The sequence below is a fragment of the Malus domestica genome, chromosome 12 (genome assembly GCF_042453785.1).
Source record: "Malus domestica chromosome 12, GDT2T_hap1".
Lineage (NCBI taxonomy): Eukaryota > Viridiplantae > Streptophyta > Magnoliopsida > Rosales > Rosaceae > Malus > Malus domestica.
The window spans coordinates 14,868,229-15,012,407 of NC_091672.1; the positions used below are offsets into that span (position 1 = coordinate 14,868,229).

Sequence of the window (144,179 nt, forward strand, 5' to 3'; positions counted from 1 at the left end):
AACTAGGAATATATCTCAAAATCTTGAAAGTTTCAAAATATATTGTGTTATTCAAGTTTGAACCATTTAGAATGACAAACTAGTAGTCAGTACATATGTTAGTATGAATGAAGTTCCAAATTTGAAATAATTCTCTCAAAAGTAGGGGTGGGCACTTAGAACCGAAAACCGAAACCGAAACACGAACCAAATCAAACCGCACCGAACGGTTTGGTTTTGCGGTTTTGAAACGGTTTTGGTTTTGAAACCGAACCGCAACATAGAAAATGGTTTCGTTTCGGTTTTGGCTTTTGAAAACCGCACCGAAACCGAACCGCACCGTAAATATTAATAAACATTTAATTAAATGTCCATATTAGATTTCATGTTTTAATTGGTTGCTTGTTATAATTTATACACTTAGTATGGACTCAACCACACTAGAATATCATCATTCATCACTTTTTTTCATTCATTAACTTGAAGGGACCTTTGTTATTTTATACCATCATACACACACACACATACATGTATTGCATGCAACATGCTAATTGTTTACATAACAAATGTCTTTTTCCTATTGCTACTGGGAAATGCTTATTAATATGTTAAATTGCAAATTGTACATTTTTTCTTAAAAACCAAACCGAAACCGTTTGAAACCGCACCGAACCGAACCAAACGGTTTGGTTTCATTTCGGTTTGGGGTTCAAAACCGCACCGAACCAAACCGCAAAAAATTTCGATTTTGGTTTTGGTTTCACTCAAAACCGCACCGAACCAAACCGTGTCCACCCCTACTCAAAAGTAAACTCCACTTCTTTTCTTTTTTTTGAATAAAATCTCTTTTCCTGTAACATGTTGGAACCCTTATGCCTATATATCAATTTACAGTTTGTGGTTTGGAGAGATCTTTTGACTTTTTGAAAAGGCAAAAATTGAATTCCAATTTTGGGGGCACAGCTTCTTGCTGATGCTACTTGATTGGCTTCGAAAGTGGGAATTTTATAAAAAAAAAATTAACTAGTCAATGAAATGGTGCAGTCCCAATATTGGGAATTTTCTAAAAAAATTTAACGAGGACCTAAACGCCGTCGTTTTGTCCTGGCCTTTCCAAAAAAAAAATGTAAAACCCTCCCTCACAGCAGAGCTATGCAGCAACAGGGAAACTAGAACTATAGTAAATCCAAAACTTCCGACGAGACCAAAAGGGCAGAACCACCTCTCTTGGGCTTTTTTCCAACGAGAGGAGGGGCGGGCACCCCTCCTTGCCCCTCTATAGCTTCCCTTGACTATATATCTAATATCAAGTTAATCAAATTGTATTTAAATCATAACGGAAGGGCCCTCAAAAGTCTTTTAAGATCCTCTCCAACTATTCTTTGGGGCACCCCCCTTAGATAAATAAATGGAACGATTTCTCTATTCCAAGGGCAGGCACCTTTAATCTTTTTACTCGTAGGTGTGGATTAATTCTTTTGGTTCGACTTAAAATGGCATGACATGATTTATATGTTGTATTAGGTGTGAGTTTTTTAATCTTGCCCATAAGTGCTGAAAAGTTTCTCATGAAAATAACTGATATGATATATAAACCAGTGTCAAAAACATGTTAATTCATCTTGCTCGTAGGTGTTGAATTAATCATGTTTTATGAAGTTTTGTTTGCAATTGCAGTAGAAGTTTGCATTAAAGAGGACATGAGATGATAAAAGTTGAGACTTATTCAGGTAATTAAAGTTCATCTCTGTAATCATGATTTGACGGTGTTTCATGTGAATGAGGATTTTAGCATGTGTGATTATGAAGGTTCTGGGTTGTGTCAACCTCACAACCTTGTTAGTTCCATGTTGAAAGACTTATTTGACAACCTTAAGGATAGGATGTTATCACAACTATATGGACATTAAAGTGACATTAATTTCCAATGTCAAGTATAAATAAATATTATATTTGTAGAACAGTGGGAGAATGTTGAATTTATTCCAATGTAAATCAACCTTAAATGGTCTACAACATATAATAGGAATGTAGTATTAGAGATTAATGTAGACTAGGTGTAATAGCCTGCAATTTAAAATCTATATACGGGCTTGTCTAACAAGTCAGCAACACTCATCAACTAAGATAAGATATGTTAGTTTACTCACAGCGAAAGTAGTCAAATTAAAGCTCAGTTTACTAAAATGTTCCTAGTTAACTAAGATCCATTTTAGTGCACATTTAACTCTGACAATCTTAGTTGCATGGACTTATCTCTTTGCAAATAATGATGAACATATATCACAAGCAAAGGGTAAGATAAGTAAACTAGAAAAGCGATAAATTGCACAGGATGTTTTTGACCTGAAAACCCACCTATGGGTTAAACTCTCCACTGAGTCCAATCCACTAGTGAAAACAAAATTCTTACAAAGTAACACACAAGCTCAATTCCTAGATCCTAATCTATGGAGCAGCTTGTACCTTTGTGCAACCTTGCCTTTCACGAGGATGACTCATTCGGTCTTCACGAAGTGACAGCTCCTCCTGAGCTCTTCACTTTGTGGTACATAAATCCAATCAACTTATGCAAATGATGTTATGATGAAGTTAATACAAATCTGGATTTGATGTCTAATTAATTTCGCCAGTTAAACACTTGAAAGATGAAACTGACGAGAATTCAAAAAGAGGTTAGCTCAAGATTTGAAACTAGAACAGCTTAACCTAAAACAAAGATCAAAATCACAAAGGCAACGCTAACCTAATATGCAACGATGTGGGTATTTAGTGCATGAGTGTGATTTTGTGGCTAGGGATTTCAAGTAAGAATAAGAGGCAGCTCCCCACTGAAATCAACCATAATTTGAAAATATAAATCTCCTAGCCAAATTGAAATGAAACCCTAGATTGTGCTTTTATAGTGGGCTAATGTTTCAGACAAAGAGAAGGGATGAAAATGCCACGTGTCATGTGAAAAAATAATAAAAAAAAGATCTCGGTTGAAAAACACTCTCGAGGAAAAAGCTATCAGAAAGCTCATGTAGGTTGTCTTAAAGTGTGTATGCCCAGCTTGCGTAGAGCAACGAGAATATTTGACTAGATAGAATGAACTGGAAATAATGGCATGAAATGCATATGTAGTAACAAACCCTTGATGAGAGAAATTAAGCTCTTGAAGTGATATTTCTAGCAACATGATCCCAAAGAAGCAATTAAACCTAAATTTAATTAGAGCATGTGTGGTACAATTTACAACATTTGACAAGGGAAGCTAAATAATAAAGCTAGACTTCACAGTAGTTATTGTGATTTGATTTCCAAAAGATATCAAACTTATATTAGGTGTCTTGTAATACAAGTAAGATTGACAAAGTCCTTAATTTTATATGATTATGATACTTAACTGATAGGCTAAAATAGTGGGATTTAGGATTCCTTTATAGACAGAACTTTAATGCCTTAACCAGTATAAATACTAAGGACTCTACAAACCCTAGAAACACAACAAACGCTTCCCATAAAGTAGTTGTATCCGGCTAGGTGCTTTGTAGAAGACCTTGGTGTTGCTACAACCTATATCCTTTCCGCTTTGTCTCCAATGACTATTGCTTCATGATCAGGTCAATCAACTCTTTGTTTTTTGTTTTAATTATATAACCACATAAAGTTTACAAAAGCTTCTTTCTTGGTCCTAAGTTGCGCTTCTCCAATGAAAGGCCACAATTGTTTCCTGCGTCTTCGTTATCATTATCGCCATCACTACCATATGAAGCCCTGTGATAATCATCAACTCTATTGTCAGAATAAAGAAGCTTTTTTCTGCGACTCATTGTAGTCATAGTACAAAACAATGCTCTAGCTAGCAATCGGTAACATGATACATATGGTATTGGTGTTGTCAATTTATATAGGAGGAGAGGATAATGCAACTGATGCAATAACGCGATAGCTGTCTTTATAATTAAACCAAACGTGTATTGCTCCAATTTCTGAGGTTAATTCATATTTAGAAACTGAAAAGAAGAACCTCTTCAAATTCGTCAATTGCTCAGTTGCCATAGATACTGGACTAGCTTTGCTCACTTGCATTATTGTTTTCACAAGTGAACGATAGAGAATTAATTATCTCTCAATTAGTTAAATTGTGTTCACTCGTGCAAAAAAAAAAAAGTGCAAAAATTATAAGGGTCAGGATGTAGTCATTATTACTAGCCCATTATAAATACAATGTTTCAAATAATTAGGGACCTTTCACTTAATGTTTTATAAAGCAGTTTTTTGATTGTCAAATTGTTTTGTGAAAATGAAGAAAGTGAAAAAAATGGAAAATAAAATATTTAGCCTGAGTTCTGTAAAACATCAAATTGATGTTTTCTCTGTTTTCAAGAATAATTTTCAGAATAATAGAAAAAAAAAATTAAAGGTACATTTTTAAACAAAGTTAGAATTTTAATAAAAAATAAATAAAATCACTACCCTCACCATTGCCACCACCACCAAAACTATCTCACCATGGCACCAACACCTCCCACCACCACCATATCCTCCACAACCAGCACCTTCACCACCACCCCACCATCTCACCATCGTCACCACCATCATATCCTCCACAGCCAATGAGGAAAACTAGAGATTTAGGTGGGATTTCTAATGACTAGCATAGGTACAGTATAAAACAGAGTTAAGAGTTTTAATAAAAATAAATAAAATCACTACAGTCACCATTATCACCATCACCACAACATTCTTCATTGTCTCATCATGGCACCACCACCCTCCCACTACCACCAAATCCTCCACAACCAACACTCTCGCCACCATGGCCACCACCACTTCCATCGTCTCACCATCGCCACCACTGCCTCCATAGTTAGTAAAGGGAATACTAGAGATTTACATGGGATTTATAATGGCTAGCATGCATATACAATTTAATACATACATACATACATACATACATACATATATATATATATATAAGCAACCTCTTCAAGAAGCATAGATTTAATCTTTGATGAATCATAAGTAATATTGAAGAACAAAGAGAAGGATTAGTTTTATACCTAAGTCCAATGATAGACCACCTTCCAAGAGGGACCCATAGGCCATGAGTGGCATCTAGCTATATGTCATGCTACCCAAAATAATGTAGAATTTGGTTAGAGAACCTATCCAGTTGGAATTACAATGCAATTCGATCATTCTCTTCAATAATCTCAATCACATTACCAAGGTATGGATACAATGTCTTCCTTTATTACGCTCGATACTTGGCTAAGGATTCCTGAATTATATCTTAGAGTATTCTTCTTCTCATACTGAAGATTAGAGATTCCTTGTTAAACATTCACATGTAAGTCAGTAGCCCCTACAATGCATAAAACACATCTAAAACGAGATGTGGTCACATCTCATAGCCAAATGATCAGCAACGTGTCCCCAAGATAACTATGATGTCTCAGGTCAAAGGGTGCAAGTACTCTTATTTGATTGTGTTCAGTGAACTCATTCCCTTAACGAGCACCTACATACTTATCTTAGTGTCCTTACACGAATGGCTTGAGACTTGTCATCTTTCCCATTGAAGCAGACATAATATGTACTGGTCTAGTCGGATTTTCAACAGGTCTATCTGGATTGTCAGCGTCCCTCTAACAATCTTATGAACAGAAATCTTTTTGGACATTATTGCTATGTCAAGAAGGTCTATGTAGGCTAATTCTTTAGATTACTTCTTCCATCAGTCTATTGTCTATGGATTCACTATTTAGACGTATATCGTTTAATTGAGATAGTCCTAATGGGTGACTTTGCTCATTTATTGTATTAGACATAACTAAACATTTAAACATTATCTCGAAAGGTTTCATCTCAAGATTGACTTCTAGGGCATATCTCTTACAACCAGCACCCTCGCCAACAAGGTCACCACCATTTCCACCATCTCACCATCACCACCACCGCCACCACCATATCCTTCATAGCCAACACCCTCACCATATTAGCCAACACCCTCACCATATTAGCCACCACCACTTCCATTGTCTTACTGTTGTCACAACCAACACACCACCAACATCTTACCATGGCTACAACCACTTGCACTTCCGAGACCACAATCGCCACCACAGCTACCACTACTAAAACCACCATCATCACCATATTATCCATCATCCCCCTTACCCCAACCATAGCCATCACCGCCTCCACCGTCTCACCCCTACTACCACAACTAACTCCCCTCACTGTCATCACCACATTCTCCACCCCATTGCCCTCACTGTGCCCACCACAACCTCCATCATCTCTGCCACCATAGTCCTCGCCATTTCTCAACCATCATTTTCACAACCATTGTTAACATAGACCACCATCTCTGGCTGCCGCCACCACCACCACCACCACCATTATTCCCTACCACGCTATTGCCACCACCTCTATCCCACCACGACTGACACCTTTACTATGACTACTACCACAACTCCAATCACCATTGCTACCAACATCACTCTCTTCTCAACCACCATCTCTACCACTACTGTCTCCATTACTACCAAACACAAGTTTGTATAATTTTTTTGACATTTTAGATATTAACACCGTACGTGTTTTCAATATTTTTATTCAAAAACTATTCTCAAATTAAACTACCAGACACATTCTTAATTCATAAAAATACAAAATCTTATTGTCGTTTTTGTCTTACAAAACACCCTTAAAAATTTATTTTGTAAAAGTTACTGGAGATAAGGGTAGGTTATTGAAAATGGTGATGCTATTCTTGGTGGAATACCCTTAACATCCTTTTGCATTAAAGACAAAGGAGTAGAGCGATATATGAATGTGAATTAAAAAATTTCACTGAAATCGAAATGGAAGGGTTGGTTTTATACCAATACATCACATGCATGTCGATTCCTAAATTCCATGCACGTATAAGTGTTACCCGTTCACATACATTTTTTTACTCTTAACCTACTTTTGTTATTTTTTGTCCATAGATCATTTTTTTTTGTCCATTAATCTTCTTCAATTCATTCGATCTAAATGCCAGAAAATTAAGAAGGATGTGTGAGAAGTAAAATAGGTGGATGGACAGGACCATCCTAAATTAACTATGTTTAATAGAAGTAGAAATGCTAACGAGACTCAAAAGTGAGACTCTCTATGTACTCTCTACCATCTCATATTTTTTGTACAATGTTTATAATTGTTGGCACGAAAAGTAACATTAAACTGTGAGGTGACAGAGAATTCATGAAGGAGAAATGCTAAGGTGACTCTATCAAAGTGGGACTCTTCATGGACCCTCTGCCGCTTTACATTTTAACATAACTCTCGTGCTAATATTATAAAACATTGTTTAAAAAAATTAAGGTTGCAAAAAGTCAACGAAGAATCTCACTTTTAACAGAACCTCGTTAATATTTCTCTTCGTAGAAAGGCTCACTTTGAGAAAGTGTTATAGCATTTGGGTTAATAGAAATAGGCCAGGCAGATTACAAGTTCAAGATGACAATTTTACTATTCACCTCCTGGTGAGCAGAAAATCTTCTCCACCTTAAAAAAAATAAATAAATAAATAAAAACAAAAAAACAAAACAAAACAAAACAAAAGAAGTAGACATCCAATTGGCATATTAATTGCGGGAAATTGCGTCGCCCTTTCTTTTTGTTTGGTTTGTGGAGGCCGAGAGGGAGCAGTGTTGGCTCGAGAGGATTGCAGAGATGGTTATGGAAATTGTGGAACCAAACGCGTGCATTAGAGGTTGCTGCAGCAGCAATTCCATTCCTCTCCATCTTCCACCTTCCTCTTACACTCTCCTCAAACCCATTGCCCGAGGTAACTATTAACACTCAATCCTCCTAGTCCTTGTCCTCCCTCATAAGCCTCTGTTTGGCTAATTAATTGATTTTGTTGTTTGGATTATGGGACTAACTGTGCGACTAGGGGCTGAGAGTGTTGTATACGAAGCACTTTTGGATGGGAAGAAAGTTGCTGTCAAGAAACCCATCTTGTCTACTTCTGATGATCTTGATAAATTCCACAAGGAATTGCAATTGCTTTGGTATTTTTATGATATGGGTTATATCTATATGTGTATATATATTAGTGTTGTGTGTATTATGTATATATGCATATGCAATTATGAATGTTGAGCTTCTAATGTCATGATTGATTTTGGTAATTGTGGCCCTTCAATTTCGTTTAACTTTTGTTTATTTCTTGTTAATCACGACGTTAAGTAAGCTGGATCATCCGGGATTAGCAAAATTGGTAGCTGCGCATGCAAAGCCTCCCAATTACATGTATTTCTTTGAATTCTTTGAATCACCCAATTTGTCTGAGAAACTACACATGGAAGAATGGACTCCGACTATCGATCAGGTGCTTGTGATTGCTCTCCATTTAGGTATGACTTAGTTTGATGGATGCTAATTATTTTCTTGAATTAAGAACCTCCTAGCATTCAATCCTATCGTTATCGGAACAGACACAAACTTATTTTGTAGGAAATGCATAGTTCATCTTTAGTGAAGGAACAACTGTTATAGCTGTGGTTTCTAGTTTACAATTTCATTGGCAGTCATTTTAACACACACACAAACACATACATATGTATTAACTATTAAACCTCCGAGAGGTCTTTGCTATTTAGCCTTATCACAAGGGCTGCCTGCAAATAGTCCTTAAATTAAGTTGAGGGGTGCAGGGTGTGGAGCTAGGATAAACGGTGATAATTTTCATGTTATTGTACTGCAACATCACGAATTGTTGCAACTTGCATTGATCAGTTGGCAATTAGAACTTATTGCTGCACTTAATCATTTTATTATTTTTTACCATTCTCAACTAGAGGTTTCTAAAAGTGTTTAGTTGCGTGATTTTTCATTGTTTTCCTTAGCACTTTTTTTGTCCTTTTCCAGCAAAGGCTTTGCAATACCTGCATAACCTCGGGATTGTACATAGGGATGTGAAACCGGCAAATATTCTTGTAAATGTCTATCTTAAGTATCTTGTCCTTTAGTATCAGAAATCCCTTCTTGTTTTTTTTTTTTACCTTTTTGTTTTACGCACTTAACTACTATAATTTTCCTATGATGCAGCTTGATAACGATCTTTGTCCCCACTTAGCAGACTTTGGTTTGGCTGTATATAAAGAAGATCTTAAAGGAGTTTCTCTTGAGAATTGGAGGTCATCTGGCAAGCCTACTGGTGGTTTTCACAAAAAGAATATGGTTGGCACACTCATTTACATGGCACCTGAAATATTGAAGAAGGAAACTCATACAGAAAAGTCAGACGTGTACAGCTTTGGTATTTCACTCAAGTATGTATTTAAGAGTTGATAACCTAAGAAAGGAAATTTTATTACAGTTGTATCTGATGACTATACGTGTTCTTTTAAGTGATGCTGTTTACATTTTGTTTTGAAGTATTGGATTGAGCTCTGGGACCTTAAATATGGTTATTGACAAAAATGTTTATGGTAGTCAAACTTTCCCTTAAGACCTTTTAGACCTTGATGCAGCATAGGTGTATTGGTAGTAAAAGGGATGTTTAGGGAGAAAAGAAATAAAACTAGAGATAGGATCACCCCAGTTTGTTTCTAGAAATCGATCTTAGATGCCTTATGCATCACATGATTTACTTTAGAGGCCTCAATGAACAAAAGATTGCCCTTTTGATTAAACTTAATCAATAATTGCATGAAATGATTTAGAAGATCACAACATGATTGACTTTTAAGACACGTTTCTAACAGTTTGGAGATTATTTTCAGTCTATTCTGCTTCAATAAGGAGGGATTTACATTTTACATTTTACATACAGACTTTGAGGTCAACTCTGCAATAAAATTAATCGTACCACTCACAACTTCTGCAGTGAGGAATACACAATGTTTCACTGCCTTAGTTGTGATATCTGCCAGTTCACCCTGGGTTTTTATGAGCAAAGTGCCAATAATCCCTTACGTCATGTTTTTCTTCAACTCCTAAGGTACTAATAGTTAGAAAATAATAATGGGAGTAGACTTCAAATACCTTAGGATCATTTACACTGCTCCTATATGAGTCTCACTAGTACATTAATTGAGTCAGCTGAATCAAAACATAATCTATGTCTGGATGTTTCTGATACCAGTAATCAGCTTCTCAACAAGTAGAGCAACTTCATTTGAATTAATACATACACCAAAAATCGGAAAATAAAGAATAGGTAATATGTTCAGGATAAATTATGTATTTACAAAATACCGTCCCAATTCATCATATTTCATCATATCCGGGATGTGATATGGTTCCGAAGGATGAATTGGATATGTACAAATCCAATAAGATTTCATTCCTGAACAAATGTCCATTTTTTTATTTATTTCATCTATTCCATGACGGGAACAGGGGGGGATAGTATACACATTACTTCACAATTTGGAATCAGAACAGTAGCTAGTTTTAGTTGATTGGTCCCCCAAATAACACTATGGGACACCGTGGAGGATCCACATTTTATTGTTGTGTGATGATCCAAACTGTCTACAAAGATTTTTCTTGTAAAATAAACCTTCAATTTATAAATATACCATATCACAATGAATAGTTGTGTAACCAAAATTGCTGATGTAGAACAAGTAACCAAAGTTTAGAAATCAGAAAGAGATTTTAGAAGGCAAGAGGAACTAAGTCTGAATATAAGAGAAACAGAGGATTCAGAATAGGAAGACAGAAGAAATAGATAAACCGAAGAGAAATCTAGAACAGAAGGGGAGATCAGGGTTTAAGAGGACAGAAAGGCGAGAGATAATTCAAGGTTTGGAAATTTCATTCATCAATCAAGTATGCTTATATTTGAATTACAAAGCACATATTTATAATTAATCAAATCTGGCTATGAAGGAAAGTAATCTTACTCATACTAGAAACAGGAGAATACAAATAAACTGTATTAAAATATCCCTAAGATATTGTTCTGCATCAATTACATTTTATAGTAGTAATTTCATTATTATGTTATTATTTTATAGACAAGTATGCAGTTTAAATTTTCATCTCTTTTTCCCATGAATATGAAATTTCAGTATGATCCTCTTGCAGTGAGCTTCTTACTGGTGTTGTTCCATATACTGATCTTCGTGCGGAAGCCCAGGTAGCCTTTCTCATTTGTGTTGTGCTGCTTAACTTACAATATATTAAGAGATGTTGATTTACAGTTGGATTGATGTGGCATATGATTCTTGTTGCTAATACATGTTTGGGTTTTGGAGATTTTTCGTAAGGATGATTCTTGACCTTGAATGAGGTCCAACTGTTCGGATCTTTGGACTGCATTGATGTTTGGATTCACATGCCCATTTTTGTGAATAGTATATATATCCCGAGGGATTAGTTTTTAAAAATTCCAGCTTATTTTTGGTTTGCATTATGGTTTACTGCACAAGTAATTTTCCACCATATTCAGATGTATTTTTATATTTAATCCATCTATGGTAGCATTCGTTTTCTTGATTTTATGGCATCGTATTGTTTAGCATTGATTTGTTACTAGGAAATAAATGTTTAATAGATGAAAGAGGGTTTAGAATTTCAAAACTGCTAACTTTGAATAAAGCATCCAAGTACGAAAAATATCTTCTCACTTCTGCAGATATATCAGAAGTTTGGGAGGTAGTGATGTGGAAATTCAAGTATGGGTCCGATATAGTCGAAACCAAATATCAGTTGGAAATAGCGGTCAAACATAGTGAAAAAAGGTTGAGTGGCCTTGTTGATGAGGCGTTGCAAGGCACATGATATAGTTCATAGCCTATGCTAAGAAAGAAGACCTGAAAGCATCCCATCCTCCAATAAATTTAGGCAAAGCATCACAGTTTCATCACATGAGTTTACTGCTAATTTCAATGAAACATTCCCTTTTCTTTGTCTTAGACTCTCAGTGTTTAGTTTGTGGTTTTTATTCTAGGGTCAGGATCTGGAGGCAAACAAGTTCATAAATATATTTACAACTTTTTAGCCTTTGGGGTATCAAATCCAAGGGTCTTAAACCAAAGCGATGTGGAGATTTTATAATAATTAAACGGCATGGAGGCTGATATGGAATTGTAGCAAATTAGGGAAGAAGTCTAAAGGAAGAGGAACTAGAAAATAAGATAAAATGCCCCTCCTCCATTCCGCTGCAAATGCTCCAACGTTGATGCTGCTTCATCACCTAAGCCTTTGCTTATATCCTGTAACATATTTTCTGTCTGACTACCTGCCTTTAGTTTTTAGACTTTTAGTAAGAATTACTTCCATCTATAGATGGGTTCATGTAAATGTTTAGTGTTCTAACAATCAGTACTATGATCTTGAGTTTCAAGCAGCATCTCTGATGCAATTATGTTTGTTATTCAACAAAAATAAATTATCATGTTTTATTATGGATATGACTCCTCAAATTTGTCACTGAATAGCTCATGGTAGCTAGTAGCTGATTGGTGCATAATGCTAGCAGGCGCACACTGTACTGGAGATGAACTACACAGAGCAGCAACTTACAGCAGCAGTGGTGTCAGATGGATTGCGACCGGTTCTTGCTGATCCTGAGTCTGGTGTGCCATCAGCTTTATTATCAGTGATACAGAGATGTTGGGATGCAAATTCTCAAAACAGGCCTTCCTTCGATGACATAGTTGCTGAACTTGTTATAATTTTGAAACAGAGAGAGAAAATAAAGGAGCCAGATAGTTCCTTTCACGATTCTCTTAATTCTCTTGGTAATCAGCCTATAGATGTTGGCAACAATCTTCAAGCTTATCAAGAGGGTATTAACTGGTTTACTCAGGGAGAAAATTCCATCAATAGAGCTTGTGAACCTAAGCATGGGTTGGAAAAGTGGCTTCAGGCTTCAAATGATACTTTGGCATATCATCCAGTACTTTCTTGGGGATCCTTTGCTACCTGTGGCAGAAGAGAGACGATGGAGGATACACATTTCCTTTTGCCACATGTGTGTAATGAAAGAGATATCCATGTTTTTGGTATTTTTGATGGTCATAGAGGTGAGGTTTGGCAATTTATCTTTCTAATTGTGTATTTGGTATTTCTATTAGCAACCTGATTCCAATGCTGTGCTACAAGGATATAACTGTAACAAAGTGCAGGTGCAGCAGCTGCCGAATTTTCAGCTCGAGCTTTTCCAGGATTCCTGCAAGCTATAAGTTCGATTAGCAGGTTTGTTCCTTCCATTCTTCTCTCTTTTTAACATTGTATATTTTATTTGACTAGTTGACTTTATCTCGAAATGCAGTCCAAGCAGTGCATTGTTCGAGGCATTCATTAAGACTGATATAGCATTTAGAGCTGAGCTGGATATTTCTCGTAAATCCAAGAGAGTTATCCAGAAGGACTGGCATCCTGGTTGCACTGCAGCTGCAGCTCTTATTGTTAGAGACAAACTTTTTGTAGCTAATGCAGGAGATTGCAGGACAATACTGTGTCGTTCTGGCCACCCCTTTGTTCTAAGCAAGGTGACTTAGACTTCATACATTCCTGTTTGGTCATTCTGGTTTAGTACAAGGTTTTATTCCTCAGAATAATGAATGAAATATTAGGATCACGTTGCAAGCTGTCTCGAAGAAAGGGATCGGGTTATTAGTGCAGGAGGAGACGTAAGATGGCAAGTTGATAATTGGAGGGTGGGTCGTGCTGCTCTTCAGGTTTGTGCCTTCAGATATCATGATACTCTTGCAATATTTTCTTCCAAAAGTCTGATATTTTACGTTTGTTTGTTTTCTGCTACTTATGTGGGTAGGTTATTCTCTCCAACAGAAAGGCTAAACCCTTGTTTGAGTTAGTTTGGAAAAAAAATAAAAATAATTCATAATAAATAAATTTGACAACTCATAAACTTTGCCCGAGAGGAAAAGCAAAAATAATCAGGTTCCATTGTGATGCAACATAAGATTTTCTTTAAGATAAAGAGCGATGTGTTTTATCTTCTTTATGTTCAACTACATGTTATTTTGCACCCAAAAGTTTCCATAGGGAACTTACATTACATACTTTTGTATAATATTGCTTTGGAAACAAGTACAACTTTGTTGAGCTTTATACAGTTGTGCTATGCAACGTTTTATCATGTTGGTTCTGCAATGTGCTTTCTTAGCAAACGAAGGTAAAAATTGAATTCATTACCAGTTTTCTCAAAGTAACTATTCTGGAAACAAGAAATAAATTTTTATATATCAAAACCATTACCATTGTATTGAAAACCAAATATTTTGGTTTATCTTGTTTAACAAAGGAATCCATCTTGGTCTCATCGAAGTTATCTTTAACCAGGGTAATTAAACATATATGCATTTTATCTGCTTTATCATAAGATAGTGACTAGTATAAGAAAATGAATAATGGTTCCGGATGGTACCTGCAGATGTCAGTGACTGGCACGTAATTAACATTTCAAACATGTTCATCTTTTCCGGTTGAATGTGTATCTTTGACATTTTTCTTCCAATAGGTTACTCGTTCCATAGGTGATGATGATCTAAAGCCTGCTGTAACTGCGGAACCTGAGATAACTGAAACTATTCTCTCCCCAGAGGATGAGTATTTGGTAAGGACTTGTCACACCTTATGCATACATAAAAAGGTGCAATTTATCCTACTTAGGGCTTGTTTGGGAGTGCTTCTATAGAAGTGGTTTTACTCAGTAGTGATTTTGGTACTTAATTTTCTTTGAAACCCTGAGTGATTTCGGTGTTTTTCAAAAATCATTTCTAGAGATGCTTCTCCATAAACCCTATTCTTATTTAAAGCATGTTTAAACATTTTTGCTTTCCCATAAAACTCCCAGATGGGGCCTTACTCAACTTTGAACCGATTATGACAAGTTACTTTTTCTATTACCTGTTGGCCACTTACCAAATAGAATACCTCTTAAGAAGAATCAGTTGATTAGAACTTATCAATAATTTCCGTCAAAGTTCTTAACAAAATAATTCTTTCCGTCAAAATTCATAACAAAATAACTCAGTAAGTTGCCTCTGCCACTCTCTGAGACTTCGCATGTTTCACGCGTCAGACTTGTATATTATTGTCTTCTCCCTTTCTCATGGATTCAGGGGTGTCTTTTTTCATAAGATTTTATTTGTTTTGTTTGCTGAAGGATATATATCAACTTTCAATATGGAGATGATACTGTTTGATAGGCAACGGAACCTACATACCGAGTTTGCTCTATCTAGAAGCAAACAATATGTGCTTAAACTGTTTAATCTCAATCATTGTTACTTTTCTTTTGAAAAAAAAACCTAATTTTTGTCAGGTAATGGCAAGTGATGGACTGTGGGATGTTGTGAGCAATGCGGAGGTTGTAAGCATAATCAGGGACACGGTGAAAGAGCCTGGAATGTGCTCCAAGAGATTGGCGACTGAAGCCGCTGAACGTGGGAGCAAAGACAACATCACAGTCATTGTCGTCTTCCTCCGTCCTGTCTCCACAGCTGAGAGAATTTTCTAGGTTGGTTTGCTAGTTTTTTCGACTTATGAATGCAAATGTGGGAAGAAATTTACCCCGGAAAATAAAAAAAGGGTGAATTATGTACCTAATTTGAAATATTGGTAGGTGTACGATACCAAGACCAACATTGTATTTTCTATAGGATATTCTTTGAATAAAATCATCTCCCGGATAAGCTTCGCGGGTCGGTGGTCTTTGTAATAGAAGAGATATTTGTAGGTACACATGCGCTTGTTTGGAGAGATCAACGAAGCAGCCTTGGGCTTTATTATTTGAAAGGATTGTGGAGATCCAGTTTATGGGGGAGCCAGAGATACAGGTTATATTAATGTTCTAGTGGCTGAAGGGCAAGCTCTCCTTGATGTTTTCAAGTTTGCTGCTACTAGACACATTCGGAGACTTGAAATTGAAGGGGATTCTAAGATTCTCGTTGACGCTATCAATCTTAGGTCTGCAGCACCTTGGCTAATCAACACTTTAATCATGGAAATTCAGCGTGCGGCTTGTTATTTTGATCATATTTCTTTCCAACATGTTCTTCGTGAAGATAACTTTGTGATGGATGCTCTTGGTTTATTGGGTCATAATTTGGATGGAGTCCAAGTTTGGTTTAACACCCTCCCTCCTGATGCAGCCTGGGTATAATCTTGTGACTATCTTCTTGTTGAATATAGGTTTGGCAATTTCTGACACGACCTGTTAACTAGTAACAAAACGACATGAAATTAACAAGTTTTCAGGTCAACACAATAACGAATCGGGTCGTTATCAGGTAACCCAGTAAGCACCTGTTAAGATAACGGGTTGGTCTAGATATACAAGTGGGTAATTCGTTACACGATAAGAAAAATATTAATTTGATAATTTTATACCATTAAAAAATACTGAAATTAACAATAGTCGGATTTAATCTTGAGCCAAACTAAAAGTTAAAATATAAATATATATATATATATATATTAAATTAAATTTAGAAAATTGGTGGCTGTTAGATCGGCTAAGATTTCATCTCAGCCGTCTAATGTTTTTCCCAGCCTTAAATCAGACTCTCTGTCGATCTCGAATGCTCGAATCGAAACAGCCACTCTCTCTCGAGTTGAACTCTCGATTCACAGTCTCGAACCTCAACTTTTGTCAGCCACGAGTCCACGATCACCCTCTCCAGTCTCCCTCCACCACACCACTGTTACCACATACGATCTAGTAAATCACCACCAATCGGTCTACTACTTTTGTCTCTGATTCTCTCTCTTTGGATCGAGCGAATCTTGAGCCCTAATCAAGATAATTGTTGATTCTTTCGAATTACTTTCAAACTATAGGGTTTTGCTTCGAATTAGTTTTTCCCATGATATGTTGAAGACAATAGATCAAGCCAAAGTTCCAATACCATTTCTCCATGATGATCGATGAAAATTGAAAGATTTTATAAAAAGAACAAGATGCAAGCTTTGAGTTTCATTGACAAGGTTTTAACTTTTGAGAAAGACTTCCCAATCTTAAAAAAGAAAAACTCCTTCATTTTGCATATCCTTACACATTTGATGTTTTGTAGTAGTGTATTGATGCTTTTCTATTAGGCTCTTATTTTGGAGTATGTAGTACTTAATGACAAATATGTTTTTATATTTTGAAGTAATATTTATGTGGCAATGCAGTATGTGCAAATTTAGAAAGAAAAAAAAAAAGATATATTTTTCTTAACGGGTCACGACGGGTTGGGTCATTTTACCTATTGGGTAAATTGACCCAACCTGTTAAAAATCCGTTTAGATAATGGGTGTGACATGATACGACCTGTTAAGATAACAAATGTTACACAAAAACGACACGAACACGGCAAACATGACTCGTTTGCCAGGCCTAGTTGAATGTCCTAGGGGTTTTCATGGTAATTTTTCTTTTGCTATATATAAAATAATAATAATAATAATAATAATAATAATAATAAAAAGAGTATTAATTAAGAAAATTGAGAAAAATATGTCAAGAAAGAGAAAGAAAGCCTAAGAAAAACTAAAAGCTTGTTTGGTATCCTATTTGAAATTTTTTATTATTTCTCAAAACATTTCTTAAGAACATTTCTTGAAAATAATTTTCTTTAAGACTCAAAAACTTGATTGGTTTGCAATTTAAAATTTTTAAATCTTACGACTTAAACTAAATAAAGAGATCTAAAAAGAGGGGGTCGCAGGAGAGAGGAGGAAAGAAAGTAAGAGATGATTGAAGGAAAGAGAAAGAAGAGAGGAGATCGAACGAGATAGAGAGGAAAGAGTGAGAGAAAGAACCGAGAGAATGAAGAGAGCGAATTGAAGGAGAGACGAAAAAGGTAAAAAAAAGAGGAGAGAAAGAAGAAAAGAGAGATAGAATTGGAATGAGAGGGGAGAAGGGAGAGGAAAGAAATGAGTAAGTTAAGTTTAAAAACTCTAAAAACTCACTTTTTATGTTTTTAGAGAATGAACTATATTTTTTAGTTAGTCTTGAGTTCAGTTTTTGAAAATAGTCATACTAAACAAGTTTTTAAGGCCTAAAACTTGAAAATTATTTTTGAGTTTAAAAAGTTGGATTCAAGTAGAGTACCAAACAAGCCTAAATTTTTAAGTAACTTTCTAACATGCTCTTCCATCTCGCTAGGCTCTTGCCTAGGCCGCCTCGCCCACTTAGCTCGCACAGGTGCCCGCTCAAGCATCTACTTATAAACTATTCAATTTTTAGATGATTAATGGATTGATTAGGAAGTGGCCATGACCTCCCTAATGAGCTCCTAGCTAAAATTTAGAGAGATTTGAACATATCCATCTCCAATCAAACTCCCTATCCACCTTCTAAGATAGGAATTCTGTCAGATATTCAGAGAGACTGGACACTAACCCACTCCTAATCACAATGATATTGTCCCAACTTAACCACCTATTATTAGGTGTTATAGTTTTATCACAAAAAAGTCCTGGTGTTATTAAGGTGGAACCATACACTTATGAAATGTATTTTATTTTCTTAATTCTCCGATGTGGGATTTATTTCAACATATTCTACTAGGAGCTCTTAAATTTAAGAACTAAAGGGGATGTATTTAATTGGGATTTTGAAGGATTTTAATTCTTTTAATGAATATAGGAATATTCAATTAGGATTTTAGGTAATTATCTGAAATTCAAGGTGTATCCAATTATAATTTTAAGATAATTTATTAAAATCCTTAGAAATTTGGGTGTATTCAAATAGGATTTTAAAAAAGTTTACAACATTCCAGGTGTATTCAATTAAAATTTGATTTTAAAGAATTTGAGAAAGTTGAGGAATTAGAGGGAATTTGAGAGATTTCGTAGTGTATTTTAAGCATCCACAAATCTGACCTCTCTCCATGAGATTTTGAGGGAGTTGAATCAAAATTTTATATCAATTAAACTCCATAAAAATCCATTAAAATCTCTCAAATTCTCAATTGAATACACTAGTATGAAAGGAGCTCATAGCATTAATTACTACTATTTTAATAATATTTCAAATAAAAAATTTATTTTTATTTTGTCCTTAATCATTATGACTCTTTGAACTAGAGAGTATGATTGGAGTAGAAATTTTTTTAAGACTCTTAAAGTAACTTTCAAGTCTTTTTTAACTAAAAAGTTAAAAAAAAAAAACATATGTATTTCTTTTGTAAAAAAACATCCATACCTACGAGGTTAGTCAAATTTTTCCTCCAACAGTAAGAGACGTATAAATCCCACCCCAACTTTATAATTTTTCAAACTTTTGTATTTCTTAAAAAAAAATTAGCTAACAATTTTGGATTTAGTCTTTGTATAATTTATCTTGTTTTATTTTTACAAACATTTTGATGTAAAAAAAAATTGGTAGTGAAATATGAGAAATTGAATTTTTTATGTGTTAGTGAACAAATGAATGAGTATTTATAAAGTGTTGGATGAGTTTTGGTATTGGATATGATTTGAATGAATTAATAACATTAATTTGAAAACAAAATGTGACTTACTACTACTATACAGTGGTATTTTTCTTTATTTGTAAATTAAAAATGTTAAATACAATTCTCGTCAAATATGAAATAGTAAACAAGCATATGGCAACAGTTAGCTCACTTGAGTCGAGTGTCGACCTACGTTGTTTGTGGCTTCTACAGAAAACACGACACATAGACTCGTACTCTCCCCTTTCCTTCCCCAATTTCTCTCCTTAATTTCCCCTAAAATTCACAGGTAAATTACATAGTAGCCCCTCAAGTTTGAGATCTATTACAACCCCATACAACAACTTTAAAACATTTCACTTTCATACATCCAGTACCATTTTATTTCAAAATAACACCTCCATTAGATTTTTTTATCCATTAGTCTGTTAAATGCTAACGTGGCTGCCACATTTGTGCTGATGTGGCTGCCACGTGGCCAAAAAAAAAAAATTTAAACCTAAATCTTCTAAATATTAAAATAAAAAAAACTGAAACCTTCTCTCATCCTCCTCTCTTCTCCCCACAACCCCCAAACCCATATCCCCCATCTTCGCCTCATTCGACTCTTCTCCCCCATCTTCATCTTCTTCCCCCAACCCCCTACTTGTTGCAACCCAGAAAAAAAAAGAAAAAAAACCCAGATCCCGTCTCGCCATCACTAGGTTCGTGGAATGGGGGGTGTGTAGAGGAGAGTGGGGGGTGTGTAGAGAACGAAAGAGGGTGGGTGCGGATGGAGGGAGGGTCGCGAGTGGGGGTGGGGGGGGGTGTTCTGGGTTTCTGGTTTTGGGGTAGGGGACGCGGGTGGGGTGAGAAGATGTAGATGGGGGATATGGGTTTGGGGGTTGCGGGGAGAAGAGAGGATTTTGGGAGTTGCAGAAGGGTGGGGAGGGGGGGGGGGAGGGGGTTATCATTTCTGGGTTGTAGGGAAGAAGATGAAGATGAGGGATATGGGTTCGGGGGTTGCGGGGAGAAGAGAGGATTTTGGGAGTTGCAGAAGGGTGGGGGTGGGGAAAGGAAGGGATCTGAGTTTCGGGATTTTCTAGTTTTTTTTTTTTTTTTTTAATTTTAATATTTAGAAGATTTAGGTTTTTTTTTTTAAATTAATAAATGATTTTTTTTCCACGTAGCAGCCACATCAACACAAAAATATGGTAGCCACATCAACATTAACAGACTAATGGATGAAAAATCCAACGGATGTGTTATTTTGAAATAAAATGGTACTGGATGTATGAAAGTGAAATGTTTTAAAGTTGTTGTATGAGATTGTAATAGACCTCAAACATGAGGGGCTACTATGTAATTTACCCAAAATTCACCTCACCTGAAATCTAATCAATCTGAATTCTGAAACCCTCAAATTTGTTTCTCTACTCCGCCGCCCCATTCAATTCCAATCCGCCATGGAAACCCAATCTGCAGCAGCGATCCTGCTGAAATCATTCCGCCTAATCAATTCCCCCGCCGCCCACTGCCACTTCTTAGACCTCTCCGTCGTCTTCCTCCTCCCCCTCTCTTTCTTCCTTTCCTCCATTCTCTTCCCATCCCTTCTCGACCGATTCCCCAACTTCCAAATTTCCACCTCCGAAGCTCAACAAAACCAACCCCCACAATCACCGCCAAAACCCTTTTTTCCTTTCTCAACTTTGCCCTCTTCGTCCTTCTCTCCTCTCTCTGCGCCGTCGGATCAATCACCCACAGCGCCTTCCATGGATTCCATTGCCGCCCGCTGAACTTCCTATCCGCCGTCCGATCTGGTATCTCTTCCTTGTACCCTCTGTTGGGTACCCTTTTAGCTTCCCTGTTCGTTGTTCTATTGGTTTTGAAAACTTTTGCACTGTTCTTGTTCATGGCGGTTGGAGGGCTGACCTGCTGGGGTTTCCGGTGGACTACTTGTCACCATTCTTTACCGGTTTTGTGGCGGTGGTTGTGGCTGCTTTGTTGATGGTTTTGCTTTATCTTCAAGTGCTCTGGACTCTGGCTCCTGTGGTGGTTGTGCTGGAATCCACTGGGGGTTTCAATTCCTTGATTCGAAGCGCGAGGCCGGTCAAGGGAGCGGGGACGACCGCGGTATCTTTGATGCTGGTTTTTGGATGTCTGTCTGGGTTTTTACGGGTGTGTAGCTGGGTTTTGGAAATGGGGATTAATGAGGCTACTAGGTGGAAGAATTGGGGACTTGCAGTGCTATTAGGAGTGACTACTGTTTTCCTAATGTTACTTATCCTCCACAATGCTGCGACAAATATAGCGTTGTACCTGCATTGTAAGGCTGCACATGGTGAAGAGTTTGCTGATAGCTGTGATCATTTTCCCTTGCTCGTGGATGATGGAAATTGCTGATGCTGTTTCTGTAAGGCTTACTTGAACCAAATGCTTATGCTACTTGTGTATGTTATTGTAGTTGTATTTGTTTAGTTGCAAGTCAAGCAGCTTCAGTAATCTAGTAGAATTAGTAAAACTCTTTACCGAATTGCTCATGTTGTTTCCGTAAGGCCAAATTGCTACTTGTATGTTAATAGTATGTCATACATGTTTAGTTACAAGTAAAACAGCTCTGGTAATCGAGTTCCAGTATCTGTTTAACCGTTAGATTGTCTCTTTCCTGTTTCCTCTTTCTTTTCTCTGACTTGTTCTCGTGGCCAAACAAGTTTAGTTTTCCTTCCAGTATACCTGTAACCATCGACTCCCATCCAAGTTCTAATAGAAAAGGAATATAATAATACTAAATAACCTAATAAGTAATAAGCTTCATGATTCATGAACGAGCAAAAGAGACTAGGCACTGCAAGCACTGATGGATCAATGCACTTACAAGGGTAGATCAAATCTCCACCCTTGATCCGTCCACGTTGAGACCCCAACTTGATAAAGTCAGCCTCATAAGAGCGTCTCCAGTGGAGGTACCAACGTAACATCGTCTATTATGGTGTTAGGACCAGCCAGATGAAATGCAGGATTGTTTTGCTAGAGAAACGAATTCATATACATTCAAACCAAATTATATTATTATAGATTTCCATTGGATAAAGATAAAACTGCATGACCCTAAGAAGGGAACACATACAGTACAGAGTACATATTATTTGGCTCCACACACCTCAACTGTGGTCAACGTACATTGTGCATTCGAGTGACTAGGTCTTTATTGTGACTTTTGAGATCTTCATGCGTAGGTTGCCTCCACAGCCTCGACTTGTCTCTCAGTTGTTTTTATGTCAACTGCAGTGCTTGTTTTCTTGTTTTGGATCTTACTTTCTGTAATCACTGAATCTGTTCTGTTATGTTTTTCTTTGGCATCTCCATTCTCAGTATTATTGCATTCACTGATTGTTTTAGTCCAACCACATAGTTGCTCAGTTGCTGCATCATCTGTTTACAAACACCAAAAAATAGTTAAGGCCATGTTGGTATAGAATCTGTAGATACATGTGCATGTGAAAGTGCGTTGTGCATATATATGCACCGAAAACTAGTTGAGACGAACCTAGCCTTGGGACAGTATGGCCGTATGGGTGCCTTATGATGAGTGGGTTATCAAATGCAGTGGCAAAATCCTCCGAAGGTCGTCTTAACCAGTCTTTAGCTCCTATGAAGTGAACAGATTTGGCCTTGATAGGGTCTTTGTAGGCAATGTCACATATGCTGGGATCTCTGAACATTGCTCCTGATATTGATATACAAAACTTGAAAGGTGGATGATCCTTCAAAACCTTACCCTGCATCCCCCAAATTTGTACTTCAACTTCAATATGATATATTTGTATGTCTACATGTACAATCTTTCTATGTTAAGGGTGCCCTTAACTTTCTTAACCATGTTTCGTTAGATAAAGTTGAAATGAAAATGCATACTGTTGAACGGCTAAACGATACATATACCTGAGCTTGGTAGCCCAACAGGAGTCCTGATAGCGTCGCACCCTGCATAGAGATTTTGAGAATGTGGATTGAGCCCTGTGGAAGCAAACATATATATATATATATATATATATATATATGTGTGTGTGTGTTTGTGTGCGTGCGTGTGTGTGTGTGTGTGTGTGTGTGGGTGTACCTGAGAAAACCCAAGCAGACCATCAAAAGGGCCCTTAGTTGTTATGTAGTCGCATACATAAGTGATGCATTCTTCCAAGTTTGTGTACTCTGTGAAGTCCTGATGAACAACACCACAACAATTCAATTCATTTTCTGTGGATATCCTTGGGAAGCAGTAATGATGGTTGATGCGGTGCGGTGGTGACACTCATCACCATCATCCTCAAGCCTCAAGCTTGAGGTTTGAGGTGGTTAGCAAAAATGCACTCTATCAGTAAAAGTGTGTAATATTTACCTTGTCAAATTGAAACCACTCGTAATAAGGTGGTGGGTAGATGCCTTCAATGTCAGATTTTCCAGCAGCAGGAAATATACCATCGGGAAAATCCTGTAACCATAAAATAACCACCATGATTTTATATTTTTAATATTTCATGATCTCTTAAATATGTTTCGATTTTCTACGATCCAACCGTGCCCAAAAAAAAAAACAAAAACCAATTTTTTTTCAAATTTAGAGACTCCGTCTGTGTTGGCAACAGGACCAACTAACTGCTGTAATATTTCTCTTTTCAATGTGAAAAAAAAAACGTACGTAGGTGCATAGATACATACCATGTCAAATTGAGAGGCGATGGAAGGCCATTTGGTGGTAATTTGGTTTTTGAGAAACCTGCCGCTGGTTCTAAATCCATGGAGGCAAAGTATCTTCATCTTCTTCTGGCTTCCCATTGAACTCTCTCTTTCGTCTCACCACCACACTGTTCACTTCAATCCAATGCACACTTAAGAGCCAAATGAAAGAATGCAAATGAATGAATGCATAATATAGAGTAGAAACAGAGAGAGAGAAAGAGAGGAACGTGTTTCCATCTACCTACTTAAGACCCAACTACTCTCTCTCCCTCTCTCTCTCTCGTTCTTGTGGTTGGTTGGTGTTCCACGTGCAGTCCCCTACTACATACTTTGAAGCCACAACGACCCTCTACTCTTTAGTATGAATGTTACACGTCTTTTGATATTCTCATATGAATGTTACAAGCTAATCGATAAATTGTGTAACAATCATTTTTAAAAGAGATATCAAATCTTAGGTAGCGATATGATTCTGCATATTTGACATCAAAATTATTTCAACCCTAGTGTTTAGGAGTCAAATTTGACTGTACATATTTGCTGACTAAATTTGAAATCTTTCTATATAGGAGTCAAATTTGACATCAATGTCAAATTTATTTTTAATTAGTTTAGCATCCCTTATTCCACTAACACCTTAACCAACAAAAATTTGTTTCAACAATTTTTTTTTAATAAATACAACCCATTTAAAACTTTAATAAAAAAAAACAATATTTGACATAAGACTAAAGATTGTCACATCAACCATCAATTGTAATTTAATTATAATAATTAGACATTTCCATTGAAAGTGGTCTCACAAGTCCAAAACCAATAATGTTGGATTAGAAAAAATAGCAATCAACCGAAAACTATGCACATATATTAATTGAAAAATCATGAAAATATCTAGTTGCTTTCTCTTAGTACAAGTTCAATTATCCTTTAAAGGGGACAAGGGTGTTTCGTGGTGTAATCTAATCTATTTAACGGCAATTACGATAAATTTGGATGGTGATTTTAGTTGATAAATGAACTGAACATTTCGGCTAGGGGTGCCCTCAATTCTATTGACTGAGAGTGAAAGTCGAGCCACTCTTACGACTCAACACGATAAGTACTTGCAGACATAAGCATAGCCAAGTTTCAGCAATTTAAATCAGAGCACCGTAACCTTGTCAGAAAATACCGCAAGCATATCAAGAGAAGAGACTAACGAAAACGAAAGGGGCGGCAAGCGGGTAAATTTAATCCATCACTCTTCCCAAATTCATGTATTTTACATGCATTTCGGCTCTTTGGCTCTTCCATCAATCGAGGACAAATAAGTCACAAACTGCATAACACAAGTTCCAATCTCTTCAAACTTCATAATCTCTTCAAACTCTTCTTTCTCGCATCTATTTTCTTCTTTTCTACCTGCGCTTTTGTCAATCCACCTTCCTTCCTCACCGTAGTAGCAGACCCACCTACTCCCGTCTCCATTGGAGCTACAACGGGTGCCTGATCCTGACCATTTCCTCTAGTGGTGACTGTGCTAGGTGCCAGTAGTGATGGGGATGCAGAGATCACCAGCAAAGCAGCACCGGGTGCTGTGTTCTTTTGATCAGCATTAAGTGTCAAAGTGTTAGTTTGATCAACGTTCAGTGCAGTTGTCGACTCTGAAATAGCTCCTGTTTTAAACTTGTGTTTTGGCTTAGCATGGATTCCAGTATAAAGCCTACATGCAAGAAATGATGTCTACTTAAGTTGCACAGTCATGTGTAATAATATTATCTATAGTTCGTATATGCATCTTTCGGTTTCTATAACAATTGAGATAAAAGCCGGCATGAATAAGTTCCTTCCCCTGCTCCATTTATCTGAAACCCGAAGCAGATGACATTATTACTATAGCTCACCTTGCATGTCTTGCATACTCCTCATAATTTTCAAGGAGCATCTTGCCTGCCTGTTCATTCAAAGCTGATTCTGGAAATGGTTCAATCAATAGACATCTAACTACCTGTTATCACAAAGCACGGAGCCAACACAACTTGAGTTTGTAAGAGAACACAAAAATCTCAGATGAATAAGCAGAAATGAAAGAATATAACTGAACCATCAAGGGAACTTACAATCAGAACATGTCGTAATCCAAGACTTGGATTCCAATCCTTTTTCAAGGTGTTGACACAAATCTCACCGTTAGTCGCAATGTTTGGATGGAAAATCTTCGTCAGGAAGTAGCCTACAACAATTATTTTCCAGAAATTATAATCCAAATAGGGACTAAAAGAGTTATACTATATATAGGCCTTTCATCAACAAAAACATCTTCAGTTGTATGGTCACACATTCCAAACAGAACGAGGGAACAGAAATATGACATGTCCAGTTAAATGATAGTGTTATCAATTACGTCATTTATGATCATAGTCAAACAAACCTTTAGGAGGAGAGTGCGGAAAGTCCCTAGACAATAACAACTTCATGTGGAAAACACCATTCTCATAAGGAGTGCCAGCTGCAAGGCCAAGACCGTAGCTCAGTAAATATCTCAAAATTATTCAAACGATGCAGGAGCGAAAGACTAAATTACAATTTACGGCAAAAAATAAACGTGCCTGGCCCTTCGATATCAGCATATATGATTGAAAAATCATCATCGTTAAGCCCAACTTGAATGCCTTCAGGAGGGGATTCATCAAGACTCTTCAATTCCTTCGCAAGTTGCTTAATTACATTTGGTGGGAGATTTTCATTCGTAGCCTGAAATGTTACATGACCAAAAGAATTGTAAGAAGAGTTTGAAAGGAAAAGGACGAAGAAATCATCAGTTGCAAACTGCAAATAAGAAGAAGCATGACAGTCCATTTGTTTCAAAGAAGAAAGATAGACTCCAAATAAACCAAACAAACAATGTGTGCACATAAACTCTGAACTGCTATATTCCCATGTTTATGTTTCAATAAAACAAGGATTAATTATTTACACCAGGAATGGAGTTTCATGCACATACGTATTGCTGTAAATTGTTAAACCACCATGTAGTCTCAAAGTAAAACGAAAAAATCTCAAATTAGTTTTGGATGAATAAGCATGCAATTAAATATCTATCTGCCTTTGATTTAGTCCAGTGCCAGTGCATGGCGACATACTAGTCCATATAACTATCATGTTCTATTTTATTATAGTTTGGCAATGGTGAAAAGCAAAAGAATTAATTTTTATGTACACAGACACAACATTACCATAAGAAAAAAAAAGGAATGAAGTCCTCAAGAAAACTTTGGCTACCAAAAAGAGAATCAGCAATTCAGCTTTTTTTTGCGCCACAAAATTCCCAACTGCACTGATTAGAGTGCTAGAATAACGCAAGCCGTAAGCCGATATGCCTGCAATAACAAACTAACATTTAAATGAAAAATTAGGAAAGTATAAGTAAGATCAGTGATGTCTCATAATGACAAATAGAAGACAGAATGAACAAGCATGAGACACAAACCCTTGCTGCTCAAACGTTAAACAGAGTATTATTAGCATTTGATTGCCAACAATAACATAAAAACTGTAATGCAGACAGCAGGCAAGTAGGTAGGTAGATCTTAAGAATATCTGAGATTGCATACAGGACAGACATGAACACATTTTGCATAAACTGTTTGGCCCGTGCAAGAGTCTTGATACCAAGAGCCAATCAATCAAACGATATAGTTTTTCATTAAAATCAATCTTATCAGACCTTGTGAATTCATTCTGTAAGCTATGGAATACCAATAATATGGAAGAAGTAGAGGGAATGGATTTAAACTAGTTACAATTTCTCTGATTCCCTGATAGAGATATTTGAAACAGAAAAAAGAAAGGTACAAAGTAATATGATTATACTGAACTAAACATTACCTCCCAAAACCATTGCGAAACATACATTCCCAAATCCTCATGACTATCAATCCAATCTTGTATCTGTCCCCTTAGAATTACCACTGATACTACCTAAACAGTTATCACACATAACTGATATTCACAAATCAAGTTTGACTTCAATTAAGTCATGCAACAATTAAATCTCTCCTCTCATCCTTTCGTCTTGTAACCTACATTTCCTACATTCTCATTTTCTCACCTTCTTTTGCCAGACTAGGGCAGATTGCTTAGTTTCCAGATAACGGCTTAGTTGAGTTGATTTGAGCATCAAAAGTAAAGGTTTCTCCTACAATTTGGCTCTCTAAAAGGTTGGTTTGAGCGTGAGATAGGGGATCAATAGTTTGGAAAGCTGCAAAAGAGATTCGGCCTGTTTTTCTCCAATTGTTATATTTACAAAAATATAAATCAATAAAGTTTTGAATACAAGATATGTTTAAAAGAAATGATCCTCACAAAAACAAATATCATTAGAGTCATTACAATCCAAATTCCAATTACAGGCATAATTACTTTAAGCTAAAACTTAAGACACACAATGCGCTTTCAACGAAGGAAGAATATAAAAAGTAAAGAGAAGTGCAAAAGCCAGCATATTCCAACTTTTGAAACCTCTAAAAGACAAGCGATGAACAACTACATCCTGAATCCACTAACACCTAAAGTTATTACCAAAACCAGCTCACACTAACTTCAAATCAATATCCACACAAATATGATAAAGTCAACAAAACCCAAATGGCTTATCTTTCATATAAGGAGAGCGAGGGAGGGAGAGAGCTTTAGCTTTCAAGCAAACATCCATAAAAACAACAACCCAGTTGCCCAGAAAGCAAGAAAAGCACCTCAAACGAGAAAACCCAAATTAAATCAAACAAGAAAGGTCAGGTACCAAAACCCTGATGCCCAAAAATACCAATTTTCCCCATTTTGCAGGATACAAATTACAGATTGGTAATTGTTTACTCAAGAAACAAAATCAGAACCACACAAGTCGATAATCGAACTCAGAAAAAGAACACCAGACAGCCAAGAAGCATCAAATTGACCAAAATGGCCGTCCAGGAAGACAGATTGAAAGCAAAAACCGAAACCAAAGAAAGAAATTTACCCGACCCAGATGAGAATTCGCCTATAAGCTCAGTCAATTGTTGTCCTTCAAGGCGACGATAGAGGGCTTAGAGAGAGACTTAAAGAGAGAGAGAGCGAGATTGTACTTGGAATGATTGAAAGGGGTGATTTTGAGGAAGGAGAAACTATGTATTATATTATTATTTAGACAGATAATTCAAATTTTACTGACTTACTTTTAAAAGTTTCAGATTAAACTCTTAAATATCAGTAAAATTTAAAATAAATCCACTCAACGTTTAAAAAGGACGGAATCAAAAAGTAGGTTTAAAAAAAATATTAAATAAAAACCAGGTGACGCTCTGCATGAATCATGAGGGTTTTTGTAGACGTTGGATCGTCTATGGTAGCACTGGCAGCGGCAGTAGTGGCGATTGCAGCTTTATTGACGGTGATGGTGGAAACAATAGTGGTGGTGATGGCGGCAGTGGTGTAAGAATGATGGTTGGAGTTATAAGTGGTGGCGGTGACAGTGAGGGAGATGGCGATGACGATGGCGATGGAGGTAGGGTGCGACGACGGTGGTGGCAACAACAATGGTAAGGGTATGGTAGTCGTGCAAATAGTGACGTGTGGTGGTTGGGGTGGAGATGTTACAATCTTCTAGCAACGACAATGGTGGTTGTGGTGGCAGTGGTGGTGATTATGGTTGTGGTTGTAGTTGTAGCCTTGTGACGGTGGTGGTTGGCGATGGTGACGACAACGATGGTGCTGGTAATGGCAGTTGTGGTTGTGGTGGTAGTGGCGGCAGCAGAGGCAGTGGTGGTGGTAGTGGTGGTGGTGACGATTGTGGTGGCCGTAGTGGTGGCAACGATGTTAGTGGTAATTGCATTATTGATGTAAGGTTAGTGGTTGTAGTTCAAAAGAGAAAATGTATGTAGATTTATAAATAATTTCCTTTTTAAAAATTAATGAGCATATTACAAGAATTAAAATTATCCATTAAAGAACCAACTTGGCTTTTAAGGCTTTTAAAAGCAACCTACATGTTCATTTTAAAAGCTATTGTCTGGAGGACATTAATTTAAAAATAAGCATGATATTTTATTTTTAACAAACATCTTTTTTATTACTTAATTTTAAAGTGAAGCAATTATAGGTAAAAAAAAAATTGCAATACCAAGCGAGGCCTTAATCCAAATTCGACTTTTATTAGTTTAACTAGTTGGGTTAGAATTATGTAGAAATCAGTTTGATTCCAACTCTACCTCGAGTTAATGATCCAAACTGTCTAATATTTTAGGTGTTTTATCATAGCTCGTTTTTGAAAAAAAAAATCGCCCAAATAAAAAACCATAGGACTATTTAATAATGGACATAGTCTAATCAACATAAACTAGAGCTACATCAAGACGAGCTAAGCCAGGTGAATAACAGTTACTTATGAAACGATCAAACATATTCCCTTCATTAGTGTTTTCAAGAAGCAATGTGTTTATCTATTTTCTTCATCACAATTAAGTTCGTTAATACTTTTAAATTCTTCTATGAATGTAGATTTCAGATTGTTAAAATTGATGCAAAGATATCGCACAAATAATCAATGGGAGATGAAAATGCCTTGGAATTGGCATTTCATTTTGTAGTGGCCGAAAAGCTCTAGTGGACGGGATATGAATATTATCTTGACCGGAAAATGTAAATTTACATTTTTTTTTACATCTTTTAGAGATGGACCCCACCAGTCAAATAGAGAAAAATGAAATTTTAAATTGACTTTTTTTTTTTTATCCCATCGTAGTAGAACACGCGTTTACATCTCACCAAAATGAAAATAGGACACAAGTGTAGCTTTGAAATCTCAAATTTACATATTTTCATTGAAAATGCTATTAAAACCATATGGTACAACTACTTTTTCTCACTTACACAATCCTAAGTAGTCACCACTTAAACAAAACAACACAAAGGTAAAGTCAATTGACGCGATTGAGAGGCTATGTCCCGCCACCTTTTCGTATAATCATGTATATACAAATTATTATTATCTATTTTATCTAAAGAGAAATAGAGGGTGCAGTATAGACAAAAAGAGAAAACTAGAGAATAGGTTGAGGAATTTTGTGTGTTATTCTCCAGTCCTTATGCCTTTATAGTAAATCAATGATGATTCCTTGCCTTGCAAGTAATACAATCCTAAAGAGAAAGGATCCTCTAGTATCCTAAATACAATCTACTAATGATTTACCTAATCATAGGTACGCTAAAATTATATTTACAACACTCTCTCTTAATAGTGTAAATACTAAGTAGACCGTGCATCATATCTTCATGGAAAATGTAGAAGCAGTTGATGAAGTCATCTCATCTCGTTGGCATAAGGAGCAAAAAAGAGTCTCAAAACAAACGGAAGAATGGATAGGTAGTAAAACTTACAAAATTCGCTATGGTAAAACCTAAGGTGGGACAAAAACCCATAGTCTAAGGAAAAAAATGTGAAGTTACATTAAGTCAACTAAATGTCTTCAGGACGCAACAAAACACTCACAAGGGTATGATCAGCCCATGATAGGTGTCTCATTAAAACCTAGTCAGGTAGAAAAATATAGTGGAAAAAAATGCTCCTAATTGTAGAGAGAAAAAATACATTAAGCCGAAATGTACCAAAGGCACGTCTAGGACAGTGAACAAGAAGAAGTTGAAGGAATCAAAAGAGGTGACTCCGAAAGTGATTCTAGCCAAGGCATCTAAAAAGAAAATCAGGTTAGCGAGCGGCTCCAGAGGTGGCCAAGATATAGCGTCAGAGACCGTTGATCTCACTTCTTCAAGCAAGGAGAATTCGCAGCAAGCTCCCATAGTCTCTAGCGGAGAAAGACGTAAGTACCAACGTAGATTATTTAGCTACTAGATTATATCAATACACAAGTAGACGCATGTGTACACCGGACAAGGATTGTCTGCCCTCCTTGTTCAAGTGCCCTCCCATGCCCTCCTGTTTTGTGTGGTCACGGTTAAACCACGTCAACATTTTATATTACTATTCATTTTTGTCTTATTATCTCTATAAAAAAAATAATATAAAATGTTGACGTAGCTTAACCGTGACCACACAAAACAAGAGGGCACGAGAACAAGGAGGGCAGACAATCCTTGTCCGTGTACACTAGACCTGGCAAACGGGTCGTGTCTGTCGTGTTCGTGTCGTTTTCATGTAACACCTGTTATCTTAACGGATCGTGTCTTGTTACACCCGTTATCTTAACGGGTCCTTAACACGTCATGTCACTTTACCCAACGGGTAAAGTGACCCGACCCGTTATGACCCATTAAGAAAAATATAATTTTTTTCTTAAATTTGCACATACCACACATTGTCACATAAATATTACTTCAAAACATTAAAACACATTTTTCGTTTAAGTACTACATCTACACTTGAAAATAAGAGTCTAATAAACAAACATCCATACACTACTAGTCTATTACAAAATATTAAATGTGCAAGGATATGCAAAATGAAAGAGTTTTTGTTTTCAAGGTTGTGAAGCCTTTCTCAAACGTTTAAACCTTACCAATGGAACTCAAAGTTTGCATTTTATTCCTTTTACAAAATCCTCAATTTTCATCGATCATCATAACATAAGATTTTGTGGTATCCACTTGTGTAGATATTTTAAATTGACAATCAAATTAATTCATTGTGTTCATATAGGATCAAGGAGTGTAGCTGTAATAAAATCATCAAAATCAGAGTTAAAATAACCGTTAAATCGTGATTTTTCGTTTATAACCTTCGAAAAGTTTAGTCCCGTTACTTGATCTCTGAATGTTTGTTTTTTGCAATTTTTGGCATATGCGATCTTGAAGTATATACAAACATGTTTGATGGTTGGATCATTGAAACTAGTTTCGTAGAATGCGTATCCCATTAAAACAATAGATTCACTAACTTTTAAGAGTTTATTCATACTTTCATTAAGTATAACATAAGATTTTGTGGTATCCACTAGTGTAAATATTTTAAATTGAAGATTGAGTTCATTCATTGTATTCATATAGGGTCAAGGAGTGTAGTTGTAAAAAATCATCAAAATCGGAGTTAAAATAACCATTAAATCGTGATTTTTTGTTAATAACCGTCGAAAAATTTTGTCCCACTACTTGATCTCTAAATGTTTATTTTTTACGATTTTTGACATATGCGATCTCGAAGCATATACAAACAAATTTGACAGTTGGATCGTTGAAATTAGTATCGTAGAATGCGTATCCCATCAAAATAATAGATTCACTAACACTTAAGAGTTTATTCATACTTCATTAAGTATATCATAAGATTTTGTGGTATCCACTATTGTAAATATTTTAAATTGAAGATCGAGTTCATTCATTGTATTCATATAGGGTCAAGGAGTGTAGCAGTAAGAAATCATCAAAATCAGAGTTCAAATAACTGTTAAATCGTGATTTTTCGTTGATAACCGTAGAAAAGTTTTGTCCCGTTACTTGATCTCTGAATGTTTGTTTTTTGCAATTTTTGGCGTATGTGATCTCGAAATATATACAAACATTTTTTATGGTTTGATCATTGAAACTAGTTTCGTAGAATGTGTATCCCATAAAAACATTAGATTCACTAACATTTGAGAGTTTATTCAAACTTTCATTAAGTATAACATAAGATTTTGTGGTATCCACTAATGTAAATATTTTAAATTAAAGATCGAGTTCATTCATTGTATTAATATAGGGTCAAGGAGTGTGGTTGTAAAAAATCATCAAAATCAGAGTTAAAATAACCGTTAAATCGTGATTTTTCGTTGATAACCGTCGAAAAGTTTTGTCTCGTTACTTGATTTCTGAATGTTTGTTTTTTTCGATTTTTGGTGCATGCGATCTTGAAGCATATACAAACAAGTTTGACGATTGGATCGTTGAAATTAGTTTTGTAGAATGCGTATCGCATCAAAATGATAGATTCACTAACACTTAAGAGTTTATTCGTACTTTCATGAAGTATAACATAAGATTTTGTGGTATCCACTAGTGTAAATATTTTAAATTGAATATCGAGTTCATTCATTATATTCATATAGGGTCAAGGAGTGTAGCTGTAAAAAATTATCAAAATCGGAGTTAAAATAACCGTTAAATCGTGATTTTTCATTGATAACCGTCGAAAAGTTTTGTCCCACTACTTGATCTCTGAATGTTTGTTTTTTACGATTTTTGGCGTATGCGATCTCGAAGCATATACAAACACGTTTGACGGTTGGATCATTGAAATTAGTTTCATAGAATGCGTATCCCATCAAAATGATAGATTCACTAACACTTAAAAGTTTATTCATACTTCAATAAGTATAACATAAGATTTTGTGGTATCCACTAGTGTAAATATTTTAAATTGAAGATCGAGTTCATTCATTGTATTCATATAGGGTCAAGGAGTGTAGTTGTAAAAAATCATCAAAATTGGAGTTAAAATAATCGTTAAATCGTGATTTTTCGTTGATAACCGTCGAAAAGTTTTGTCTCGTTACTTGATCTCTGAATGTTTGTTTTTTACGATTTTTGGCATATGCTATCTTGAAGCATATACAAACAAGTTTGACGATTGGATCGTTGAAGTTAGTTTCGTAGAATGCGTACCCCATCAAAATGATAGATTCACTAGCACTTAAGAGTTTATTCATAGTTTCATTAAGTATAACATAAGATTTTGTGGTATCCACTTATGTAAATATTTTAAATTGAAGATCGAGTTCATTCATTGTATTCATATAGGGTCATGGAGTGTAGCTGTAAAAAATCATCAAAATCGAAGTAAAATAACCGTGAAATCGTGATTTTTTGTTGATAACCGTCGAAAAGTTTTGTCTCGTTACTTGAGCTCTGAATGTTTGTTTTTTGAGATTTTTGGTGTATGCGATTTTGAAGCATATACAAACAAGTTTGACTGCTGGATCATTGAAATTAGTTTCGTAGAATGCGTATCCCACAAAAACAATAGATTCACTAACACTTAGAGTTTATTTATATTTTCATTAAGTATAACATAAGATTTTGTGGTATCCACTAGTGTAAATATTTTAAATTGAAGATCAAGTTCATTCATTGTATTCATATAGGGTCAAGGAGTGTAGTTGTAAAAAATCATCAAAATCAAAATTAAAATAACCGTTAAATCGTGATTTTTCGTTGATAACCGTCGAAAAGATTTGTCTCGTTACTTGATCTCTGAATGTTTGTTTTTTACGAATTTTGGCGTATGCGATCTTGAAGCATATACAAACAAGTTTGACGATTGGATCATTGAAATTAGTTTCGTAGAATGCGTATCCCATCAAAATGATAGATTCATTAACACTTAAGAGTTTATTCATACTTTCATTAAGTATAACATAAGATTTTGTGGTATCCACTAGTGTAAATATTTTAAATTGAAGATCGAGTTCATTCATTGTATTCATATAGGGTCAAGGAGTGTAGCTGTAAAAAATCATCAAAATCGAAGTTAAAATAACCGTTAAATCATGATTTTTCGTTGATAATCGTTGAAATTTTGTCCCATTACTTAATCTTTGAATGTTTGTTTTTTGCTGATGCGATCTCGATGCATATACAAACAAGTTTGACGGTTGGATTGTTGAAATTAGTTTCGTAGAATTCGTATCCCATCAAGTTCAATGGTATATATATATATATATATATATATATATATATATATATATTTATATTTATGTATATATATTTATATTTATGTATATATATATATATTTATATATTAAGTAGACTTAAATTTATTTATTTTGTACATATAACACTTCAGAAATTGAATGATATGTATATTTAAGCCGATCCAATGGTCACCAATTTTTAATATTTAATTTAATATATATATATATATATATATATATATATATAATTATTATAGTTTTAGGGGTATAAAATTGTTAAATTAATATATATAATTATTATAGTATTTTTTAGGGTTATAAAATTATAAAATTAATATTTTGCTTATCGTGTATCGTGTTACCCACGTGTATACCAGAACCAACCCATTATTTTAACAGGTGCTTATCAGGTTACCCGATAACGACCCGATTCGTTATTGTGTCGACCCGAACACCTGTTAATTTCGTGTCATGTCGAGTCAGGTTATCATGTCGTGTCAAGAATTACCAGACCTAGTGTACACCCACATGCTTGTACTCGCACTAGTAGATGCTAGTATTTATTATTGTTTTACATGTATGAATTTTGAATTGTGATTGATGTGCTATTTTTCTAAACTATATATTTTAGTAGATATTAGTCTATAGTTTTCAATCTATATTGAATTTTGCAAAACGGGGTTAGTACTTTTGAAATGTTTTGACTAGATAAATGATTATGATTAACTCACACTTTGTTTTTTTGTCCTTTAGGATCTAGTAAGACTAAGGCAGCGTTTGAGGGCGAGTGGGCTTGGCAGTAGTGTAGTCTTCTTACTTTGTAGGGTGATTTACTCTGTCTTATCTATCTAGTTGTAATAAGGCATGATCAAACTTTAGAGTATGTACTACTGATATGCTTGAACATGACGTGATAATAATAGGATTGAACCCTAATGTGTCCCCACTTTGGAAGGCTGTTGTAGGATTTGTGAGATAATTTTAGTGTTAAATGAAATTGAGCTTTTTAATTCAAATTCATTCATATCATTAATTTATTACCTATGGCTTCATCATCATTTTGGTGATGGCCAGCACATCTCTGCCCATAGATTAATACTAGAACCCAAATCACACAATGCTTTTTCAAATAAATTAGTTGTAATAGTGCCTTGTAATTTTGAAACTCCCTCTATCTTTTTGTTTGAGTTGAAGCTCTCTTTGAACTACTGCACTACATTCTTCAGTCAACAAAATCTTCTCATGATCACGGACTTTTCTTTTCTTCGAGATGATGTCCTTCATGAACTTCACATAATTAGGCATTTGCTCCGGAGCATCGACAAAAGAAATATTAATCACCAATTTCTTAAGAATTGCCAAGCACTTGGAATATTTTTTGTCATCTTTATTCTTGTTGAGCCGTTTTGCGAAAATTGAATAGGAGGCACATACAATTTCACAATAGGGGCAGGCAGCTTGGGGTGTGGCATGGCTGCAGAGAAGCTTTTGCGATGGTTCATCTGGTGGCTAACGGCTATAAAACGTCATGCTGCTCTTGTGCAGCTTTTTCGACCTCTTCCTCCTCAATATTGGGGTCCAAATCTGTTACAGTATTCACTTGTTTTCCTTTCCGAAGAGTGAGTGATTGCCATTACTTGCTTTTGATTTCCCATATTAACTTCAGTTTGGCTTCGAAAAGAACGCTTTTCTCCAACAGCCACTGCATAAGCTAGCTAGCCTATTTGAACCTCTAAATTTTTTATCAAGGCAGCTTGCTTTTTAAGAGTTGTCTCAGTTTTGCTCAATAATTTGTATTGATGGAAAAAGTGTTTACAATACTGGCAAGCTGAGCAATGATATCTTCCAAATTATTCTTCTTCTATTGAGGTTACAAACCCAGGGGTGGTTTTTGCTCCTCCCCTAATTGTTGTTCTATGAGAGACTAAGGTGATTCCTCCATCCTTGATAAATATTGGTGTATGGATCATTACCTGGATGTCTATAAGCATTCACCATGTTTGCTTGCTCTTGAATAAATTATGGAAAATCAACTCCATACAGACAAGCAATTGTGGTATGCCCAGGAACGACACATATAGAACAAATCTCTTGAATTGGTGCTCTCCCCTTCATTACAAGCAAAGTGTCCAATTTTGCTAGCAATCACCTCAACTTGTGCCTTTGAAGTAAAAGCATTAGAATTATATATTAATCTCAAAATTTCCGGCACGCTTTCCTCTTACTTTAAAATGTTACGTTTCAACTTATAGAGTACCAAAAAGTGTTTGACATTCAGCTGGTGTCTTGTTCTTAATTGATCCCCCCACATAGTTATACACTGCAATTTGCTTGAAACAGTTAATGCCTTATAAAGTATCCACATGAGAACTAGAGTAGGTAAACTATAGTGTGGACAATGAATTAACAAATTATTGAATATCTCACACGCCTAAAAAAAGTGTCATCAGTCTGTTGAGTAAACAACATGGTATTATCTCTACGTGTATTAGTCTTCTGGTTAAAAAGAATTTCTCAAAAAATTTATTCTAAATATGTTCTAATGCGTCTGGGTTCCAGGCCTCAAGGAATTCAACCATGGCTTTGTTTTGTCTTTCACAATGTACATAAAGGAGGGCATCATATTAAAATGAATATTCTTCAACTCCAAATTTCGGGCAACAGCAAGGAGAACAATGCTTGAAGGTGACGTAGGAATAGTCTGAATATCAAGGTCTCCCATCGTCTCATTTTGTTCAAATGTCATCTTCACCTCTTGCCAATTTTCTTTCTCACTAACTTCTCTTTGTTTCTTTTCGGAAAAAAAAAAAAAAAAAAACCTTCTCTTTGTTCCTTACGTATTTCACAAAGTTTTTTTTTCTCAATTTCAAGTTCAAACTCAAGTAGAACGCAACCCGACAAATGCGTACCAAGCATACACTTCAAGAAACAATGAAAAACAGTTCAAATGCACCGAAAAAAAAATTAACAAAATTAAAAAAAGGAAATAAAAGAATAAAATAAAAAATCACAAAAGTAAATTAAATTAAACTGGACCTAAGGCAATGGTGTCAAATACTTGTTGTCATAATTTTTCACGCTGCAAACCTAGAGTGAGTGGAGAATCCCGAATCTAGTGCGCGAGATGAAAATTAAATAAAAAGTAAGAAAAATGAGATAGGGGTGAAAAAAAATTCCTCTTATCATAAATCTTTTGAAAGTAGTCAGATAACTCATACATCTGTTCAAATATTACAAAAATATCATTCTTTCTTTTGGCCATCACGTTTTGACCAACATGTGAAAATCTAGATTAATAACATCTACACAGACACACACACACACATATATATTTATATATATCATATAAAAGAAGCCCATTGTTGCAGGCCTTCTTTTTTTTAGCAGGTGATTCACCATCCAAGTGAAGAAAGGGCTGGATAAAGAAAAGGGGGTACTGCGAGCCCTCTGCCCCACGCATCTAACCAGTTTGCGTGGTTCACCGGTTTCACCAACTAGATTCTTAGAGTGATTCAGTCGATACAGAGATGCACTTGAAGTGGGGATATACATTTAGTACTACGATCTAATGGTATTCCTCTTCACTTGAAAGTAAGAGGTCTTAGGTTCAAATTCGTCCATTATGAGGCTAAGTTCACTCCATCCTTTTAGTGTAGATAATATTATTTGTTCAAAAAAAAAAAAAATAATAAACTAATATATATATATATATATATATATATATATATTTAAATACGGGTTCTCACATAATTACAAGTGTACACTATCATTCAAGTAATATAATGATAAGTAAAGTGTTGTTCCAACATAGATCAGATTAACCTAAATTTACTATTGCGCTTAATGTAAATTAAAAATAAACAACACAAGAATTATTATGGCTGAACTTGATATGCAAGGGACTAAACAACTAATATTGCTAACACTAAGACATTAGGATCTTCTCATCTAACCTCGTTATTTATATTAACATCAAATTATGCTCATGTTACCAGCAATTATCCCTTAATTTGCCAATATTTCTTGGCAGAATATACTATTTATCAATCCAAGCTATGGCTAGCCATAGATTTAGATAATCGAAATCCTTAACGCTCAATGGATAATTATAAGAATTGCACAAATCATAACCAGTATGTCTACTTGACTATGCAATTCATTGTAACTATTATGAGAAGCTACTTACTAAACTCAACATGTCAGTCATAATTTAGTTATTCACACAAATACTGATAAGTTATTTGATAACAATAAAACACAATAACAATTTCTCATGGAGAATAACTGAATCAGGCGATCCCATTAATTAGGCTGACTTCAATGGCCCAAATTATTAAGTAGTGCACTAGCCCAATTTTGAATCTTAGCACAAATATAGTATGCCCAGCAGCCCACCTCAACTTTTCAGGTTTCTTGGTATTTTAATTGTCAAATCCATGTTTTGCTCCCAAATCATATTTTTTATAAAATTTGCACAAAACGCATTAAACTCAACAAACTACTACAAAACCATGACTAAATAATAGACAAAAGAGCTATGAAATATATGTAAAATCTCAACCTAACATCCACGTTTCATTCTCTTACTATGTGGTTAATTTATTCTCCACAATGCCCTTACATTGCTTGTGTTTAAGTAGGAAATAAAATGAGACGTATTTCTTTTTTTTGTTAGGACTTTTCTTTCAAGACAAGGTAGGATTCCAAGTCCCGGTGGGAGAGTAACTCTTTTTTGTTCCTCACAAGGCTTTTAGATGGATAAAAGATAACCATTGTAGAAAGTTTCACAAACCTTTACTTTTGAATTATTCAGGATTGCATGGAGAATTCATAGTGAGAAAAGTTTCCGAGTATGCAAAATTTTCCCTCTCTTCTCCTTCTTCTTTGCATGACGAGGTATTTGGGATGGTCATACCCCTTCTTATTCCTCTCGTCATTGGCAGTGGCGAAGCTATGAATAGTTGAGGGGAGGGGCGGAATTTAAAATAGAAAAATGTAGACAATCAAATCATTGTAGATAGTAGATAATATTAATGTAGTTAATAATCAAGGTTCTAACAAACGTTAAACGCTAATCGGAAGGCAAATTGGGGCCTAGCGTCTAGACGGAGGTTTAAATGATTTAAGTAGATTCATTATATACCATATAAACAAGTGTCTTACACCTTGAAAGGACTATACTTGTATTAGAGATTCAAATTTATTTTCTCCTGTTTATTATTTAACATATAAAATACAAGAATATTATAAATTTCGCTTTCCTATTTTAATGAATATGATAGTATGAGATGAAAGGTATTACTAGAATAGGTTATACATTTCTAACATATGTGTGATACTTTCTAATTTTTATAAAACTCGAACCATAGATTAATTAATAAAAAAATAATACTCTGAAATCTTTTGATAATATTGACAAAAATTAAAAAATTAAGAAAAAAAAATCAAAAGTGGCTTCCAGTTGTAGTTCCATTGGTAGCCACAACAAATCAAAACTGTGCATTTTAAGTTAAATAGGAAGCCACCTTCTTCTTCCTCGCGACTCATTTGAACCGCCACTTTTGCAACAGTCGCGGCTTCGGCTCGCACCGGAAAGGCCCATATTTCGACTGAATCTTTAATATTCGCTGATAATACCTAAGGTTTTCAAAAGGCAATGCACGCAGCGGAGGTTGCACAGCAGCAGAGCAACCAGGGGCGTTTGCTTTTCGACTGACCAGAGGGGCGGCTACTCGCTCCTAGGCTTCTTTTCCAGCGAGAGGCGTAGCAGCATAACCAAAACCAGATAGCAGCAGCAGTAGAACTAGTCGGGGTTTTCCAACGAGAGGAGGGGCAACCACCACTCCTCACTCTCACGTGGCTTTGCCACTGGTCATTGGTGTGGAAAATGGCGCGCACGGATGTGTGTAAATTAACATAAGTACTGGCTCGACTAGGCCGTTCTAGGGGAAACTAGTTTAGGTTTTTTTTTTAACAAATGATATTTATCTACACTAAAAAGGGTGAGGGGGGCTAAACCTCATAATGGGCTAGCAATATTGCAGTTCAAATTCTCACTAAGTGGCTACTAGTTCAGCTACTTGAATTTTTTTCTCTTGTTCTAAATGAATCTAATATTGTTTGGGCCCAAGATAACACTTTGGCCCGAGCCTGGAATTGCTCTCGGTCCAATGAGTATCAAGAATATTCTCTGCCATGGGCCGAGCTCAGTAGAGTTCGACCGAGTCCTATCAGAATGTGATTTCCACCTGGATAAAGGTGAAATGGTCCAATCCTAATACAATAGGGATTATTTAGTGGCTAAAAGCTTCTGAATCAGAAAAGATGTCAAAAGTTAAGGGTTAAATCTGAATGATTAAAGTGCTTGGTTCAGAATCCTATAGGAGTTAGGATTGGTCGAGGCCATATCAGATTGGGATGGAGAATTCCAGTTCGAGTAAAATTCTAGTTCGATTATTGGGGAAATCACTGCTATAAATAGAGAGGGGGTGCTGATAGGAGCATATTTATGCGACTTAGTTAGCTTGTTTCTTGGCATTTATGTTGTTAGTTCGTAGTTATTTTAGTATTTTAAGGTATTTTCATGTGTTTGTAGGTCCAAAGGGTTAATGTGGCAAAGAAGTGCATTTTGGAGCATTTTGGAGCTTTTTTGGGCATGGAATGGATAGCATATGCTTGGAGCAAAAGGAATGGACGAAATATGAAGTTTGTGCATCATCCTCTCCCTATAAATAACCATTTTAGCACACTCATTTCACCCAACACATCCACTTATTACAACCACCCAACACATTCACCTACCACTACATCCACTCATTTCAACCACCCAACACATTCACCTACCACTACATCCACTCATTACCACCACCCATTACATCCTCTCCCTAGCCTATAAATACATCCATCCACCCTTCACCATAATAGACAGATATCAATCCAAAACACACACACACATCATCTACACAATTCTCCACTCTTTGCCGCATTCAATTCAACCTTCATCCAAACATATCCATTCATCTTCACATCCATTCCTCCATACAAACAAACCTTCAAACACTCACCAACACCTTGTGCCGTAGCAAAGGAAGGGAAGAAAAGTGCTTGGACGTGCTTGCTGTCCAACTTGGATTGTTGAAGCGTTTAGGTGTTTTCTTTCTTTTGTTTCCAATGTTTAAATTCATTTTCTTTTGTTTTGTTGTGAATATGAGTGGCTAAACCCCTCTTGGCTATTGGTGATTTCAAAGCCATGATTATGTGTGTAATATGATTTGATAAATTCTAGTTATGAACTCTTGAAACGTAAATGCAATTGGCTTAACTATTTGATTGATAACTTATTTGTATTTGTTGATTAAGGGTCGACACTTAATTGGCATGCATAAATCCGATGCTAGAATATAAGAAAGTTTCACATAATCGTTACAAACTTATATTCATAAGTAGTGGAGGTCGCTTATAAACGATCACGTTAAGTTTAATTCTAGCATGAGTAACATGATGTCATAGTTGCAAGTGTTTTGTCAATGCTTATGATTTTCATTAAACGTAATGATCTTTGATTGTATCTCTATTATGATGTCATGTAGAGAACTTTTGAAGAATGTTTTGGGTTGTCGAATGATGTCATCCAATCCAATAATACAAGGAAAATCTAAGGGTTAACTAGTGATGTCACGGTTAATTTGGGGCATTGTCGTTTATAATTCAATGAAGTAGTAACTGGAAATCGAGTTGTTTGCATACATGTCATGTGTAGAGAAAAAACCTCTAGCTATCTCATCCATCATCTTATTTCTCAAATTCGTTTTACAATCTGTCTAGTTTTTCATACTTGTTTGTTTGTTTCAACTTCATCCAAATCAAAACCCCCCTTTTTAGTTTCTTGTTTCAAAGTGTTTCAAATCTGTTTTGTTTGTGTTTTTGATTGTTTTAGGTGAAGCCAAAACCCAATTTTCGTTCAAAGTTGTGTTTAGAGCCAGAAATTGCCCAACAAGTGTTTTTAGGTAGTTTTGAGTGTTTTTAAGTTGTTTTAAGTCTTTTGAACCTGTTTTGAGTCCCTTGAGCCTATTCAAACGTTTTTAACTTTGTTTTTATGTTTTTGAGTCAGTTTAGAGTCAATTAGCAATCCCTCCTAATCCCCGACCTAGAACGATCCCTACTTATACTTATACTACAATGGTCAAAAGATGGTTAAATTTGTGTGTTAAGTTAATTTTTGCATCAGGTGCATCATTCAAACCTCATCTAATTCAACACACAACTGCCATGCGCAAACAACCTCTCAAACACCTTGAGATTTTTATTATCTTTTTTTCTGTCAACACATCTTCAGTTTGGATAAACAATACTGTGAAGGCAACCGACAACATCTTCAATTTGGATAAATAACATTGAAGCTGTAGAATCAACTAACCGAGGAACACCTTTAGTTTGGATAAACAACACTGCTTCGAGATCGACTGGTTATCTATCAAAGTCTTGGTCAACGAGGATTTCCGAGTCCTTGTTGGAAGAGGTAATCTCATCAGTCTTCTCTGCAAAGTGAGTTGTTACCAGGCTCGGCACATTGAAAGCCGAGTTTATTTTATGATTGGATATTCGCAAGTACATTTTAGAGTTCGGCATTCAGACGGCTGAACCACATTTACGATCAAAACACTTATCTTTTTTAGTATTTGTGTCCGTACAGTTTGGGGTACCAGTTCAGCGTTCTTATATTATCAAAATATAATTATTGAGGCCAAACTCGGTGCCGAAAATTTGTAAACTTCAAAGAACTAGCAGCCTTGTCTTTAGGCTCTAGAGCCCAAAGGTCGAGACAAGTTCATTCCTCGGCCACAATTGCAAGACGTAAAAGTCAGCAGTGCACCCAATGCCACATTTACATTCATTTTACTCCCCGGCCGAACTCGGCTGAGAGTTGGCACGCCTCGCATTCGATCGAATGATGTAGTTAGCTTATTAGTTATTCGGCCTGCACGCCACGTAGACTAAGTAGTTTTTAGGGTAAAAAAATATCAATGCATGAATAGAGTCTTGTGTGCCCTTTTATTTATCTTTATTTGTCTTTAACATGAATTTTGTGTCAAGGTACCTTTATATGAGTAGGGAGCTCCTTTCTCGAGGAAGGAAGATTTTCACCAAGTCTCCTGAGGTTGAAGATGATGAAGGCTTTCGAGAAGTGGTTAGCTAGCAATATTGTGGCTTGTGCGTAAAGTAGGTCGAAGATTATTCTTGCGATAAATCAAGGAAGAGGAAGATCTCATCCCATTTACATCTCTAGTGGCTTCAACTTTTCAATACTAGGTTTGTCAATGAGTGTTTTGTGCAATGGGATGTGCGCTTGCTCAATGAGCATTTTTGGGCATAGACCCCCCTTCTTCTTTCCGGGTCGGCAAAGTGGGTAGGTTTGCTTTTGTGGCGTGTCTAGGTAGTGCGCTGGCATGTTGTCTGCAATGCCTATAGGCACAGTGACTAACGTACTAAGGTAGGCACGAAACCCAAAACATTTCACAAAAACTAGCAAAGTCAATCTCTCCAAAATTGCTATTAAGGGAAGCGACAATGAGGTAGACTGAGAGCTATTGGACTTGCTTTGTGCATATGGCCATGGTTGGAGGTCTGCTGTGATTGAAAGGCATATGAGATTATGGCCCGCCCTCCAAGGTCGGTGAACAAATAACTCTGCGCCTAATGCACAAATAAAAATAATAAAATAATGAAATAAACAAAATAAACAAAATACAAAGTTAAAAAATAAACTATCTTATTCAAATAATCCAGAAACCCTACGAGTGTACAAAAATAAATAAAACTTTATCTTCGTCATCTAACACAACCTCAGCTTGCATAGCTTTGTCATACTAAATAGTTCATCTGAAACAATAAAAAGGTGAGGGATGAGTAACCTCCATCGCCCAATGAGTAAAATATGTAATGTGCCAGCCAAGTGATGTTGTTTTACACACACTAGAAAATATCATAACTATACCAAAAGTTTTAGCCACATAGTTCCATACCACATTATCCATTAAGTGTTTGTACTTGGAGAAATTGAGCCTAACGTTAGGAATGATGACTTTGCATGAGCTACTGAATCTTCACATTGGCATGCTATAGCCATATTAACAAGTCTTTGTGATTTAGATAACATGGTTTTTATTCAATCAAGAATGTACGAATATTATGCCATTTAATATTCAGAACCTGAGCAACAATTTTCTTTAGATAATCATCATTCAGTTATTAACATTAAATGCAAATATTGACGACAGGATTAGGGCATAGTTTTAATATGTGAAAAGCTTTAGCTGACACACATCAAACCATTCTTATTAATCCATTGTCAATCTGTAACCTGCACAAGATCTATTCTTCATGCTTTCAACATAGGGTTAAAGAGATATGTGAAGGCTCTGATACCAAATATTAGATTAAATATAGTGGAAACTAAAGAACTCAACATATCCAATTAACCACTAACCTTGAGAAGACATTGCAGCAGAAAAATAAAGGTTCTTCTCTTCTCAACACTATCTGTATGCACTGTCAATCAATAGGGCTTGATATTTTCTGTTTGCGTGTATTGTGTGAGAGTAGGGACCCTTTACTTATAACTTAAACAATGGTCTTTGATAAGGATATTTCCGATCATGTAATCCTTATCAAAGTCATCAATTTGATAACCCTTATCAATAATATCCAAAGCATCCATATCAAATTGGTTAATACCAATTGCACCGAGACTTCTTTAGATTATATTTCAGTCTTTATACATTCCTTAATAACCAACAAGTATCATCATACACAAACTCTTATGATCTCAATCCCTCATGCACGTGCTAAACAAGTGTGCAGCTCTCATTAGACTTACAAAAAATGCTGTTCCAATCACAGCCCTTGCTGTTACCATGGAGAAACGAACAAAATTTCTCAAACCCATAATGGAAAGCCTAGTCATAGTCTTCTTGGAGCTTCTTTGTCGCCTATATAACTTGATTGAGCTAACACGTACAACTTCCTCTTCTTTTTAGAACCAATTGGCTGATTTTTACAATGCCTCTATCAACTTTTGGTTTAACGCAACCAATGTGGACTATTCTTCCGCGCACACTTTTGATGCCAAACAGTCACGGTACTTGAGTTAGCCCAAATTTTGTTCTTCGCTTCGGCAATTTTATCGACCGGATCATCAAAATCACAATCACGTCCTGAATCACATGACATTTGAGCTTGCCATGGTGGTAAGGGCATGCTGGATAATATTTTTTTTTTAGTGGAGTTTTGAACAAGTGACTTTTTGGTGGGATTTGGAACAAGTTGCTTCCAATGTATCTGTCTCAGTTGGCCCGAGCTTATTCTTATAGACAATCATGTAAAGTGATTAAATGCTACACCAAAAAAAAACTGGATGGAATGGACTGACAAATAACGTTCTAGCGTAGGTTTATGAGTGTTTGTGAAAATTTGTGTAAAGATGTCATTCAGTCAGTTTACAATCAGTTGGTTCCCATTTTGCCTTCTAATTTAGTCACAATTTTCTTTAACAACATAAGAATGTCTAGGGGAAGCCAAATTGTTTTCAGTTTGTAGTAATATGGTTCGAGGCATTGGATAGGGTTGAGAAATGACGGTTTAACAATGTGTGTGTTTATGAAGACTACGAAACTTGTGCCTCCTCAGCTGTAGTCATGCCAGTTTGTTTGTTCCAGAAGCATACAATAAATTTTGACAGTGTGACACTCCACTAGTACAGAGATATCTTTCTTACAAAATACATGTAGTCATAGAACTCCCACATCAAAATTTAAAGACATTCTACTATAACCATTTTTGAACTAAAATTATAAGGGGACATTCTATGACCATCTGAAACAGAAATGATTTGGTGCAACATTACCAAATTTCATTACCTTTTCTACAGTTACATCATTAATGCCTTTATCATTGGGCAACACAAGTTGACAATAGAACTTAAAAGAATTAACCCCTTAATGTTCCACAAAAGTATTCTTCAATTCCACTTCCTCAATGGTGTACTTGCATCCCTTTGATTTACCTATTGGTTCAATTTCATTCAAGTATTTCATGTGCTGCACCATGGAAAAATTCCTCATTGCATCTGTTTTTAGATCTCGGTTGGCCTTTTCAACTGTTAACAATCGACAACGAATACGTTCAATCTCTCAAACCAACTGCACATGTCTATTCTTCCAAAACAGAACAAACTAGGTAAAGTATTGTATACCTGAAAATAGACGCTCTGAAGGACGCCTTGCCTCACTTCTGTTAGGGTATAGCTACTTGTGGCTAGACTTAGATTCTTTGACAGGGGGTGTATTCAAGGTGATTGAATGACGATATTTCAAAGTGGGTGTATAAAAGAGGACTGGATGAGGAGTTTTAGGAGTTGGTGTATTAAAGAGGACTGGGGAGAAGTTTTGGACGTTGGTGTATTAAAATCTCTGGACACTATAGAACATCTAGCAATATTTGCACTAACCTTAAAAATTGGAACGTGAGTCAACAATTTAAACTGTTCATTTTTTCAATCAACTACAAGATCATATTTCATTTTTTCAATCAACTACAAGATCATGTTTCAAAAAAAGAAACTCCGAAAAAAGGTTAATGGTGATGAAAAATTAGAGCGTAAACGTAAACGACATTCAGACGGTTAGAATTTGTCATTAAGGCTTATGGATTGTGGTGTTTAGTTTCGGAGTTGACTCTTTTATGAAAGTTGTAGGCATTGTCATTATGAGCTTTTCTATATTTTTCAAACTTGTAAATTAATTTTTAGTAATTTTTTTTTTGAAGTCATAGGAAAAACATTGATTTGTAAAAAGTAAAATTAAATTGAAATTCTTTTAAGAAAAAAACTGAACGAAAATCAATAAAAAAAAACAAATAAAAAGAGTTGAGTTTGGCCCCCTGTGAACCTTGAAATGAGAAAAACTGGGTTTGGTCCTCTAGGCCGTCTGACTCTGGCTCGTCTAGGAATCATAGTGGGACTCTATCTCTGTCACTCTGCCTCAGATGTGGTTTTGCGACGTCTGGCAATCTACCACAACTGGTGAGTGGAGTGCCGACTGGAACTGGAAAAAATTACTATGTGGAGTGGATAGATGGGACGTTGGAGACTCGAAGGCACAAGTAGTTGTGAATTTGCTTAAAGAATGTACAATTTTCGAAGCATCCATGATGAACATTGAGTCGAATTTGCGGGGGGTACACTGAACCAAAATAATTATTGTTTTTATACCTATACATGTGTAAAAAGAATTTTTGGTGCCCCTTTTATTTTTGGGCCTTGAGCAGAGGCCCTGTTAGCACAGATCCGACAAGACGTGAGCGACCAGGTTCAACTTGTGATCGAATAGGGCATATGGTTTCTGGTATGTAATGAGTCGTACACAGAGATTTTTCCTTTAGCTAGACCCACCATTATGGCCAACCCAGTGCTTATCAAGATTTCATGGCATGAAAACCTTTCCACACCATCGAGCCATGACATACCAAACTCGGACCCCTCGGCCTTGACAGTGTTCACGAACACCGGCTCAAATCCTTTAAAAGCTTTGCCACACCTCACTCTTGTTCCTCCTGCAGCTGTCCTTGATGCATGGCAGCATGTACAATAAGCCTATGCACAAGTCAACATTATATAGAAAAAAATCATGAATAAGAAATCAAACAACATTAGAACAAATCATTGACACGATAACATATTCAACATCACAGCTGCAACAATTTTGAATATTATGACATTAAAGAAGTTTGCCATTTTACCAGAAAATAGTCATTGGTATTGGTTTTCAAGATTGGCCGTACACTGCAAAGTTCGTTTGATGCTTCCTCGAGAGATACAACTGCAATGGATGTGCAGCCATAATGAAATATTAAATTAGACATTGACAAGAACACAATCCCTTTTTTCAATTCAATCATTCGTAATATATAATGTTTAGTCACTTACACTGGTAGACAACCAAACTTCTGGTTCAAGAATTCGCCTCCAAAAGTTAGTGTTTTTAGGAGTTATAATCACTAACAGGGGACTAACAATATAACAAAATACATAAGGATCACCAATGTATTCATAAGAATTACTCAAAACTTTCATGCATAAATATAAATGAAACCTTAAAGAGTAACTTAGTCCTTGTCGCTCTCCATCACCTTATTGAAGTGATAGAAAAATTTCATTATTTCAAGCAGGCATTGTTTACAAAGGCGGAGGATATTCATCACTTTTGCAACTGGAAGGAGACATACTCAAAGAATTTTTGCATAAATGACATTGGAAAAAAATATTTAGAAGGCAGTTTGGAGGAGAAAAGAAATAAAATGCATGGAGTAGCATAACATGCCACAACTCATCTCACTGCCCCAACGACCCCAAGCCATAACGCCTACATGGGCCACTCTCTTTTGTCTCTCTCTCTCTTGGCCCAAGCAAGCAGGAGGCATGCGCATTCTTCCCCTTACCAGGCTACAAGGCCCACATGCCCAACCTCCATCTTTAGATGACCCAAGGCCCAACCGGGCTTCAACTTTCCTTCTCTCCTTCAGTAGCACGGGCTTGAGCCCAACATGCCATTACTGCGCCCTATTGAGCTCTTAGTCACACGACGGTCACATGACCAAAAATTGCTTTACGTGGAAAGACTACCTTAAGAAGCTCATGAAAGATGGAAAATGCAACAAAAACCTAGATAAGCCAGCGATACAGCCCATAAGGAATGCTAAAGTAGATGTAGAATCATCTGCCAAGACGATATGAACAATGATATTTTCATTGAATCTGAATACTTAGGGACTACCGACAATTCCAAGAAGAGGAAAATTCTGCATGCGAGATCGATCTCCCAGGTTCAGACAGTAAACGTCGTGCCAAAACTAATCTTCGGCTTCACTAAGCAGGACGCCGATGTAATAGATTTCCCACATGATGACGCCCTGATGATATCTGTCTAACTTGCCTATGCCATGGTTAACAAATTGATGGGGGACAACAACATCATAGTCAACCTCCTTTAACTTTCAGTGATTCAGAAGGTGGGCTTGAAAAACACGATTAAACGCCGGGTAGAGGTTCTTATTGGATTCAATGTCCATACCTTAACTGTCATCGGCACCATTACGCTCGACCTCAACAGTCTTCTGATTATCTCTTTGCAGATCTTCATGATTGCCAGCGAGCCAAATTTTGGCCGACCCTGGCTAGTGAAGGTTAAAGCTATGACCTCGATTAAATATAACAAAATCTGATTCCGCATCCCAGGAGGAAGAGTCGGAAATATCAAGCCAAACTAGGCTGCATTTCGATGATGCACTATGCAACTCTTAAATGAGTCAAAGGATAAGTCATTTACCTCAGTAGAAGACAATGAGGTGCAGAAGGACGACACATCTACCAAATACCAATTACAACATACATATCAAGAAGATGGTGTCCAGGTCGACGCATCGGCATACGGGATAAGATGGAAACCATAGGAAGACGTCGAGTACATCACTCTTGATCCCCAGTAGCTAGAGAAGGCGACTAGAATTGTGGCACACATCTGAGCCTGACGAAAAAGAAAGAACTCATGGCTTTCCTTAGGAAAAATCTTAACGTTTTCGCATGGTCACCTTCTGACATGCCTGACATCGACCCCAAGTGAGGACTTCTGAGATAGTTGTATTCCGATTAGCCTTACTCTAGCCTTAGAAAATCATGGTCCCATATCGGCTAAAGGCTCTTCGATGGTCAAAGTTAATAAGCAAGTATAAGACTCAAGCAGTAAGCAAGAAAGTTAGAGTGTAATGATTGCATTACCAAAGATGAACTTTAGAAAGGTGTATTTATACCAGTCGGGAGAGAGACATTTTTAAGATATAATTCTGTATTAAGCCGGGATAGTCCTAAAGATATCTAGGAGTATATATTGCATCTTTAAGAATGTGATTACTTGTGTCAGACGCCAATTCCTACATTGTAGGAACTTCAAGAATATAGGAAACATGTTAATTCCTTGTTACATCAGGTTGTGTTTTGCGAAAAAGAATGGTTAATCTCAGTGAAGTAGCTCTGACTTTGCCCACTGTTCTAGAACATGATAGTGGTGGCACCATTGCCCTGTTAATCCAACTTTGCTCGGAGCTGCTAAATCCATAACCGGGCTTCTAAGGTACTTATATTCTAATCCTCCTTACTAAGGACCTAGAAAATCATGGTCCCACATACATAATTCGTGTCAGGGTTTAGGTTGGCAAGCATAACAAGATCCTCATCATCTGCCCATGTCCAGTAGACTTTGTTCCTTTCCACTTTAGTTGGGAAAACTTCTCCTCACATGCTGGCAATTAATGTAATAGTCATCAAGATTTAATTTCTCACACATATTCTTATGTAAACATTCACAAACATTTATTACATTCATACACATTCGTGGACAGTCATACCTTTACATCTTTAGCTGCTTGAAAGTGAGCAGCATCTTCATTGTTTTCCAACAGAGAAGTTGGGACGGCTGCCAGATCAGCCATCTTATAATAACGTAAGGACTTCTCCAGTTGGGGAAGTGTTTAATATGCCCAAACCTGCATGTACACAATCACAATAATATGTAACCAATATTAGCTACAAAAGCAACACATAATACCTTAAAAGCGTACGTCAAGTCTTTGCAGCCCAATCCGACTCTCTATATCTTCTATTTTGCCTTCTCTTTTTCTTCTTCCTCATCATCTCCATCCACATCACCATCCACTTTTCCTCTCCCTTACCTAAAAGTAGTAAATTAGAGGATGTCTTGAAGTTGTTCAAACGATATTGCACTCCATGAATAATCGTTGAACTCATCCATGTCCTCAACGAGATGGAAGTAGTCTAGATTCACAACCACAATAATGTTTGCCCATATCGAGACAGCCTTGGCAAAGCATAACAATCCCATGTTCAACAAATCATCCTCGTTTTCGCGTTCTTTAAAAGCCCTTTGAAATTTTACACAAGTCACTAAAATCTTCTTGTTCACTTTCTTGGGGGCCATATTCGTTGTACCTTTACCCTTCTCTCTCCTACCATGGTTGCTCTCTCCATTAAACCCAAACTTTTGAGGGAAATACTCCCTCAATAGCCTAATCTCGAAAGGCTCAATCTCTATGTCATATGGGTTCGTCACACCAAAGCTAGTAATGAGGCAAAAGTCTTTCTTTGTGAACGGGGTCACTTCACAGCCGATTAAATAGGTGAGGCCCTTTAGGTCTTTTGCCACTCTACAAAGCGACAATTCATGGAGCAATTGACCACTGAAGGCTAGTTTATCAATGTGCTCTAAGTGACCGAAGCAGGTTGCCCTAAAGGCAGCAATCTTGGTGTCATTAAACTTTTGACGCATCACCCCTAACGCATGACAAGCTTAGGATAAGTTGCTAACCATTCCCTTGCAGCATTCTTCTTCTCTTGTCACTAGTTGAACCCCCTAATTTTCCATCTCATGTACACCTAACAATACAAACATTCAACATAACCAAATTCAACGATATATACCTTAACACAACATGTCAACTAGTTTTCATAACAATACATCAACCGTGAACATAGCATCATAAATTTAGCAATCTTAAGTTAATTCATAAAATTAAAGAAGCTTTCATCAACACAAATCAACCCCAATTCAACAAATTGAGCAATATAAGCCCTATACACAACCTATCAACAATAATTCATAAACCAACATTGAACCCAAATTTTTCCAAAATTCCACAAATTGTCACAAATTTCATCAACGAACATGCATAATTAACCATTAAACTTCATCAATGAACATGCATAATAAACCATGAACACTAAACTAATTTATCAATTTAACACAAATAACAAAATTTACTTCTAGGGTCCCAAATTTTCAAACTCACCGAATTTCAAATTGACTTTGGGGGAAGGAAGTATGATGTCGAGTATTGTGGAAGCAAGGACTCTAACCTCGACTTGGAGGAAGCAAGTACCATGTCCTTTAAATCGAACCGACTGGACAAATTAGGAACCAATTTTGAACAAAGTTTGACTAAGTTTTGAATGCTCCGTGTGGAAATTAGTTGAGTTTCAAATGCCACGTCGAAGACGACAAACACTGGACAACTTTGACTGAGTTTCGAATGTTGAGGAAGTCGATTGAAATTTCTTTAAAATCATTCTTCGGTGAGTTTTTGGTGGAGGAGATGACAAGTTTAATGAAGATATAACTATTCTTGGGGAGGGAGAGAGTGTTAGTTGGAAAAAAAAAAACTATTGTTGGGTCCAATGAGTTTTAATCACCGGTCATTTATGACCCAATTTTAGTGCAAGCGCTTGCTAATTGATTTGTTTATAGCCATTGAGATAAAATCCAACGGTCTATATTTGTCCACACAAATGGAATGCAAAACTTGGTCTTAGTAGAAAACACGAAAACCTGTTTGTGTTTTTTCATATCTACTACTTTGTAATTGCTGCAGTGAACAATCATTTCCTATGCTTTGTTTGCGTAAATGCCCTCTTCTTTCTGTATGTCAGCCCTTTCTAGGCTTGTAAAATGTGTGCTGATTTGGAAGTGCTTTTAAAATAGCTGAAAGTGTTTTGGGTAAAAATGTTTTTGAAACTAATCTTTAGTTAAATTCAAGTGAATCCTGGAAAGCTCTTTGGAACCAAAAAAACATTTTCTCTAAAAGTTTTTTAGTCATTTCAAAAGCACCTCCAAACGGAGTATGTCATACATTTGGACTTCTTTTAACGAACCATTGACAAAAAAATAAAAAATAAAAATAAAGAAATCTATCTCCTCCATCCAATATACTAAAAAAATACAAGCAGTAAATCAAACAACTTGGAATTACTTTAGTCTAAAGAAGGCTTTTCAATTGCACTGTACACATGAACAGTGTTTTGAACCACATTTCAGTTTATTTACAAGATTGCCACAAGGGTGAAGGCGGCTGGGTTAGTTTCGTTTTGGGCTGTGTTTGCTGGGCTTACCTTAATTGTTGATGAGGCCGGCCCTTTAGGTGTTCAAATGATTGGAATGCCCATCTAGGGTTAAGATCGGACGGTCCGGATTAAAAGTTTGGAGGGTACTTTTGTCATCTTAAATGTCGGGACTGCTTGGGATCGATGGTGAGGGGATTGTAGGGCAGACAGGAGGCCATGCCGCCTCTGAGATAGAGATGGAGAGAGAAGGGGAGAGAGACGGAGACAGCGAGAGAGAGAAAGGGATTTTAGGGATTTGCAAATCCTTCCCCTTCACACAGAACCTCTGCAAATCAGTCGGCCCCAGCCCCTCAACGCTCATCTCCAGATCCCCTTCATACTGCAAATCAATTCCTTCGCCTTTAGTGCCACCACACTGCAAATGAATTTTCTTCATATCCTCACGAATGTGGCTTCTCTGGTTTTCGTTTTTATTTTTTATGGAAGGTATGAGATTTCTTTAATGTTTTGCTTGGTTTATGATTTTTGTGTGGATGGACTAGCTGGGGGCTATGGGTCTCTTCAAATTTGGATAGTCTAGGGTTTCTGACGAGTTTTCTGTTTGTGGTTTTGGTTTTTAGGGATTGCACTAGGAAAAGGGCTGGAGGCGATTTCAAATCGTAAAAAGGTATACTTCGTTAGCATTCGATATTTAGTTAGCAATTTTATTCTGGTTTATTGTGTTTTTTTTAATTTTTTGTTCAACTGTAATTTCTTGGTTCGGAAGCTAAAGATTGAAATCTTACGTTTCAGATTTGATAGCTTATGCTTGCTTAGGTTTTTCTGATTGAATTGAGAGATTGAAGATTTATAGATGGGGAAAGTGTCTCCAAAAGAGAGGAATTTGAAGAACCTGAAACAGAAGAAGCGACGGGGTTCTGGTTGAATGGAATTTCTCAAATGCCTTAGCAGTCACAGTCATTGCCTCGGTTGTATGGATAGTGTATGAATTATGGTTTTATTGGTCAGTATACAAATGTGCGAAAATTGGTATTCATTTAATGGGTCAATTCATCTTTAATATGGATCTGAATATCTTAAATCTTATATGCTTGGGTATCGTGTTGTTGAACTCTGGAATACGACTATGCTTTACTACAACATTTTCTCAAGGGAAAAAAGTTCCTTATTTTTTTTGGTTTTCTTGGCCACCAAATGAGGAATATTTCATTTTCTTTATTTGTGTTTGTAGTGATGTAATTCAGGTTCTGTTTATTGTGATTTTAAATTAAATGCGTTACTTTGTCTTTTTTTTTTTTTTTTTTTTTTTTTGTTGTGCCTTTGATTTGTTTACCAATTTTTGGGACAACTCATGAGCACTATAAGTGTGATACAAAAGTTTCTTGAGTTGGGAAATTTCTTTTTGCCATAATCAGTTTTAGATAAGAATCATTTTGTCATGATTTGGAGCGAGATGCCCGGTGTTCAGAGTTTTTAATGGAAAGAGGGGTAAAGATTGTTTGGCAATATGATTTTGTGCACGGGAAACTCTGTAATTGTCACAATTGGTACAGTTGCATCTTGAATTTACTACAAAATCTAATCTGTATCTTGCGGGCAATGGTAGATAGGCCATTTCCGGAATGACATGAAATTAGTTAGATATGGCTTAAAAACAGGGGATACTTATAGTCTCATAAATCTATTTCAGTCGAAGAATGTATTTTGGCAAGGGGACCTTTGAGCTGATAACGTGAAGAACCAAATTGTCTTACAGCATGCTTCTCATTTATTTTAAAAATGTATTGGATTCTATAAATATTTTAGCGATTGACTATAGATAAGGCAGTTGTATTGCCACTTTAAGATAAGGCAGTTGTATTTTTCAAAATGAATTATCTTATGCACATACAAAGTAAACTATGTGAAATGGACTAAAGTATAATCCAGGACTTTTACCTCCGTATAGAACTTGGCTATATGCGAGAATGGTTTGTTTAAGCACATTTTAAGTTATATTATGTTTTCTATTTTTTTTTTAAACTTATCTCCTGTCTTTTAGTATCAGAACCGTCTATCTGTACATGATCGTTTCTTCATTGCTTCATTGTAGTTGAGAATGTTATGCGAGAAAGCAAAGGAAATTCTAATGGGAGAAAGCGAAGATTTTGGTTTCTTTAGTCTATTATTATTTTTGCATTACAGTACATATTTCACTGTTATTTCATTTTGTATGGGGAAAAAAGCGTTATTATTACTTATCATTATTTATTTGCATGTACTTACAACTGATATTCAAGGGGAATTTCACGACCTTCCAGAGCTTTTTCGAATTGGAGGGAAGGTATCAGATCTTAAATTCCAAATCCGCAGGTGAATTGGCCCTTGCCATTACTTGGAAACGACTCCTCTCACTCCCAAGAGATAAATTCAGGTATTGCATGTTGGATTTGAGTTCATTTTAAGGTTAATCAAAGGTAATCCTAACATTTGTGTTTTTCCGGTGAGTTTCAGAAATCTGACAGGTAATTTCTGGTTAAATGGCAATCAAATGTCATCCTAAGTGTCGTCATCCTTCTTAAGTGTCATCATCCTTCTTGGTACAAGGCCACAGCTCAACCGCACACCACCCTTCTTCTCTTGCTGGTGAGGTAACATCACTGTTTAATCTGGGGGAATTTGTGATGTGGTTATTAATCTGCTTTTTGATTTATTTACTATTAAAATGTGTATGTTGCTTAGATTTATGTTGGTTTCGATACGAAAACTAATTTGTTCTCCTAAGTAATGGCCTATTAAATTGGGAACACATTTTGTCAAATGAAACTATGCTTGCACAAATTTAGTCCCAGTCGTATTATTCTTCTTGGCTTTTTGTTTCAATGATCAATGACGGTACCCGTCGTTCTACTCATAAATCCTTCCCTCATGTGGTGAATTGGATTTTGGAAGTGAAGTTATTGGCCATGAAGATTTAATACGTAGTTTGAATGATCGAAGGTTTGGTTTTGATGGTTGGAATGTTCTACTGAAAATTATAGACTCAACCAAATAATAGTTTATAAGAAATTAACACATATACAAGACCATTATAAAAGAAAAATAAACAAAGCTGAAATCATTGCAATAACTATAATAATTGGTTTTGTCATTTATATATGGTATTCCTTGATAATTTATTTATAACTTTGTTGTTGTGTCATAAAAATGAACTATAATATATTTATATTCTTTTGAATGCCTTGCAACGAAACTCACCAATGAGTTACAAACCGTGAAGGAAATAGCAGAAGAAAGATTACTGCCTGAAGCCTATCCTACTACACCCTTGAAATATAATGCAAATGAGGTACCCTAATATACTTTTTTTAGATACATTTTCTCACGCAACCCTTTGCTATGTGAATGTGCACTTTCCTAGGAAATTTACGTAGTTTTCTATTATTGGATGCATTTGGTTATATAAATGTTTAAGATTTATTGTTTGAAAAAGAAAGGGCAGTGGACCATAAATTGGCATGTCAATTGGAAACTGAGGAGTCTGATGCAACCAAACAAATCTGTCTACATTACTTCTAAAAATTTGTAATGTTAATGATTGCTACAAAGTAAATTGTTCAAAATCATATATCACTTTTAATTTTGGGCCAACATACTTGAATAGAAAGACATTTTCAAGGTTATTGTTAAATGAAAATGTTCTGTTTCTTATGCTTATTAGGAAAAAAAAATTATGTTTCATTCTGAGTTCATGTTTTTTCCCACTATGTTTAGAAGTATGAATTTTCCTTTTTGTTGACCTTTTTAGTCTGTGCTCATAATTTGGATTTAAAAAAAAATTAATATTGGTTGCAGAGAGAGAAAGAGTTCGTTCGACGCTTAAATCAGACCCCTGAAATTTCATGTCTCCAGAGTTCTCCAGCTAACCACAGACCCATGTTTGCCGTACTTTCATTGCACACAGATATTCTGGTATACTCACTAAAGCATAAATTTAATGGTTTACAGAAACTTTTAATTGTTCCATCCTAAATATCTTCCTTTATTCTTGATGCCATGCTACTTGCTTGACCCTTTCTTGCATCAGTTGTGTCACCTAAAATTAAAATGAAATGAAATAGTTTCCCTACATGCTTAATGTTGTGAATGCTGGTGATGTTAGAAATTTAGTGATTGTTGCTCTCTATAATATATCCATGCTCATGTGTTTTACAGATGCGCAGTTCAAAAAAACTGGTTGCTGCTTGGATGAGAGGTGTATAATTTCATTAAAAAAAAAATTGTTTTGGTTGCTGGTGATGGTTTATCTGTATTTGATTGGTAATTTCTACATTTGATTATTCAATAATATTTTGAACTTCCATTTCTGTTGTTAGAAGATAACGTCTCCATCTCGATTCTGCATGATCAAAATGTATGTTGGGTGAAGCTGCGATTAGAAACAATGGTGAGTGAAATTTAAGTCTTCATTTGACAATAAAAAAACTTTGATTCAGATATCTATATTTGTTGTTTTATTCTATTGACAATTCGTTGTTTGATTGGTTTTGTTGCTTTCCTCCACTTTTTAACTCATATTTGTTAATGTACCTATTTTATTTGGGTGATAAGTTCACTCTTTTAATCTTTAGCTAAATGAAGATATAGGGTGTGGTTTTGTTAATGGCGGTGGATGACTTGGATGAAAGTATGTATCTTGGGGATTTTTTTTGCTTGCAGTTGTTTAGGCCAACACTGAAGAAGTTTTGTGGAATGAGATTCTTATACCAAATTGTTTATCCGTTTATGGCAGGTAATAAACGTGGTCCAACCAGTAGCTGATAAAATGTCATTGTATATATGCTTTTGTCGATTTTTGCTACGATAATGAGGGAATCTAGAAGATCGAGGCCAATCGATCCGAGTCTGAGGTTTGTACTACTCTATCCATTTCTTTCTCTCTTTCTGTGAATTTCTTGAAATTGGCGACACACGTTCTGATTCTTGCTGTGTTTGGGACTGGAGAAAGCTCTAGATTAGCTTTGATCGCTTGAATTTTTTCTTATTTAGTTTAGCACAGCCGGACTACATAATCCTACCATTGGGCTATTTCTAGGAACGTTTTTGTTTACTTTTGTTAGTTTGTTGACAGTTTGGTATGTCTATCATATTGATGAAACTAAATTGTGAGTTAATTATGGTTTAGGTTGTTGAATTTTTAATTCGGAATTCCCTTTGGAAACTGTCACAAGTGATGTGTCTGCCATGGCTACAGGAATCAAAAGCGAGTGAAAGGTAAAGCTTCTCTCCAAACATTCATCGCCAGCAATTCCAACCAGAGCCAAGTGTATCTCTCCTCTTGCTTTATCTCTACGATGTTCTTGAAGGATGATTTTGTGAAAACATGTTCATTTGAATAACATCTATAGCATGCATTTAACAATTAAAAGGCGGAATCATGCTTGCATGCATTCAAAAACAAAACATTACCCATGAAATTCAAAGCCTAGTAGATTGGTGAACCAAGAGTCAACTCAAAACAAAGTGAGTTGAGATTTATACCTTTGTAGATTCCTCTTTGCATAAGCAAAGGCTAATCACCCAAAGAGAGGGCCTTCATTCTTTGCTTCTTAGATCCATGGATTTGGATGGAAGAATATGGTTCTCCAAGTTCCCAAAATTGAGAACCTCTAAGTCTCCACACCAAGGTAAGATTGATGAAGAAATGAGTGACATTTGATGCGTAAAATAACTAAACACACAAATTAAACCCTCTTTTTATCAATTGTAGTAAAGTATGTAAGTAGGGATCGTTCTAGGCCGGGGATTAGGAGGGATTGCTAAATCACTTGGAAACTGACTTGAAAACGTAAAAACAAAGTTTAAAACACTAAACTAGACTCAAAGAATGCAAAACTATACTTTAAAATACTAAGATAAACAAAAAGACTCAAAACAGCCCTTAAACACTCAAAACTACCTTAAAAACACAATCTGGGCAATTTTGGGACTCTCACACAAACTTGGACAAATTTTGGTTTTTCTAATGAACTAAAACACTTAAAAACATAATTTAAGACAAGTTCTAATTAATATGACTCAAAGAAATAAGATGGGGTTGATTTTTGACGAAAATAATTAAATTAAGACAAGAACAAAGTAAACAAATTCTTAGACAAATTTGGGTGAATCAAAACACTCTAACACACAACCAAAACAGAAATTAAACACTTTGAAACAATAAAGTAAAAGGGGGATTTTGGTTTTAATGAATTTGAAAACAAAACAAACTTTGTAAAACAAAACAGATTGTAAGTGAATTTGAATGAAACTTATGGATGGAAGATTAGCTAGGAGGTTCTTCTCCACATATGTCACACTTGCATACAAAACGATTTCCAGTTGCTTTTCGATAAGCTATGAATACTCAACGCCCCAAATTAACCGTGAATTGCACTAATTAACCCTCAGTTTTTTCCACAAGTTATTAGGTTGGATGATTGCATACGACAACCCAAAACATTCCCTACAAGTTCCCTACATGAATTGCATAATAGAGATACAAGCAAGAATCATTAAGTTCTATGAAAAACATAAGCATTGACGAGGCACTCGTTACTATGATTTGCATGAAACTTATGCCAAGAGTTTACTTAACGTGATTGTGACTAGCAACCTTCACTACTTATGAATATAAGTTTATAACGATTAGGTGAAACTCCCTTATATTCTAGCGTCAAATTCATGCATGAAAATTAAGCGTGCACTCTTAACCAACATACACAAATTAGTTTTTATATGAACGGATAAGTAAATTGAACTCACAACTTATGAATCACAACTGGATGTAATCAAATCATATTGCAAGTATGAACATAGTTTCGAATCACCCCCTAACTAAGAGGGGTTTAGTTCCTCATACTCACAAAGCAAAGATACATAAAATTAGACATTAAAATCAAAGGAAAGAAAACACCTAAAATGCTCCAACTTGGTAGCAAGTGCATCCAAGATTCCTCCTTTCCCTTGCTTGCGGCAGATTGGATTATGGACAGATTTTGGGTAGTTTTATGATGTAGAATGGATGGGGAATGGTATAGAAGGGTTTAGGGTGAGTGTGGAGGAGTGTTTGATGGTTGGAGGGTGGTGGAGAACTAGGCAAAGAGGGTGGAAGAAGGTGGAGTGGCTGTTATGTTTTCTAGGCACTAGAATGGTGTTTTTGGGGTGTTTTGCTTCCTAGGGTGTGTATGGACGAATTTTTGTGATAAAATGATGAATATGGGGGATTTTCCTTTGGCCAAGGGGTGTAAACATGTATTTATAGGCCCCAAAAACCTTAGAAAATCAGGTTAGGTTAAGGATGAAATGCATGGCAATTTGTGTGTGTGGTGTGCAATGGTCCAAGGGTGAAAATGAAGTGAAATGTGTCAACAAATGGGTCAAAGGTGCAACAACATGTGTTGCACATGGCATTGGATTCCAAATGTGAATGATGGAGCATCAATTGGTGCATGTAATGGATGTAAATGTTGTCTAAAATCTAATGAGTGAAGGGAACAAGAGGTATCAAGCAATTGAGTGTAATAATTAAATGAATTGAAGCATGAAATTAGAAATTATGTAGGGGACAAGAGTGATCAAGCATGGCATGGAATCCAAAGGGAATTCTATGTGGTTTGCATGGCAAGGAATGCAAGTTGGGGTGACAGATTTTTGGGCTGTTTTCTTCATCTTTTGGACCATAATTCTTCATATTCTTGGCCTCTTTAGTTCTCAAATTCGTCCATCCACTTTGGCCCATGCATTTGCTATCCATTCCAAGCTCGAAACATGCTCCAAATGCCTCCAAAATGCATCTTCTTGCATACTTTGTACTTAGAGTCTGAAAACACACAAAAATAACTTTAAACACTAAAATAACTAAGGAAATACAACGTAAATGCACAAGAACAAGCTAACTAAGTCGCATAAATATGCTCCTATCAACCTTGGAGGAGTAGGATTGCTAGATAATCCCTCCAAGGGGCCCGGCCTCCTAGAGAGAAAAGGAGAGACATGTTCTCTCCAATTTTCTCCAAAAGAACCCTTAATGAATTTTAGGCTATAAAGTTCTTTATATAGTCACTTCTTTAAATGACCTAAAGAACCAAAAACCCTAATTCAACATACATGGCCGGCCATATAAGGGATATGGGCTTTTGGACCTTTGTGAATCTTTATTCATTAAATTGTCATACAACTTACGTCAATAGGCTTGACGTTCGAAGCCCATTGGGCCTTAAGGTCCAAAATTATCCCGAGGTCTTTAACGAACTTATTCGTTTGATTAATTAACATATTAATTAATCCTTGCCATAAATAATTAAACCATTTAATTATTCTTACTCATCTCCATTGTTTCTTCAATCTCCACCTTACACGGTGTACGATCCATTAGGTTCCTTTTAGCGAGGCAGTGGGCGATTAAAACTCTTTAAAATCGATTGTGAATTGAAACTTACTTTCAATTCTCCCTTTAGTGTTTATACACGTTTAGGGCTTCCACAAACCAAGAGTGACACCTAGCAGCATATCATGGTTACCCAAGCTAATCAGAAGAGGTAGAGAACCTATTCAGTTTAGGATTACAAATGCAATATGGTCTTTCTCTAATACAATACTCTTGACCACATTGTTTGGTTTGATAGTTTATTCATGTCTACTATCCAATGTGATTCGTGTGCTTATATGATTACCTTGAATGTGATTTGGAACGACTTTTCTAAATCTCATTCATACTCTGGCCAGAGATTCTAAATCATATCATAGAGTATTCTCCCCCAAACGGTTTGAAGGTTAGAGATTCCTTGTTGCGCATTCACTTGCCTCCATAGCTAAGTGGCTTAACCCCAACGATGCCGTGGACACCCGCGGATGGGGTGACTTTGACATAATCAAACATCAAGGACTTAACCACAAGACAAACGTGATGCCTCAGGTCAAAAGACTACTTTGCATTATCCCAACCGTGAGTTCTCATGTGACATGAATATGAGAACTCTTCGTTGATCGTGTTCAGTGAACTCATTCTCTATTGAGCACCTATGTACTTGTCTTGATGTCACACACACCAATGACTCGAGACTAGTCACTCTCCCTGAGAGAATACACAGCACGTACTGATCTTAACGGACTGTCAATGCCCAATTGGCAATCCTATGATCAGGAACGTTTAGGATGTGTCTACGAAAGAATGGTCTCATGAATCTAACTTATTTAGATCGCATTCTCCCAATCACATATTCCTTGGACTTATCATTTAAGCATATAACATTTATATGAGACGGCTCAAACAATAATCTTTGCCCTTGATATTAAACTAGATTAGTTTAACATATGAAATGTCCGTAAAGTATCATCATATGATTGGTTTTAGGGCACATTTCCAACAGTTCTATCCCAATTTCTCTCAAACAGTAGGGTTTTGGTTTGGTCACCAACGCCAGGTGAATGTCATATATTCCATAAGCGGCGGCACACCCATATCTGAATCTTCCAATAGGGCCATGAAAAACAGTGAACGAATTCTGAGGCCTGGTCACCAAGTGTTTCACGTGGAAGACATCAGGGGAGGGAAGTATCAAAAGCCTAACTGGGATCCGATATGTTTCTACCCTGAGGAAGAAAGAGGCATCATCTACCCTCATAACGACCCATTGATCGTGGAGGCTCACATAGCCAACTTTGATGTTCGACGAATCCTCGTAGACACAGGGGCTTCGGTCAATATCATGTTTGCCGAAGCTTTCAGGGCACTCAGTGTAGCTGAACACTTGCTCGATCGCTCGATTTCTCCTCTGATAAGCTTCTCCGGTGATATCGTGCAACCCTTAGGGAGCATACATTTACCCTTTACTATTGGTACAGGCCCTTACACGGCTACCATTACCACTAACTTCCTAGTGGTTGACTGCCCAACGGCATACAATGTCATCTTTGGGCGCACAGGCATCAATGATCTCAAGGCTATGGTATCCACGCATATGCTGTTGATGAAATTTCCAACCCCCCATGGAAACGGCTACATCAGAGGAGATCAGCTTAGTGCACGATCATGTTACAACACTTCAGTTAAGCAACAACACTTGCCCGGACCCAAGGAAACCCTGTTTGTACATGACCAAGTCACAAAGACCAGCCTAGATGAAGCGAACTTGGATCTTCCTGATAGCAACAATCAACCCGATGATCCTCGAGATGACTCTTTCACCCAGCAAGCCCAACCTGCTGAAGAGTTGGAGAAGGTACCTATCTCAAGAGATTATCCAGATCGCATGGTGAAGATTGGCACCACATTGTCACCACCCCTTCGGTTAGCATTGATATCTTTTTTGAAAGAGAACACTGAAGTCTTCGCCTGGTCATACGAGGACATGCCAGGCATCTCTCCCGATGTCATCTGTCATCGTTTGAGTATTGACCCCAAGATCAAGCCGGTGAGACAGAAGCGAAGATCTTATGACGCTGAACGATACGAGGCAATGAAAGCAGAAGTTGAAAAACTCAAAGGCATAGGCTTTGTCCGCGAAGTCAATTACCCGACATGGGTAGCAAATGTGGTCCTTGTTAAGAAAAATCCGACCAAAGAAAGTCTTTTGCTTCAAAAGGTCTTGTGGAGAATGTGTGTTGACTACACCGACCTAAACAAAGGGTGTCCGAAAGATAGCTTCCCTCTTCCTCTTATTGACAGACTTATAGACTCTACGGCCGGGTGTGAACTCCTGAGCTTCATGGATGCTTACTCAGGATACAACCAAATCCTCATGAACCCTTCGGATCAAGAACACACAGCCTTCACTACCGACAGAGGACTATACTGCTATAAAGTCATGCCTTTCGGCCTAAAGAATGCAGGAGCGACTTATCAGAGACTAGTCAACTCAATGTTCGCCGAGCAGATTGGGAAGAGCATGGAAGTTTACGTTGATGATATGTTAGTCAAGAGCAAACATGCTGACCAACACATCACCAACCTATCTGAAACTTTCACTATTTTGAAGAGGTATCGAATGAGGTTAAACCCCAACAAATGTGCCTTCGGCGTAGGCTCTGGCAAATTCTTAGGTTTCATGATTAGCCAACGAGGCATTGAAGCTAATCCCGAGAAGATCAAAGCAATCCTCGACATGAAGGAACCGGTAACTTCAAAGGACATCCAGAGCCTTACTGGCAAGGTGGCAGCCTTAACCAGGTTCATTTATAAGGCCACAGACAAATGTGCTCCCTTTTTTAAAGCACTTAAGGGAAATAGGAAGTACATTACATGGACTGATGAATGTGCCGAGGCATTCAAAAACCTCAAGGAGTACATGAGTAAAGCCCCTCTACTCTCCAAGCCCGAGGTAGGAGACATTCTCATTATCTACCTATCGGTATCAGCTTCAGCCGTAAGTTCCGTTCTCATTCGAAAGGATGGGAATATTGAGCGACCTGTCTACTACGCTAGCAAAGCCTTACAAGATGCGGAGACACGGTACTCTAACATTGAGAAATTGGCTCTGGCATTGGTCATGTCTGCTCGAAAACTCCGCCCTTACTTCCAAGCGCACTCCATCATCGTGCTTACCAATTATCCTCTTCGACAGATACTCCAAAGTCCTGACACTTCAGGGCGAATGATCAAATGGGCAATAGCGTTGGGTGAGTTTGACATCTCCTACCAACCAAAGCCAGCTGAGAAGGGCCAAGCAGTAGCAGATTTCATCGCCGACTTCACATATCCTGTTGACATTGATTCTACACCTGAAGCAGTAGCTTTATTACCATCGGAAGCTCAGAAAGTAGAATCAACGACCTCAGCATGGAGTCTGTATGTTGATGGCTCATCCAACCAACAGGGCTGTGGAGCGGGACTAGTCTTGACTACGCCCGACAAAGTAGCAATGGAGTATGCTCTTCGTTTCAAATTCAAGGCATCAAACAATGAGGCCGAGTATGAAGCCCTTCTAGCAGGATTACGTTTGGCCAAACACCTCGGGGTTAAACAAATTGATATTTTTAGTGACTCCCAATTAGTGGTCAACCAGGTTACCAACAACTTTGATGCTAAGGACAGCTCCATGGCAGCATATCTTGCGCAAACACAACTTTTGCTCAAGCACTTCCACTACCAGATCACCCAAGTTCCTCGAGCGGCAAACAGTCATGCAGACGCCCTGGCTCGCCTCGCCTCAGCTGTGGAAGACAAGATTGGAAGAAAAATTCATGTCGAACTGTTGGCAACACCAAGCACCATGGCTGCAGAAGTATGCAACTTACAACGGGGGGATAGTTGGATCACCCCGATCTATAATTTCCTTGCTCATGGCACCCTCCCAAATGATAAAGTCCAGGCTAAGCAAATTCGATACAAGTCTACCCGCTACCTGATCATCAATGATCAACTCTATAAGCGAGGTTTTAGCCTGCCATACTTAAGGTGTCTTACGCCTGCCGAGGCGGAAATCGTCCTTCGGGAAATACATGAGGGAGTCTGTGGAGATCATGCTGGATCTCGGTCCCTAGCACACAAGACTTTTCGCCAAGGATATTACTGGCCAACACTCCACCAGGATGCCATCAAAGTATCCCGCTCATGTGACAAATGTCAACGATATGCGGCTATTCCTCATTCCCCTCCAGAGCCTCTTACTCCTATGATCAGCCCTTGGCCCTTCGCCCAGTGGGGACTTGATTTGATCGGCCCAATGCCGGCAGGGAAGGGCAAAGTCTGTTACGCAGTCGTTGCAGTGGACTACTTCACAAAGTGGGCCGAAGTAGAACCCTTGGCAACCATTACTGAGGCAAAGATAGAAGACTTCGTGTGGAAGAACATCCTTTGTAGATTCGGCATTCCCAATGCGATAGTCACTGACAATGGGCGACAGTTTGACAACAAGAAGTTCAGGTTGTTCTGCTCTAAGTTCAACATCAACTTATGCTTTGCCTCTCCAGCTCATCCCCAGTCTAATGGACAAGTTGAGGCCATCAACAAAATAATCAAGCGCACTTTGAAAACCAGCTTGGACAAAGCTAAAGGCTGTTGGCCAGAATTTGTACCCCAAGTTCTTTGGTCATATCGCATTTCATATCGGACTTCAACAGGAGAAACTCCATTCTCACTTGCCTTTGGCACAGAGGCGGTTGTCCCTGTTGAGCTCGAGCAAGCAACATTCCGAGTCCAGAACTACATTCAAAGTGAAAATGACAAACAACTCACCCTCAACTTGGATTTAGTCGAGGAACACAGAAACCAAGCTCACTTGAGGAATGTCGCCTACAAGCAGCGCATCTCCAACTATTATGACTCTAGGGTCAAGCCTCGTTCTTTCAAAATAGGAGACTGGGTCTTAAAGAAAAGATTACTCTGCGACAGAGTCCCGAGTGAAGGCACACTTAGTCCAAACTGGGATGGACCGTATGAAGTCATTGGCATCAGTCGCCCTGGCTCTTACACACTTAGAAGCTCCGATGGCAAGACCCTTGGCCATCCATGGAACGCTGATCACTTGAAGTACTACTACAAATAGACTCACGATGTACAAGTGTTGAGCTATAGCCGTTCGGCATCCTATGTAATGAAGGCCATTTGGCAATGAATTCAATAAAGAGGTAATTTAGCCAACTCAGCCCTCACTCTTTTACATTCATAGCAAGCGATGCCGGAACCCTTCTCAATCAGAAAGCAATCTGTCTTCCACAGTCACTACAAAACAAGCAAATGAAGACCGTGTCAAGCGCCAAAAAAAAAAAAAAAAAAAAAAAAAAAAAACAACTTCATCCAAAAAGCTTCACCATCAAAGCTTCACCTAAAAAGCTTCACCTAAAAAGCTTCACCATCAAAGCTTCACCTAAAAAAGCTTCACCTAAAAAAGCTTCACCCAAAAAGCTTCACCCGAAAAGCTTCACCTAAAAAGCTTCACCCAAAAAGCTTCACCTGAAAAGCTTCACCTAAAAAGCTTCACCCAAAAAGCTTCACCTAAAAAGCTTCACCCAAAAAGCTTCACCATCAAAGCTTCACCTAAAAAAGCTTCACCCAAAAAGCTTCACCCGAAAAGCTTCACCTAAAAAGCTTCACCCAAAAAGCTTCACCCGAAAAGCTTCACCTAAAAAGCTTCACCCACAAAGCTTCACCTAAAAAGCTTCACCCAACAAGCTTCACCAGAAAAGCTTCACCTCCAAAGCTTCACCCACAAAGCTTCAACACCAAAGCTTCACCTACAAAACTTCAACACAAAACCTTGCTCCAAATAAACAAATTTTGTTCACAAAACCCAAGATGCCCTTGAACTTGTACAAAAACACTTGGGTAAACATAAACATTTTTTGTTTTACACCCACAAGGGCCCAAAATTTTCCTTCTTATTTATTCACTTATATATGTTCCCAAACATATTATAATAGATCCAACAACAAGCCAAAGTCCCAAATTTCATAATGGACAAAAGTACAAGCAATTCATCAATAATGAAGGTGCTACAAAAATTGGAATCTGCCCCAAAATAGAAATCCAACCCAAGAGACTTTTTCTCTCTCTCCCTCTTCCGCCTCCTTTCATCTATCAAATTTCTGCAACCTCTGCTCTTCTCCAATGGAGCTGAATTTTGGACACCCTATAGTTCTTGAGCATATGAACAACTTTCAAGAAGGAACCATTTCTGTTTGAGCGACGGAAATTAAAGTGTTGAAGCTCCAAACATGATAGTCGGCTTCTTGCAGATTTCGAAGCTGTTGTGATGTTTCGAAGATCTGGAAATATTTAACCGTTAGTTCATCCTGAATTTTTGATATGTTATGAAAGAGTCGATGAGGAACAACTTCAATGAAGAAAGCATACCGATCTGAACAAGAGAAAATGGAGTTTCGAAGCTCACAACAAATCTGACGGGTTGACAGACAAATAATAACCAGTCATTCATCATACCTGAATTTCTTGAGTTATACAGCTCCGAGGGATCTCAAATTTGGATATGTTGTAGTTCACAAGCTGAGGAACAACTTCAATGAAGAAAGCATACCGATCTGAACAAGAGAAAATGGAGTTTCGAAGCTCACAACAAATCTGACGGGTTGACAGAAAAATAATAACCAGTCATTCATCATACCTGAGTTTCTTGAGTTATACAGCTCCGAGGGATCTCAAATTTGGATATGTTGTAGTTCACAAGCTGAGGAACAACTTCAATGAAGAAAGCATACCGATCTGAACAAGAGAAAATGGAGTTTCGAAGCTCACAACAAATCTGACGGGTTGACAGAAAAATAATAACCAGTCATTCATCATACCTGAGTTTCTTGAGTTATACAGCTTCGAGGGATCTCAAATTTGGATATGTTGTAGTTCACAAGCTGAGGAACAACTTCAATGAAGAAAGCATGCTGATCTGAGCAAGAGAAAATAGAGTTTCAAAGCTCACAACAAATCTGACGGGTTGACAGACAAATGATAAACAGTCACTCATCATACCTGGATTTCTGGAGTTGTACTGCTCCAATGGCTCTCCAATTTGGATATGTTGTAGTTAAGGAATTAACGAACAACTTTCATGAAGACAACTTTGTGATTCGACCTACAGATGATGGTGTTATGTTGAAAAACAATTCCGGTTGTTAGGGGAAATGAAAAACAATTCCACCAAAGAAACATCATTATGATGTTTCATCATTATGGTGTTTTCATCATTATGATGCTTTCATCATTGTGATGCTTCCATCATTGTGATGCTTCCATTATGATGTTAATGCACCAACGGTTACACCTTCTGCAATTCCACTTATTCGGGCCTAGCAACCTTCATCAACAAAATCTATGAAGAAAAAGTCCGGGGCTACCACTTAGAAAACAAAAGAATGAAGTTTTGGTACTTACGACATGGACTATTAGCAAGACACCTCATTCGTCAACTCCCTCGACTAGAGACTTGGGGGACTCCCACCATATGCTACTACGCCTTGGTACTCAAAAGTTCGTGACTACTCAGTGACTTGGATTTTTCAAGTCTCCAACCGAGAAGTTTTCCTCACTCGGGAAATTAAGGGAACACTACCTCAAACTACATGCTTCACTCACAAAGCTTCAACAATACAGGTTTCAACAAAAGCAAAAATTCAAAGAACTTTATGAAGAAGGCTTTGGTGTATTTAACACAATATGTTGAAATGAAGCAAAGCTTATTTATTAATATTTTCGATAAGCCACAAATATGTACATATACATGAGTCAAAATAAACAAACAAAAGGGAGCCTTCACAAAGGTTGCTTAGGGGAAGTCTCAGCAGTCGGTAGAGCCCCAGAAAGAGAAAGCACCGGAGGGTGGTTATCCGGAGCCTCAGTACTTGACAAAACCCCAGAAGGAGGAGGCATTGGAGGTTCATCATTTGAAGCTTCATTACCAGGTACAGCCCCAGAGGACGAAGGCAATAAATGCCTTTGGAACAAACCCACAAACCGCTGATGATCAAGTAAAACCTTACCATCAGATTCCTTCATCTGGTCAAGCTTCCTCTTCATGTTTGTAGCATAGTCATGGGCGAGCCGGTGCAACTGCTTATTCTCATGCTTGAGCCCTCTAATCTCCTGTTTGAGACTCATCACTTCAGCAGCCAATGATTCAACTTGGCGGGTTCTAGCAAATAGGCGTTGGGCCATATTAGACACAGAACCTGCACACTGAACACTAAGAGCCAGAGAGTCCTTAACAGCCAACTCATCAGACCGTTTGGAAAGTAGTCTGTTATCTTTGGGAGTGAGAAGGTTCCTGGCCACCACTGCAGCGGTCATATCATTCTTCATCACAGAATCCCCAACGGTAAGAGGACCAGTAGGGGATATGAAGGATGGGCGCCATATGTTGTCTGGAGAAGGCGTGGCTGTCTCTTCTCCAAGGTTCAAGTCAAAACGACGGTCGGAGGGTCCAGACATTTTCAAATGTGTTGAAGAAGGAAGAGGTCAGACAAATCAAGATCTTAGAAGTGCAAGAAATGAGCTTCTACTGGTAGAGATTCAAGTGTGCTGTGGAACTTAATGCCAGCCTCTATAAAAATCTGTACTCGACGGAGCTTCAGAAATCGAAGAGGCGTTTGCTTTCTCAAAAGCTGGGCTGCTCAGAGACCACGAGGGCCGATCTCAGAAATCGAAGAGGCGAATGCTTTCTCAAAAGCTGGGCTGCTCAGAGACCACGAGGGCCGATCTCAGAAATCGAAGAAGCACCTGCTTTTGCAGCCTCGTCAGCACCTGTCACATGCACAATCAGCTTTGCGGAAATTACGGGCAATCTGTCGAAGATTTCTGGTGAAGTAGAAAGCACGTGAATCTTACTGATCAATCACCGCTCTCCATATGCACCATCAACTCCTCGGGTACCACATATAACTTTGTCAAAGATCTCTGACAAAGTTTAGGCACGAGAATTTCGAAGTGCCAGCTACCCTACTATTACCCATAAGGGTAAAGGAACAGCACCACTGCTTGACAACTGGAAAGTCCCTATGTGTGTCGACCTCCGTGTTTTGTGGTAAGACAGGTTGGCAATAACGACCAACCTTTACTCACATTCGAGAAAAGACTCCCAACATAATTACTTTCTAAAAAACCGGAGTAGCACCGCTTTCCGAATCTCGAGAGTCAGATCCTCGACGGGATTGCTTGTTTAAAAACCGAAGAGGCACAACTCTCAGAACTTCGAGAGCCAGATTTCCTTAGATAAAGCTTGTCTGTAATCTCCACACGTAATATCAGCTTTCCAGATACCACATACCACTTTTTCAAAGTGCTCTGACAAAATTAAAACACGTGAAGCTGGTAGCTCCCACTACATTGCTGTGACCAAGAAGGGTAAAGGAATAGCATTACTACTTGTTATTGGGAAATCCCTATATACATTGACCTCCCTCCTCAACGGACAGGCAAACCTGCAAAAATGCTCAACCCTTTCTCACATTCGAAAAGGCACCCTCAACATAACCTCTCGAAATACTCAGCTTTATTTCCCCCCGATAATACCTCAGCAAATAAGCCACACCAAGAACAAGAGTATCTCATATCATCAGGGTCGAAAGCAAGAGTATCCCATAGCATGCTTTCTCCCTGTCTTTGTCTTTGTCCTTGTCCACACCTGCAGGACAAGGAGAAAGAGAGCAGTCAGTCGGAACCTGAAATCAAACCTCCAATTTGGAACTGACTGCCTGGAGCCTTTGCCTGGTTGCTTACTTAGCATTGCTCTCGAGTACTCATCCTCAACTGCTGTCAAGGTCACGAATTCCACCGGCAAATACCTCATGACAGTTGATCAGATATTGGCTCTTTACACTGAAGCTGCCAAGCGTGGATGAGTCACTATGAAGGAATGTTCTGAAGGACCATTTAAATGCAAAGGTTGCACACCACTTCTGCCATGCAAAAGATTGAAGCAGAAGGTTCAACGGTGAGCTGAAACAGATCACTACAGCACGACACCTTTCCATACCACATTCATTATTCCGTCAACAGCAAAAGTATCCCATATCATCAAGGTCGAACGTACTCTAGATTTGATGGACTTGTTTTGACCCTCAAATTTTTGAGTCGGCCTTATACTCTGAAGGGCACCAGAAAACCCTCCAGCACAGTTCAAGAATAAGCCTGTGGAAAGTTACTTCTTCAAAAGCAAAAGTATCTCATATCATCTCTTATCCATTTGCTTCTCCTTATCCTGGCAGTTGAATGAGAGACAAGGAGAATGAGAACAATCAACCGGAAGCCGACGTCAAACCTCTGATCCTGGGTTGCTTACTTGGAAGTTTGACTGCTTACCTTGTCTGTCACCTCTTTCGGCAGATCTCCTAGCTCGGCGACTTGGGGGACTCCTACTATAGGGTTTGTATCACACTTGACTAAGCCCGAAACTACAACTAAGCTTCAAGTGAAATTGATACATTACCTTGTGCGTCAACATCAGCTAAGTACACCATTCCCGGATGGAGGAAAGGTACTTCCAGAGAAGGGCAGATGAAGATCAGACCACACTTCGGTACTTAGAAGTTTCGTGATTACTCAAGGGATTGGATCTTGCAAGTCCCCAACCGAGGAGTTTCCCTCACTCGGGAACTTAGGGGAGCACTGTTTGTACCATACTTGACCAATCCCGAAACTACCGAGCACCGGCCAACGCTATACTGTCAAGGACCCAGAAGAGTTCCCCTCCGACCAGGAGGCCAATCACTACTCGACACGTGTCAAGATCAGAAGCCAATCAGAGCGCAGCACGTGTCGACATCAAGAACCAATCACAACATGACACATGTCAATGTGACAAAGCTACAAGTTTTTCTATAAATAGGGGTCATTCCCCCACAATATTGCCTAATGCCATTTTGTGTTAAATCATTCACAAGAACTCACTAAATTGAGAGCTTGATCCTTTGTACTTGTGTAAGCCCTTCACTACTAATAAGAACTCCTCTACTCCGTGGACGTAGCCAATCTGGGTGAACCACGTACATCCTGTGTTTGTTTCTCTGTCTCTATTCATTTACGTACTTATCCTCACTAGTGACTGAAGCAACCAAGCAACCAAGCGAAGGTCACAAAACCTGACACTTTCTGTTGTACCAAAGTCTTCGCTGATTTTGTGCATCAACAAATGGCATAATCTGGCTCTTGGTATTCTAACTTTGCTTTCTTTGCATCAAAATTGTATCTGGCTCTTGGTTTGCTTGATCTAATTTTTTTTTATTTCTATAATTAGATAAATTAAGGAAATTTTTTCTATTAGTATATGAGTATTCGATTTTGAAATATCATTTTCCTCCATTTGACGTGATTTTGGATTACTAAGACTTAGGCTTGCTTTATGTGTTTTCGTTGAAAAAAGGCTTTTAGCTGAGTAATTTACTAATTTGGTTTTGATTATCAGCTATAAGAGAATGGGGGGTTTAATTTGTAATTATATTGATGCGGCTAAATTTTTTAGGTTTTACAGATTTTTCCAGTTCAGGATGATAAAAATTTAGGGCTTTGATTTGTTGATGTGATTTCCACCTACTCTGAATTCAAATAGAAATGCAAGGATATATTAGACTTATAGGGTGCGTTTGTTGTACCGGATTGTCTCGGACTGGACTAGCTGCAGGGACTAAGCTGGACTGGCTTAGACTAGACTAAGCTGGACTAGCTTAGTGAAACGTTTGGTGTAGTGTCGGACTAAAAATAAGGATAATGAAATAGTTATCAATGTTCGAAAGAAACGGGGGCTTTTGAGCTCTCAACATCAAAAGAAACTCAACTAATTTTCAGACATTGCAACCACAGTTGGAATCAAACATGCATCCATAACCCACAATCTATGGCAAATAAAATTACGATTCTTCGTCAGTTTTCTCAACAACCAAACAACTTGTAAAATATCCATTGAAGAACAGCACAATCAACATTTCCAAATCTTTATCTTCAATGTAAGAACAACATAAATTCGAAGAATAAATGTAAAACAAAAAATGACCAAAACAAAAGAACCGATCTATATCACCAATTATTCAAATCCAGAAAACCCAATTGAACCCAATTAAAAATAAACCCAAACAATCCAATTTTCCAGCAGATCTTTTAAACTAGACAAATTGTTAAAATCCCATATGACAAGTTCACTGCTTGGATCCCAAAGATCAAAAGAGAGAGTAGTGCTTGGAAAAACCCAAATTGATCCAATTTCTCTAGCAGATCTTTGCAATCCGTTTTTGCCTTCAAACCTCTGTCTTCGAACCTCAACTTTCAAACCTAGCCTTCGGTCGTCAACCCCAGCCCTCAGCCGATCGTAATATCAAGTAAACTTTCTCCTTTCTAATTGATCCATGGATCGAGCCCGACCCATCGGTGGTGGTAAATAGATTTTGGGATTCAGGTGGTGGTTTGGGTTGGCGGTGCATAGAGATATAGCAAGGGAAGATCCATGCGGGGAGAGAGTGGGAGGATTTGACGGCGAGGTCGTCCAGTAGGAAGAGAACGCGACGCGAGTAGACAAAGTAGACGAAGCAAAGAGCGGTCTTAGCAGTCCGCTTCATTTTGGGGGGACTATCTGAGACCCTCTAGCGAGGTCGATAGTCGGGACCAGTCCCACCTAGTCCCACTAAAGTTAGTCCTTGTGATTAACAAACACAACACTACACTAACTTTTAGTCTAGTCTAGTCTAGTGAAGGTTAGTGAAGCCAAACAAACACACCCATAGTGTTTGCTTATTGTAGATGTTGTATTTCTGTAGTGCACTAATATTTGTTTTAAAAAAATTAATTAGTTTTTCCTCCTCGGTGTTTGCTAAGGCGCTTCTCAAGTCGGCATTGGAACGTGCAGGTGATGAGGATTCAGGGGATGAGGAGGAAATGGCAAAGGAGGAGGACCAAAACGTGTTCTCTGTTAGGATAATTGGTGCCCTGAATGCCAGAAAGTCTGCACTCACCACTCATTAATTATATGGTTTGTTACTTTGGTATTTATGGTTTAAAGGTGTTTAATTTGATGGTGTTTTTGATAAATTGTTAGTTTAGTTATTGATTGTATTGAGTGTGGTTTATGCTTTTGGTATTAAGTAGTTTTTTTATATCCCTGAACTCTTTTTCAGATAGAGAAACGTGAGTTCTTCTAAGGTGTTTAAGTGAGTGTCAATCAGAGAGTATTTTGTTAGAATATATGTCCGAACAAAAAATTTCTTTGGAATGAAATAAATGAAACAACTTTTGAGACTCCCACATTTGAGATGTGTATAGGTTTTGAAAGTATAAAACCAAAAGTTACATTTTCATTCCTATTTACAGAAATACAACTTGCAGAATTAGTTAAATGTATCAAATGACTAGCGTGTGAATTTGTGTATAGTTAAAAATAATCTTATCCTTAAGGATTATTGATTGGGCAAATTTGGTTGAGTAAATTTAGGGTTATTGATTGGGCTAATTTGGTTGATTAATTGATTTGATTTAGATGGGTTTGAGGGTTAGTTTGTAGGAATGTTCCATTGGTGTTCTTTTTCTTCTACACAGTTACCAAAATCTCAAGTCCCCATTTGATCCTCGAGTACAACCTAATCATCTTTGTTGTAATACAATCATATTCTTGATGTTTGGATTTTTTACACTCATGTTTCTACCCATTATATGTTTCTGCCCAATCATATTTGCTCATGTTTTCGCTGTTAGAAAATACATGCATGTTCTCTAAACTAAAATACACTTCTCAGATTGCTGTGATTATTGGATTGGATTTTCCTTATTTACCTTCATATAATGGTGGGTTTAAATTTTCAGGTGAAAGTTTTTACGCAACCTCATTGCTTGCAAAATTTTGTTCAGTCAACATTCAATGCCCTGCCATCAGATCAAGTTAAAGGTATGAATCACTGTCATACTATTTTCGTAACTTTTTATTCCCTTGTTGAACACAATGGAGTGAATTGTCTTCATTTGCATTCTTGCATTTGAACTTACGTATGTTCTTACTCATTTGTAAGCTTTTCATTAGTCATGAAATATGATACATTTTCTCTTTACAAATTGATGACATACAATTAGTTTCTTTTTGGTTGGGTTGAAATGATATTGATTGTGTTGTTATGAAGCTCCTTTTTATAGTTGAGTTGAAATCATGTTAATAGAATCTTTTTTTTGGTTGGTCCGATTTGTAACAAATGAGATTGTTTTGTTTGAATCAAAATTTGATATTTTTTTGTGTGAAATTATAATGGAATCTCAAATTTGTCAGGTATATCTTAAGATTCTTCGTTGCATATTCACCTTACAACTTTTACATTGTCTCTTGATTGGATGGATTTTTATAATTTCCATGATCAACAGATGCATGAAGTAAGGAGGAAGCTACTACTCTTATGGAGCTTCTTTGGCATGGTAAGTTGAAGTTGCAAATCATTTTTTTCGTTCATGGAATTCATTATCTTTCCATATTGGCAATTAGCAGTGTCTGACAATTGGTAAAGTGTGTTCATTTTTCTGCTTAACTTATCTTAAGAATATTTGCATCTTAATACTTATTTTAATTATGTTAATTTGTCCCCTTTTCCATAGAACTTTGTGAAATGTGAATGTAGGTTATTCTCAATCCTCAGATAGTGATTATTTAACTTCTCCAAACTTGGCTACTCAGCTTAATGTATGCTTGGATTTTAAAGGGGCACCGTATTTATGAGTTGTACGATTCTAGGGAGATAAAGAGAGGGGATTGAGAGGTCATGCTAAGGAGAGTATATTACTTGCCATTGATGAATATACTTCATATAATAGCAATGTGATGATGTGTGGCATGCTTTAACTAAGGGATGCTTTTGTGTAGTAAGAAAACCATATAGTCACATTTTTGTATTTTTTTTTTTTTTTTTTTTTTTGGATTTGGTAACCTGAAATTTTATGTGTGAACTATATGTTTCTTAAAGAAACAGAACTTTTTTGGAAACCATCTCTTTCTAATCCAAGACGTTCAGTTTCTTCTCTGTGCAATGTGTTTATATGCCAACTCACTTGAATGTATATAAAAAAACTGTTTATTCATAATTGTGTTGAATTTATTCATCCAATTACACTTGAAACAACAGGTTCCCGCAACAACGCGCGGGCATATTTTCTCGTTGTATCTGAAGAGAAGGTTCATATTGACTTGAAATAAATTCCTATTAATTTGTATTTGTATCTCCGGCTAGATATACATGCACAAAATAAGTACAATTGCTATTCTTGCAATTTTCCGGCCACCAATTATACGAGTTCTCGACCAAAGAAAACAAAGACGGCGAAAGACCATGTTGCTCTGTTCAGTTATGGGAAGAGGGAGAGGAAGGAGATACACCAGGATCTCAAATACCTTTTTAATCAGAAAACATGAAAACACCGAGTGGAGTTTAGCCACTGTCACTGAACCAATTTTCTCATATCAAATGGACCACAGAATTTAGAACTTGAAGCCGAAATATTGGATATTTAGATAAATTTTGTGGATACGATCTCGTTCTTGTATTGTTGGAGCAAAAATATAACTTAACATGAACCCTAAATCACATGTTAATCTATATGAGTAGAAGAGTTACCTGTTGAAGACATGGTGGTTGTAAAAGAACTCTTCTACTCATTCAGAGACCTTTATTTTCTAATGGTGATAGACCCCGAAAGTAGAACACTTTCTCTATGAGCAGGGAATTCATTTACACGATGCGATGTAGCCAACTTCCATCTACCGTGGAGGGTTGGTTGTTCACCCGTTGCACCAAATCCCAACCGTGTATGGAGTGGCTTTAGAAGCACGTTGAATATATTTCCTCAATTATAGGATGTTGGTTTTACACGTATTCAACCTCTAATGATTTGCATCACCAACATATTACTTCTCCTTATCACAACTAGTTGAGTCCACATAGGATTCTTACATGTATATCTATACTACTATTGATTTATATGCCTGCAAGTTTAATTCGTGATTTCTGAATTCTCTTTTTCAGGTTTTTAGAATTCCACAACGACTCCCATCATATTTTGTGCTTCAATCCGACAGAAGACGAAATGCAGAGAATGCAAATTGTTAACGATTGACGAACAAATTAAGAATTGTGCAGCTTTCTTAATGAACAAAAGAATTGTATTAAGACAGCCTTCATATTCACTTCGTCAATCGAATCGACCGCCTTATGTCAGGTAATAATTCTTGTTTCTACCCTAATTCACAGAAGAAATGTCCCAAGAAGTCTACCCTCCTCTTCCCTAGGGTACTAGTATAGTGTACATGCATGCAGGTGAATCATATCGTCATATCCTTACAAAGAAAATACTGAGCTCGGGCCCATTATTCCCTTCAGGACTCAACATGTACAAAGTTTCCGAGTCTTTTGAGCCAACAACACGTTCGAAGAGGGCCCGCATATACGCCATTTCGCCATCGGGACCCTCTACCTCAGACTTCCCGGGCAACACACCTGCGCCCATAGTCACTGCCTTGAGAAGTTCCATAACGTTCAAGTCCTCCTCTGTGGCCTCCCTCTTCATTCCATACCCTGTCTTCTTCCCATTGCAGTATATGGTCCACACCGGCTCGTCAATAAGCCTCGTCTTCTCCTTGTCCGCTCTCTTTTCGCATTCCAACGCGATTCTGACCATCCCTGACCCCATCTCCTTCTGCAGCACATTTGTCTGCATGGCCAGCTCCACCACTAGGCTCGGAAGACACCTAGGGGTTTCTTGTACCGAAAGAGACACACGTCCCTTTCGGTACCCAAACAGCGTGCCACTGACCCGAGTGCCAGAGGAGATGGCCCGGCTAGAGTCGAGCCTGCCCATCGGGAGTGAGGGCATCTTGCAGGTGGGGGTGATGATGGGGAAGGATCGGAATACAGAGCGAAAGACGCGGAAGACTTTGGTTTTGCTTTTCTTTTTATGGCATGGTTCGAGAAGGGAGGATTGCTGGCGGGGAAGTGGCGGTGGTGGCGGGACTGTAGATGACGAGGATATTGTTGTGGCTGCTGCCGTCGTCTGATGGTCTTGTGATATTGGAGATTTCGGCTCCCCCATTAATGGCTTTGCTGACGAACCAGGAATGGGAGAATGCCATGAGAGAGAGACACAGAAGAGAGAGAGAAACAAAGCGTACTAGCTAGATTAGACGGGGAGGAGAGAGAGAGGGCAGGGGTGAGGAGTGCAGAGAGAGAGAGAGAGAGGCTGAGTCTAGTCGTTATGGTTGTTATGGGATTTGCGGTTTTGGTTGTGTTTGCTAAGCTTAAATTCCGGACGTTGACCACATCTCTATTTAGCCTTTACTATTTAGTATTTTACCTTGTAGTACTCTCGAGGAGGACCTTATAAACGTGTATATCAAGTTTCATTTAATCTATGAGTAACGCTACTTTTATTTTACTTCCTTCGATCAATTCTTATCACTTCTTCTTTTATATAATTCTGTTGTAGGCCTATTTGACTGAACTGTATAAAGGGTAGAGAGGGAGAGGGGCCGGTGGCAACAGAGAGAAGAGAGATATGTAATTGTAAGGTGTGTGTTGTATCACCTCTTTATCCCTTTATTTATACTAGTAGGATAGGTAGAATCCTTACCCTAATAGGATTACATTTCTAATAGGAATTCATTTCTAATACAAGATACTCTAGATACAATAGGATTTACACAATCACATTCATAATCCAATAGGACTGCAACACTCCCCCTTGAGTGTGTAAATACTCAAACAAAACGTCACATTAGATCTTCAGCAGATGAGGTAGAATAGTTGATGAAGTTGTCGGTACAACAGATGAATGCGAGTCTCAAATATAAGAAAGTAAGTATGCATGGGTAGTAAAACTCACAAAACCTCACTATGGTAAAACCCAAGGCATGGGGAAAACCCATAGACTAAGGAGAAAAGTGAGAAGTATGCATAATGTCTAAAACAAACGTCAAACAGGATGAAAGTAGTGAACTCAATGGAGTATGATCATTCCAAGATGGGTGCCTCATCAAAACCTCATTAGGTAGGAAAAACCCAGTAGGAAAAATGCTCTTAATCGTAGGAAAAAGACCACGTGAGTATGCTTCAGGATACTTCCCCTGAGTTAGACATAACTTCTAAATAAGAGAACTACAAGCAATTCAACTTAGATAATTTACGCATACTGATTCCTTGGATGAGCTTTTGAAAAGTAGACTTGGGCAATGACTTGGTAAAGAGATCGGCCAGGTTGTCCTGGGAATGGATTTGCTTGACTTAAATGTTTTGATGTTGTTGTTGCTGGTGAGAATAAAAGAACTTTGGCGCTATGCGCTTGGTGTTGTCTCCCTTGATGTATCCCTTCTTTAACTGCTCGATACATGCTACATTGTCTTCAAAGATCGTCGTAGGAAGGTTAACAATGGAAGTAAGACCACTAGTGCTTCGAATATGTTCCATAATTGCTTTCAACCAAAAGCACTCTCGCGAGGCTTCATGCAAGGTGAGAATCTCAGCATGGTTCGAAGAAGTCGCAACTAGCGTTTGCTTGGTAGACCTCCAAGCAGTGGCGGATCCAGGAGATAATATTAAGGGGGTCAGTAAGAATAGTGCGCACATTGCGCAAATTTTTTTATACCAGAAATAACATGCATATCGCCATTTCATCGAGTCTTGGTAAGCCTTAAGTCATTTGGAAATGCATACTACACACCTGTTAATGTATGCAAGGGGCAACACCCAAGGTATTCATGGACATTCATCGGGTTTTGGTAAGCCTGAAGTCGGTTGGAGGGCATGTATGAAACCAACTCTAATCTTCAAAAGGGCAGCACTCAAGGTATCCATGGACATTCATTGAAGTTAGGAGGGTCAGCACCTAAGGTATCTATGGACGTTCATCGAAGTTTGGGGGGTCAGCTGACCCTTCTTGCCCCTTAATGGATCCTCCAGTGCCTCCAAGATATAGCGGTGTCTCCAACGGTAAAGACATAGCCCGTTTGAGAACGTGCCTTATGTGGGTCAGACAGATAATCAGCATCCGCGTAACCAATAAGGCAAGAATCAACCCGAGGATCGAAGGGGGTGGCGGCTCCTCTCGAGGATTCATGGGTATAGAACAAGCCCAAATCTGTCGTACCCTTGAGGTAGCAGAAAATGTCTTTAACACCATTCTAGTGTCTGTGTGTAAGCGTGTTGCTGTATCTAGCTAAAAGATTAACAGCGAATGAGATGTCGGGTCTAGTGCATTGAGCGAAGTACAATAAAGCACCAATTGCACTTAGGTATGGAACTTCAGGCTCTAAAGTTTCTTCCTCGTCCGCATTTGGACGGAAAGGATCTCGTTTAGCATCTAGAGTCCGAACGACTATAGGAGTACTTGAAGGCTTCGCTTTATCCTCATTAAAACCTTGTAACACCTTTTGGGTGTAGTTTGATTGATGTACTAGGATTCTATCCAAACAATGCTCGATCTCTAGGCCGAGACAATATCGAGTTTTCCTAAGATCTTTCATCTCAAATTCCGGTTTCAAGTGAACGGCAATTTCCTTAAGCTCTGCGGGAGTTCCGATGAGGTTCATGTCGTCAACATAAACTGCAACGATAGCAAATCCGGAATGTGACTTCTTAATGAACACTCATGTGCATAGTCTGTTGTGCAGCCGCCCTACCCTCGAGGATGGTTCGGCCTTCCAAGGTGGTGTTACAGCGTACGTTAAGTACGTCCATCCTTGTAGGTGCGTTTGCAGTGGGTATATGTGATCTCGTCAACTTTTCTAGATCAATAAAAGCATTTGGTATGCTTTGAGCAATGCTCTGAAGATCTAGAATGCGTCGCACTTCAGTTTCAAATTAAGGGGTGCGGGGATTTAAATGAGACATAATGGGATTAATCCACGATAATTCGCGGTGTTCTACATGAATGTTAGTGATCTTATCTCCCCTAACGACGGGAAGACTATCTCATCGAAGTGACAATCCGCAAAATGTACGGTAAAGAGATCTCCTGTCAAGGGCTCTAAGTAGCCAATAATGGATGGAGAATCATAACTGACATAGATTTCCATTTTTCTCTGAAGACCCATTTTGGTACGTAGTGGTGGCGCTATTGGTACATAGATTGTGCACCCAAACACATGTAAATGCGAAACATCAGGCTCGTATCCAGTAACCAACTGTAACGGTGAATAAGGTTGGGTAGCAGTGGGCCTCAAACGGACCAATATAGCTACGTGTAATATTGCATGGCCCCAGACAGATACCGGCAAGTTGGTTCTCATAACCAAAGTCTGAGCTATTATTTGAAGGCATTTTATGAAAACTTTTACCAGGCCGTTTTAGGTGTGAACAGTGGATACAAGATGTTAAATATTAATCCCAACAGACATGCAATAATCGTCAAAGGTCTATGACATAAACTCTTCAGCATTATCCAGTCGAATCGACTTAATCGGATAATCAGGGTGGTGAGCCCTAAGCTTAATAATTTGTGCTAGGAGTTTCGCAAATGCAGCACTACGTGGGGATAATAAGCAGACATGTGACCATCGCGTCGATGCATCAACAAACACTATGAAATATCTAAATGGTCCGTTTGATAGGTCCACAAATATCCCCTTGAATCATCTAAAGAAAGTTAAGGGTGTCGTGAATAATCTTTGTAATTGAGGGTTGAATGATCAAGTTCCCTAGGGAACATGCTTTGCAAAGCAAATGGCCGGGATAAGATTTCAAGTGATGCCTATGAGATACTTTGAGGATATGGCGCATCATATATCGTCAGAGGTGTCTCATTCGATCATGCCAAAGCAAGAGAGTGTCATGGAACCCAGCCATAGGGTCGGCCACATGGTATGTCTCGAGGGCTCGAATGGTTGTTATGTACAACCCACTAGGGAGACGTTCCAGCTTTTTGTGAATACGCTTCCGGCCATATTCATAAGAAGTGATACAAAGAAATTCAGAACCATTCTCTTAAGTGGTTTCAACATGATATTGATTATCTCGAATATCTCTCAAACTCAGCAACGTTCTTCCGGAATGTGGAGAATAGAGTGCCTCTTTAATGGTTAATCCAGTACCATTGGACAATATTATATGTGTCTTTCCGTATCCTTCTATCAGGTTGGATGGGCCTGAGAGGATTGTCAGAGGTGTATTCTTAGGTACGAAGTTAGTAAAATAGTGTTTTTCATGCAATATGGTGTGGGTAGTTGCACTATCAGTCAGACAACTAACTTCCCCACTAGTCATACCTAGAAATAAATTAATCGAATCAGTCACATGCATAAATATAATTCCATTCATTCAATTAATCAATTCGAGAAATAATATCTATAAAATAATTATCCATAATTCAAAACAAACCAAAACCAAACAAATAATTCCAAAGGCTTAAAAAACAATTATCCAAAAATTAAACCATAAACCTAAGAATTTAGGGGGGAGAGGGAGGAGGGGGGAGGGGGGAGGGGGGAGGGGGTTGGCCACTAAGGGTATAAAAACACCTTAACATGTCTTCAGAAAAATAAAACTTTATTCTTCCATAGAAGCGGATGCCTCCTTAAAATCTGAAACCTCCGGAGTTGTAGTAGCATCTTTGGGATGTTCCACATGCACAAAGTTAGTTTCACGACGGGAATGATACTTGGCAATAGCCTCGAGGTTAGCTCATTATACGCGTGACCAATATCATTTGATCCATAGCAGTAGCACATGTCCATTTCAATGGAATCCGATTGAACGGTTGTTTTTCCCTTATTCTTGAAGTTTAGGGCCAAGGGCAAGGGGTTGGCACTTCTGGGTCAAATGTCCTCCCTTGGATGGGCCTCAGTTCGGTGGACCTTGGACCTATGGTGGGCCTTGTTGCCCATTACCATGGCCACGATGGGGTTTCCGTCGGTTATGGTTGCTAGAATTGGTCTCATACACTTCAGGCGGAGCGTTCGAGCTAGTAGGTTGAGCTTGATGATTTTCATCAAAAGATGAGTGAGAAGTAGAATAGAAATCAAATCAAAAAAATTGGTGAACTTCTGTGCCCTATATTGTTACTGTCGAAAAATATTGGTGGCATTGAAGGTCCAATAGGTCTTCTCTAGGAGATCCTGTTCGGTTAAGTCCTCTTTATAGAACTTAAGCAGTGATCAGATTCTACAAACTTTAGAGTTGTATTAATTCACAGATTTAAAGTCTTGGAAGCGTAAATGGTGCCAGTCATTCTTACTTGAGGCAAGTAAATGTCTTTCTGGTGATCGAAACGATCCGCCAGATCAAGCCAAAGGGTACGTGGATCCTCCTCTGTGAGGTACTCGATCTGTAATGCATCGTGGATGTGTCTGTGGATGAAGCGGTAGCTTTCTGAGCTTCATCGGCGGGTTCATCGTCGATTAGTTCATCGATAGAAGCTCTAAGACTCTTTGCAGTAAGATGGAGCTTCACTTCTTGAACCCACTTCAAGTAGTTTCTTCCATAGACTTCCAGAGCGGTAAAATCGAGCTTGTTCAAGTTCGACATGTCCCTAAACAAAGGGTACAGTAAAACATAGTTAGTCATATGGGAATCCATAGACCTACAAGAACACAGAATACAATATACAATAAAGTGTAGTGAATTTGTGGATTGCTTCAGGAACCCAAGTATGAGTGATTCGGGAATATGAAAGATAGTCAACGGTTCAAAGAAACGAAATAATTTATTGAATTGTTAAAAGTGAGCTTCAGACCAATAATTTTGGATTAATTGTTAGATTAATGGATTGCTGGTCTTAATTCAATACATTGGGACCATTCGAGGTTGATCGTAAAAGCAAAACTAATTATAACATTCAAGTTAAAATTATTTAAAATACCTAAAATTAGCATTGGATTAAAAAAAACCATAGCCCAAGTACGGTGGGCTTGGGTGTCATAGGTAGAGCAACGCCCTAAAGCGGCATGTTGGGCTCGGGTGGCTGTAGAAGTAGCCCAAGACATGGTTGCAGGCCACGGGCTGAGAGATGGAAGGCCCAGCGGCAAGGCTGCTGGCGATATGGGCCGAGACCATTGCACGGGGCAAGCCCAGCCTAAAGCTGGCTTGCAGGCGGTGAGAGGGAATCCTAACCAAAGCTGGGTTTTGGTCTAACGGGCCGTAGAGACAAGCACAGCAAGCCAAAAGCTTGCGGCATATGGGTGGAGGCAAGGCAAAAGCCCAACAACGGCGACAGGCCATGCTGGCGTGGGCTGGGACTTCAGGTGACAAGCCCAACATGGCTTCAGGTTCTAAATTAATTTCAATGCTTTGACTCACAAATTCCACATAGCATAATTGCGTATTGCATGAACAAGTATATATATTGACAAAGTATATGAACACATATACAATATATATAATTAGAAGGAAAATATAAATATAGGAGGTTCATGCATCATGGGGCTCATGCTTCAAGGTTTTTTCAAATATCTTAATTTATTTTAGAAGAACCTAATTGGCAGAAAACAATTGAAAGCCTTTGAATTTTGTAGAAGAGAGCCTCCTCTTATGATCCTTTAGTTCATTAGCTTCTGGTAAGAGTGTGTTGATAACGTGTTGTAGGCCTATTTAACTGAACTGTATAAAGGATAGAGAGGGAGAGGGGCCAACGACAACAGAGAGAGAAGAGAGATATGTAATTGTGAGGTGTGTGTTGTATCACCCCTTATGCCTTTATTTATAGTAGTTGGATAGGTAGAATCCTTACCCTAATAGGATTACATTTCTAATAGGAATTAAACTACTAAAGGGAATATACAAGATACTCTAGATACAATAGGATTTACACAATCATATTCATAATCCAATAGGACTGCAACACTCCCCCTTGAGTGTGTAAATACTCAAACAAAACGTCGCATTAGATCTTCAGCAGATGAGGTAGAATAGTTGATGAAGTTGTCGGTACAACAGATGAATGCGAGTCTCAAATATAAGAAAGTAAGTATGCATGGGTAGTAAAACTCACAAAACCTCACTATAGTAAAACCCAAGGCATGGTGAAAACCCATAGACTAAGGAGAAAAGTGAGAAGTATGCATAATGTCTAAAACAAACGTCAAACAGGATGAAAGTAGTGAACTCAACGGAGTATGATCATCCCAAGATGGGTGCCTCATCAAAATCTCATTAGGTAGGAAAAACCCAGTAGGAAAAATGCTCTTAATCGTAGGAAAAAGACCACGTGAGTATGCTTCAGGATACTCCCCTTGAGTTAGACATAACTTCTAAATAAGAGAACTACAAGCAATTCAACTTAGATAATTTACGCATACTGATTCCTTGGACAAGCTTTTGAAAAGTAGACTTGGGCAATGACTTGGTAAAGAGATCGGCCAGGTTGTCCTGGGAATGGATTTGCTTGACTTCAATGTTTTGATGTTTTTGTTGCTAGTAAGAATAAAAGAACTTTGGTGCTATGCGCTTGGTGTTGTCTCCCTTGATGTATCCCTTCTTTAACTGCTCGATACATGCTACATTGTCTTCAAAGATCGTCGTAGGAAGGTTAACAATGGAAGTAAGACCACTTGTGCTAGTAGGATGTGAGAACGGCGACCTACATGATGGGCGGGCATGCTGGGAAGATCAACTTGGAGGCCTTGGATAGGTGATTGGGCTTTAAACTTGGTTGACTGATAGGGAGAAGATTGGTGTGAAGATTAAATAAAGGGAGATTTTGGATACGGTCCTTGCTCTTCAATATTCTTTAATTGAAACTTTATTAGTTTTCAATGTTTGATTAAAGTCCCTGAATTATGTACACCTCAGCAAATTAGTATTAATGTATGTTATTTTTTTAATTTAAAAAATTGTAATTGCAGTTACCTATATTTATAGAATTAAAAACTCATAATTTGTGATTTAAATTAAAAAAATTAGATTAAACTCTTAAATATCCTTATCATCATAATCTTCACAATCATTCATCAATACCAACCTTAAGGGTACGTTGAGGAATAATGTACTACAAAACATTGGGTAAATCAATACCAGCCTTATGGGTACATTCATCAATAATGGTAGAGAGACGGCAAGGGCTGAAAGTGCAACTAAAGTGGAGGATTGTGGCCCACAAAGGAGGGACAAAGTGGAAGATCTCAAAGGCATTAATACTAACACTAATCTGATCTCAGTTGGTAGCTCAAGAAGGTTTGATAGGGCAGGTATGCTCAAAGTGACGGTTGGTGGGCCAGCTGCAGGGAGTGACACGCAAATTATGATGGAACAGGAGAGGCAGGAGGGAGTTCAAGTCTTTCATTTGGGCTTGGGCCATCCAAGCCAGAGCGGTGGCATGAAAATTCGTGAAAGTAGGGAAAATAGTAAGCCTAGTCAGCCTATTTCTGGTGAATTACAATAGCCCAATACTCTCACAACGAGCTTTAATATGGGGAAGGATGTTATTACAAGTATAAGTGAGACTCTCATGTCTGGTAAGTTTTTTTAAGGCTTGGGCCTAAAAAAAGTTATTGAAGTAAGTGGGGGGAGCCCGGAGGGGCGGGGGGGGGGGGGGGAAGACCAAGGAAGAAGTGCATTACTGGGAGTGGTTCCAATACTAGGTGTGGGAAGAAAAGAAGTCGATTTGATGGAACGGTAATTATATGCATGATGTTGATAGTGGTGTGGCGGAGGCTCTCAGTGAGAGAAGAGCGGGGAAACAACCCCGGGGTGGTGGCTGCTGGCCCAACACAGCCGCAAAGTCGCCATGATCTATTTGTTATGGAACTACCATGGTCTTAGGTCGGACACGGTAGTTCGGGCCTTTCGTGGCCTAACCAAGAAGTATAGACACTCTGTGGTTTTTTTATCGGAGACGAAGATGAATTGCCACAGAATTGATGGAGTTAGGAGAAGAATGAGATATAGTCAGGGATATAATGTTCCGCCAATTGGTGTGGCGGGAAGGCTGAGTTTGTGGTGGCATGAGACAATGGAAGTAAGAGTGGAATTTGCAACAACGAACATCATCCATTTGGCCATTAGAGAATCTGGAAATGGCATGGTCGAAGGCATCTTGGGTGTAAGGAAACCCATATAGGGCGGAAAAACGCGAATTTTGGGATTGGATGAATGGTGTCTTAAAGCCCACGGATGAGCCTTGGTTTTGTGGTGGAGATCTGAATGAATACCTTTAAGACCATGAGAAGAGTGAAGGAAGAGAGGAAATTCGCTATCGTCCACATTTTTTGCATGAATTTATTTCTAAAATTGAGCTCATTGACTTAGTTTTTAATGGGCCTATGTTTACTTGGAGGGGAACCAGGAATAACATGTTAGTTCAAGAAAGATTGGATCGCGGTATGGTTAATGGAAGTTGGCAGACCCAGTGGCCAGGTTCGTCGGTTACTCATGGCATTGTTCGGGGATCTGATCACTGCCCACTCATATTCAACACGGAGCCATCTCAAGTTAAGAGAAGGAAATTATTTTGATTTGAGGCGTGTTGGATGTTAGAGGAGGGATGTTGGGAGGTGATTGAACATAGCTGGAAGGTTAGGGGTGGGAGGACTCATTTGGATAGATGGCTTGGTCGATTAAGCTCGTGCAGGGGGAATCTATTGAATTGGTGCAAAAATAAATTTGGAGGGGAGCGGGAGATTATTACGGCTCACTTGTCTCGATTAGAACAGCTCCAAAATGGCTGGGAAAATAATGTGGAGGAAATCTGGTTGCTCACGGCTACTATTGACCAACTTGAAGAGAATGAGGATATCCCGTGTAAAATGGTTGACTGAGGGAGATTCCAATTCCTATTTTTTCCATCAAACGACTATCAATTTAGGCGGTTCAACCAAATTGAAAAGTTGTTGGATGACAATGGTGTGTGGCGTGATGATGGTGCTAATATTAATCAAGTGATTTATGAACATTTTTCAAGGTTGTTTAAAATGGATGGTCTAAGGGATTGGGGGAATGTGCTCGATTGTGTTCAACCGGTTGTTAGCAATGAAATGAATGCCCATCTCACGGGTCCGGTGACATTGGAAGAGGTGAAGAATGTTGTTGGCTAATCGGTTGAAGGGGTGGCTGCCAAAATCATCTCGCCTTACCAGAACGCCTTTGTGGAAGGTCGACTTATTCAGGACAATATTCTGGTAGCACATGAGGTTTTTCATTTTCTGAAGCTTAGGAAGGTTAAAACCCAGTTTGAGCTTGCTTTGAAAATTGATATGAACAAAGCATATGATCATATCGAATGGGATTTTCTGGAAGCTGTCATGGTTCAGATGGGGTTCCATAGATGGTGGATAGATATGGTTATGGGTTGTGTGTCCACTGTTAATTTCTCAGTTCTCATCAATGGCCAAGCGGGAAACGGTTTTGTCCTTATCGAGGTCTTCGATAGGGGGATCTTTTGTCCCTTTATCTTTTCCTTTTGGTCACGGATGTGTTGTCAAAGTTAATTCATGCGGCTGTGGAGGATGGGTTCCTTGAGGGGATTCGGCTTATGTTAAGGATAAAGTACTGGCTAAAATTCAAGGGTGGAAGCATAGTTTTCTTTCTCAGGCAGGTTGCGAAGTGCTTATTAAGGCGGTTACCCAAGCTATCTCTGCTTACCCAATGCATATTTTTTGTTTCCCTGCAAATTTTTGCAATGAAATTGATGTTGTGGTTGCAAATTTTTGGTGAGGACAGAGAACTGGTGAGCGAAAAATTCATTGGGTTAGTAGGCAAGTTTAAGGAAGGCTGAAGCAGGAAGGGGGATGGGTTTTCGTGACCTCAAGGCATTTAATCTTTCTCTATTGGCAAAACAAGAGTGACACTTATTAATGGAGCTTGATTCTTTATGGGCCTGAGTTTTGAAAGGCAAGTATTATCCTAATTGCTCTTTCCTCAAAGCCAAGAAAGGTTGGAGGGCTTCTTGGGGATGGTCTAGTCTCTTGGCTGGCAAAGATGATATTGCTTTGAATTCACATTGGCAAATCATGAGTGGCAATCAGGTTCGTGTTTAGGTGGACAGATGGGTCCCGGATTTGGAGGGGAGACGTCCCACTCCGGCCCCTGGAGTGGTGGCTGACCCAAATTTTTTGGTGACATCTTTGATCAACTCTCATACTAAATCATGGTTGGAGGATGAGGTTGAAGGTAGGGTAGAGATGCAGTATTTGATGTTTCTATTGGAGACCCCGAGCAAAATGACCGTTTGATCTGGCCACATAAACATAGGGGAAGATTCACGGTTAAATCGGGATATCATCGACTCTTTGATTTGAATCGTCGAAGTTGTGTTTCGCAGCCCTCTTCTTCTGTGGTGGTCAACTCGGGTGTTTGGAAGAGGTTATGGTCTTTGTCTTCCCCCCCCCCCCAAAAAAAATCAAGCACTTTATGTGGAAAGCTGTAAGTGGGGCCATTGCTATAAAATTGAATCTATTTAAACGTAAGTACGCTCATAATCCTTTATGTCCCATTTGTCAATCTCAGGAGGAGTCTATTGAACATGTTTTGCTTCTATGCCCATGGGTGGATAGAGTTTAGTTGGGAGGTATTTTGGGTTTGAGGATTGATAAGGCTGCAATAACTTCTTTTGCGACGTGGCTTGATGGAATGTGGTCCTATCTCTCGAGGCATATTGAAGATAAGCGGAAGGCTTTATCCCATATTGCTTTTGTGTGTTGGTCAGTTTGGAAGGCAAAGTGTGATATGGTTTTCAATTCTAAACTTCCTTCCCCTATGAGGACTATTCTTGCTGCTTCAATGGCCCTGTCTTCTTTCAATGAGGCTATCTGGACGGGGTACAATGTGAATCTCGACGGCTGAGATGTCTATTACCCCTACGTGGTCGCCACCTCCTTTAGGTGTTTTTAAAGTTAACATGAATGCTAGATGACATGGTGTTGTTGGAGGTGGTCATATTAGGTTGGTTATTAGGGACTCAGTGTGCCGATGCTTGGCGGTGTGCAGGAAGTAGATTCGTGCAGCTTCTGCGTTAATGGCGGAGGCTTTAGGGATTTTGGAGGGATGCAGGACTGCTTTGAGATATGGTGTGAGGATGTTGTTGTTGAATCGGATTCGTGGAACTTCATTTCCTGGTTAAATGGGAACATTGAGTAGAGCAATTAGGAGGTTTTCCCGATTTTGTTGGAAATTTGTGGAGCAGGTAGGGCTTTCAGATCTTGTAGTTCGGCTTAGGTGCCGAGAACCTGCAATGGAACGGCTGACTTTGTAGCGTCGCATGAAGGTGCAGAGATGAGTGACATGGTCTGGGTCATAAGACCCCCATCTTCGTTTGTTCGTGTGCTAAATAAGGATGGCCTCCCTTGCCCTCATCTTTAGATTTCTGTTAGGATGAAATTAAGGTGACTTAGGGCTTGTTCCAAGTCTTTGTTTTCTACCTTTTCCTCATTGTGTAGATCTTGTTGGTCTTTCTTGGCCTTCTATTTTTTATTTTTTTTTTGCTTCGGCCCTAGTAATGATATTCCCAATTTCTCAAAAAAAAAAAAAAAAACAAAACAAAACAAAAAAATAATGTACTACAAAACATGGGGTACATTATCTTACAAAAAATTTATTATATAACCTTGGTACCTTCTTCGAATAAACCTCATATGATTGCATACGAGGTTTATTCTATGATTGAGATAAAGAAAAAAAAACGTATGGGTAAACCTCATATGGACTCATGTTATGTATTCTTGTTCATAAGTGGGTAGACCTGGCAATTTCTTACACGACCCATTAACACGACACGTGAACGACACGAAAATAACGGGTTTCGGGTCAACACGATAACTAATCGGGTCAATATCGGGTCACACGATAATAACCCGTTAATAACGGGTCCTTAACAGGTTTACACGAGAGTGACACGCGGATAACCTGTTTCGACACGATAAGAAAAAAGTTATTTTGATGATTTTAATTTTTTAAACTACTAAAAAAAACTTACTATAAAATACAATAGATATAATGAATATGTATATATTGTTTATTAATTATTATTCTATATAAATTTTAAATTTTAAGTTTTATTTATTTATTTATTTATTTTTATAGTATATTATAGGCAAAGATTGAGATTAAAAATCCTAAAACACATTAAAAATAAAAATATCAAGTAATTTAAAAATATTAAACACATTAAAAAAAATTATAATAATTAATTTACATGTGCGAAAAATATGAAAAAAAAAATATGCAAACGCTCGTAATCGCATCCTCTACGCTTCAAGGATGGGTATATGATCGTTTGAATTTTTAAAACCATACAAACTCTCATGAATAGTATTTTAAGGGAGTTCAAAATAAACAAAATTCATAATCATTAATGTATAAGTCTAAAAGATGTGAAAGCATAATAAACGTTCATAATTGCATCCTCAACGCTTAGACGATGGTTACATGGTCGTTTAGATTTTTAAAACCCTCCAAATCTCATGAACAATGTTTTTTATTTGAGTGCAAAATTAATAATAATTATTGTAGAAGTGTGAAAAATGTAATCACTCGTAATGAAAAGCTTTACAACTTTCATGAAAGGGTCAACTCCGAAATTTAGTATGTATATGCTAATTTAGTATTATGTTTTACATTTTTTTGGGTCAAATTATGTTTTTCATTTTATTGATTTAAAATATATTTTTCTTAATAGGTAACAAGTCAGATTATATTACCTGATAATATTAACGGGTTGATTTCAGGTTGGATCATATTACCCATTTACTTTAACAGGTATTACACGACATAACCCGTTAAGCTATCGGATATGACACGAAAACGACACGAACACGAGAAACACGACACGAATGCCAGGTAGTGGGTACAATATTTATAGACATCTGTGTACATTCTAGGACCCAAAAAAAAAACATATAGGTAATTGATATAGGGTACATAATATAAACATAAATTTGCACCCAAAAATTATAAACATGGATTTGCAATATGAATACAAAAATATTTTTTTCCCACTTTTTTTAATTTTTTCGGTAGAATAAACAAAATAAACAAAACGTTTAGGAATTAAATCGTATTGAAAAGGTAATTAATGTAGGATGATAATTAGTTGCATGAAATAGAGGAATTAAACACTCAATAAATTCTCATTTATAATAAATTAATCTAAAATGCCGATGTGGAAATAACTCAAGGACTTCAATCAAAAGTTTAAAAGACATAAGGTTTCAATCAAGAAAATGTCATCATTGGAACCTAATTTTTCCTCAAATAAATGAATGTTGGTGGAGGCGTTAATAGGCTTCATTATAGTGTGATAACGTACGTGTTTACAAACGAAGGATGTTCACTGCGATGCCTTTATTGATCAGTTAACTTCATCGTGGCAGGGAAGTATTCGGTCCGTGCATTGGGGATCGTTAGTCCCCTGCTTGATTTTTGTGGAGAAGCTGGATGATGAGGTTTTTGGAGGTGGAGCAACCTTGGATGTTTCAGAACAATATGGTGTTAGAAGTGGATCGTGCGCATGGGGTTCAATATTGTGGTGTGCCCCTATACATGGGCAATATGTAGATTCAAATCCATTGTGTGCCGCTGTTGAGCATGACATAATTTGTGGTGTTTGCCACGTTTGAAGTGGCCCAGAAAGCCAATAAAATGATATTTTAGAGACATTTTATATGTAAAAATTGTTTACAACTGTCTCATTAGTAACAATAAAGTCCAAATAATGTATAATAGAGAGACTGTAATCTAAAGATGTAAGATTCATGAGACATATCTCTCTCGCACACTAATCCTACATATTCCTTATCGTAGTATTACCAATTGGAGATTTGACAATATGATAAGATCAATACATACTACATACTATGCCTTATCTTTTGAAAGAATGACTAGTCTCTAGTCATCAGCATGAAAGACACCAACACAAGTATGTAGGTACTCAATAGAAAACATGTTCACTAAACGCGATCAAAAGAGAGTTCTCATATGGAAGTCTTACTGACATGTCAAGTAAGAAACTCTAAAGTTGCAATAATGCAATTAGTCCTTAGACCTAAGTAGGGATGACAATTCTAACCGTTAAACCCGATAATCGTGGATAACCGACCGAATTAAACGGATTTGGGTATGGAAGTTTGGGCATATTCTGGATATGGGGAAAAATTGTTTGTATTATTCGGTTATGGTTTTGAATATGGTTATAGAGGTCCTCAAACCATATCCATAACCGAATTCGACCCGATTAGTAAATAATATAATTTATATATAATATAATAGTATAATACACACACACACACACACACACACACATATGTATATATGTATTTGTATATCCATTATTCACCGAACCATTACCTTGAGAATACAAAAGTTGCATTTTGTAGGAAAGTAAAGTTTTGAATCAAAATCAATGTGAACTCAATGGTGCTTATGTGAGATATCAAAGACAAGCCAATATCATCAGTGTTTTAATTTTTATACCCAACAAGATCCATTCATTGGATCATTTTATACATCAAACGTTTAATGACGAAATTAATATCTATTAACTTATAATGTCTTAACTGAACGAATATATTTTTTGTATTGACGAAGATGAATATACCCGTTAACCGATGGGGAATTCGTTATCCGGTGGGTATGGTTATGGATAATACCCGATGGTTAATTTGCGGTTATGGATATGGTTAATTTTCATGGTTATGGGGATGAATATACCATTTTCGTTCCCAAACCGAACCGTTGTCATCCCTAACCCTAATATATGATTCACAAATCTCTGTGCAGAGTATTGAATATAAGAGAGTCCTAAATTATATTCATATGGATCACAAAAATTTAGGAATCTACATTAGAGGCTTGTCATAAACTCCATTCCCCACTGATGTGATTAAGAGTATTGATTTAATTAGATTAGGATGTATTGCATTGTAATTTCAACTAAAAAGGTTCCCGCATTTTCTACTTAGCTTGGTAGCCATGACATACTATTACGTGTCACTCATGGTCCCTTAGGATTACCAATAAGTAATCCTCATTACAGGAAGAGTTAAAAGAGAGTTTTAATTTATAAATCGAATAGTAAGAGTTTAACCGTCCATTGCCTCGCTAATTAAAACCTAATGAATCACAAACTGATAAGCTTAATTTTTTAGAAACTTATTAAGATGATGAGATCAATTTAGTTAGTTAATTGAGTAGTTTAAGATTCATTTAGTTACGTAATGAAATATACGTACGGACGTAAGACGTCATATTGGACCTTAAAAGCGAGTTTGGGGTTCTTAGGTTCATGGGCCTTGACCTATTACGCTTGTACCTTAAGTTGTGTAGTACAATTTAATTGAGAAAACCCAAAAGGCCCATTTAGCTACACTGTCACTTTATTGGCTAGGTTTTCACACTTGTGACTCACATATATAAGCCTAGACCTAGCATTCATATTGTGTTTCTCGTGTCTATATCGTTTTCATATCACACTCGATATATTGACGAATCGTGTCATGTAACACCTATTAAAATGAACGGGTAATATACCTGTCCCGTTACCCATTAAAGACAATACATTTTAAACCAATAAATAATCAAATAAAAAACATAATACTAAGTTAGTATATACATATCACGTTGTCACATAAATATTACTCAAAACATAAAAACACATTCGTTTTTCAAGTATCACATAAATATTATTTAATGTAGAAGTGTGAAAAAAAATATATCTATAAATGCTCGTTATCTTTTTTCTTTTTCAAATTTTCTTTTTTGAAAACATGATCTTTTAGAAGAAGCAGGAAGATGAACGGTTTGAATCGTTGATACTACATTCAGAGTTTTACTGTTAGTAAAAATATGGGTAAATTACATTTTACCCCCTCATGTTTTGGTGCAATTGCAACCTTATACATCATCTTTAAAACATTTCAATCTCATACATTTATTATTATTTCATTTCAATTTCATACATTCGTTAGAAAATCTGTTAAGTTAACCGTTAAGTGATAGCGTGGCAAATATGAAGTCATCATTTATGCTGACGTGGCTGCCAAACGTGTGCCACCACCACTACGAAACCATTTAATAGTGTCGCTATGATAACCGACAAGAAACGTATATTACTATCGGATTTTAAGCAAAATCCGACAGAAAATGGATGCAGTGGCGGATATAATAAGTAACAGAATTGCCAGCGTTAAGAAATAAATTTTCTGACATAAAATACTTTAAAACCGACAGAAATTGTGTCAGATATAACCGACAGAGAATATATTAATAATGAATAAATAAGAGCATTCTCTGTCTGCTAAAACCGACAGAAAATACTAAAATCGACAGAACTTATGTCAGATATAACTGATAGAGAATTTATTAATAATGAATAAATAAAAGCATTATTGTCGGATAAAACCGACAGAAAATATATTAATAATAAAAAAATATAAACCACTTTCTGAATCATTTCTTTCCCTTTCAAGTTGGCTTAATAATTAACAGGATTAAATGTCAACCTTGGATGAACACAAATTTGGGTTTTAAAAGCCCTTTAGAAACGGCTCTTCCTGGTTCCTAATGGGGTTCTTTGTTCACTGCTCTCCAGGTTCCTGCCATATATGCGTTGTATTATGGGGATGCAATAACATATTTTGTTGAGGAGTTGAATGCCTTGGAAGTTGTAGTTGATGATTCTGGAGCATCGAAGATGATCGCTGTCCAGTGTTCAACTTCCTGGGTAAGTTCCAGTGTTCAATTTTTACACAAGAAGTGAAATTTGGACAAATTTGAATTAAACCCCTAAATCTTGCACAACAACTAATTCGACAAAATTGAACTACATAAATCACAAAAAATCCCAAATTTGAAAGTAATCCAAAACCCTAGAAAAATACATGTAGTAATTGCTGAGCTGCCCACTTGAGTTCTAGAGTTCTCCTGCGATCAAATTACACGAAGTCTTTTGCGCGATGACAAATCGAGGTCGAGAACACTTCAGAGCAATGAGACGCAGAAACTACGAAGGGTGGAGAGTGCAAAGTACGGGGTGGAGAGTGCAAGTGTAGAACTGGAAGTAAATGAAGAGAGAAGAGAAGGAGAAGGAAATGAGGAGAGGAGAAAAGGGGGAAGGAAAGGGGAAGGGAGAAGGCACTGGCACAAGGAAAAGATAGAGGGGTTTTATTTTTGAAAATTTTCATTACTATTGGTTAAAACCAACAGAAACATTTTTAAAAATATAAACCGATAGAAAATTTTTATTACTGTTGGTTATAACTGACAGAAAAAAAAATGGCTGCAAAAATCCCCCAAAATTCCCACCCAAAATTTTAAATTCCCCTCCCCAAAATTTTAAATCCCCCCCCCCCACCCCAAATTTTGTTATAATTAAAAAAAATAAAATAATAATTGTTTGGTTTAATAAATAAATAAATAATATGTATTTAAATAGAATACGTTTTTAAAAATTAAATAAATAATTGTTTGGTTTAATAGATAATAACCCATGTAAAATATGCAATAAAGAAACAAAAAGATAATTGTACAATGAAAATGTCATCGCACAAACTAAATATTGTCTAATCAATACTTGAAAAACATAAATAAAAATTTAGCACAAATTACTTTTTCCACTTCAAAATTTAGGCAAATTTAACGGAAATATGCATTCTACGAAACTAGTTTCAATGATCTAACTATCAAACTTGTTTGTAGATATTACAAGATCGCATACATAAACGAAAAAAAACAAAAAAAAACATTCAAATATTAAGTAACGGAACAAAAGTTTTCGACGATTATAAACAAAAAATCACAATTTAACGGTTATTTTAGCTTCAGTTTTGATGATTTTTTTTACAGCTACACTCCTCGACCCTATAAGAATGCAATGAATGAATTCTATCTTCAATTTAAAATATTTACACTAGTGGATAAATCTGATCTTATACTTAATTGAAGTATAACATTAACTCTTAAGTGTTTGTTAAATATATCAATTTGATAAGATATGCATTCTACGAAACTAGTTTCAGCGATCCAACCATCAAATATGTTTGTATATACTCCAAGATAGCATGTGTAAAAAATCGCAAAAAAAAAAAAAAAAAAAAAAAACATTTAGAGATTAGGTAACGGGACTATGAGTGAAAAAAAAAAACATTCAGAGATTATTTTGGCGGTCGCCCAAAATTTTTCTTTGTTCGTGTCGGTTATTTCAGACAAGGCCATGAGTGAAAAAAAAAATTTAAACTATGTGTTTATTTATTTATTTATTTTTAATCAATATAACATTTTAAAATAATAAAATAGTCAATTTCTATATTTTATAACCGTGTCAGTTATAACCACCACCATTAACTTAAAAACCGCCAGAATATGTTAAAAATATTTAAAAAACAAAATTCAAAATTAATGTAGCGGTTATAATAATTTTATGGCGGTTGAATCCGACACTAAATATCCGCCAGGAATTTATGTCAGATATAACCGACAAGATTTCATTGTTATCCGACACTAACTGATTGATGTGCCGAATATCTTTTATCCGACATAATGGCTTATTAAACCGCCACCATCATCTGACACCTAAAGCTAATATTGTAGTAGTGCACGTGACCAAACAATTAGTAAAAAAATTAAAATTTAATTTGAATATTAACATATTAAAATAATTGATTAAAAAATAAAAAAAATTCACAAATTCTTCTTTTTCCCACCCGAGCCTTCTCCCGTCTCCAAACCCGTCCTCCATCACCACCCTCTTCCTCATCACTTTCGCACTAAGCTTTTCCCTCCATCACCACCACTATTCCCAATCACGATCCCCTTCCCCCATCACTTCCGCACCAAGCTTCTATCTCCAGCAGCACCACCATCAATTTCCTTATCCACAAAGCCCGGAGCAACCTAGAAACCCCCAATTTTCCCCCTACCTCACCAAACGACTCGCCCCTGCCACCGACTCAGCTTTAAATGACTCGCTTGACTGGGATGAGTTCAACGACTCTGCTGCCATGCAATCTAAGGAGGAGCTTGACTCGGGCTCTCGGCGCCCCATCTTCGAACCCGACCCCTTCAAGCCTAACCCGCCATCCACCTTGACACTGCGCCCATGGACGACACCGTTTTGGAGATCGAGGAGGAGCTCGATTCAGGCTCCAGGCATCTCTAAAGATGACTAGATCCTAGAGATTTCCCTAAGACCCATCATCTAATTGAATTACTTGGATTTGGGATCTAGGGTTTAACCGCAAAAATGGAATTCGAATCAAATTAGATGCGGAAATGAGGAATTTGGGATTTTTGGTTAGAGAAGGAGGTGCGGAAGTGATGGGGGATGGGGGTGGTGATGGGAGAAGGGTGGTTCAGGTGGGGAAGAGGGTGATGGTGGGAGAAGGGGTTGCGGGCGGGAAAGATGAAGATTTGTGATTTTTTTTAATTAATTATTTTAGTATTTTAATATTCAAATTAAATTAATTTTTTTTATTAATTGTTTGGCCACGTGGCACATGTTTGGCAACCACGTTAGCATAAATGAGGACCTTATATTTGCCACGTCATCACTTAATGGTTAACTTAACTAATTTTTTAACGGATGTATGAAATTTAAATGAAATAATAATAAATGTATGAGATTGAAATGTTTTAAAGATGTTGTATAAGGTTGCAATTGCACTGAAACCTGAGGGGGTAAAATGTAATTTACCCTAAAAATATTGCTCGGAGTTTATAAAGTCTCTAATAACTATGTAACATCGACTCATATTTCAGTTAACTGTAAATATCGGAATGTGATATCAATGATTTGAACCGTTCATTTTTTATATCCGCTAAAAGATTATGTTTTCAAAAAAGAAAATATGAAAAACCAAATTCGGTGAGAGAACAAAGCGTAATCGACAATTGATGGTTAGATATAAATCTAAGGTTTATGGATTTTGGTGTCAGATTTCGGAGTTGACCCCTTCACGAAAGTTGTAAAGCTTGTCAATACGAGTGATTGTGTGTGTGTGTGTGTGTGTGTGTGTGTGTGTATATATATTTTTTATTGTGTTTTATGATGTCTTAATCTCACTTTTAAGAGGATAAAACATTTATGAGTTTGACTATATGAGAGAGAGTAAATAACTTCGTTATGTCATTGACTCTAAAATTGGTCAAGAGTTAACCATATTTCAATCGAACTAACTTGTAATGGGGCTAAGGATGATAGGCTCTTGAAAGAAAGGTTATGGAATTCAAAAATTTTGAGAAAGTATACATTAGAGCAAGCCAAAAACAATAGTACCCCATCTGAATTTCAACTGGAAATATGAACTTTGCATCACAAGCTATTCCTCCAAACCATACAATTGCATACTCAAGCTTTTTACGTATGATAACCATGAACATTAAGAATTTCAGTATGCTAGAAGTATGTTTGTACATAACACATTTCAACACCTTAGCACTCCAATATTTTCCAATCTTTTGATAAATGAATGAAACCCATACTATAACGAGCATCCTACAGATTTTTGATCTTTTCTCTCTATTTAATCATGCTCGAATATACAATGCTTCAATACCCCTCATTTTGACATTTCAATGTAGTACACTCTCCATCCATTTTTCTATATAAACAAAACCCCAACATCACAATCTCTGTAAGACTTTCTCAAAATAATAAAGAATAGGTATATACATAAGAGCTCAACTCCAATATCGGAGCACGGTAAAGAGATGTGGCTAACAAATAAAATGCTTAGTTTAAGGCTCAAAGGCTAGCAATGATGAAATTAGCATATAATGTAGGCATGAAAAGGTAAAACGATCCAAAAATGGCCTATATCCTTTCCAAGTTATTTTATGAATGGATGAGTGAACCAAGAGATATAAAGCAAGTTTTAGAGATACATGTAAAAATGAGAGCATGCGCACAAGAATAAATGAGATTGATGCGTAGTGGTTCAATCATAAATTTTAAATCACTAGATTCACGAGGGTTACAAAAGCTCACTAGATTCACATATGAAACTTTAAATTATGCTCTAATTTCACACCAACAAGACTATGTGCATATAAATTTTTCAAGTCATGATCATCAAAACATATAGTTAAAACAAAGATAATGTAAAGAACTAATGTCAAGCTTAAATTTCTTGAAAGTTATGTACATAAAATCTGAATCTCATCGCTGAATTGGGAACTAGCCACTAAGAACAAGACTAAAAAAAAAAAACATTTTTGGATTTTTCGAAATTTCATTTTTGATGTATTTTCTTGTTTTTCATAACTAAAGCAAAAGGACTGAAAAAAAAAAATGAGATAAAAAAAAAAACGAAAATAGGCAACACAAGGTATAGAAAAAGAATGCCCTTCGACAGAGAAACTTTTCGGGTTTAAAGGAGGAGTGGCAAGTGAAGATGTAGATGACAATCCACCCCCAAACTTGAATTTTAGTATCAGCAGCAAGGTAGAGTAGCTCCAATTTTATGCAAAATCAATAAAACAATGGGTAAGCTAAACAAGAGACTTAGGAAATAATCTATTATTGAAAAAAACTGACAATTAACATTAAACCTAAACCAACTAAAAGATGTAACAATCCAACAAGTAAGTATTAGAATCAAATTCGATTCCCAGCAACGGCACCAAAAACTTGTTGCGAAAATTAGATGACCAAAATTAACCTCATCAAGTCTCAAATTTTTGTGCTTGCAATTGGATGATAGTATTGTGAACACGAAAATTTCCTGAAACGAAAGAGACAAGAACAACGTGCATAAAATAATATTTGTATTTTGATGATTTTGGGTTACAATCTCTCTCAAATTTGATTCTCTGATTCGATCTCTGAAAAGTGTTGATTTGTGGATGTGTGATTGATCCAAGGGCCGTCAAGGCTTGATCTTGGATGAACGTTCTTTAAGGGCCGTGGGCTTGATCTTTGAAGGTGGATTTGAGTGGATCTTCAAGGAGTCGTTGGGCTTGATCTTGAGGATGAGTGTTTCTCCAAGGGCCGTTGAGACTTGATCTTGAATAACAGTGATGAGCGGATCTTCAAAGGCTTTTGGGCTTGATCTTGAAGAACAGTGATGAACGGATCTTCAAGGGCTTATGGGCTTGATCCTGAAGAACGGTGGCTTGTTGATCCAAGGGCCGTCGGGGCTTGATCTTGGAAGAACGATGAACGAAGAGCGCTTTCTTCAAGGGCCGTCGGGGCTTGATCTTGAATTGGTGGATGATTGTTGATCCAAAGGGTCGTTGGGGCTTGATCTTGGAAGAACGATGAATGAAGAACGAAGAACACTTTCTTCAAGGGCCGTCGGGGGCTTGATCTTGAATTGGTGGATGATTGTTGATCCAAGGGCCGTCGGGGCTTGATCTTGGAAGAACGATGAACGAATAACGAAGAACACTTTCTTCAAGGGCCGTCGGGGCTTGATCTTGAATTGGTGGATGATTGTTAATCCAAAGGGCCATTTGGGCTTGATCTTAGGATGAACGATGAACGAAGAACGAAGAACGAAGAGAGCTTTCTTGATTCTTCGGGAACCTGGATGCTTGAGAGCTTCGGAGTTTCAGAGCTTCAGAGCATGCTTAATGATTTTGGTTCCCCCTAAATGAATGATTTTGGCTTCTATTTATAGAATTTTCCAAGGCCTAATTTTGAATATAATATTCCAGATGAAATAAGTCATTTCTTCCAGATGTTGACACGTGTCCTGTTTGATGACCTTTCCGATGATTCTCGATTTTTTGTTTAGACACACGCTACGTGTAAAATTTATGTAATACATGAGCGCTGAAACTTTGATTTATCGGTCAACATTTATTTATTGAAATTTCGATGTCTACAAGTATAGTATTGAAGCACATATATCTCCACAAGGATCGAATTGGTTCTAAAAATTCTTACTAACTAAATTGAAACAAATTATATTGGAGAAACTTTAATGGAAAAGATATGATATTTTGAATAAACTGAAATAGATTAAAGCTTGAAAATAAAATGCATGTAAATATAAATTGAAACATAAGAATATAAGACCTAGGGCATTCGAATGCTCCGTAACCAATTCTACTTCATTGCCTTAATATGCTATGCTCAAGTAATCCCTTAATATTGACGAATCGTTTTCCCAAAATTATTCAATGGTCATGGCATCTGGTTGCATCAAAAGTATTCTTACATGTTAACCCTTTGTGGCATCTAGATGAATTTAAACAAGAACCCATTAAGCTATATGGAAATCGTTGGAAAATCACACAAACCCTCTTTGCATGGCATCTACAAATAAGTGTTTATGGTATCAATTGCAAGAAGCTAAACTCAAGTTAAGTATGACATCTACTCTAACTTGCATCAAATCAACTCATTTAAAACCTAGATGGTGATCAAATATCTAAATAAAAATCAAGAGCATTACGATTAGCAAAAGATACTCAATCAAGAAGAAAAACTTGATTATAACAATACCACAAGGCAATTAAGTATTCATGATCAGGCTACCTCGGCAAAGGAAAAAAAAAATACGAAAAAAGCTCTTCCTTTTTCCCTTCTTTGCCGCAGCCCCTACGTGAATATTTGTTGATGTTTTGTGGTTGGTGGCCTAATAACTAAGTAATTCTAGTAAGGAGAAATAGCCTCCTCACATTACCCATGGCAAAGCTTAGAAAAGCTAACAAAAAGCCTACAAAATTCCAATTAAAGACCCACTAAAGTCCTAACCATGGTATAAAATATCAATGATATCGGAAATATCGGTAGTCCAAAAACATGGAAATTTCGATGGAAATATCGGGATATTATTGATATCGATAAAAATTGAATAAAAACCACGGAAATTATAAGAAAAACTTGAAAATTTTTATTGAAACTTTGGAGAATGTTTATTTAGTCAATTATTTATTAGTTTATAAAAAAAATTAGAAGGAAATGCATTACATGATGGATTTAACTGATTTAAGTTGATTATACAGCGAGCTGGCAAACACTATGAGTGTAGAAAATATGTAGTAATTAATGAAAAAAAGATTAAACACACCATAATCATTTATATGTAATGACTTACTACAATATTTTACACTTTATACATTGCATGGTAAGATACATGACTGATTTAGTACCACATAAAGTTCCTATGAGGTTCAAAATTTTCACTATCTTCATCATCTCTATGTGTAGAGTAAGTTTATTGTGAATAGTATTCATCAAATGATAAATCCCCAAAATAGTTTTACATGTAATTGTTAACATGTCACTCATATAAATATAAATATTTTAGCATATTATCACTAAAATATAAGTGATATATGGTGGTTGCGGTGTTGGAGGAGTAAAATGGGAGGGGTTCAAATCCCCTTTATGTTTTTTTTTCCTCCCTTTGTTCCCTTTTTTTTCTTTTTTTTTTTCTTTTTTTTTTCCTTCCTTTACATCGATATTTTAGATATTTTAGCCATATTACACCGATATTTTGACAAAATATTGCTAAAGTGTGAGCGAAATTATCGACATCGATATTTTCCGATATTATCGTCGATATTTGTACGATATGTACATGGATATGTTCCGAAATATCGGTGATTCGAAAAAACCGAAATATCCTCGATATTTCATACTATGGTCCTAACTAATGGACTTTAAGTTCTTATTAAATAAAAAGAAAATAAACGGAAATAATAAAACAAATAATTATGTCTTTACTTAAATCCATTGAATAGCATTCTCATGTTCCTTTGATCTCCAAAATCGCTCTGTTTCCACTTCTTATTGTAATCCATATGCCTTGACACAGTTAAATACACTCTTGCTCCATTGAAATTACTATATATATGCCCGAAAAGCTCATTTTTCACTTCTTTTTACATAACTCGGGTATTGAATGCCTAAAGATAAAAACAATATAAATTAATGCATTTAACCCATTCGAATATACAAAGTCCAAAGGAAATAGATGATAAAAATATATATGAATATAACCATATCAAATACTATACTAGTTGATTTGAATTTTGGACAACAGGTCAAGTATCCCAATAATGATAATAAAAGCCACTTAGTATTATGGTCTGGTGATATTCCTCTTCACTTGTGAGTGAGAGGTTTTAGGTTGGATGGCGAATTCGATATCAAATTAGGTTGCCCATTGTGTGGTTTAGCCAAACTCCCCCTCCCCTTAGTGTAAAATATATCGTTGTACTAAAAAAAATAATGATAATAAAAAACTCGCATAACTTGCATAATGATAATAAAATGTTCTAATCAATTAAGAGTAATATTAGACTTCTAATATTTTTGTATATATTACCACATTTGTACCCTCTCTCTCATAGAGGTAGGACGCTAGTTCACATATCTGTCTGAGAGATAGTACAAATGTTATGTACAAAATGCAATAAGAGTAAGCGTTTCTGCAAAGCATTTTCTGGATCTCACTCACATGAATAATTCTCTATCTCTGGTGGTCCACATTGAATAGTTGTGCACTTTTCTTTTCACCTTGCATTAATAAGAGCTCTCAATATAATTGCAGTGGTAATTTTAAGGAGCTATATACGGTCTACCATATAGAGTAGTAAATTGAACTTTGGGAGGACTTTATCTGAGTCGGTCATATTTCCTTCAATGTATAGACATAGACCTACGCTAGCTAGCTAGACCTCTGTTCCAAATCCGGCGCAGCATATCAGATGGACTGATCCTTAGAATGGCAGAAGCATCTTAAACTTGTTCAAGAAATGTGTCACAAATTAAAGATAAAGATCTAAGATAAGATCTTGAATTTGGACCACTAACATTCTAAGTTGTTATTTGTGTTCTTATACTGCCTAGCTAGAGCAGCCTTTAATTAAGAATACGCATACGCTTAGCCACCTTCCTAGGGTTAACTTTAAAGTTACACGCCTGCAAGCCCTATTGCGGTATTTGGGACCACTAGCAGTTCAAATGGCAATTTAACTTCGAGTTTTCCTACTAGACCAGTAAACCTAACCTTGGGGTTTTCCATTTTAGTGTTGGGCTATGAAAAATGTTTTGTCTTCAGCTGGTTACTTACTTGTGCCATATGTTACAGTTGCTCTGAACAATCAACTGTTGCCAAGTTTTAACTTGGTTCATAAAAATGATAAACCCTCATCTTTAATTTCCAAGCTTGATTTCAGATTCATAAGCTTCACCAGATTGGTTGTAATAAGTTGCACAAGTATTTGATGCTGACAACATATACACTTGCTCTTAATTCGGGGAAAAATGAAAAGCACACTTGATGATCAATTCTACATTGTCCTTTAACTAAGTGGTTGATTTTTAGTTGTCTTGGGTTATTAAAAGAACAAAACGCAACCAGAAGCAAGTCTTCTCGAGTTTCTACATGCCTCCAGTGCCGACACATTTGACTGTTGGATATGGATCAAATCCAACGGTTCCGGCCACTTAGTTTAAGCTAATAAATTAAAGGGAAATTTTATTTGAACCCAAATATTATCTCACAACACCCAACTTAAAAGTTTTGTCTCATGAACTTCCCATTTTACCCTAAAAAGTAACTTCAAATAAATAGACAAAGAAACCCACTGAGCACGTTAGCAACAACTGCCGTCGACGGTGAATTTGGGTTTGATGATGGAGGAGAGTAAAAAAATAGAGAATTTGGGTGGGGGTGGCAACGGTGAATTTGAGTATGCACCATATCTTTTTCTATTAGGGTTTATGGTTACAATGAGAGACCAAAATTGAGAGAGAAAGAGTGGTGACCCGTTACTCGACGACGGCTGACGAGGAGGAGGTGGAGGCTGCTGTCGTCTGCAACATCATAACCGCTCTCTTTTCTCTTACGAATCTAATCCAACTCTGGCAACATTCCTCCTATTCCAGCAACCAAACTCCACGATCCCTCTTGATTTCCGGCGACCCACCCATTTGCCGGTTGTTAATTCAATAATTTTTTCTCAACACCCATTTTTTATTTAGGACAAAATTGGAATATAATTTTTTTCAAAAAAACAATAGGTGTAGAGATAAGATTGCAAGGTTCAAATAAAATTTCTCTAAATTAAATTCAACGGTTATGTGTAAGACAACTTGTAAGTGCTCAAGAAAATTGAACAAGTAAGTCTGATACAAGGAAGTGATGACTTGTGAAAACTGTATATTTTCAATAATTGATTGGACAATTAGGGGATTTTTATATGAGTAGGATTCTCTCTCTTCCTATTCCCCTCTCATTCCCTTTCCTCCTCTCACACTTTTCATTTTGTTTTTCTTTCTATAGAAAAATTAAAATGAGATGTTGATGTGGCTTAATTGTGACCATTCAAATATGAGGGGGAGGAAGGGAAGAGAAAAAAAGAGAGGAGAGAATCATACTTTGTTTTCATGTCATGAATCAGAAAAGTAAATAAATATTAGGGAGTTTTAACGAAAAGTCCGCGGTACTGTTTACTTTAACGAAAAACCACATTTTTACACTAAAAAGTCAATCGTGGTACTATTCACTTTACCCTTTATTTTGTCATTATCGTTAAAACTCAAAGTTTTCAAGCTCTTTTCATTAGTTTTCCTTAAATATTAATATATAGGAAACGACTAGCTACATATATAGTTTGTTTAAGATATTAAACCAGTGATTGATTTATGTCTCCAATTAAATAGATTACATACATTATAACATGCATGGTTGCAGACAGATTGCTATGAAGTTTCTTTTGAATTAGGTTATAGAGATGTAAGCATACGACAATCAGTGAGAAATAATTAATTATTAAACTTCAAAAACTCGTTTGAAAAGCATATGCAGGGAAGACATTGGATAAAGAAATTCTAATAATAAAGAAACTCTACAACTTATGTACGTAATTTTGAGCTCCCATACCTTATTAGATTAATTAGACAACTGATTCAACGGATTCATACGAGTTTTTTTTTTTTTTTTTAGTACATCGATATTTTTTATACTAAGGGGAGGTAAAGTTCGGCTAAGCCATACAATGAGCAATCTAATTTGGTATCGAATTTGTTATCCACAATATTTGAACCTAAGACTTCTCACTTCCAAGTTTCAAGTAAAGAAGAATAACATCAGACTATAATATTGAGTGACTATAACAAATGCAAATCAAATTAAATTATTAACGTAACCTATTGACTCAAAACTAAATGGGAGATAATTTAATTAAATAAGTACGATTTTTTTTCCTCTTGGGTGAGCAAAACTACAGTGCCCGAGTTAAAGGAAGGCTGATAAGTTGGTCTGCTGCGATCTGCAATGGGACCGTAGTTCTTAAAAGCTTCCAAGATATAATCAATTAGATTTGCAGAAAGAAAATAAAAATCATTTCATTTTTTAATTAAAAAAAAACTCTGAATGTTGTTAGACCATCTCCAACCATTGAATTAAAACCTAAAATTTTTTCCCCAGAAAATTTAGGTTTTAACTAGGAAACATATTTTCTGCTCCAACATTTCTAGCCTAAAATTTTAGCGCTAGATTATTAAAGAATAAATTTAGGCTAATTTTTTTTTAAATTAACTTAAAAAAATTATGTAGACTATCTTAAATTAATTTTATGAACATTTTAACCTAAAAATATTTAAATTCTGATAAATATTGAAAAATCACTAAATCGATACATGAAACTCATGAAACACTATGGAAGAATATGAAACACATGATAGAGATGTATAAATTTTTGGGTGAATTCTGAGTTAAATATTTTGTTTAATTATTTAAGCGTTGGATTTAACTTTGGATTGTTAGATTTTTTTTTTTACTGTTAGATTTGATTATATTCGATTTCAGTCGTTGGATTCAATAAATATATAAATATATTAGATTTGATTATATTCGATTTCAGTCGTTGGATTCAATAAATATATTAATATATTAATATAAAACTAAAAAAAAAGTTTGAATGTGGACCGTTGGATCAACCAACGACCTGTTTAAAATTGGTTGCCTAATAAAAAATAAAGTCATTAGGCTCATTATTGCATTGGACAGTGGGCGACAAGCCCACGTGGGTGATATCGGCAGACCTGCTGGGCTTGGAGTATGCGGTGCGTGCGCGCATCCTTGCTTGGCGGGTGTGTTTCAGTTGCTGTTTTTCACTCTCACACATGGCCTCCACCACTTAGTTTGGCCTAAATCTTGGCCGGAATTTGGTTTTTTTTTTTAGTTCTAACACTTAACCCCATTTGAGCTCAAGGGTTAGAATGAAATTGGGGAGGAGGTAGTAGAAGGGAAAATTTGAGACTTACTTCAAGGGTTGGAGAGTTGATCTTAGAACAGACATTGGATGGATGTAAATTACAATGGGGTTTGTTGCAACCCTTGTTATATGGCGTGGTATTTTTCAGTGAATATGTTAACTTGTTAAGTGATGAATCCAAATATACTTTGTTATATATAAGCCAAGGGAATACACAAGCTTAGGAACCTGCTCATGAACAGGTTTCTGACATGCCCCTGGCATGTTTATTAATTTGAAATTGATTCCATACCAGTGCCACACAAAAAGATGACACATTCAGTGGCAGAGTGAAAATGTCAATCCCAAAAATAAGAATTTAATGCACTGTAAAGTTTCCTAGTAAGATTAGTCTTCGGTAATTACCAAAAAGTAAATAAAAAAAGGCTTCGGTTATTTGTTTCAAAGCTAACTACATGTCACTTAATATCACAGTTTAGTAGTATTTGAGAGGTTTTAGGTTTAATTATCGTAAAAGGAGAATTTGAACCACATTATTATGGCTCCTTCATTGTGAGACTTAGCTCACTTTTTTTTTAGTTTTTTTTTAGAACACTTAGCTTACTTTCCCACTCCTTTAATATAGATAATATCGTTTGTTAAAAAAAAAAACAAAATCTACATTTTACACCGTCTAAGTTTAGGTGATTTTTAAAATATGTCATAAAGTCTCATATTATTGCATGTTGTTTAGAATTGTATTAATTTATATTTCCTTTTTGTTTGACCGTTTGGTTCTTCGATACATTGACAACACTTTTTGGTTCACATGGAACCCATTGCACCACATATACTAAAAATAGTTATCATTTAGCTTTAGTTTCCTTTTAATCAATGCTTGGTATCCCACAACGACACCCAATCACACTGTTTAGTCATAATAATGCAAGTGTGACTTCTACGAACCCTAGAAACGATCACTTTATTTTTTTTTTTGGACAAACTGAGAACTTTCATTAATAAAAACTAATACAAGAAATGGAAGGTCCGGAGGCAAGCCAAATACAAGTAAAAGCTACAGAAATGATCACTTCATTAATTTAATAGAGGATCAAAAGGTCAAATAAACGAGCATAAAATGATATTAAATAAAAAGTCATAATAATACAAGTGTAACTTCTACGAACCCTAGAAACAATCACTTCATTAATTTAATAGAGGATTAGAGGGTCAAACAAACAAGCATAAAATGATATTACATCAAAACCAAACAAAGCATAAAATGATACAATTTCAAAACCTTAAGTCATATAGATTGTGTAAAATGTAGTTACCTAATTTTTTTATTAACCAACAGGTCGTTCACAAGATCTTACTTCATAACTTTCTCAAAGAAAGTAGAGACTATTTGCTAGTAGACTAAATGGTCGTCTGCAATCTTGAGTAAATTTATATGGAGTTTAATATTATCAAGTTGTCTTCTTGAGCAAAATTTACTTAATGTTATTGAACAAGTGTATGAATACTTTTAATTACTTCATCTACAAGTAGTGGTGGATCTAGGATTTTAATATTGGCTGATCCCTTATAAAAGCTTTGAAAAACAAAAGGACGATCCAAGTCAATAAGGCTCTCTGCTTTCCGAGAGTCAGGATAAATGTCTATCGTATGAAGCCTTATTATTTTGTAAAGAGGTCGTTTCTACAACTCGAACCCGTTACCTTTCGGACACAAAGGAGCCACATTTCTGTTGCGCCAAGGCTCACCCTCCTAAAAGCTCCAAAAATATTAAAGGAAAAATAACATTAAAAATTAAACATAAACCACAACTTTTCATTTATAATCTTTGTACAAACAATATTACAAACTACAAAGACTAATATGTCCACAACAAGGTTTCATACTCTAACGATTTTTGCTTCTAATATCATTTCATGCTTCTAATTCTACAGATATCAATTGATCAAACAAAAATCCATATCAATTGATGAAGCTAAAAAAATATAAATGAACCAGCAACCACATGATCCAAATAATATAAAAAAATAATCAAACAAAAATGTTGGGTTTTTGGTTTCGTCAGAAAAACGCCGGTTACACTATAGGGGGCGATGATCTCAAGCCAAGGATGTTTGGGGCAAGCATAAGTTTGGCTAGAACCCATAAAAACTTAACGAGAGAAGTATCTTAACATCGGGGAAGTCCAAACCACACAAGTTCAGTTTAAATCTCGAAGGATCCTGGTGATATTTCAACTGGAAACTCGTGGATTGTCATTGGAGACGACTGGGTTCACCGAGGAAGACGACTGCAAGTCAGTGGTGGTGATGGGATCAACAGTGGGTTAGGCTAGAAGGTGGACCAGTTCCAGTGGACACAATGACGTGAAATGTCTTCACGTTGTTGTCTTGGAGACCTTGGGTTGACATGTGGAGCAGCTCGGCTTCGCGGCTTGGGGCAGAGTAGCTCAGCTGGTTGAGGTGGAGTAGCTCAGCGGCTGTATGCCATGGCTTGGCGACGTGACCTTGCTTAGCAGTTTCCGGTACCAGCTCAAATGCGATTAGGTTTTTTTTTTTTTTTTTTTTTTTTTCCTTTGCTCATTCACACAGATTTAGTTCACCACAATTATAACAACAGTAATAGAATTAATTACGAACAACAATTTAAGCAGAATACATAATTCGATAATCTAAAATTAGGGTTCATGTGCAGTGGTGAATGCTTTGTGCAATCACATTGAAAAAATATTGACCTTAAGACCGTGTTTGAGAAAAACCTGGTTTGCAATGATAAATCTTTTGAACGGGTTTTGTGGGGCCATGAATTTTCAGGGCTAGAGTATGGTGGATCAGAATATAAAAGTCCAGTCATAAACTGAATAGCCCCAATTGGATTGAGTTGCTCAAACGAGCCAACAATGCCACCACATCCTATTGTGCTAAAACGGGCCAATAGCTCTAGAGATACGGAAATCTAATCTGATTGGTGATCAAATAAGTTTCCTTTATTTTTGAAGATTTCTACAATCTAGGGATGAATGTGCGCGACAAGTGATGCGAAAATTAACTTAACATACAAATTAAACCATCTTGTTGACAATTGTAGTATAGATAAGTATGGATTGTTCTAAACCAGGGATTAGGAGGGATTGCTAATCTACTCTAAACGGACTAAAAAACTCAAAAACAAACTTAAAAACACTTAACTAGACTCGAATGACTCGAAACAAACTCAAAAGACTCAAAACAGCTTAAAACAACTAAATAGACTCTACTAGACACTAGGAATGACTTTGGATGAAAATTGATTTTAACCTGACTCAAAACACTTAAAAACACAAACTAAGACAGATTCTAACTAGTTTGACACACTAAAGTAAAGGGGATTGGTTTTTGGACGAAATTAAAGTGAAAACAAGTGAATTAAAGACTTAAACAAAGTTGGACGAATTTGGTGAATTAAATGGATGATGGGTTAGCTAGAGGGTCCTTCTCTACACATGACACACTTGCATACAAATCAATCTCCAGTTGCTTTTTCGATAAACCATGAATGACAATGCCCCAGATTAACCGTGACATCACTAATTAACCCTCAGATTTTCCTTAAATCATTGAATTGGATGGGATACACATCATCAACCCAAATTATTCTTCAATAGTCCCCTACATGCACATCATAATAGGGATACAATCAAAGATCATTAAACTCTATGAAAATCATAAGCATTGACAAAACATTCGTAACTATGACATCATGATACTCATGCTAGGAATTTAACTTAACGCGATCGTGACCATCGACCTTCACTACTTGTGAATATAAGTTTGTAACCATTATATGAAACTCCCTTATATTCTGGTATCAAATTCATGCATGTAAACTAAGTATGCATCCTTAATCAACAAACAATAATAAGTTTTGAATAAAACAGTTAAGCAAATTGCATTCTCAATTTATGAAATCACAACTGGAAGTAATCAATTCATATTGCAAATATGTTCATGGCTTTGAATTTTCCCCTATCTAAAACGAGTTTAGCTCCTCATGTTCGTAAAACAAAGATAAATAAATTTAAACATTAAAAACAAAAGATAGATTACACCTAAGAATGATCCAGCAATCCAAACTTGAATAGCAAGCACTCCAAGGGTCCTCCTTCTTCTTCTTTGCTGCGACACTAGGTATGGGTGAAGGTTTTAGTGATGAATTGTGGTGGTGGATGGATGTAGGTGATTTATGGTGAACGATGGATGATAGAATGGTGCGGCAATGGGTGTATTTATAGGGATGGGAAAGGCATGGCTGGGAATTAAATTGGGAAGAGTTTTAATACTCCAAATCCATCAAGAAAAGGGTAACAAATCAGAATCCAAGGGGGAAAAGGGAAAGGGAAATGCGGCAAGGACAAAAAGGAAAGGGAAATCCCTTGCCGTGTAAGGGAAAGGAAAGAGGAAAGGGAAAAAGGTGCGGCAACCCCTTTTGTGCAGGGATTAGGTCTTCTAGAACCTATATTAAGTGTCCTAATATATCTGGGAATCTTCCTTGTGGCTGGAACCTTGGTGATTTAGGATTAGGAAAGGTAAGGACAAGATAAGGCAAGTTTGACTAGTCTTTCCTCTTTCTTGATGGTTTCCTTGTCTTCCTTGTTCTTGAATTAATTTCTTCATAACTTCAGCATAATCCTAGCCTCTTTTGGTCTTCAATTTCGTCCATCTACCTTACTCCATACATGTGCTATCCATTCCAAGCCCAAAACTGCTCCAAAAATCTCCAAAATGCACTTTCTTGCTACTTTAGCCTTTTGGTCTTACAAACACACAAAAATAACTTAAAATACTAAAATAACTATGAACTAACAACATTAATGCAAGAAAACAAGCTAACTAAGTCCCATAAATATGCTCCTATCCATAAGTAATCACATTCCTAAGAGAATGCAATATCTATCTCCTAGATATCCTTTTGGATTCTCCTGGTTTAATACGGATTTAATGTCTTAAAAGGTTTCTCTCAACTAATATAAATACACCCACCTAGGGTTCATCTCTGGTAACGTAATTATCACATAGTTTATTCTATTGTCCAATTCTTAAATCTTAATATTGCATACTAACTTGACTGTTGGAGAGCCTCTGGTTGGTACCCCATTGGTACCAAGTTAAGCGTGTTTGCTCTTTAACAGATAATCGAGTTTGTGAATCTCCTCCATACAAGATGGTGCACGATTTTGGTACCAATAATTAGTGATTTCATTGAGAGTGAACTCATAATACCCTGACCAAATCAGTCTACCACAATCATGTCTGCTAAAGAAAGTTCAGCTAACGATGGTGTTAACACCTTGATTAGACACCTTAACTATCCCAGGCCCAAGTAGTCAAGTCCTTGATGCCTCAACAATCCCCAGAAATAATGATGCTCCTGTTATTGGAACTTCTCCTACCATGGATTAGATATGTTAGACCTTAATGAAGATCAACACCTCTGTTGGCGAACTATAGAAAACCTATACGACTTTCTAGGCAGAGAATCGCTCAAGCTTTGTTGACATCAAGAGGTAACTGAAGGCATTCGAGAACTCTAGTAGGACTTTTCTAGAAACCCAAGTCCTGTCTTTAGTAATGGGAACTGATTACCATAACTCTGGAGGGATAGATAATCGCATCGTTGTCCATTCTAACTGCATCTGATATTGCTGAACTGAACTCGTGCGCAGAGCAACGCGATGGCCAGATTGTCAATCACACCTCTACAGGCGGGATCCAAGTTTAATACAACTTTGATCTCTTTGACATAGCACGAGCCCTACTCATAGAGCCCCGACACCTTGACTTAATGATCCAGAGTCATCTGAAGAGCAAGAGCAACGTAGACCGTTGAATTGTGGTAACCTTAGGAAGCTCTAACATAGATTCAAAATTGATATAACACATACCTTAAAATAATGTACCTTATTCCCGATAGATGTGAAATGACCAAAATGGCCCTGGTTCGGTTTCTTGAGTAATTATGGACCTCTGAGTTAAATTCCAATTTCTCATATTTTCTTACTTTATTAAATTAGTTTTCACACTCACGAGTGGGATGAATCCCACATCTGGTCTCTCCTTCCTCATTCATTCTGAAACTCCTCTATCTAATCTTTAACTCTCAAACCCTCTCTCTAAACCAGCGAGGAAACCACCCACGTCGCCACCTTTTTTAGACAAAATCTCAGATCACAATTATCAATTTCAGTGTTAGCTTGACCAGAGAAGTCAATATGTGGGCTTACATGTAGACGTTGATGATAGGAAGGTCATATCCCCAAGAATCAAGTTCACCGAAGTTTTCTGGTGAAATTTAAGGTGAAATCTGAAAGAATTACTGTCGATCAAACTTGGGCACAACTACTTTCAATCTTAGATATCACTTCCATACTCTACATGTCTGCATCGAGTTAAGATTCAAAGTGTTAACCTCTGTGTAACCTTCGATGTCATGTTCGTGCAATGAACTCCAACTAATTTCATTACGTTCGAGTTGAAACTCACCTAATGATTTCAATATTTTGAGTTCTGGTAATATTCAGAACTTAATGGTGTTGAGTTCGAGCTCAATTTTGAAGAAATTAACCTCTATGAAGTCTCTGTGTAATTCCCTAGTGTTTTGGTTGATAGCTTTCGGCAAAACTTCAGCAAATCCGAGGTAGCATCGACATCCAGTTGCCAAATTCCAACTCCAGGTAAATTTTTAGACTTCTTTGTGTGAAATTGGTTGAGATTTGATGAATTTTGAGCTAATTAGAAGGTCTGGACGCATTTTGGAAATTTTCCTATTTTTGGTGAAGGAGGTTGGCCAAAGTCAGCGAGTCCAATACAAACTTCAGTCCAATTCCTTTTATATTGAGTTTAGACAAGTTTAATGATCATTTATGGGAAGTTTTAGAGTGAAATTTGAATAAATTGGACTGATTCAAACTCGATTCAAACTCTGGTTTATCTGCAGAATGAGGCGAACCTCCAGCGGTGGAACACGGCGGTTGTCGTTAAATTTAACGGCAATAATGGTGGTTACTGTTAGAAATAATTGAATCTCAACTGGAATTAGGTATATTTGACCAACATTTAAATTGAGTTCGACGATCGGCACATAAGTTCAATGACGGCGACTGCATCGTGTATTCTCTGGCAATAACGGTAAGTACGATAGCGTGTCTTCTGGCGAACGACGGTGCATCCATCAGCGGGTGATGCCATAACGGCGGCACGTGGCGTAGTGGGATTGTCTGTACAGCAGCGTGTGGGGACTTGAAACCTACCTTAAGGTTATTTGACGTCCCGAATCGCGTGGCACACTTTCTTTATGCAAATTCAAAGCCATTTATCACGTTTAGGTGATAGAATTTGTGAAATACTAAAACTAAATGATATTTTATAGGTGAAAGTATAAGTGATACAAACAAGAATAAGGCACTTATTAAGGATTTACAGTCACAATACTAGTGAGTGGATCCCTTCAAAAAATAAGTTTTCGATTAAACTGTTTTTTGAATTGGATGATGTTAAGATAATCTTTGATGACAACAAAATTGATTTTATTCCTTTAATGATTTATTTTCATGACATGGTCATCATGCATATATAGATTTCCATGGTTGTAAAATATTTGCAGATGTTGTTATATTTCTAGTATATGCTAGGAATACTGATAGATACCAGTAGACAATTTAGTTAGTAGATGTTAGCAATGCACAAGTAGACGCTTGTGTACTATGCACACTATACTTATACTTAGTAGATGCTAGTATGATTGAATGGTTGATTTCTGGTATGTTTTGTAAACTGATTGAGCATGATTTCGATTAATGAGTTTGATGTGATTCACATTTACCATTATGGTAGTAAATATTATTATGTAGCTTTAAACATACATGTTTTCCAAAACGAGGAAGGGTTGGGACGTTTAAAAATGATTTTGAATTGGTAAACGATTATGATCCACTCACACTTTGTTTTGCCCCCCTCAAGACCTTGAGTGTTGAAAGAGGATAAGTGGGCTTAGCAGTAGTGCGGACTTCCTATAGAGTAGGGTAGTTTTACCTCTACTTAATCCTTATCGAGTTGTAATAATATCCATGATCTTAATTTTTTTATTATGCATGGCACAACATAGACTATTGTGATTTACTATTATATGCATTACTGTTATACTCTAAATGATATGATAATAATGGGATTAAATCACTAGATGTGTCCTCACGTGGGGAGGTTGTGTAGGAACTTGCATGATAGGTTAAAATTAATTAACAAAAGAGCTCTTTCGCTCAAATTGATTTACATCACAATTTTTTTACTCATGGCTTCGTCATTAGGTTAATTGTATTTGGTCACCTTTACAGTGGGGTTATATTGTCAATCTAGTGTTGGCCAGCACATATCCACCCTTAGTAGCTTGGCTAATCAGATTGGGGTGTGACAAGAATCGCCTCCTAAGAAAGATTATCATTAAAATTAGAGACCCTATTTCTTCAACAATCGAATCTGCACCTCATCTGGAGAAATTTTCACAACCCTGGTTCAAGTACTTCCGCGAAGATTCTGACCTACATTACCATATCATGCATTCAAAATGATATAGATTTATACACAATAACGACACTTGGATGTGCAAGATGTACCCAACTACCTTGGAGGGACCTGCTATGAAATGGTACTCGGAATCGTTGGCCCACTCCATTGACAGTTTCGAAAGCCATGCCAACTTCTTTAGGAATACCTACTTAGTGAATCATGATGTTTGTAAGTGTGATGAGGCCATTTTTAGCATGAGTGCTCAAAATAACAATGAGAGTCTTAGAGCCTTACCTAAAGCGATTCCGTGCAGAATTGGTTATTCCGTGCAGAATTGGTTGCAATTAAGAAGTTGGATGACAAACTTGCTAAAATGGCTTTCAAGCAAAGGCTCTATGTCTACCCACCTCTCTCTTAGAAGTTGAAGAAGAAACAGTACAACTATGCTGCTTTGGCAGAATGCTTCGATATTGCTAATGATCTCATTGACTAGGACGATAGGGCTTGGAAGAGAAGATCTGAGATGGATCATTACAGAAGGTCCGATGGGAGAAGAGATGACCAAGACACCTCACCTCCTTTTCCTCGTCAGAATGAGGACAAACCCTTCATAGCATCACGAACAAACCCTTCCTTAAGAGGCCCAACTTTTCCCTGGCTATTTGGCTAAGAAAAAGCCTAATGAGTACTACTTATTCCACCAATGCACTGGTCACACCACTCGAAGTTGCCAAACGCACGGGGATCATATCTAGGAGCTACTCAATCAAGGGCATTTCTAAGAGTTTGAAAAGGAAAAATCTAAGAAAAATGAGTATGCCAAAAAGAGGAACCAGTGTACGTCCGATTGGTACGAACTCATTGTTGAAGAGGAAGATGAGTAACCAGTGAAAAAACCTACCTTGAACATCAATTGCATTTATGGAAGATAGGAGTACCTAGACAAGGTAGATGCACCTAAAGGCAAAAGACTGGCAATCATGCAAATAGGAAAAGAACTCTGATCAGGATAATGTGGAACGTCCTCAAGCATCACTGATATCACTGCAAACCTTCCAACGAACTATAAGTGATTTGATTCTTTCTTAACATGAGAAGAAATATAGGTCATCTGTCACGGATCCAACCATAATTAATCTCAATTTTGTTCGTCTATGCGTAGACTAGAAGAAATGTCTCCAACGCCTGTCTAAGCCGATGCACCTTTATCAAAGCTGAGCTCCAATGTAAATACATTGTATCATCTTTTACTAGAACTATGCCAATTATTTAATTCTCCTTCCTGGAGTATTATGCTGTCCAATACGGATTCAATCACACCCTTCCCCAATCAAACCTTACTCTTTTTAATAAGAATTTAGTTTGATTATCGTGTGACTTTTGTTAGTTCGTCTTTTTTTTCTTTTCTTTTTTGCATTACAGGGAGTCCTTCAATATCCTGAATACCACATAAGGTTTGAAACTCTGCAAAAGTGCAAGTTTAAAAATTCAAAGAATTAGTGTCAGAATAATCTCTTGTAACCTATTTTGTAGTGTTTCGGTTAGTCGCTTAGGAGGCTTAAGTTGTGTTAAGTGCGGTTACGATAGGTAGCCTACAAACATAGGGACATGGCCCCCTGATCTGGAAGCTTTTAGTGCACCTTCCAGCCTCCAGAAAGTTTATGCAACCTAAGAGTTGAAGGTTCTAACATTCAAACCTGGACTTTGGCCATTCAAAAGAATAATCGAAAGGGCGATTCAGTAATCATTTGAGTTGTGGCTCTGAACTTCGACCCTAAGTATGATTACTTATTTCCTGGACTAGCATACTAAGTCAATACGTTCTGCGGTGATCTCATGCTTAAGCAGGTCTGAATGAGGCATCCATACTAGGAAATTCCTAAGAGGAATCTTATTCTAATGAAGCTCTAATATGCCGAAATGCCTTAGCTAAGTTATAAGTGTAGTCCGATAGGAAATGCTCAGGTGGGATGCATATAGGGTCCAATGAAAGGATTCAAAAAGTATTTTCAGCCCACGTGCATGCGACCAAGTCCCTAACGAACTTTTGTATATGACTCACTAGGGACAAACATGCAATTCAGACTAAGAATGAAGCCGTTTCTTGGTGACACGTTGCAATTATTAAAATCTTTAGACCTAGAATAAGGCAAGGTGAATGAAAAAAGGGACACAATGTTATGCTTAAAAGAAGGCAAGTGTTAGCAATTACACTTACTTAGCCAACAAGGCAATCTGAACATGTCGGGCTGACATTAAGATTTGGAGACCGTTTTGGACATGACTCATCAGTTTCTCACGCTTAATTTAATCAATGCACCAAAAGCAAGTCCTGGAGTATAATATTTTTTATGGGTCTTAGACCAGGAGTCGGAATAATGTGGTGTTCCAGTAATGCAGTGAAAATATTTATAAACACTAAACTTAGGAGATAGCTTGTTTTGTTGCAATGCCATCAAGGGGGTCTAAACTTTGTCCCAGGCCAACAAGCTTAACCGTGTTTAACTCTACGACTTAAAATTTGAAGTTGGTTTGCTTTGGTTAAGTTGGATTAAACTATATTATGTGATAAGGAAGCAAAGGATGAAAATTTCTAAGTATCATGCTCTAATATGCTTAAAGATTTAAGTAGAATTACTTAGCTAAATATATGCAAGAAAATATGATCACATAAATATAAACAGCCGAAGTTCCATAACTAAGGCAAAAAGTAAGGTGTTCAATTTTGGAAGCAACATGCCCATTTCCTATATATAAAAAAAAAAATTGTCTAAAAACACTTGTAAGTAAAAACTAAGATAATTCTCATTGTCGTAATTGGTTAGAACAACGACAACTTTATCCTTATGGGCAGTAGACTGAGCATCGGGAGTTACTTCGGAATTGGTAGGTGGAGTCGCTTTGGATCCTTGATCGATGTCAACACATAATTTGGTTCCTTCTGACACCCCTCATTCCTTGATTTCCTCTGACAAGATATGAGAAATGAGGAAATTAACCTTCTTTATTTCCTCTGTTACGGTAAAAGTCCCAACCATCTTGGAGTTTCCATCAGGCAAAGCCAGAGATGTAACCCTGGCTATAGCCCCCGAAGTATTTCAACTCAAATGTTGCTTTGAAGGTCGCACGAATCTCTGCCAACTCCACCTCATTCTCATTTCTCACTTATTGAAGAGCCTTAGTATGCACATCCGCCTGCGACTCCACAGCATAGCAAAGTCCCTCCAAGTCCAATTAGAAAATGGCGCGATCTACATCCTAATTGCTTTGTTGTGCAGCCAGCAAATATTCCCTCTCATCTTTGGCCTTCAACAACTACTCTAGTTCTTCCTTGAGTCTGGCTAACATTGCCTTGAGGTCAACAACCTTATTCTCTTCATAGAACAGTTGATTGATCAGGCTGTCAAGCTCAACCTTGTAAGTGATCTCTGCTGCTTATTTTCTTGCTAATGATTTTTCCAGCTCTATAAATCTCTCATGCAGTTGTCTCTCTAATTGGATGTTGAAAATATATTCGCTCTTGAAGGTCACCTCAAGTTTGCAAATCTTCTCGGCTTGGCTAAAGAATACTGCCTCAGTACACACATGAGCTTATTTTCACAAGTTTGTAAGGATGAGGAAAGGATAAGGGAAATTAATACAAATTCAACTAAGGATGAAGAAGGTCTTATTGTGTATCGACTCCACTAACAGTTCTTGATCAACTTATAGGAATATGAGCATGCTTCCCTAAAATCGGTCGGAGCAAGAGCTGCATAAATTAGCGGTTGGGTATGCTCCACATTGTTAAGTTCGCTGGGAGTAGTAGGAAATACATGTTGATTCCAAGCAGGCCTGAGGATTAGGGGAGGTTGAATTGACCAATCAACTTTCTTGCGTTTGTGGCAAAAGAGCTTGCTATTCTAGCATATGCCAAAAAAGGTCTTACGGACTATATACCAGAATACTTGTCAGAATCAGGGTAAAGTGAAGTTTGGGAGCCATTACCACATTTCGATTTAGTAATAAGGCCGGTATTTGTTCCTATTCTTGTTATTGTTGTTGTTGTTCTGGTTTTAATCGTTGTGGTTTTTCATGTTGGTGGTGGTGTTGTTGTTGTTGTTGTTGTTGATTTTGAAGTTCTGCTGCTCGTCGAACCAAATTCTAAAGGGCTTTGACGAAGCCCTTGCCCTAAGAGTTGTCTCGTTCTTTTCCTATCTAACTGTATGAAGTATTAATGATTATCAATGTTCCACCTTAATGAGCCTTAACTTGAATGGGTAGCCGAATTTTAAACACCTCATCGACTTTCCTCCGTGAGACCCTGGAACCCACTTCTTTGGTAGATTTCCTCTTAAGTATCTTGTCTTCACCTGTTTTCTTCGCCCCATCATTCGATTTCTTCCTCCTCTTCTTATTCACCTTAGGCACCTTAGGGCCCTTGACTGAATGGATTCCCTTCTTGACATCCTTTGCATCAATCCAAATGGGTTTAGGGATTGGGAGTTTCGAGCAGTGCAGGATGACGACATCTCTACCATACTCTTTATTCCTCTCGAAGGAAATGAACCATTTCTAGTTGAGGTGCTCGGGGAAAATAACTTGGAATATTCAATCAATTAATTATGGTTGGCACAACCTGGTGTTCTTCACATCACTGTCACATTATAGATTGACAGAATGAGTATATCGAACCCGAACTCTGAAAAATGTCAAATTCTCATTTCCCGTCAGCTACAAGGATATCCTTGTACTAGTCCTTATCATGCCACGATAAGTTAGTGATAGAGGTCCCACATTGAAGACTTTACCTAGATTGGAAGAAGCAATGCATCTCCGAACTATTTTGCTTGGCATACAACATGCTAAATTCTTGAAGACCGAGGTCAGCCTTATACTCCTCATCAGTAACTCAAAACAATTGATAATTAGATAGGAAGCATGAGTGAGGTTGGAGAGAGAAATTGTAGCATACCACAATTTCCTCCAGAAGTGCAGAGAACGGAAATATCAAACACAAGTCCAAATACCACAATCTACTAGACTTTGCAGTTGCTCAATAGATCCTCATAATGGCAGACGAGGACTTTTCCTTCATGCTCGCTTCGCACCCTGACCATTGAAAGGTCATAATGAGAATTGTAAATGATGGTTGGGGTGGGAAGAACACTAGAGGAAGCCACTTCTTGGTTTGAAAGTATTAGGAAAGGAATTCGAAAGTTGGAATTTCAAGTAAATAGGGACATAAAGCTCTGTAATTTCAGAAGAAGAAGTTGGAGGCTTGAACGCTTTGAAGTGTAAGAAGAAACAAAGAAGAAATCCAAATATATTTATTGAAGATATTTTGGAGTTATCTTACCATTGAATCTAGGTCGTTGTGCCTCGAAATCTATGAATCCGATGGCTAAAATCAATTGGAAACGTAAAAATAAGTTCTTCGTTTCTCATGTACATGCAACTAAAACATCCTCATCACTGCTACATTTATGGCATGACTTTCAAGATCACACACTTGAAGAACGTCTCAACTACCTTACAACAGTAACGAGGTCGGATTGCCATGTGTTAGAAGAATTTTAAACGATATGTATCCCAATTTTACTTCGAAAAGCATGGTTTTTGGATAACTATCTATCCTCAAGCGAAAGAGCCTTTTCAATTACATAGTTAGGGGCAATTGTGAGACCATGATTTTTCAAGGCAGGAGTAAAACAGATCGGAATATGAATACCTCAGAAGACCAATCATGGACTCAACAGCTCTGATCGGATTGGGTTGTTAAAATGGGTTAGTGATGCCACCACATCCTGCCGTGCTCTAGAAAGGTAGGCGAAATCTGTCAAAGATTGACCATTCTTGTTCCTTAACATAGAAAACCTGATTTGATTGATGATCAAGTAAGTTTCCTATATTCTTAGATATTCCTACAATCTAGGGATCGGCATGCGCCACAAGTAATCACACTCCAAAGAGGATGCAATATCTACTCCTAGATATCCTCTTGGATTCTCGCACTTTAATACAAATTTCATATCATAAAAGGTTTCTCTTGAATAGTATGAATACACTCATCTAAGGTTCATCTCTGGTAACGCAATTATCTCATACTTTATTCTCTTGCTCGTTGCTTGAGTCTCATGTATTGCTTACTAACTTGACTGTCCTATTTGGACGGTACCCCACCGATGCTAGGGTTGTTTTACAAGCGTTTGCTCTTTTACAGGTAGTCGAGTTTGTGCATTCCCTCCAACAGGTTTGTAGCAAAATATTCTTCAGTTCCTTAGGGTAGTGTTAGGAGCATGCTGATAATGTGTGTAGTATGAATTTTGTGGGGCAGAAAAAGTGCGGTGAAGAGATGGATAAGGGCTTGAGGAAGTTTGTGTGTGTTAATCCTCGTGCCTTTATTTATAGTAAACTTGTTTGGATTCCTTGCCTTGCAAGAAATTCAAACATAAAAGGATAGGATCTTCTAGTATCCTAAATGCATTCTACTAGTGATTTACACAATCACACATGTGCTATAATTACTATCACAACAAAAACAAAATTACATATTATCAAAGGAGCCTTTAGTTTTCAGCTTTTTTTTATGCAACTATATTGTACTCTAAGGGGAATGGCATATTTTACTCTAAGGCCATCTCCAATAGAGGGCTAAATGGCCAAAAATGGCTTGATTTAGACAAAACCCAACTCCAACCTAAGGGCCAAAAATTAAGGAGCCCACCAGGCCATAACATGCCTAAAAGGGCATCAAGTTGGGCAAGCTTAACCTGATACCCAGGCTTTTTGTTGGGGCCCAACAACAGCTGCTATAATCTTCCAGTAGATCCAATTGCCAGATTTGAAAGAATCCAATTGCCAAATTTCCAGATTTGAAAGAATCCAATGACCAGATTTAAATCTCAACGACTCCAACGACTAGCTGACGTCAGGTAGCCGTTATATTATTATTAATATTTTGTAGTTGATATTTTTTTTTCAATTAAAAATTACAAATATTTTTCCTATAAATACCTATCCTATTTCTCACATCGTCTTCACCCTTACATACTATCTTACCAAATTTTAATTCAAAATTTCACATTTTATTCACCTCAAACACTGTAAGTTGAAGATAAAGAAATGCCACGTGGACAAGAATCATATTAGAAATTTACATAACCAATTACTTCTCAACACATGTTACTCGAAAATCCTATCTAAAAAATTATCGAAATTACATAAAGATAAAAAAAAAATCTAGAAACTTACACATTTAGTGGCACATGTCACCAAAAAATCCTATCCGAAAAATTATTGAGATTGCACGAAGATAAGAAATCTGGAGACTTACTCATTTGGCGATACTTGGCACTCAAAAATCATGTCCGGATAACTTTTTTTTTAAATATGGTGTGAGTAGTAATTCAATTAAATTAACCAATAAATTTAAAGAATAAACTTAAAACTATTAAATTATTAAGTGGGCTATATTTAGCCTCTTCGGTTAGAGATGATATATGAATATGGCTTGACACTATTCATGTATGAATAATTTTTTACAGGGATATATTTCTGGACTGGACTACGCTTTGCCCCTTCAATTGGAGATGACCTAAAAGGGGGGAGGGAGGGGGGAATTGGGTTAGGGCACACAATAGGCCAGCAACTAACTAGATATTGAACTCAATATAAATATAATGTGTCATCCATGTAAGTCGAACATGAGAGCTCTCATTAACAAGTAAAGTAGAATACGACTAGACCATAAGACTAGTTGGTTATTAGTTTTCAGCTTGCTTAGCTGCAATAAGACATTTCATGAAATTTGATTTTCCTTATGGTCGGAGATGACATAAATAACATTATATTTGAACAACTTCGAGCCAGTTAAGAAAGGCAATTAAAGGTCAAACCATGCACATCCCACAAGATAAATGTGTTGCTAATTCTTTGCAGTTCTCCATGAGTAAGTATTGACCTACTTTTTGTATATCAGCTCTAGATAGTATAATAAAGAGTTTGCAACTCAGATTTCATGGTTATATATGATTCTTTTGGGTCTTGGCTATTGAATATGAATTGTTATTGTCGCCAAAGCAGAGAAATCACCTTTAATTAATGCACCAAGAAGAAGAAGGAAGAACAATTGATTTCAAGGAAGACCACCTCTGTTCTCATACATCTTTTTCACTATTTTGGCTTCAATGCTGCCGATGCCATTGTGTTACCGTTATTACTCATTGACGTTACGCTTTGGAGAAAAAAAAACCCGTGCACTTACTTCTTAGTACGTACTCTTAGACCTGAACCAGCCGTCCCCCCCTCTCAAATTCGAACTAAATTTCAACCTTCACATACAGCTACAATCTATGTACGAATGAATATGAGAGAGTGAGAGAGAGAGAGAGAGAGAGAGAGAGAGAGGAGAGGAGGAGGAGGAGGAGGAGGAGGAGGAGGAGGAGGGTTCTGTAGTGCAGCTTTCTTTGTCAGCAATGCTGCAGCTAAATTAAGATGGGTGGGCTGAGGCTGAGGCTGAGAGAGAGGGGGGTGAAGTAATAGGGTGAGCCCAAAACTTCTTTTTCTTCATCTTCCTTTATTGTCCTTTTATCGATAGCACAAGAGGCAGCTGCAGGGTACTGTGTACGTACGCACGCATTGCCACCTCATAAGGTGTCCCCACGTTTCTTCCTATAACGCATGTTAGGCCATCTTCAACCGAAATGATTAAATATAACACTGTTAAGAATTATAGTTCTGCAAAAAATGATTTTTAAATGAACAGTGTTAGTCATACTCATATATGATCTCACAGCCCCTCAATAATTTATTAGGTTTAGGTTTATACTTTAAATTTATTAGGTAATTTAATTAAACTATCGTTGAATATTTTCAAATTTAACCGTTGAATGTGAATTAATTATTGCAATTGAGAAGTTGGACCCCAAAAAAAGGCTAAAAGGAGGGTTACATTTGGCCAGCTTGATGCCCATTTGGCTAAATAATGGCCTGGTGAGGCCATCTCCAATGGAAGGGGGCTAAAGGTCCAAAAACCAAAAAATATTCTGATTTGTCCAAAAATTCATCTTCAATCGATGTCTAGGCTATAATTCTATAGAGTCCACAAGACCATTATTTGGCTAAAAGGACATCATGCTGGCCAAATGTAGCCCCCCCTCTTAGCCCTTTTTAGGGCTCAGTTTTTCAATTGCAATAATTGATTTAAATCCAACGCCTAGATTTGAAAACATTCAATGGTAATTAATTAAATTAACCAATAAACTTAAAGTATAAACTTAAAATTAATAAATTATTAAGGGGGCTATGTTTAGCCCCTTTGGTTGGAGATGGTATATGATCCATAGAATTATAGCCTAGCCATCGGTTAGAGATGAGTTTTTTAACAAACCCATTTTTTAGTTTTTGAACTTTTAGCCCTCTCTATTGGAGATGGTCTTACCCTCCCAATTTGCCTCTGATCATATTGTGTCTTAGGGTAATGCATATATAGTTTGAAATCTACTTTGTCATATATAAATATACATATGCAACCTTCTTCTCTTGCATATATAGTTTGAAATGTTAATATTCATTCATGTTTGGATCATTAACCCTAACCATTTAGCTCAACTTGGGTTCATATTTCATTTATGTTTGAAACACTACTCTAATCATTTAGCACAATTGGTTAGGAAAATTTAACTTACAAAGTCCTCGGTATGCTTTGAACGCATCTATTGTCATTAATGCATAAATAAAAATTGTAGTTGAAAAATTCATTTTATTATTATAGAAAAGTAGATTTCAACTCAATTTCATTAGAATATTTTAGGAAACACTCAAACATCCTTTAACTATCTTCTTATATAAAAAACTTTCCATAGTGAAACGTTAAGGCCAATTAATAGGTAGGGTTATCATTTTTCATTTTACCCTCTACAGTTATTATTATTATTATTTTTTTTTTGGGTCAACCATCAGTTTCTAAGTTAAATGTTCTTTGTGTGAAAAAAAAAATTGATTTTAACTTAAAATTATAGTTTTATACATCGGCAATGTGGATGAGTTTGATTCCGAATGTGTAGGTAATGTGGATGAGTTGGATACTAAATGTGTAAATAATGTAGATGGGTTTGATATCAAATGCATAGGTAATGTGGATGAGTTGGATACCAAATGTGTAGGTAATAAGGTTGGGATGAGATTGGGTGAGGGAATCGGAAAGGGGCTCATAAACCGGACGGGCTTTTGGGAATCTGAAATAGAACACATATAGCAAGGAAATCTCTGGACTAGAGTTGCTACCTGCGTGTAGAAAACCTAAAAAGCCTAATTCAAATCAGCCTATAAAAAAGTAGTTTCCTTTTGATAATGCCTAATGTGTAGGTAATGTGGATATATAAGTTTGGATACCTTACACAAAGGAGATGTAGATGACATTTGAGTTTTGTTTTTTGTTTGAGTGATGTTATTCTCACCCTAATGTCTTATCTTCCCACTCACCTTTTAATGAATTTTTTAATTACAAATTTTTCCATTTACAAAAAGACTGATAAGGACATTAATTATCCTGTTTTGCTTAATTTAAAAAAAAAAAAAACAGGTTGGGCATGGGAGGCAATTTATCTACCTTAAACCCTAACTCATATTTTCATCTCCTTTCATTCAGAGAAAGTAAAAAAAATAGCAATGGACTTAGAAGATGACTTTTTCTTGAACAGATAGAAGATGACGCTTCTACAGAAGAGGTAGAAGATTATGTTTCCATTGAAAAAGTAGAAGAATAATTTGTGTGTAGGATATTTGAATTTGTCCATCATATTTTTAAATTTGTTGTCGTCAAATTCTTTTGAATTTGGATACCTATGTCGTTTCCATTTGAATTTGCAGACCTTAGTGGTTTTCATTTACATATTATTTGTTATATTTTTTAAGAGACAATTTTATAATTTCATATGTACGTATATATTAAAGGTTATTTTGGGAATAATAGTGGGTGAGAAAATAACATTTTAATTTTTAAACTTTTTAAGGTGGGTGGGATTATAACATGGATGAGAAAATAAGATAATGGAGTGGGTCTAGTAGCTCTCTTTTGTTTTTAAAGAGACATTTTATTTACCTCAAAACACTAGGTTTTATGATGGACAAATTGTTTCCTATGAATTAAATTTTTATGACAGCAATGCAAGCTTTCTAAGTTCAAAATGTATAATTTGATCAAATAATGCATTTAATTGTGATTTTTAAATATTTTTCCTTATTCATTTAAAAGGGTATATTCATCAATAAATTTCTCTCTCTCTCTCTCTAAATCTGGCGTTTCACCCATCTCACTCTATCTTCGAATCTACAATTTTTCTTCGAAGTTCATTAGATTAGGTTTCATCCAATTTTTTAGGTAGCTCATTGTTGAGTGTATTTGGAATTTTTCAGAATTTTGGAAAATGTAGATGTAGAAAAATTTTCAAATTTTTTCAGAAAATTTTGTTTTATTAAATTAGCTTCCATGCATTCATCTACGTTGTCCTCTTGACTCGTAGTATGTTGCTAAAAAGGAAGTTCAAGGAGGGTGGCGGAAACTGGAAAATGGAAGTGTAGGGTGAAGGTTACTGTAGGATTTATAGTGGGTGGGGAAATAAGATTTTAGTTTTTAAAATTTTTATGGTGCGTGAATTTATAACGTGTGTGGAAAAATATGACATTGAGATGGGTCTATCAGCACTCTAAATTTAATATACATTAAATTACCAAAGCATTTAAATTGGATTTTCTCTAGAATATGGTGGGATTTATCCAAAATATGATGGGTTGACCATATCTAAATCAAAAGACTCCTTTTTATTATTCAACAATAAAACAAAGTCTTATCCAATGAAATTTTAATCTATCAATAAACTATATAAAATCAGTAGACCAAATGATTATTAGTGTGAGAAAAACTTTTGATGACAAAATAATCCAGTTAACTAGATTGTTGTCGCTCAGCTCTACGTTTATAAAATCTATGAATCGAGACTAACAAAATAGACGGTTCGGATAAAAATGGGGATCCCTCCCCTTAAGCTCTCTGTATATATATATATATATATATATATATATATATATATATATATATGGGCCATGTCTCTATTTTATAAGTGGTATTCAGGTCCGGTTTGGTATTGTTCTTTCATCAAAATCAGCTTCACATAAAGTTAAGCAATAAAAAAGTAATGGTAAAACAAAATATCCAGCTCATTTTAAAAGTAATGGTCTTCAGGCAGCAGCTTTTAAAAGCAACAAGTAGGTTATTTTTAAAAACTGCTTTTATAAAAAAAAAGTGGAGTAGAGCCTTTAATAAATATTTTTAATTCTTGTAATACCCTATTTAGTTATTAAAATGAAATTATTTATCCCCTATAGAGGTTTTATCTCTTGCAGAACAAAGTGACCACCACTATTTACCACTACAAACACTAACATTTGGAAACCACCACCATTGTTTCCACTGCCTCCTCCATCACCACCATTGCCACCAACGCCACCTTACCACCACCACCACAATTGTTACCACCGCCACCATTGTTACCTCTGCACCCCAACCGCACCCTACTATTGGCATCATCAGCATACCCCTACCATTGTTGTTATCATCACTACCACTACCCATGCCACTGTTGTACCACTACCACCACAGTAAGCACCACCACTGCCCATGACGCTACCCCTACCACCATTGTTACCTCTGCACCTCAACCACACTCCACTATTGGCACCACCAACATACCTCCACCATTGCCCTGCCATTACTGTTGTTGCCACCACCCCCACTACCATGTCCATTTTTGTCGTCATACATAACTATATCACTTTTACATTAAAATTTATCAAACGCTTTTACACTGCTCTTTGTGCTCCCATCATTTTATAATACAGCTTATCAAACGATCAACTGCTCTATTATACAGCTTATTATTCGTAAAACACATCAGAATTAGTTTTTTAAAAGACACAACAGTCTCAAATTGGCCCTTAGTCTTTATTTTGGTGGAGGATGAGTTAAGTTCAAATCTCATATAGACACGTATCATGTCGCAAAATCCCGCATTGAATATTTGACAAAGCTAATTATGATTTATATAAAATGTTTCATTCTTAATTACGCTGAGGCCTTTTAGGATAACATCTCATACCTCTTGGGATATATGTGGTTAAGTTGGGGATAATATCAGGTTGAACCATTTGGCCCATCTCTTGAAACTTTAATAGGTATTAAAGCGTTTTTTTTTGGGCCCGAAAACTAGATTTGTATTCTTTCCAAATCCTATTATTGGGTGTGTTCCAAGTGTGTAGTATTCACGTGCTTGTCTGTTTTTTTTTTTTTTTTTTTTTTTTCTATGTGGAAGATTCTTCAAGTGTGGCTCACTAAAGATTTGATCCCACGCAAGGGGGTGTGTTGGAAATCCCACATTGGAGATTTGAACAAATAAATTAAGATTTATATATACAAAAATGATTCCAATCCTAGTAACACTGAGGTCTTTTAGGATAAAATCTCACACCTCTCGGACTATAAGTGGTTAAGTTAGGGACAATATTGGTGTTGGAACATTTGGTCAATCTCTCTGAAACTTTAACACATCAAGAGATAGATAGATTATTAGATTGTGAGCATTCATCCTAAAATCAATTTCGCTATAGCAAACAGAAGTCCAAGATTATTTAAACTAGGGGTGTGATATCCACACACCCCATTTTATTTCTTACACATCCTTCTAATTTTCGGCCGTCGGATCTGATGAATTGAAGAAGATCAACGAATATAAATTAATAAGGGTGCGTGAGAAGTAATTTGGGGTGTGTGGATAGCACACCCCTTTAAACTATTAGGAAAGGCTTTATTTTTAGCCAAACGCATGGAATATATTGGGTGACATGGAAGCATTACACTCAATACGTGAATATCCTACTCTAATGCTATGAATATGAACATCTATCCTAAAACTAATTAATTGGAATCATAGTGTCTAACATAGACATGTATGTATGCAATGTATGAAAAGATGTGGAGAGAGAGAGAGAGAGAGAGAGGGAGAAGCCTGTCGGTTGGAAGATGATGTAAATGGGAGAGACGGGATGAGTGGACTCAAAGGTCTCAATCTGATATGGTCCCCCTTGATACTGCTCCTATGGAACTGACATATGCCTCCCTTTCTCACGCCTCCTGACTTCTACCCCTCCCCTAGCACTATTTCTTGGCCTCTTTCTCTCAGAGGGAAATTAAACATAAAGCTTTTGTTGCACCCTAAAGGTGAATCATCACAGTCACACTTCTCTCTCAACTGCTTCATCAGTCTTTTGCACTTTAAAAGAGAGAATAGAACAGAACCCTTTCAAGATTCAACTGATCATCTCTCTCGAGCTACGCCAAGCCTCCTCTCTCTCTCTCTCTCTCTCTCTCTCTAAGCTTAGTTACGATCATTATCATCATCTCTCCCTAGCCCTAGCTTACTCTATCTATCTTTGTGGTCCACAATATACTCATCACCTTTAAACCGTGCAGGCCCATATAATAACGTGTCGATCGTTTTAAACAAGAAGACAGCAGGGAAAGCTTAACCAATTACATCCTAATATGGATTGGAATACCAATTTGAGACACCATGTTTCTCGACCAGAACCTTCCTTTGGCTTCCTCTACAACTATAACTGCTATGACCACCATCCTCCTGGTAATCTTTTATTTATTATTTTGACTTTAGTTACAAGTTTTCACCGTTGCGACCACTACTTTCTTCTCTATCTTAGCTAGGGTTTTCCTTTCCTTCAATTTTATTTCTATGGTTTGCACTTCAAGCAAAGCAATTATTCAACCCTGATTTCTTGGAGAAGTCACACTTCAATTAGTCATTTTTTGAGGTCAAACACAACCTCAAAACACAGAAATATGCAGTCTTACGTATACATATATCTATATATTATACATGTTATATACCCAATGCTTTTTTAGCACTCATTTTAGTTGTCAAACTTCATATATAAGACAATACTAATAATTGATTTGTTGGGCAATTGTAATTTATTTTTCAGGAATGGAGATGAAGCATCAAGCAATGATATCTGAGACATCATCGCAAGGCGGCTTGGTTCCTGGAATGATTGACAGAAATAATCATCAGAGCAGTTATGGGTGCTCTAGTCAAGACAAAAAGAAGAGACTGACAAGCGATCAGTTAGAGTCACTGGAGAGGAGCTTTCTGGAGGAGATTAAGTTGGACCCTGACAGGAAGATGAAGCTTTCAAGGGAGCTCGGCCTGCAGCCTAGGCAGATTGCAGTTTGGTTCCAAAACCGAAGAGCCAGGTGGAAGGCTAAGCAGCTTGAGCACTTGTATGATGCTCTTAAACAAGAGTATGATGTTGTCTCCAAAGAGAAGCATAAGCTCCAAGAAGAGGTAATTCATCTAATTTAATGGCTTTATAATTAATTATTGACCCTTGATTAATCACATGCAACCTATGCAGAAAACTTAGCTAAAAACCCATTTCTATATAATGATTAAAATTTTCAAATAATTTGTACAACATTTACTGACCACACCATTGACCATTGCATTAATTTAGTGAGTTGTATAAACATGGCATTGTAGGTCATGAAGCTGAAGACAATCCTAAGAGATGAAGTTGCTAGGAAGCAAGTTTCCACCGGCTACACTGAAATCTCTGGTGAAGAGACAGTAGAAAGCACGTCGGTTTCTATTCGAAGCGCTAACAAGGCAAGAGGGACAAACCAACATAAGATTGCAGAGTACAATTATCTCTACAATGTTGAGGAATATAACCCAGTGTCACCACCTTTCTGGGGAAATCTGCCTTCTTATCCCTAAGAGGCTGTTCTTGTTCTTGTTGTCGTTCAAGTTTAACTTTAATTTATCAGGCAGGTTTTGCTTTTATTAATTATTAGCTTAGTAAGAGGAACTAGTAGTTTTAATTTCTTCTAGGTCTCTAGCTCACTACTAAATTAGAGATAATTGACATTTCATCAACCAAACGTAATGATCAGCATGACATTTATTAATGTGCACTTCCATATTGTTATGGCATATTCCTCTTTGGATAATGCTTGTGTTCCCCCATGGAGGAACCTACTTATCCTCTCACATACGATTAATGAATCTTTACCATCTAAACATCATAATCGGAACCATTCATTATCTTTATCATCATCTAAAGATCATATATGCAAGAGGTCTTAGATTCGATTCTCGCCAAAGATGAATTTGAACCACATTATTGTTAACTCATTGTAAGGCTAAGCTCATCCATCCCCCCTTTAGGATAGATACTATTGTTTGCTCCAAAAAAAAAATATCATATATGCAAAATATTATTCAATATGAAGATTTTTTAGCCATTTATATGCATAAAACACATGGACAATTCATCATGTGTATGCTACTGGTTATCAAAGGAAGGCTTGAGAGAAAGTAAAATTATTGGCACGCCACTGTTGGAGGCTGCTAGCTAGGCAGAGCAATTTTTGACATGACCCGTTAACTCGACACGAAACGATATGAAATTAAAAGGTTATTGGGTCGACACGATAACAAATCGGGTTGTTATCAGGTAACCTGATAAACACCTGTTAAGATAACGGGTTGGTCCAGATATACACGTGGGTCACCCGATACACGATAAGTAAAATATTAATTTAATAATTTTATACCCCTAAAAATACTATAATAATTATATATATAATATCATATATATATATATATTAAATTAATTTAGAAAATTTGGAAAATGAGGTAATATATTTTTATATGATATAGTACCATTGTTTTATTTCTTTTCAAAATGATTTTGGTAAACTTCTCATAATTTGAATGCTTTATAATGTTTGGTTTTTCTATACTTAGTTTATGACACACCCCGACCCTTATGACACACCCCGACCCGGAATGTCCACTAGGACTCCGAATCGAGCTGTGTTGGCCGACACCTGGAAGGTGACGAAGCCATAAAGTTGATGATGTGGAAAAAGTGAATAAATTTAAACCTAAAAGTGCCTAAATACAAGAGTGCGTTGTGAGCAGAAATGAGCCCATTTCACACGTGACGTCAGAGCATAAGTAAAGTACAGTAGAATGGATTGAAAATCATACCATCGAAGGTAATCTCTAATACCAAGATTTGCCACAAATCCTCGTCGATACGAAAGCTCTGCTACTAGACCTGGAGGGATAAAAACAAGAGTGAGTGGCCAGAAAATAAAACTTTAATAGAAACCTTCTAAACGATATAATCCCTCACCGTAACGCCCGTTTAGCTTCCAGAAAATCATACTATAGATAAACATGAAATCAAAAGTATACTAACATTAAATCCAGAAGTATACCACGTCACAACATCTCATTAGCAATATAAACAATCAAGTGCTTAATAACCCATACTAGCACGCCAGTCGGAGTCACTAATAGTGACCTGTACGACTACAACCATATTTCATCAATCAATGCTAGCTCATAAGTCGGAGTCACCTATAGTGACCTGTACGACTTATCCATATATCATCACATCTGCTAGCTCATAAGTCAGAGTCACCTATAGTGACATATACGACTTATCCATATCGCATCACATCTGCTAGCTCATAAGTCGGAGTCACCTATAGTGACATGTACGACTTATCCATATCTCATCACATATGCTAGCTCATAAGTTGGAGTCACTTATAGTGACATGTACGACTTATCCATATCTCATCACATCTGCTAGCTCATAAATACGCTCAAGTGTTACGATTACGTGAAGACTGTGCGAATAATTACGGGTCACCTACGATTCGGAACCACCTATAGTGGTCTTTACGACAAGATTGTGCACCTACCTTGGATCCAAGGTGAGCGTAAGGTTCGGGAGGTGAACTTCACGTGAAGGACTGTGCCCTGGTCACGAGCGGGAGCACTAACACCGGGGTGCAGGTTTATGAGCTCTAACTACATCTATTGTAACATATACGACTCATGGGCAACCTGTACGACAGGGTCGGAGTTGCCTAAAACATATATATAGTCGTATCATAACTCCATCATTTCAACTAATACCATAAACTCACCTGAACTTACTTGGGTATCCTGCGTTCACCTTCACACTCCACAGCGTTCCTAATAATTATATGCAGGTAATATCCATATAGATAAACCATGATGCAATTTGATACTCAACAATGTTATAGCATTTTCAATTATATATAAGCTGTAATGCCCTACTCCCAAACTATTTATTTTCAGAAATAATTATCGGTGACAAGCTTAACTAAACATTAATTTAACTAACTATTAATACTTACGATTCTTTACTCTAATTCCTCGATCCTTCACACAATGATTTATGACCAACATCCCATCACTAAAATCGTAAAATTAAATCTCATAGTTTCCACCAATGTCCTCACATTGTACAATTTCTCAAACAAGGCTATTGTCTCAATTATTTAGTCTCATTTATGGTATGGTTGCATCTAATGTCTCATTAGACTGCCTATGTACCCTAAACAGGGATCAAGCCATTCATAGTTCGCATTAGTACTTCAAAGCATTAACAATAATTATATGCAATAATCAATTTCTGACCGTTTGTGGAATTATCAATCATATATATACATATATATATATATATATATATATGTATATACATCTATATGTATATATATATATTCTATACAAAAGAAAAGACCCACTTACCTGAGGTTCGTGCTACAACTCCCTAGCACACATATCGAGACATCACGAATCATCGTCGCCTATGACCAATTATCAAATCACAACTCAGAGTTCATACCGATAAAATACATAATTTACATAAAACACATTCCTACGTAATTCAATTCGGAAGATCTGCATCACGGATTTCTGATCTGTTACTTCCAAAGATTCACATTATGTTCCTAGAACCACGTCCTAATGTTTCATTATGATCCAACGGTCGGATCTCCATCAATTGCCAAAACCAAGTGGCGGTCAACATTTTATTTATGAACTTACAAATCCAATTCGGGAAGATCCGTATACCTGATTCCCAATCCGTAAGTTCCTATGGTCCTCAAATATTACGTACTATAATGTATTAAAGTTTGGTGACAATCCAACGGTCAGATCATCGATTCATACAATGACCTATTAATGTAACATAGAGAATTTAGATTTCAACAATCAACCTACGTCATAAAATTACAAAAACTGAACTTAAGGCATCTAATTATCATAAGAATAACATCGACGACCCCCTGGCCATGCGCCGCCGTGGGTGGCAGTCGGCCGTCCCGACTTGTCAGAAAATTCGACTATTTAAAAAAAATTCTCAAAAATTACAAAAATGAAGATCTCAAAGAGTAGAGCAAATTTTATACCTGTGGCTAAGTCCAATTTGGCATGTAAAGGCTCTAATTTTGCTAAAACAGTACGGAACCTTAGAATTGGGTGTGATTCGATTCGACCTCCAAACTTGTTCCAACGCCTCCACCACTGCTTGGACTTTGTTTCTGGGTTCTAGGGAAGTGTTTTGGTGGTGGTGATCGAGGGTAAGTGTTTCAGAAATGAGTGGATTCTCGACGAAGGGTCATCGGACCCGTGGGCTGTTCTTCGTGAAAACCGTGATGAAACGTCATCGATTAAGGCTATAATTGGATGCTGGGACATTATGGTGATGTTCAAGGGTGATGAGAGGTTGAAGAAAGCTCGAAATTTGGATGGAAAATCGTCGGAAAACACTTAGGGAAACCGGGTCACCGCATGGGTCAAGGGAAAACCCGGCCCCTTCCCCTCCTTTTTCTCCTCCCTCCTTTCTCTCATTTCCCCCTTCTTTGGTTGGTCACCTACTCCTCTCTCCTTTCCCCATTTGTCCACCCTCTCTTCCTTTTCTTCCTGATTGGGCAGTAGCCCTTCTTTCTTTCTTTTTTCATTCCCCCTCATCTTCTTTCTCTTCCTCTTTAAAATAATTAAATGATAAATAATATCAACATTCTAAAAATATATAAAAATATAAATAGTGACTGAAACAAAAGTACTTCTCAAGTTTACAGTTCCGTAAAACTTTAACCGTAATCCCAAATCCTCTTCTGCTTACGCCTACGAGTTCGTAATGTCGAGTACTTCAGGAAAACGCTAAAGGATTAATTCATACACCTCACTATACGCTGATCAATGAAAGTCAATACTCCCGCCACTAAGGGCATTTTCGTAAAATCACGCTTTTAAAATTAATAAAAATGTAAAATTTGGGATGGGTTGTAACAGTTTATGCGGAAGACAGTTCTGATGTGGAAAACCTTACTGAAAACTTCATCAACATAACTCTTGAAAGCAATAGATCAAGCCAAAGTTCCAATACAATTTCCCCATGATGGTCGATGAAAATTGAAGGATTTTGTAAAATGAATAACATGCAAGCTTTCAGTTTCATTGGCAAGGTTTTAACTTCTGAGAAAGGCTTCACAACCTTGAAAAGAAAAACTCCTTCATTTTGCATATCCTTGCACCTTTGATATTTTGTAGTAGACTAGTAGTGTATTGGTGATTTTTTATTAGGCTATTATTTTTTAGTGTAGATGTAGTACTTAACGACAAATGTGTTTTTACGTTTTGAAGTAATATTTATGTGGCAATGCGGTATGTGCAAATTTAAGAACAAAAAAATTTTAACGGGTCATAACGGGTTGGGTCATTTTACCTGTTGGGTAAAGTGACCCTACCTGTTCAAGACTTGTTAAGATAACGGGTGTGATACGACACGACCCGTTAAGATAATAGGTGTTACACGACAACGACACGAAACATAACAAACATGACCTGTTTTCCAATTCTACTGCCAGCAGACAATGTTTGTGTAGTAATTTTGTAGGTTTGTGTGAGATTTTACTCTTGAACTAAACAATTGAGCACTCAATGAAACACTGGTTTGGTTAGGTTCTTTTTATGTCTTTGTTGACCCTAAAAACTACCAACCCTACATGGCACGCAGGCCGAGTAACTAATGAGCTAACTACGTCTTTCAATTGTATGCGAGCGTGCCAACTCATCAGCCAAGCTCGGCCGGGGAGTAAAATGTGTTGATGTTGCGTTGGGTGCGCTGCTGACTTCTGAATCTCGAGACTACGGTCAAGGAAGAAACAGGCTTCGGCCTTCGGGTTCTAAAGCCTGAAGACAAGGCTACTAGTTCTGCGAAGTTCACAAGTCGTCGGCGTCGGATTCGGTCACAGTGATTATATTCGTAAGAATATAAGCATGCCGAATCGACACCAGAGTATAGGGGCATAGATACTCAAAACAGATATATGTCTTAATGGTAAACATGGTTCGACCGTCAAAATGCTGAACTCTAAAGCCTACTTGTGAGTATCCAATCATAAAAACAACTCGGCGTTCAATGTGTTGAGCCCTAGTAAACTGTAACACCTCACTTCGCCGAGAAGGCTAATGAGATGACCTCTGCCAATAAGGATTCAAAAATCCTTCTCGACCGAGACTTGGATAGATAACCAATCGGCCTCGACGCAGTGCTGTTTATCTAAACCGAAGATGCTCCGCGGTCGGCTGATTCTACGGCAACAGTGATATTTATCCAAACTGAAGATGTTCGCCGGTTACCTTCACAATGTTATTTATCCAAACTGAAGATATGTTGGCGAAAAAGAAACTAAAAATCTCAAGGTTATTGAGAGGTTTCGCGTATAGCGAAGGTTTGCGCAGGGCAATTTGTGTGTTGAATTGGAGGGCTTGAATGATGCACTCCTCCCTCTATTTATAGTAATCAACCTGCTTCTAATTGAATCAAAACCAAACTCGGATTAGGACTTGTTCCCCCGATCCAACCTTATCTCGGCCAGTCCTACTCCTACTAGGACTTTGAACTCAACCCCTTATCAGGCTGCATTCAATCTCAATCTTCAGCATCCTTATCCTGCCGAAACTCCTTCTTGTATCAGGATTCAACTGTCCATCTCGCAATAGGGCTTACCTGCATCCCATGGATTCTCAATGGGACACGGTCGGCCTTGACTATACGGCCCACGAGCCGGATGACCCCTAGCGACTCCTAAGCAAGGCATCTGGGCCGAGAACAATTCTAAACTCATCGTAAACCAGTATTTTGGGCCCAAACATTGCCCCTTCGCTTCTGAGGTCGATCTACATTCCTTGGTAGAGCCTCGGCCTTGAAGAAGCGAAACCGACCTAAAACAAACATTAAACCCCCTCGAGAAATACCACCATGTGTACTTATACGACATGATCTTACGACCTCGATTCTCCCAACCGTCCTGCCACGTGTCGATCCTTTGGTTAACCTAGCAGCCCTTAATCATGACCCTTGAAAACATGCGACGGCCAAAATGTCTCTTCCACATTAAATCCGCCACAACACCCAATCGTGCATCCTCAAACCACGAAAACCTCGGTCTTTTCAACTGGATTCTCTGAATATCCACAATGATTAACAACTTTCCCGCTCGATCATTCCTCCAACTTTGAAAAACAAACGTTTAACCTTCCTTCCAAAATGCCTATAAATACCTAAACCATTTCCATTCGTACTTTATGCTTTCCAAAATCCTTGAGACCTTTTCGCCATTTTGCTTTTAACATCCTAGAAAACCTAAAATCCAAAATCCCAGAAAACCCCAAGCTCTTAACCCAGAAATCTTCGAGCCTTCATCAATGGCCTTCTTCATCTCCCAGCTTTCCAACGAGTGCAATAAATGCAAGGACTTCATCGATCAAAACACCGTCAAGACTCTACGCTTCGAGAGTGATTTAAACACCACCCATCAAATCCTAGAACCACTCTTTAAAGACACAGTGACATCGTCCATCATTAACCTCTTCAAAGAACACTGCCTGGCATATTTACTGCAATGATTTGATTGGTCGAAGTGGTGTCTGACAAAGCCTCAAGAAGCCTGGCCTTCGACCAACTCGAACTGGGTGGCCTAGGTCGTACGGATGGAAAAATTCTTTGGTAAAGAATGGGTGGCTCTCAGCATCCATGACGCCATTAAGCTTTCGACCATGGAGATTGCCATGGATAAAGAACTCCTTATGGCAGCTCTAAGCCTCTAGCGCTTGGCCACCAACACCATGATCCTTCCCTTCGGCCCTATCACCCCCATCATCCTCGACATCTCAGTTATCCTCGGGACCTCTCCTTCTGGCATTCTAATAGATACCGCCCTTATTGGATGCCCGTCGAACCTCGACCTCAAGGTACTATTTGACGAATGGGCTGTTGAGACCTTGAGCCAAAAAGGTCAAGAGCCTTCAAAAGAGGAAGTTCAGAAGTTGCACAAGAATTTTCTCAACTACAACACCCTCATCCTCCATTTTGCTGGCCGAGGAGAAGCGAGTCTACGGAGGGGAGAACATGAGGCCTTCCTATTTTACTGGTACAACAAGTTTATCTGTTGTACCAAGTCAAAAAAGTGCTTGTTGAAAATATGCCGGTGGCTGAAGCCCTGGCTAGTGGTCAGTCTCTGGCGCTCAGTCTAGCTATCCTTGCTAACCTTCTACGCTGCCTGGCTGAAACGACCATCAACAAGATTGATCCGCACCAGAACGGACCTCTCTAGGTATTCCAACTCTGGCTGCAGGTCTATTTTTCCACATTTCGACCAGAAATCCCTAACCTTCAGTCCACTGCAGCGTTCGGCCTTTAGTTGGCTTCTCGACCAATGCCTCATCACCGAGCTGAAGAAGTCTTCAAACATTTCTTCAGCCTATACGTCCTTTCCGACGATGATTTTTTGATATGTTGTTGTCAAGAGTACCCCCACTCTATCAGGTTTCCCACATCAACCCGAAGTGAAAGTGAAGATGATGGTCTTCGTCGAAACTGGGGGTCATTTGTGTTAACTCACGACCTTCCCCTTGGTTACCTCTAAGGTTGCCAGGTGCCTATACTTACTTCCCGCTCCCCTCTAAGCCGAGGACACCTATTTGGTTCCTCAGAAAGAGAGTGCAAAGACATCGAGAAAGAGTTTCAGGAACGGTGCAAAAAATTCCACCTTCGACCAACTGTTCCTGAATCTCTCGGCACTAATACCTTCGGCGACTGGTGGGAAGAATATACCCACGACTCTTTTGGCGTTTTGGTCGAAAACGTGGTTAACAAAATTTTTGGCGACCGACCCAAAAAAGCTCATGCCCCTCAATCCAAAGAGACACCCCAAGGTATACGGCTATCTCTACCTTTATTGTTCAAACGCTTAATCGATTTTACTAACTAGATTTCACTTTCTCAGGCGGTCGAGTATTGAAACAGGCAGACGTGCTCGCCGCGGCTGAAGCCAGGAAAAAATTGGCTCATTCCTCCAAGAAATCTAAAATCGCCGCACAAAATACACTGAGCAAACAGCCTCGCCCAAACACCGAGACGGCAGGTGAAGCTCCTCGTCCCACAAAACACGTCAAGAAATTGGCGAAGAAATAAGCACGGGAGATTCACGTTATCTTCAGCCAAACCACCGTAGCGACCGCTCCTAGTGCCTCTCCTCTTGCTCTTGTTGTCCAAGCCTCAACGGAGAAACGACCAACTGCAATTAGCCCAAAACCCCAAGTTCACCCGGCCTCTAAGGTTCCGGAGGTCGTGGTCGAACCAGTTGTTGTGCTGCTGGTCTAAACGCCTACAGCTCCGGGGCCGACCGTAACACCCGTCCTGGAGGAAACAACCCCTTCGGTCAAGAAAAATCTCCCCAAGAATCCAAAATAATTAGCAATCATCTTAGAATAGGTATGATTATGTTGTTGGTAACTCCATTCTCTCATTAAATTCAAAAGTATTAACAGCTCTTTTGTTTTAGGATGACGAGAGTGACGAGATTCCGTTGGTGAGTCACCCTAGACCAACTGAACCTCCTTCCAACGATCTTCCCCCTGTGGTTGATTCTCCTACAACAAATCGTGGAAAAAGACCTCTCGTTGAGCCTGAAGCGATGTCAGAAACCCCGATTCTCCCGCACGATCAAGACCTTGGCATTCCCTCTCAAGAAGCGACTTCGGCTTTTGTAAGGCTCGATTACTTTCTCTTGTCAATTTTGCTATAACGAGTCTGAACCGAGAAAAATATTAAATGTCAGGTGCTCAGTTATTCATTTCATCGAAAATTCTATGCGCTGAAGGGTGTTATCTATATTTCCTAGCCACCTTAGTGGCCGTCGAACGTAGATAACCTTCATCGGCCGCGTGAATTAGGAAGCAGTATAAAACACTGGGCTCGGCCATTAAGCTTTCTAGGTTCGAGCAATGAACCAGGAGACATGGCTGAAGTCTCATCTCGGTAGGTCTAAAAGAAATTCTCTCTGCTATATTCTTTTATAATTTTCCTTTTGCCTAAATTCTTTTCTTGTGCAACCTTCATGGGAAGTCGAGTTTGATGCTCTCCTATCGTGTACTTCGGGCCTTCCATATCAACGGCCGAATCGAATGCTCTTGTTAGGTTG

General features: G+C 37.3%; 7 protein-coding genes, 4 long non-coding RNA genes and 1 other non-coding gene across 21 annotated transcripts; 6 read left to right on the forward strand and 6 right to left on the reverse strand.

Annotated features, from left to right (window-relative positions):
* Positions 1-7,586: 7,586 nt before the first annotated feature.
* Positions 7,587-15,744, forward strand: LOC103449948 (protein kinase and PP2C-like domain-containing protein). 8 transcript variants are annotated; one of them, XM_070809690.1, is made up of 13 exons: positions 7,587-7,807; positions 7,916-8,033; positions 8,212-8,378; positions 8,893-8,960; positions 9,073-9,296; positions 11,062-11,113; positions 12,458-13,004; positions 13,107-13,176; positions 13,253-13,472; positions 13,557-13,661; positions 14,465-14,560; positions 15,272-15,466; positions 15,686-15,744. In XM_070809690.1, the coding sequence occupies exons 1-12, from the start codon at positions 7,693-7,695 to the stop codon at positions 15,464-15,466; spliced, it is 1,977 nt and encodes a 658-aa protein (XP_070665791.1). In that variant the 5' UTR covers positions 7,587-7,692; the 3' UTR covers positions 15,686-15,744. The 8 variants fall into 8 exon arrangements, with proteins under 8 accessions (XP_070665791.1, XP_028946555.2, XP_028946556.2 ...); XM_029090722.2 differs by lacking the exon at positions 15,686-15,744 and having other exon boundaries at positions 12,455-13,004; positions 15,272-15,641; XM_029090723.2 differs by lacking the exon at positions 15,686-15,744 and having other exon boundaries at positions 15,272-15,641.
* A 6,678-nt stretch (positions 15,745-22,422) lies between these two features.
* Positions 22,423-24,587, reverse strand: LOC103449918 (uncharacterized). Its single transcript, XM_029090725.2, has 6 exons — positions 24,090-24,587; positions 23,770-23,862; positions 23,494-23,592; positions 23,319-23,360; positions 22,924-23,155; positions 22,423-22,808 (listed from the first exon to the last, which is right to left on the reverse strand). Exons 1-6 carry the CDS (start codon positions 24,204-24,206, stop codon positions 22,603-22,605), a joined length of 789 nt encoding a protein of 262 aa, XP_028946558.2. The 5' UTR covers positions 24,207-24,587; the 3' UTR covers positions 22,423-22,602.
* A 747-nt stretch (positions 24,588-25,334) lies between these two features.
* On the reverse strand, positions 25,335-29,426 carry LOC103449919 (ubiquitin-conjugating enzyme E2 22-like). Of its 2 annotated transcripts, none has more exons than XM_008389246.4 (7): positions 29,110-29,426; positions 27,326-27,469; positions 26,699-26,843; positions 26,521-26,598; positions 26,210-26,322; positions 25,994-26,097; positions 25,335-25,812 (listed from the first exon to the last, which is right to left on the reverse strand). In XM_008389246.4, exons 2-7 carry the CDS (start codon positions 27,326-27,328, stop codon positions 25,461-25,463), a joined length of 795 nt encoding a protein of 264 aa, XP_008387468.3. In that variant the 5' UTR covers positions 27,329-27,469; positions 29,110-29,426; the 3' UTR covers positions 25,335-25,460. The 2 variants fall into 2 exon arrangements, with proteins under 2 accessions (XP_008387468.3, XP_008387469.3); XM_008389247.4 differs by having other exon boundaries at positions 27,326-27,482; positions 29,110-29,323.
* Positions 29,427-29,435: 9 nt separating this feature from the next.
* On the forward strand, positions 29,436-30,669 carry LOC139189830 (putative glycine-rich cell wall structural protein 1). Its single transcript, XM_070809063.1, has 3 exons — positions 29,436-29,668; positions 29,791-29,973; positions 30,627-30,669. Exons 1-3 carry the CDS (start codon positions 29,436-29,438, stop codon positions 30,667-30,669), a joined length of 459 nt encoding a protein of 152 aa, XP_070665164.1.
* A 7,461-nt stretch (positions 30,670-38,130) lies between these two features.
* LOC114820289 (small nucleolar RNA R71) lies at positions 38,131-38,236 on the forward strand. Its single transcript, XR_003767780.1, has one exon. It is a non-coding gene; the product is annotated as a small nucleolar RNA R71 (small nucleolar RNA).
* Positions 38,237-47,449: 9,213 nt separating this feature from the next.
* On the reverse strand, positions 47,450-48,320 carry LOC139189968 (uncharacterized). Its single transcript, XR_011573828.1, has 2 exons — positions 48,000-48,320; positions 47,450-47,903 (listed from the first exon to the last, which is right to left on the reverse strand). It is a non-coding gene; the product is annotated as an uncharacterized lncRNA (long non-coding RNA).
* Positions 48,321-52,542: 4,222 nt separating this feature from the next.
* LOC139189831 (uncharacterized) lies at positions 52,543-53,142 on the reverse strand. The gene has a single exon (XM_070809064.1). It carries the CDS (start codon positions 53,140-53,142, stop codon positions 52,543-52,545), a length of 600 nt encoding a protein of 199 aa, XP_070665165.1.
* Positions 53,143-54,906: 1,764 nt separating this feature from the next.
* LOC139190030 (uncharacterized) lies at positions 54,907-55,878 on the forward strand. Its single transcript, XR_011574000.1, has 3 exons — positions 54,907-55,196; positions 55,331-55,377; positions 55,503-55,878. It is a non-coding gene; the product is annotated as an uncharacterized lncRNA (long non-coding RNA).
* A 1,015-nt stretch (positions 55,879-56,893) lies between these two features.
* On the forward strand, positions 56,894-78,118 carry LOC139187671 (uncharacterized). The gene is made up of 11 exons (XR_011573999.1): positions 56,894-57,123; positions 57,204-57,340; positions 57,970-58,038; positions 58,545-58,661; positions 58,905-59,009; positions 59,482-59,599; positions 59,944-60,013; positions 75,979-76,132; positions 76,960-77,041; positions 77,516-77,556; positions 77,757-78,118. It is a non-coding gene; the product is annotated as an uncharacterized lncRNA (long non-coding RNA).
* Positions 69,030-70,069, reverse strand: LOC139190216 (uncharacterized). Its single transcript, XR_011574298.1, has 4 exons — positions 69,972-70,069; positions 69,791-69,888; positions 69,610-69,707; positions 69,030-69,434 (listed from the first exon to the last, which is right to left on the reverse strand). It is a non-coding gene; the product is annotated as an uncharacterized lncRNA (long non-coding RNA).
* A 1,135-nt stretch (positions 78,119-79,253) lies between the features above and the next one.
* Positions 79,254-80,348, reverse strand: LOC103423307 (protein MIZU-KUSSEI 1-like). The gene has a single exon (XM_008361378.4). The coding sequence runs from the start codon at positions 80,215-80,217 to the stop codon at positions 79,459-79,461; it is 759 nt and encodes a 252-aa protein (XP_008359600.3). The 5' UTR covers positions 80,218-80,348; the 3' UTR covers positions 79,254-79,458.
* Positions 80,349-132,972: 52,624 nt separating this feature from the next.
* Positions 132,973-134,787, forward strand: LOC103449921 (putative homeobox-leucine zipper protein ATHB-51). 2 transcript variants are annotated; one of them, XM_070809739.1, is made up of 4 exons: positions 132,973-133,161; positions 133,254-133,422; positions 133,781-134,142; positions 134,338-134,787. In XM_070809739.1, exons 2-4 carry the CDS (start codon positions 133,326-133,328, stop codon positions 134,572-134,574), a joined length of 696 nt encoding a protein of 231 aa, XP_070665840.1. In that variant the 5' UTR covers positions 132,973-133,161; positions 133,254-133,325; the 3' UTR covers positions 134,575-134,787. The 2 variants fall into 2 exon arrangements, with proteins under 2 accessions (XP_070665840.1, XP_008387471.3); XM_008389249.4 differs by lacking the exon at positions 132,973-133,161 and having other exon boundaries at positions 133,420-133,609.
* Positions 134,788-144,179: the final 9,392 nt, after the last annotated feature.

Excerpts from the sequence above, each read along its gene's own strand:
- LOC103449948 (XM_029090722.2), top strand. The coding sequence starts at position 7,693 with ATGGTTATGGAAATTGTGGAACCAAACGCGTGCATTAGAGGTTGCTGC. Across the intron at positions 13,005-13,106 it reads TATTTTTGATGGTCATAGAG|GTGCAGCAGCTGCCGAATTT; the intron begins GTGAGGTTTGGC and ends AACAAAGTGCAG. Across the intron at positions 13,662-14,464 it reads TGGGTCGTGCTGCTCTTCAG|GTTACTCGTTCCATAGGTGA; the intron begins GTTTGTGCCTTC and ends TTCTTCCAATAG.
- LOC103449918 (XM_029090725.2), bottom strand. The coding sequence starts at position 24,206 with ATGGGAAGCCAGAAGAAGATGAAGATACTTTGCCTCCATGGATTTAGA. Across the intron at positions 23,361-23,493 it reads GTCTGCTTGGGTTTTCTCAG|GGTGCGACGCTATCAGGACT; the intron begins GTACACCCACAC and ends ATCTCTATGCAG. Across the intron at positions 22,809-22,923 it reads CCATACTGTCCCAAGGCTAG|ATGATGCAGCAACTGAGCAA; the intron begins GTTCGTCTCAAC and ends GTTTGTAAACAG.
- LOC103449919 (XM_008389246.4), bottom strand. Across the intron at positions 26,599-26,698 it reads TGCTGATATCGAAGGGCCAG|CTGGCACTCCTTATGAGAAT; the intron begins GCACGTTTATTT and ends TTGGCCTTGCAG. Across the intron at positions 26,098-26,209 it reads GATTACGACATGTTCTGATT|GTAGTTAGATGTCTATTGAT; the intron begins GTAAGTTCCCTT and ends TTGTGATAACAG.
- LOC139189830 (XM_070809063.1), top strand. The coding sequence starts at position 29,436 with ATGAATCATGAGGGTTTTTGTAGACGTTGGATCGTCTATGGTAGCACT. Across the intron at positions 29,669-29,790 it reads CGGTGGTGGCAACAACAATG|TTGTAGCCTTGTGACGGTGG; the intron begins GTAAGGGTATGG and ends TTGTGGTTGTAG. Across the intron at positions 29,974-30,626 it reads AATTGCATTATTGATGTAAG|ATTTCAGATTGTTAAAATTG; the intron begins GTTAGTGGTTGT and ends CTATGAATGTAG.
- LOC139189831 (XM_070809064.1), bottom strand. The coding sequence starts at position 53,142 with ATGCGTCAAAAGTTTAATGACACCAAGATTGCTGCCTTTAGGGCAACC.
- LOC103423307 (XM_008361378.4), bottom strand. The coding sequence starts at position 80,217 with ATGGGGGAGCCGAAATCTCCAATATCACAAGACCATCAGACGACGGCA.
- LOC103449921 (XM_070809739.1), top strand. The coding sequence starts at position 133,326 with ATGGATTGGAATACCAATTTGAGACACCATGTTTCTCGACCAGAACCT. Across the intron at positions 133,423-133,780 it reads CTATGACCACCATCCTCCTG|GAATGGAGATGAAGCATCAA; the intron begins GTAATCTTTTAT and ends TTTATTTTTCAG. Across the intron at positions 134,143-134,337 it reads AGCATAAGCTCCAAGAAGAG|GTCATGAAGCTGAAGACAAT; the intron begins GTAATTCATCTA and ends ATGGCATTGTAG.